This window comes from Pseudonaja textilis, chromosome Z (assembly GCF_049901715.1).
Source record: "Pseudonaja textilis isolate UNSWEBS1 chromosome Z, rPseTex1.2, whole genome shotgun sequence".
Classification (NCBI taxonomy): Eukaryota; Metazoa; Chordata; class Lepidosauria; order Squamata; family Elapidae; genus Pseudonaja; species Pseudonaja textilis.
The window spans coordinates 38643432-38787610 of NC_142008.1; positions in this window are offsets into that span (position 1 = coordinate 38643432).

Sequence of the window (144179 nt, forward strand, 5' to 3'; positions counted from 1 at the left end):
TGGGAAAAAGGCTCCTCTAGAATGTCTTTTGAATTTTCCTTGTGGTTATTTTAGGGTCCTCCACCTGGTTATGTTCTGTGTTCCACATTGTCCCACTATTTTAACCTCTGTGGGGCTCTGCAGTCTTCCGAAACCCAATAGGAATGGTTACTCATAATATTCGTAATTAAATAGAATTCTGTTCAAAACCAAGAGAATAGGGAGCCAATAATATTCAGGTAGATGAATCCTAATAAGAAAAAATAGTTATTTGGGGAAAAGGCATAGTTAAAAAGAAGTAGATAAAAAATTCAAATAACTAAATAACAGATGCTACATATCTATGCACATATAGTAAACTAATGTATTAAATTGCTTTTTAAAAGTCTTGGGCTATTTTATAAGCATAAGTCGTGTTAAAATGTGGAGTTTCCTTAAATCTGAAGCCTGTAGTTTTGAGGCCCAGCCTAGCAGGTACATTTTTCCAACTAGAGAATTGGCTGTTTATTATAAGCCACAATCAGGCCAAAATGATTAAATGGGTGACATGATATTATTTTATAAATGATATGACTATTATATGCAATTTGCATTAGTCACAGCTTGATTTCATAATGAAAAATGATCCATTCTTGGGTCTTTTAATACGAGGCCACATAGTTCATCGTTTGCCCTAAAGTGAGGACCACTTAGTGTGGCCAGCTTGGCACAGCTAGGTCACCACCTCCAACTTGCCACTGCTGCCGCCAACTCTGCCAACTCATAACCATTAAGTCACCACAGGACAATTCCAAATGCCAACTCACTGGGAGGAATTCCCAATATGAATTCAAAAGTAGGAATCCAAATATATGGAGTGTGAAGAGTATATTTTACATCTTTGGTACTGCTACAGATAAGACTGATAAGACTATAGAGGGAATCTGATATTTTGTGTCCAAAAGGAACCTGACCCATGAGCAGGTTTGCTTTTACCAAAGGACATACGATTCTTTGGAAATCTTTATACTGGTCTATATAGTGGCTGCATAAGACAGCAGATTGCTTGAAGACAGCAAGAATTGAAGTATCAGAGATACTTGTGGGTTTGTGGGCATTTGGAAAAAGCTTCATTCCCAAACCTACAGATGGAAACTGCTTTTATTTATAAGAGGTTGCCCAGACAATAAAGATACCACCCAGGTTCAGATCCAAACAACTTCTATGTGACTGAAGAGGATGCTAAAACAAGCCTATAGAGTTAGATAGCAAAATTTGCCCCACCATCAAAGCAATCTATATTTATACAGCTGAAAGGCTCCACATGTATTTGCTATGCAAAAGAACACACAGAGAAGATAGAAAATAGAAGGAAATTCCACTAAGATTCTAAATGTCACAAAAGTAGTTTTGAGGAAGTATATAAAAAGCCATGGGTGAATTGAGTGTTGCTACTTGCAGACTTAACCTCTACTTCATCTTGACAATATTTGGATAGTGGCCCATCTGGATAATGGCCCATTAAAATCTTCTGATCCAGCTTTTGAAAGAACATGAGAATTAAGAAGCTAGCCTGCATGCCTCTAAGCCTTTCTCAATTTCTTCAGCATATATACTGTGTGTTCTGTCTCATCTGTGACCACGAGGTGAGAGTCCAAGTTTCCAAAGGAATATAAATAAACAGAGAGGACCAGGAACGACAGAGTTAAATTCCTTTGACTGGAGAAGTCCTTGGAGTCTTCCAAAAGCTGCCTGCCAAGTCCGATAACAAGACAAGACCATAAATCAAAGGCAAACGCCTCACAGAGAATTTGTCAAAGCTTCTATCCCAAATAAACAAGTTGTCCCGAACGAAGATTCAGAGCTAACACGCCCCCTTTTATTTCCTGAGGGGTGTGTCAGTCTCTCATCTCAGTCCCTGATTTGACATTTCCTTTTACATTGCATTTCACGTCTATGTCTACGTCTTTGCCTTGCATCAAACCAACATTCCTCAGTTTGATCCTCAGCCAGAGGCTCCACTACGCTCTCCTGATTATCTGCCGACACCTGAGCCACAACCAGGGAGGAAGGTCCTGGGGAGGAAGATGAACATGTTGAAGGTGGCTGTCCCTAGACCTGGAATAAATTAAAATGTCACCAGGTATACCATCACAAACCGATCGAGCATGTCCCGGAACACGTCGTTCATCAGGTGCTGGAAGACCGCAGGAGAGTTGGTCAGCCCGAACGGCATTACGGTGTATTCAAAATGACCATATCGGATGCCAAATGTGGTCTTCCATTCATCTCCCTCTCGCATCCGCACCATCCGCACCCTGGAAGATCGAGTTTGGTGAAAATAGTGGCCTCCCGCAACCGTTCCATCAATTCTGGAATGAGTGGCAAAGGATAACTATTCCTCACTGTAATGGCGTTCAACCGGCGGTAGTCACAGCACAAGCACAAATCTCCCATCTTCTTTTTAACGAAAAGAACAGGAGCAGAAAGAGGGGATGATGACGGCCGAATAAACCCCCTGGCCAAATTCTTGTCTAAGAAATCATGAAGGGTGGCCAATTCAGGCTCAGACATAGAATACAGGCGTCCCTTGGGTAGTGGGGCATCAAGTAGAAGGTCCACAGGACAGTCATAGGGTCAATGTGGGGGTAACCGATCCACCTCCTTCTCGCTAAATACATCGACAAAATCAGAGAATTCAGGAGGTACGGAGATGGCGGGGGCGGTGATGTCCTGGCCAGCACAGGTGTGTTGTAAATGGTCCACGCACTGGAGGCTCGGGAACGAAATGACGTTCTGCGCCCAAGCCACGAGAGGATCGTGTAACTGTAGCCAGGCCATACCAAAGGACCAAGGGGAGATGGAGGTCCACAGTGATGTAAAAACTAATCGCCTCCTCATGGTCCCCAATAACCAGGCACAACGGCTGGGTAGCGAAACGAATGGGACCAGCACGAAACTCCCGCCCATCAATCATTTCCACCTTGATTGGATGCTCCACCGCAACCAAAGGGATGTCAAAATGAGTTGCAAAGGCCTGGTCCATGAAACTGGTAGTAGCCCCCGAGTCCACCAATGCAACTGCAGGAATCCCCTCTGACCGGGACTGCAAGAAAACCCGCGTGTCTAAAAGTAAATGTTGAGGTGGACCAGAGTTCACCTCCTCTACTTTGGTTGGATGGTTAATATGTGCCTGACCTAGGGTTTCCCCGAGGCCAGGCCGTTTCCCGACTGTACAAGGTTAGATTCGAGCACCGGCTTGCATGCCTCCATTGTTTACCATGACAGGAATTCGCAAAATGTCCAGGCCCCCCACAATACAGGCATAAGCCTCCTTGAAGTCTCCGGGCACATTCTTGGGCCATCAAACGAGGTCAGACCGCACCCAACTCCATCGACTCCTCGGCCCTGGCCACAGCACTGTGGGAGACCTGGGGCGCTAGTTGTACAGGATGCTGTGGCCTTGAGGTGGATGGCTGCTCCGGAACTGGGCGTCTAGTATTGTGCCATTGCACCACCAGAGCATCGAGGGTCAGGGCCGGCTCCACATGCGCCAACTCATCTTGTATATCCTCCGACAGACCATCTTGGAAAGCATCCATTTGAGCCACCTCATTCCACACAGAGTCCAAGCAGAGCAGTCAAAACTCTGAGATGAACTCCTGCAATGGGCGTTTCTCCTGGCAAAGTTCCTTCAGGCATCTGGCTGCTGTCTGAGACCATGTGGGGTCCTCATACATGAGTCTCAGGTGACACCAAAACCCCTGATAGTCTGTTAGCAAGGGACTATCCTGCACCAACAAAGGAGTGGCCCACCTGGCAGCCGAGTCCGACAAAAGGCTGATAACAAATCCCACCCGAGCCTGGTCATCAGGAAAATCCTCGGGCCTCAGAGCCATAAACAGTTGGCACTGTCCCATGAAAGCCGGGAATATTTCAGGCTGCCCAGAGAACTTATCCGGCACAGCTACCGGGCATTTCCTACAGGGAGGGGCAGGAGGAGCAGCATGAGCTTGCAGCAGCGTAAGTTGGTTAACCAGCTGAGTAACTTGCTGCTGCAAAACCTAGTTATCTTGTAGAAGTTGATTAATCTGCTGCTGCTGCTGTTGTTGATCCATCTTGGTCAGAAGATGGTATTTGCTGGTTCGGGACAAAAATGTTCTGTCTCACCTGTGACCACGAGGTTAGAGTCCAAGTTTCCAAAGGAATATAAATAAACAGACAGGACCAGGAATGACAGAGTTAAATTCCTTTGACTGGAGAAGTCCTTGGAGTCTTCCAAAAGCTGCCTGCCAAGTCCGATAACAAGACAAGACCGTAAATCAAAGGCAAACGCCGCACAGAGAATTTGTCAAAGCTTCTATCCCAAATAAACAAGTTGTCCCGAACGAGGATTCAGAGCTAACACCTCCCCTTTTATTTCCTGAGGGGTGTGTCAGTCTCTCATCTCAGTCCCTGATTTGACATTTCCTTTTATGTTGCATTTCACGTCTATGTCTATGTCTTTGCCTTGCATCAAACCAACATTCCTCAGTTTGATCCTCAGCCAGAGGCTTCGCTATGCTCTCCTGATTATCTGCCGACACCTGAGGTACAACCAGGGAGGAAGGTCCTGGGGAGGAAGATAATTCCGAATCCTCCAGCAAAGCAGGCTCAAACCTCGAGGCCAAATCCCTCTCTTCCTCATTGCTTAAGTCTGTATCTTCTAACAAGGCAGGCTCAGACCTTGGAGTCACAACACTGTGTTGCTGCTCTGCCCTATTAACAATACTGAAGCTGTTGTCTATGGAGATTGAAGAAGCTTCTTGGGGAGAAGCAAAATGTTTTTAAATAAAAAAAACCCAAGAGAGTCTTTTTTTTGGAAAAGCAGCTTTGGGACTACTGAAGCTGTTCCTCTCTGTACCTTTATTTCTAGTTTCTAATATATCTTATCAGATAGACTATAGTACGTTAGCTGAGAAATTCTGTGAAATTCTATTAAGATACATCCACATATCTTAAAGTTGTCAAGTTTGAAAAACACTGATATAATGTGGAATACAATTTTCCACTAATCCTTTCTCACTTTGATGGTTTATTAAAATATCACATTAAAAAGTAATTAGTTCCTTGAACATGACATTCATTTTCTAAAGAGGATTATTTAAAAAAAATCTGAACCTGTTCCTGGACAATCTAAGTCAGGAAAGATAAATATTGTTAGCCTTTTCAGTTTATAAACTATTAAACTATAATTAAGTGAGCAGGAAACCAATAAATTGTCAAGTTACATTGATTTTATTGGAAAAGAAATATAAAAAAGCTTTGCCGTCCTTTGCATGTAGTTTTATGAAGTCTCCTTTCCTTGCACTGATGAAGAAAGTGAGCAAAATGATCTCAACAGATCCTAGGCAAAAAGGGCTGAAACATTTTTTAAGTGTTAGAGATGGCTCAGATGGACACCTGCCTATTTCACATTGATATAAGAAGGGGAGAAGGCATGGCACAATCAGATTGAAAAATTCAATTATTATAGTCACCTTCAATCAAATGTAGTTCTAGTTTTGTAGATTTCAAGTAATCAAAACCAAAATCCAAAGTCCAAGAAACAAAGTTTAAGGTCCACTCTTGGGGTCAAGGTTTAAGTCCAAAGGTGAGAGTCACCTTTGGATGACAGGCAGATTAGACTCATGACAAGAAATGGGTGAGTTGTTTCCAGCATTGCTTTAAATAGCTGCTGGCCCTTACATTTACATTGAAAAAAGTGACATTACCATTTTTCACACTTATGATCCTTACAGCATACCTATGTTAGATGATTTACATTTGGATGTTTGACAACTGACTCACATTTATGATGGTCACTCAGAGGTGGTATACAGCATCTATTCTATGCCTTCCGAGTCCTAGCTGATCGGCTGGGTTTTCTTTTGTTGCCCTGCACAGGAGAATGGAGCTGGAAACAGGTTAGTGGGATGGGGAGGGAATGGGGATTTTGCCGTATCCTTCTCCCACAACGCCCACCAAGCCACACCCACAGAACCAGTAGTAAAAAAATTTGAATCCCACCACTGCAGTCACAATGTCCCAGAGTTATGTGATCCCCTTTTGTAACCTTCTATCAAGAAAAGTCAATCGGGGGTTTGCAGCACTTTGGGGCAGGCAGGAATCCATGACTGTGCGTGGTTTCTACCTGCGCTCACTGCCCGAGTGCCCCGAGCCACCCGGCTTCGGGGCTAATCCACCTCCGTAGAAGGTGGCGAAGACAGGGGGATCTGGCAGGGTCGAGAAATATCGCACCTCTCTTCCCTAGCCAGCTAAACCCCCTTTTCCGAAGGCAGCTGAGCGGTGGTCAGAAATGGCTGTCAAATAGAAGAGCTCAGCAGGAAAAAGAAAGTGCAGGAGGAGCTGTGAAGAAGTGAAAGTGTTTTTTGCTGACCGGGATAAAGTAACAGTGAAAGTACCCTGGAACTTAAAACTTGCCAAAGATACATCGTTTCCAGAGTTTTATAAGCGGCAAATGGAAGTTAAAGGAAAAGTTTTTCTTTCTTTTCACTCTCCTTCCTAACGTGACAGCGATAAAACTGCAAGAGAAATCGGAAAACCCACATTGGAGGTAATTAAATGCTAAAGGGATAAGGATTTCTGAACATTTAAAGAAAAATCTTTTTTGCTGTAAGTGGAAAGGGAGAGGAAAAAAAATTGGAGCAGAATTTGAAAATAAGGAGGAGATTGCCTAGAATTCTAAAGAGCTATTAAATATTAACAAGACTTCTAAAAGATATATTTTAATTGGAACTTTGTGATTAAACAGCAACCCCAGAAAGAGAAACGGAAGAAAGAAAAGTACTAAAAGAAATAGTTTATTTGGATTGTTTGGTGACTTTCTCTCTTTACAATGGCATCACTTGTAGATGAATTGAAAATTGAGTACCAAAAATACAAAAAAGAAGAACAAGAAGGGAAAGATTCTTTAGGCACTCTTTTTCAATTTCTAGAAATGGTGGTTTGTACCTATGAAAAACTGACTGCGCAGCAGGATGACTGGGATAAGGAAGAAGCCATTTTTGATGAACAAGTGACTCTATTTGGGGAAGGAAAGGACAACCAAAAAAGAGAAAAATAAGGTGAAAAGTGGATACAAGGTTAGAAAACAACGGAAAGGGGGAAAGCAGAAGAAGAAAAGGGAGGTGGAGAGACAAAGGGGTAAAAAGGGCAAGGAGAAGAATAAGCAAGGGAGAAAGGAAGGGATGAGAAGCCTCAATGGTGGGAAGCAAGATGTAAAGAAACAAAATTCATTTAGAGACAATGGGTAAATTTAATTGAAAAAGGTAAAGGTACCTAAGATTGTGTTTTTATATTTGTATTTAGAAATAATGTTAGAAAATTGGAAACAACATGTAACCAAAAATGGGATAGAATATTTAGTGTAATTTAGTGAAATTTTTGTGAAGAAAAAGAAGGCAATGAAATAAATGAGACAATGGAAGTAGGAGAAATGGGAACATTTTAATGATATAATGATTTAAAATATGTGATGTGGGGGGGAAATAACTATGGAAAGTATAAGTGTTCTCATAAAAGCATGATATTTAATTGAAAAGTAACATGTAAAATGTTTAACATTTATGATTAGTTTTTTATTGGCATTGATAGTTGTTTTAACTACATCATATACTTATAAATTTTTTCCTTTTTTTGTTTTTTTTATAAAATACATTGTGTAATTTTAGAATGTACTAAACAGAATCCCAATGCAAGCTATGTATTATATTAAATATTATAAATTTAGGGGAAAGAGTTAAAGGCATCATACTCCAATCAGTGTACAGGAGAAGTTTTGTTTAAAGAGAAAAGACAAATGGATAGCTGGAAACAGAACAGACAAAGAATGATAAGTATTATGATTTGAACTGAGATGAGATAAATAAAATAAAACTAAGAAAGTTAAAAGAGGGGAGAAGCTATATAGAAAATTGAAAATGGTAATAAGATACGGAATGGTATATAAAATGAATATGAATTTGAATTTGTGTCTGTACGAAGAGTTGTAACCCACGATCAAGCAACTTTCAGAAAAGATGTTTTATGTTTTTATGTTTTATGTTTTGTTTGTTTGTGTATTGTCTTTGAAAATCAATAAAAAATTTATATATATAAAAAAAGAAAAGTCAATCGGGAAACCAACCATGTTACTAATTGAAGAACTGCAGTGTTTCACTTAATAAATGTGGCGAGAAAAGTTGTAAAACAGGGCAAATTCACTTAATAAATTTCTCACTTAACAACACCAATTTTGGGCTCAGTTGAGGACTACCATGATTCTGTAGATAATTATGAATTAGAAACTAAAATAGGAAGAGAAAAACTTGCTGCTTACCGAATCAAAGTATTGATCGTTCTAGTATTGAAATACTGACTGGCAATCGTTATCTGGGAGTTTTTTTTAAACCGTCCTTGGAGACTGATTGAACCTGATATCTTCTGAACCTTCTGGTTGAACCTGATACCTTCTGCACAATCCAAATTTCTAGGTATTCATTTGCATGCAAAAACTTTATAAATGCATCTAGATCAGGGGTGGGATATGAAAGGGTTAATTACCGGTGCTGGATTTACGAGCTTCCCTGCCTGCTGTGAGCCATGTGGCTGTAAATTCTCATAAATCATCATTAGCACGTCATTAGCATGCTGCCTGCAGAGAAGCAGCCTTTGAAACAGCCCTCTTTTCTTGTTTTTTTAACTGCAGCTATGCCTCATTCTGCAGCTGAAGTTGAAAAATCAAGAAATAAAGATCAGGTAAGAGCCCGGGTGGGCAAAAACATCAGCAGACATAGAACTGGTTCTATGTCTGCTGCTCTTCAGAGCTAACGGTTCTACAGAGGTGGACAGAACCAGTAGAAACCCACCCCTGATCTAGATTATAAAAGACTGTAAAATTTCTTACTAAAGGATATTGGATGATTTTTATAAAAGACATTTGTCCAAAATAAAATGATGCAAGAGGAGAGACAACTTCTTTGGTGAGATCAGAATAGTATCATCCTAAATTTATAGTGTGTAAAGGATTAGAATGGGTAACGACATACAATGGTCCAGCAATCTTTGATGCCTTGATTTCATACTCAACCTTTTTTGGCATTTCTAATTTCTGAGATGTAATGGTTCATTAATTGTGTATCATAATGCAATGTTACATTACTGTTTTGTTTTCTTTTAAGACATTAAATTAGTGAGAGTGTTATTTATGCAGTACACACAAAAGGTGCACCACATAATATTAATACAAGTGTGTGTGTGTGTGTGTGTGTAGCAGAATTATTTCATTCATGTCTTTTTTCAATATTAGAACAAACTTAGCTTTGTCTATTGCTCTTTATTTCATTATCCAATTTTATTTCTGAAGTATGATTTTTGGTCCAGAAAATATTGTGCAGCCAGTCTTAATATACAAAGTATGTTTTAAGCTAATTCAGTTTTTTAAATTAAAGCTCATTAATTTCAGATCATTTTGGAGATAGATAGATAGATAGACAGACAGACAGGTGGACAGATAGATAATATATTTCTACATTTCTTTCAAGCTTAGAGTATGACATACAACGTAATTTTACCATATACACACGTATAATCCCATCATCCATCTGGCTTTGTGCCTAAGGCAGGACTTCAACCACTAAATAACAGACAGGCTTGTGTATTCATATATAAGTATGCACACATACTTACAGAAATACACATACATAGCAGACATATATAGATATATACACATACATACTGTTAATATGATTTTATGACTCTTTATGTTCCTTGTTGGCTATTCTGAATGGATTTATATCCTGAAGTATGTGAAAAAAGGGACCTTTTAAGAAAAATTACATTTTACACATTGTTGGAGGTCATTAAGAATTTATCATTTAGCGAATGGCTATGTTGTGAAAAAAACCTAGTTTAATTTAGTAGTTACTAGGTTAGAAACATGGAAACTATCGTTTTTAATACCTGTTTCCATAAGTTTGAAGTTAGTTGGGTGATCTTGGGCCAGTCACTTTCTCTCAGCCTGGCAATAGGATTTCCAAATTCTTGCCAAGAAAACTGCAAGATCTTGTCTATGCAGTTGCCGGGAGTCAACATTGAAGACATCCAGAAAAAAAATATCCTGAAAGAAAAATTACATCTTTTGAGAATATTGCCATGATCTAAAACTGATACAAGTAATCTCTGATCAACACTGCAAACTCTTTAGTATGGACTGCTCTCTTTCCCCCAAATGTAATGGAAATGAATGACAGCAATGGTATTTGTTGGATTTCTAATAAATTCGATGTATCTTATAAGGAGTGCTTTTAGAAAAACACAGCAAATTGAAAATTAAGGGGGGGGGAAAGGTGCGTTGAACTTCCTGGTCCCGCCCTTTCTAATGACATCATTATGTTCATATCTGCACCCTAGAGTCCAAGTTTGTGTGTGTGTGTGTGTGTGTAAAATCATAAAAGAAATGATATCCTGCAGCTACACAAAGGTTGGCTGCCATGCGCCTTGAAGAAAAAAATATCTTCTCCCTTTCTTTTAATGGAGAGGCACAGCTCAGACCTGTATTCTTTTTATTTCTCTTTTGGAGTTCAAAGAAGGGCATGAACTTGCTGGAGAAATATTGCTTTGTCTCAGCTCCTTTTTCAGTGACATTTTCGTGTGCAAAGAATTTTATAGTGAAAATCTCTAGTTAGCAACCCGTAGTCTTTCTTTCTCTTCTTTAAAAAAAATCTATACTAATAATTTTGAAAACATTGCTGTGTTGGACACAGCTGACTAGTAACTCAGCTTTATGGTATCATAACAGAAAATTGAGTGGGGATTGCATGGTCAGTGCACTGCCATTGTTCACCAAGCATAGATCAGCTCCTTAACTGTTTGCTAAATGTAAACTCAAGCAACACTTTTTCTTCCTTTCTGTTTGGATTCTTGTTGAACTTCATCCATTATTGGTTAATGTCTGTCAGGCTGTAACTACTGATAAAAAGCTAAAGCAGATGAAGGCAGGGCATTTTTAACATGTTCCTATCCACGAAGATGTTCCCCCCTGCTACTTTTCTTTATTGAGCACTTCAATAGCATCTAAAGAGAAAGATACCCTCAAAGTAGAAATCACATTTTGTTTTGAACCTGAAACAAATAGTTTCGGGGTTCTGATAAACCATTCCAAGCAGGCTGAGGTTTGGCAGAATCAAAACCCAATTGGGATGAACTTGGCATCAAGCTTACTTCCTACGATTGAGAGAAAAAGACTGGTCCAAGGTTATGCCTTAACCACTATACCACAAACACACCTGCCCACAAACATGCCAACAGATTGGTCTTAGAGAGATTTTCATCTCACTTTTGATATGGGGATGTAAGAAAGGTATATTCCCTCCACCTTTATTACGCAATAAATAAAAAAACTTCCATTAATTCTAAATATTTGTATCCTTTACCTAACTGAAGGGATTTCCATTCATTATTGGGAGTCTATCTTTTCTTATAATCTTGCTTCATTTAATTGCCAAGCTAGAATATTTGCCCAGCTCAAATTTCATTTCTGTTTCTTTACTACAAGTATAAAGTTGGAATTTGCATCTAAAGATTCATTATACAACAGGAACTTTTAGGCCACTGAATGTATTTCAAAAGCATTTTATGGGCATGTGAACAAAATGTTTGCCACAGCAGGCACATACTCTCAAAAGCCAGAAGGTAAACTAGTTAGGCTGCAACCCACCAACCCTTTTGGCTTTCCAGAATGCTCCAGCATACCTCTGGTTTTTTTCTGGGCAGGCTTTCAATTAAAGCAGTAACTCACCATTTTATTTACTAAGGTTACCTCTGGAGCTTTGCAAGACTACATCCAGAGGTATTGCTGGAAAAAATAGATTTATGCTTGAGCCTGTGGCTTTATTTTATGGCATTGCCAGTTTCCTGTTTTAATTTAATCTTGATTTGTCAAGCCACAAAGGGCATTGGGGTTGATAAAATTCTACTCAAGTGTCAAACCTTAGGGCACTGTGTGAACTGAAAGTGATGTTCCTCAAGGACAAATCTCACAAGGTTCCTTTTAAGAAAGATTTATTCAGCAATGATAATTCAGTACAGCATTTGCACTTTTTTCAGCTTTAAACCATGTATGTTAGAATGGATATGTAGCACTGGGAAAGAGATTTGTCTCTCTTATGATAAAGTTGGAATCTATAGCTGAGCATTGTTTATACAACAGTTGCTTGAATCTTAATCAGTCTGAGAACCAATCCTTAAGTAGGGTTATAACTGGGCTTCAAAATTCAGACCACATTAGAGAGAAGCAAATATTTAGATCTGCTATATCTCTATATTATCTTCAAGTAGAGATCCGGAGATTTATAGCTTATATATGCTAACTCTATATATGGCATTTCTTTTTAAATCTTTATTGGATTATGTAATATTTTAATATTTAATATATTTTCTACCATGATTTACTAGCTGTATTGTGTTGGTTATTGGTTCCTGTTTTTTTATTTTTATTTTATTAAACAAATTTTATTAATTTTTTACAAAGACAACACATAAACAAACTGAACATAGAATGTAATAACATAAGGCATCTTTTCTAAAAAAAACCAATAAAACATCTTATTTAAAGAGAGAATAATTCCAAGTTATCACATTTCCATACAAACACAATTTAATATATATATTTATCTTATCTATTCAACTTCATATCTTATCCCAACTTCTCTTTATTTCTCCCTTTCCTTCTACTATTCAATTATATTTCTTTTGCCTTAGATTATATATATCTTTATATCCATCTGTCTTATTTACAATTTCATTATTCTCTTCTGATGTTCTTCTTACATTCTTCTAAAATTTGATTAATTCAGACATAGACAAACAAAACACAAAACATAAATATATAAAACTCCTTTTTGGAAAGTGGCTTACCCCGGGTTACCTCTTTTTGTACAGACATAAATCAAGTTCATGCTCACTTAGTATACTATTTCATATCTTATTTAGCATTCTGTATTTTCTATATATTTTCTCTCCTTTATTCACTCTCTTAATTCTATTATGTTTATTTCATCTCAATTTAAATAATAATTATACTTGTATCCTTTGTCCGTTCTCTTTCAATCATCTATTTATCTTTTCTTTCTAATACAATATTTCTCCTGTAATCACTGGTTGAAGCATGACAACTTTCTATCTTTCCCCTAAATTTAACACTTGAAATAGTACATACTTTCCAGACTGATTTTGCTAAGTACATTCTAAGTAATACATTTTAGAATAATAAAACAAAAATAAAAAGAAATTGAGTTTATAATATAATAGAAACAATATTCGATAAAATATTAAACTCCATTGTTAACTCTTAAACATTTTATACATTCACTTTAATGCATTATTAGCTCATATAATTCAGTTTTCTAACTCAATTTCAAATGCTAATATCTACAATACAATCTTATGTACTTTTGCAAAATCATTTTTTTTTATAATTCTTACCCTTTATCTCTGAAAAAAATCTGTTTTAATAATAATTATACTTGTATCCTTTGTCTGTTCTCTTTCAATCATCTGTTTATCTTTTCTTTCTAATACAATATTTCTCCTGTAATCATTGGTTAAGGCATGACAACTTTCTATCTTTCCCCTAAATTTAACTCTTGAAATAATACATACTTTCCAGACTGATTTTGCTTAGTACATTCTAAGTAATACATTTTAGAATAATAAAACAAACATAGAAAAGGAATTGAGTTTATAATATAATAAAAACAATATTCCATAAAATATTAAACTCTATTGTTAACTCTTAAACATTTTATACATTCCCTTTAATGCATTATTAACTCATATAATAGTTCAATTTTCTAACTCAATTTCAAATACTAATATCTACAATACAATCTTATGTACTATTGCAAAATCATATATATTTTTAATAACTTTTACCCTTTATCTCTGAAAAAAATCTGTTTTTTAGCATCTTGTTTTAAACCTTTATGACTTTATGACCGGTCCTTTTGTTGTTGTATTTCTTGGTAAGTAAAAATCGCCATTTCCAAAAAGTGAAAAATAGATCCAGAAGAGCCCTTGCCTTCTTGCTCCACTTCTTGTAACTTTTGAAATTCCATTTGTAATTCTTCCACAGATAATGTCATTTTCTATTTTTTTTTTTAAAGCAACCCAAATGTTTTTAATCTTTCAAAAGATAGTTGCCCAAAGGTCACAAAGTCACAAAGCAATTCAAATCAGAACAAAGTGTCTCCTTAACACTTTCTTCTTCTTTTTTGTTTAATTTCTCTTCCTGGGGTAAAGTTAAGTTACAATTTCAAAATGATTTTTTGGAAGCCTTATTAGCACATATTTCTAAGTCTTATAAACTCCAAGCAGTCTTCTTCAGTGAAATCTTAGAATAAGTTTTTTATCTCTTCCTTCCCACTTATAGCAGTAAAGTTTAATTTTAAAGTCCAATGTTCCAAAATCTTTTATCCCCTTGGTTTTAATTTTTAAATTTATTTACCTTCTATGCCCAAGCGGGTTTTTCAGATTTCCATCAGCTATTTCCGTAGGGAAGGAGAGTGAGAAAAAATAACTTTCCCTTTCAAAACTTTCTTCCGCCGCTTGCAATCTTTTCTGAAAAACAATGTAACAATCAAAAAATCAAATTTCCAGGTTTTTAAACGTTCCTCATTGTCCCGGTTTAGCCAAAGAAAAACTTTCCCTTTCTTCCTCCTGCACGATCTTGTCCAGCTGCAGGCTTCTTTGTGGTGGCCATTGCTGACTGCCGCTCCACCGCCTTGGGAAAAGGGGGTTTTGCCAGCTGGAGAGGGGGTCTATGACACCCCCAACCCAGATCCCCCCTATCTTCAGCTGCCTCTACGGGGCAGCTATATCCTCCAAATCCGTCTGGATCGGAGTCACCAGGCAGCGAGCGCGGCAGGAACCACCCGGAATCACAAATCCCTGCCGCCGCCGAGCCTGGCAAACCAGATATCTTTTTCTTAATTTGTTTTAAAGTTTGTAATATGTTCTCCATTTCTTAGATTTTCTTTGAAAGTGGTTTATATATTGATTAAATAAATATTCTATGCTATATTTGGTAAATCACATAAGGTTTTATATATATATGTGTGTGTGTGTGTGTGTGTGTGTGTGTGTGCGTGTGCATGTATATGTTTATGAATATGTATATATATGTATGTGTGTGTGTATGTGTGTGTGTGTGTGTGTGTGTGTGTGTGTATGTATGTGTGTATATATATATATATATATATATATATATATATATATATATATATATATATATATATATATATAAAATGTCTCACCTGTATCCACAGAGTTCCAGAGTTCAAAATATTCAAACAAGAACAAAACCAGACTCAAAAGAGTTAACAGTACTGCCAAGACCTTGGCAGTCTTCCTGGAATCTGTCTGGCAATTCAGAATTGTTCATAAATCACAATGGCCACTTCAAACGTATCCTTTTGAATCCACAAAGCACTTTGCTCCAAGCAAAGATTGAGAGTCAACACGCCTCCTTAAATCCCCTGGATGGGCGTGTCAATCTCTCTAATCAATGTCTGGCTTGATGCCTCCTTTCAGATTGTGATTGACGTTTCAATCTTCTTCTAGTTCTAGCGTCAGGCCAACATCCATCAGTGTCCTCCTCGCTAGAAACTTCTGGCTCATTTTGTGGATCAGCTGTTTGCATGAACAAAGTCAAAGGTTCTAGAGAGGATTGTCTCTCCAACAATCTCTCATCCTTCTGGCTCACATCTGTGTCCTCTGATAATTCAGCCTCCACATTCACAGCAGGCTCAAACCTTCCATCTTCAGAGGTATCAGAGTCAAAACTCCCAGCAGGTTCAATCCTTCCAGTCACATATATATATATATATATATATATATATATATATATATATATATATATATATATATATATATATTCTTAAGTTTTGCGGGTACTTCACATGTATGGCATTCGGCTTTGCTCGGGTATTTTCCCATGTCATAGTAGCTGTGCTTTTAAAGTTGTAGCGACGTTTCAGCACTAGTCCAACACATGGATGCCACAGGTCATAGCATCAACTTCAATGGCACCAAAACCCCAGCCACTATAGAAAACCCCAGCCACAGAATCATCAGAGAAGCCATAGAGATTGAAAAAAGACCAAGAAAGCATGAATAGAAGAGATGATTCCACCAGACTGTCAATCATTTGGAAGCCTGCACTCACAAACAAAAAATCTCCATGCCACAAGCCAGGCAAACACCTGGGCACAGACAGATCCCCCCTGATACCTCCAGCTCAAACACACCCCAACCAGGCACCCAGATGAAACCTAGCTTCCTAACTAATGATAGCCGTCCATTTACCTGAAGCCAAGCTGCACTAAAGGCCTCCAATAAAGTAACACAATGTTGCCAGCCAATCAAGAGCCAAAAAGAGCCAAAAAAACAGACAGGAGATATTAGAAACACCAATCAAGCAGAACACAGCGAACTCCAAGACCAATAAACACAGACCAAGACTCCCAACCAATCAGGGTGAAGAAAAAACCATTCTGGCACAGCAATAGGCTGCCCCAAATTTAAATCTGAAACCACTATAAAAGCCTAACTCACAGACGAACACTATACAGAAGCCTGATGATGGCAGATGAGATTCTGCTGAAACGTCGCTACAACTTTAAAAGCACAGCTACTATGACGTGGGAAAATACCCGAGCAAAGCCGAATGCCATACATGTAGGTACCCGCGAAAACTTAAGAAAACACACACACACACACACACACACACACACACACACACACATATATATACACTGTTCAAACTTGATAACTCTAAGAATTGCTAATTCTTTTGACTGGAAAATTCTGGGATTTAAAATTCACATATTTTAAAGTTGCCAAGTTTGAGAAGCACCAGTCTGTATGAAGAGTTGAACATGATTTGCTTTCTTGACAATTTTTGCCTTGAACTGTATTCAAAAATTTAAAACCCCTTTCAGACAGTAATAATATTTGCTAGAATAAATATCTTGTTGTCTTTCAGAGGCTTTGATGTGTCTGTTTGACTCCAATGTGTCTAATCCTTTTCAGTCAGTTGAAGTTCAATACTAATTGAAAGAGCTAGATTTCTAAATTTTACTCCATGCATTTCTAATTTTGTCAAATGGATTTGTACAGGATTGCTGATTTAAATTAGAATCTTCTATGTTATTATTTAGTGTTTCATCTTTCCAGGCAAAGATGGTTTTTCAACGGGCAACTGGACTTAGTTTTTCCCCCTCATGGAAGACGTTTGATTGTCATTCAGGAAGCTTCTTCAGTTCTGACTGAACTAAGATGTTTCTTAGATGAGAAGTGGCGGGGGAGGTAAGGGGGAGAGTCCAGTTATCTTTTGAAAAAGCACCTTTGAGACAATCATGACCTGGATGACTGAGAATCTCCACGGTTATTCTTGCCAGGCAGTTTACTTACAACCCTCAAACTCTATTTAACTCTCCAAAGTTGTTTTAAAACTGCAGATTTATAAGATGTAGATAAGGAATTTAGGACACTTAACTAGCTCCTTGAATACCAGCTCCTTGATTAGCAGGCTATTAATTCTTAGCTGGTTTGCTGATCTGGCAGATAATTGCTGTCCTGGGCTCATTCTGGATGTTATTTATTTATTTATTTAGCTTCCTATCCTTTCCCGCTGGCATTCTATTCCTACAGGCAGATGGTATCCCTTTCCATGTTAAAATTCTGATTGTTTTTGTGAAATTACTATCTTGAGATTGTTATTCCCCATTAGCAGTCTTGCATTTTTAAATTGGAACTTTTCCAAACTATTAAAAAAAAATCAAAATTACTGCTGTCTTTGCTATCTATACAGGCTATTACAGACCCAGCCTCTGAAGGGTAATGAATTTGCTCCATATAATGGATGCAAGATTAACCTTCTTTTATCTGATATTGATTTTATCTGATATATTATTTTACTATCAAGAAGGATGTACAGGTAGTCCTTGACTTATTGTAATTGAGCCTGGAATTATGGTTGTAAGTCAAGACATCCATGTGACCGGAAGTAATTTTCTGGCCTTTTTCATAGTAGCCATTAAAATGCCACAGTTGTTAAGCAAAACCCATTCATTTGAATGTCATTTTTTGCTGGAAAGCAGAAAAATATGCCGGTAAGTGACAAAAAACATAGTGAATCATGATCATGTGCTGAACTACCAAAAAATACAATCATGTGATGTGAAAGGTGGGCACAGCAACCATTTATGATGGCCAGATGTATTTTACAAGGTATGAAGCCCTCATTCAGTGGCTGTCATAACTTCAGAAAGAAGACTCTTTTTCAAAGAATAATTTATTTATTGTTATTTATTATGAATGTTTAGATGCTATTGTAACCATGCAACTCAGAGTGGTTTAGAATATATATGATTCATCACAATACATAAACACAACCACATTTTTCAGATTACATTCTTGCCTCAGTCTCCAAATAAACTTGAAAGGCCATGTTTGAATGTGTTTCTGTATTCTAGGAGCTTCACAGAAATTCACAATAAGGCCATAAGTTCATTTCCTTACCATCCAATCCTATATATTTAAAGAAGTGTATTTAAAAATTGTATATTTTAAAACCTTTTCAGTTTGTGTGACTGACTTTATTTTTCCAGGTGTAAAAGTTTTGTTTTATTCCTTGAATTACTAAGACTATAGACAGTAAAGTTTATTTTCTATATCTACCAAAGAGTATACAGCAGAGCATTTTGTTTTTAGGGTTCAGAAGTATCATTTATTTATTTAGTATCATTCATTTATTTGCAAAAACAGAATATTTTCTATATCTACCAAAGAGTATACAGCAGAGCATTTATTTTTAGGGTTCAGAAGTTATCATGTCAAAATAAATTGACTCAATACTCTTTTCCATCTCTCTAACCTCCAGTGAAATGTGACCATAGAGACTTGTCATTTTTTTCCTCAAAAAATTTTTTTTTCCATCTAATGATAAAAAACTATGGTCAAAATGGTGAGTTTGGAACTAAAGTCCTTGCCTTCTCACCTCGCTGATCCTGAATTCAAGCCCTTTCTTGCCCTAAGCAAAATGAGTTTGAAGATCCTCCTTCAGGTTCCATTAAAGCACTGATTCATGTCAAAAAAGAACTAGAAGTAATTCAACAATTCTTGGAACTATGGTGGGTCATTTTCACGCTGGAAGATGCCCAAGGCTATGCTTGCATAAGCTCTGAGTGAATCAGTTTGACCTGGCTGACATGGCAATGCTGCAGAAGGAAAAAGTAAACCTAGAATAATAAGGTTTAATAATAAGGAGGGGGTGAGTAAAAACCTCGGTCATGTATCACCACACTGCATTTCTTGCTTCAATAGGTAGTCCCACTGGGCTTCTCTCTCAACTATTTCTTTAGTACTATATAACTGATTATGTGGACTTCATAAATGGGTCACTTTAAGAGCATCTTCACTTCTGATCAAATTTTCCTTAATGGCCATGAAGGATCTTAGAATACATGAACTGAGATTTAATATTTTCTGTACTATTGGAAAACGGGGCAAACAAGTAGTGTGAATGTCTACCTGTAGAATTTGGGAGCATGTGACCTTGTCTTAGGGGCAAATTTCTCAGTGGATAGGATGGCTTGCATCATTGGAAGTTCAATGAATTTTCCTCTTCAGTTTTATTTCTATATTTTCTTTTGAATGATCTCATCCCATTATTCTAAATGGCTCAGAACAGATCAAAGAAGTATGCATTCATCTTGCTTTTCATAACAGATCATTTTTGTGATAAGCAGAATGGTTGGAATCCTTTGTCTTAATTGCTATTGAATTTAAGTTTTATTAATAAAATGTAGCAAACACCTTGAAATCAAGAAGATTGAGGTTAGTTATTAATAACTTGCAAGCCATTGATTTCTCAAATTATGATCAATGCAGTATTGAATTGAATTTCTATGTATATTGTCCTATACTTGAGTGGGGGTGTAGATGGTTTTTAATATTTTAAAATAAATAATTTAGCTTCATATCTAGATTAATGTCATAAATGCTAAATGAATACTATTTTACAATACTGTCTAATTTTTTAAAACAATTTTAATTAATTCCAGTTTGGTATAGTGGCTAAGGTAACAGGCTATAAACCAGGAGACCACAACTTCTAGTTTCAGCTGGGTAATCTAGAAAGGAGGCAATTAAAACCAATTCTGAAAACCTTGCTAAGAAAATTGCAGGGACTCACCTAAGTAATCACCAGAAGTCAACATTGACTCGAAGCACACAAATTAAAAACAAATATATGTCCAGCTATAATATGATCAATATCTCCCAAAACAACCAACCAAATATAACACGTGAAAAATGGAATAGTTCAAGGAGTTGCTGTCAAAAACTGTCCTTGACTTCCTCTAAAAAGTATAATGAAACTCTAAAGCTGCCGAATCTGATAATCTCTCTATGATTTGTTCATGTTTGAATGCTTTGTTCATTAATTGTAGTTGGATTGCCTATGAATGTTGAGCAATATTGATCATCTTAATAAACATTTGTACTTTAAAAGTTTCTACATCAATTTCGGTATGCAATGGTTCATTCACATGTAGCAACTTCCCAACATGTTTAAATTATAAATGGTTCTGACAGCCCAGAGGCAATGTTCTAGGGGCTACACTGTGAGTAATTTTCTCCACACTTCCTAGTCCATTGACTACAAAAGGTGGTACGTTTCAAGGTCTGGAAATCATATTCTTAGAAAATTCTTGAGTTTACATTTTTGCCTTAATAATGGTTGTACATTAAAAAAATTCCAAGATAATTCATTGTTTGCTTAGTGTACACATGCCTTCAAAACAAGCATTCTATCCAAAATGGCAGGTTTGGTAGGATGAGATCAGATTGCAATACTGATAGTCCTTACTTAACAATAATAACTGGAACCAGAATTTCCATTGCTAAATGATTAAGCAATAAAGTGCAATTCACTTTTAGCTATAACTTAGTGATGGCAATCCCAGTAGACCCCATTGCAATAATTAAGTGAGGCTGAGGAAAAGAGGAAGTAAAGATCTTACATGACTGACTTACAATTTCTGTCAGCTACCTATAAGTACAATCAATGGGGAGATTGGCTAGTTGAAAGTTGCCAGATTTGTTCTCAAGCAGCTGGAGGGAAAGTGAATATCGCATAGTGGTATGTTGTGTGTGTATGTATGTACACAGGGAAGAGGTCAAGCGAGGAATTGGTTTAGAGTCTTTGTATAGCCAGAAGAGGATGAAGTTCAACATTTCTGTTCAATGCCGTTGAATCTTATCTAATTCTACTTACATGCAAACCATTAGAGAAAATTCATCTGCTAGATAGGCTTGAGCAATAAAGCAGTAAACTGGAACACACACACACACAAAAACACACATCTTTCACTGTGTTAAAGCATTGGTAATTAACTGTTTTTTTATTTAGTATGAAATTAGTTCTTCTGTACATTCATGGTTCTACCATATATTTCATATATTCTCTCTCTATGGTGTTGTAGCATTCTATCGATAACAGATACTCTTGTCCATGTATGGGTTGTTGCAGTAGCTCATTTATTGTCAGATTGCTTTTGTTCCACAACATCTGGCCCAGGGGTGGGATTCTACCAGTTCACACCTATTCACTAGAACCGGTTCTTAATATTCTAAGCAATTCAGAAAACCGGTTGTTAGAAGAAATTACTGGCCTAATCCTGTAAGAAAGGCAGGAAGGAAACATTTTGGTGTTGCTCACAGAAACTGCCTCTTTATTAACCCTTACTATGTTCTTGGCAGGACTAGACTTCCTCTCTCAGGAACTTCTCTGGAGTTTTTCCCCCCTCCTTTGCTGGTACTTTGCTTGTGTGGAATTTTATTTATTTTATTTTATTTGGTTTGTCAATTGCTTACAAGATAATAGGTATAAGTAAAAACATAGTTATGAATACATGGATACATATAAGAAAAATAAAAGAAACAATAGGACAGGGACGGTAGGCACATTGATGTGCTTATGCACACCCACTGCAGACCTCTTAGGAAAGGAGTGAGGTCAATAGTAGAAAGTCTAAGGTTAAAGCTTTTGGGGTTTGGGGAAGAAACCACAGAGTCAGGTAGAGTATTTCAGACATTGACCACTCTGTTGCTGAAGTCATATTTCCTGCAATCAAGTTTGGTGTGATTAACTTTGAGTTTGTATCTATTGTTTACTCTTGTATTGTTATGGTTGAAGCTGAAGTATACATTGACAGGTAGGATATTGCAATGTATGATTTTATATACTATACTTAAATCGGACTGTAGTTCTAGGTTTTCTAGGTCTAGAATTTCAACTCTGGTGGCATAAGGTATTCTGCAACGAGTAGAAGAGTGGAGAACTCGTCTTGTGAAATATGTCTGGACTTTCTCAACTGTGTTAATATCAGATGCGTAATGTGGGTTCCAGATTGATGAGCTGTATTCAAGTATTGGTCTAGCAAATGTTTTGTATGCTTTAGTTATTGGTGTAATATTACCAGAGAAAAAGCTACGTAAGATTAGGTTAACAACTTTTAATGCCTTTTTGGCTAGGTAGTTACAGTGGGCTCTAGCACTTACATCATTAGAGATGAGTCCTCCCAGATCCTTGACAGAGTTTGGATCATCAACAAGGTCTTGACTATTCAGTTGTATTTTATTTTCTGACTTTTTTGCCAATATGTAAGACAGAGCATTTATTTGTTGAGATTTGAAGTTGCCATTTGTTTCACCATTCTGATACATAGTCGAGGTCTTTTTGAAGGGTAGCAGTATTGTCCGTGGTGTTGAATACCTTTATATCATCAGCTAAGAGAACGCAGTTGCTCTTAATATGATCATAGAGGTCATTTATGTAGAGTATGAAGGGAGTTGGTCCTTGAACACTGCCTTGGGGTAACATTCAAAGTTACAATGGCACTGAAAAAAGTAACTTATGACCATTTTTCACAATTACACTGTTGCAGTATCCCCACAGTCATGAGAGGCCAGGCGAGGAGATGCGTGCCTCGATGTGAGTGATATTGAATTGGCCACACCTAGCCAAAAACATGACCACCAAGCCATGCCCACCAACTTAGCCATGCCTACAGAACCAGTTGTTAAAAAATGTGAATCCCACCCCTGATCTGGCCTAAATCTCCTTAACCCAGGTGATGTCTAAATTCCATCCCATCTCTTTCTCTGTCTCTGTCTCTTTCTCTCTGTCTTCCTCCCTTCTTCCTTATCTTTCTCTTTCTGTCTCTTTTCTCCCAAATAAGTTTATTACTGGCCTGGCATAATTCTCAGGTCTGAAATAAGTAGTGAAGCATTATGATGTATGTATGTGTACGTGTGTATTAGATTGGGAAAATTTCTTTTTTGGTTCAATTGATTGTGTTCCTCTTATGGCTAAACTAAAAATTAATATGCAAACTTTTATAAATTATTATTATCTACATTATGAATGATTGAATGTGAACATGAGTTGATTTGCTCATAATTTTTGATGGGGAAATTATTATACATCATCACTTGATGCATTGATTTTGAACAGCAGTAGGCCATTTTTTAATGGGCTATCTGTGGTAATCTGCTGTAGGTAAATCAATGTTTTAAAAAGTGTACAGAGAAGCATCACATACTATATATACATAAGACATGTTTCCCAAAAGGTTTTTGGCAATATTTGAATGCCTCTGAAATGTTGCAGTAGCCACAGAAAGGAAATGATGGATTTCTCGAGTACTCCTTGGATTCTATAGTTGCAAATTGCCATTCCTGATTTTAAAGACATTTTCTTCCAATCTCATGCTGCTAAATGCTTTTAATATAAAATCTCCAAAGAGTTCTGCCCAAAGCTGAGAACATGAGAGCATGCGGTTTCCAAGCTACATTTCTGCTGGCGTCAACAGAGCTGCTTTTAGCTGAATAATATGGCACATTGTTATTGTTTTATTTTTTTTTAAAACCCTCTGTTTTTTTGTTTCCTGTCTGATATAATTTATCTCAAAGTCATAAATTATGGAAACGGAGATGGTTTCAGTTGTCCTAAAATTGCAGGCATTTTCCATCTAAGTTTAACTGTGAAATCCAGAGACAGTTTTAGTCTGGGGTAAAAAAAGCAGAGCATACTGTTTTTGAATATTGCTACTTAATTGATAATCTAGGCCCTATTATATCTTGCTCAACAACTTGCTTACTTTTGCATTGTAATATATAAAGATGATATTAATTTTCCATTGAAAGAGAATGTGTGTCCATGTCATTGTTATCCCTGATAAGGGTCTAATATCTATTGGGTCTGGAAGGAAAGTTATTTAAATTTTGAAAACAGATCCTTCACTTTATACTGAGAGGATTTTTTGGTTGGGAGAGTATAATATATCTATGTTCTTGTGACAGTTGAATAAATTCAATAGCAGCAGAGCTATTATTCATTAAGCAAATGGATCTTGAGGAGAACCAATCCACCTCCATTTTAGATTATTATGTTTTTGACAAATACACAAAGCGAGTGGTAAAATGCTGATGAGTTTGATTGGAACAATCAAGCTATATTAAAACAGAAATAATTTCTGGATTTTATACGTTATCTATATAATTAGTAATCTAGATGTAAATGTTCAAACCACATATTAGATTCAACAAGACAGTGAACTTTCCATCAATTCCACAATGTTACTCTGGGAAATAAATAATAATTGAGTGACTTAACTTCTACTGCATGGCATTTTCCTTTCCATTCTTGCAGTAGTGCTTAATCACGGAAAATGTCACCACAAAATGTTCTGTAGCATCGGAGATTAGCCTGCTGACATTGTTTATGCAACATCAAATTGCATAAAATCAATAAATAATTATGATTTGAATTCCAGAATAGGAACACAAAAAGTTTATAATAAACTCCATATATAAAATTTCTATTGATAGTAGAAATAGTTTTCTATATATATAAGTACTGCTATGGATTGAAGCTGCTACTTTTGTATTTAAAGCATTTGATTTTCCACTGCGTTCTAATAAGAAGCTGTCTTCTTGAATAAAACTTTTTATAATTTAATTCAACATTGTCCCCCTAGAAGTCCTGTAATTGAGTATCTAGAAAACCTTGGGAATATAGAACAAGGAATAGGGAGTAGTAGAAAACATTTCTTAATCTAAGGGAGTGTAAAAAATCACACAGATGCCAGTGAAGAAGTAATGTTGGCTGCAGCAGTTTCTGGAGCATTTACCACCTGCAGAAAATTTGAATTGCCTCAGATTAGACTCTCTCACTTAATATTTATTTATTTTATAATAAATTTCTTAAATGGTCAAATCTGATAATAGCAATGCCTTCAGAGCAGATCTTTTTTGTGCCAACCATTGCTTTATCACATTGGCAGTTTGTAACAGTACTTTGATTGCAATGGTGCAATGTATCAGATAAATTTTCTAATGGAAGCTCAGAAAAAAATCACTCAGAATGTATAGTTCTGTGTATATAGTGAAACTGTCCTTAAACAAACAAATGGTCCACTTTAAAATATTGCAGCTATAAATGACCATGACAGTAGCACTCTGCATATAATAAAAAATAAGTACTGAAGAGAAGCTGCTGAATTACTGTGGTAATAAACCAGATGTGATTATTATCATTTAACACGGTCATTGAATACCATGAATCCCTGAAGCCATTAAAATATTTATGATTAAACATTTGCTATTGCTTCTAACAGAATGTATAACTTGACACTAAAATCTGTTAAGATAATATTTTGGCTGCTATATACCAATTCTGTATAGTGGTCAGCTAAGAACTACTAATATCTTGGAAGAAATAGTTGCCGTCGGGTATATTTATAACAACTAGAAAAACCAAGTTGTTCCCATTTTAATACCTTATGTTATGTAGTTTGATATATATATATATTTATCCAATATTTAAAAAATTAAAATGTAAATAAATCTTTTCAATTTAAATTAAAATGATCAGAGAAAGGAAACTTTTTTATATGGCAGAGTATTTAGCTCAGTGTCTAATCCAAGATATCTGGATATGACATACTACTATTATATTAGGAAAAGGATGACATGAATGTTACATTTTAGTTTGCATAATGATTGAAGGATTGCAGTTCAAATCAATCTTTTTATTTGAATTGCAAAGATCCAATTCTTGTGATCAATGAAAATCAATTCACAAGATCAATGGTTTTCTTATTATGCTTCAAATTGTTTCTGGGTTGCTCCTTAGGGCAGCCAGCTAGCTAATTTGGCTATGATCTCTTACTGCACCATGCTTTATCTCAGTTTATCATAGTGATATTACTTGAAACACTAATAGCATTCAAGTTCCAAAATGAATATTACCGTAACAACAACATGATTTCAAACAGAAATTAAATTATTTAATCTTGTTTAACAAAGCCTAATATAACATGCTATTTCAGTCCCCAAGACCCATTGTTCCAGTATACCCATACTCTACTGCTGAGAGAAAAAGGAAGTATACTTTACTTATGGGATAATATTACTAGAATGCTAGTACATTCTAGGTGGATTCAGGGGAAAAACTCTTGAATCTATTCAAGGCATGCACCTCATTACAGACTTAGCAAATTAAAACACAAATAGGATTAGAAAAGAATAATGTAACAATCTCCCTCTGTGGTCCCTGGAGCATTAAGTCATAAATTGGGTTTGCATTAAATTGCTCCTGCAGTATTGAATTCAGAGAAAGAGCTATAGGCTGGAGATAAACCATGCTGAGCTGAAAACCAACTTTAAAACTGCTTTCCTTCCCTCTCCTTCTCTCAATTGTTTTTGTTAGAAACACCACAAATGTGTTAAAATCAGAGATTTAAAAAGAAAAGTGGCATCTTGTGTCTTGATTAGAAAACTTAATTCACAGAGGATATTGCAGCAGCACACACCAACCCTCACAGACACAGATATAACTTTAATACCACAATTTTATATATGGTAACTAATAGTAATCCTTTTCTTACACACACACATGCATACACACAAACACTTAAATTTTAAAGTGAAAGATAAGAATAGAATAAAAAACAAAAAGATGACAAACAAAATAAAATAAATACAAATATAAAAAATAAAACGCAGGAGTTCTCGGTATTCCCATATTTGTATCATCCTTGATATAAATCACCAAACTGGTGATTTTATGAAATATTAATAGAATTTCTTTTGGCCTTCTGAATTTTTAGCTTTGGTTTTTTTACTTCTGATTTCTTTTTAATTTTTTAATTTGTGTTTTTATTCCAGTGCTTGTACTGTTTTATTGTGCTGTTGCAAATCACAGTCACTTAGGGAAAGGAGTGATTAGAAATTAATTTAACTAATTAATTAATTAGTTAGTTAGTTAAAAAACAAGTGGGCAGATATTTTTGGGAACTGCAGTTGCTGCATCGCACTAGTACCAGGTTGGGAAGCTTTTTGTTCTCGGGAACTTCTGAAATGCAGCAGGTTAGGAAAATCCTACATCTTAATCCACAAAGTTAGATAGTTGATTGCCTCATGGTGAGCATGGAACAAACTTTTAACTCCAAGCTTTTTTTTCTAAGCAGCAAGCATTAGACCCATTAAGAACTACAACAACAAAACCATTAAGCAATGCAATATTCTCCTAGGAGCCAACCTTATCCTTTAACCAAGTTATGGAAAATTCATTCCTCTTTTAGCCATTTATCTTCTTTGTATGTTTCTATTCCAAATGACCTACTTCTTAACCCTAAAAGTAATAACAGAGAAACAGTGCAAAGCTCTCCATTATTTGTGGATTTAACTATCATTTTTTTACTTATTGGAAATTAAATAATTAAACTCATTCAATCTAATTAGCATGGGCTGATTCTTCTGTCACACACCACCTGACTTCTATAAATGTTGCCATTGGGTTACAAAGAGAACTAAAATGGAGTTGTTAGATATGGAACAGGGTCATAATTTATTTTTATTTGTACATGTGGCTAATTATTTAAGAATAATAAATACCTTGGGCTGAATGTTCTTTTTTTAAAAAAAAGTTTTTATTTTTTAAGACAAACATATACAAACAAAACATAAAAACACAAAACCATCTTCCATTTTATATACATACAGTGTGTCAGCTGGTTACAAATCTTTTGTGCTATCCTTTCATAGTCATTACTCACAGTTTATATAAATTTTCACATTGTCAAACTAACATATGTTTATATATTTATTAGTTATTAATCATCCATGACTAAACTATTTATTCCATCATTTTATATGAGGTATTCCAAATTTTATTTTGAAATCTATATTGTACTTTCATCCAATGGTTATATATGTCTATATTATGTTTTATATCAATCAATTAAACTTTTACTACAAAATTACCTAGTCTATTACATTCCCATATCTTTTTGTCCAACCATTGATAAAACAAATCCCATATCATATAAAATTGTTTATCTTCTTGTTCTTTAATTTCGAATGTCAATTTACTCATTTCAGCACAGTCTATAATTTTCTTAATAACTTCCTCCTGCATAGATATTTTTTCATTTTTCCAATTTTCAGCAAATACAATTCTAGCCACTGTTAAAACATTTACAATCAAATATTTTCATTCTTTAATGTATATTTCCGGTATAATTCCCAATAAAAAAATCTCTGGTTTAAAGTCTATGTGTTGTTTTATCATTTTTTCCAACCATGTGTGGATTTTAGTCCAATATCTTTTTGCATACAAGCATGTCCACCACATATGGTAATATGAACCAGGTGTCTGATGACATTTCCAACATTTATCCGATTTGTTCTTAAACATTCTCACGATTCTCATCAGTGGTAGATGCCACCTGTAAAACATCTTATACAAATTTTCTTTATATGCAGTTGACATTGTCATTTTATAATTTTGAGACCACAATTTTTGCCATTTCTCTAAATCAATCCCATATCCAAAAATTTTCTCCCAAGCAATCATCATTTCTTTAACTTGTTCTTCCTCCAATTTAAATTCTAATAAATGTCCATCAAGTTTTTAAATTACCTTTTCATCAGTACTCATCAGAATTTTATCTAAATCAGTCAATTTATCATAGATACCTTCTGTTTTAAAGTCTTTATCAAATCTAGGTTGTATTTGCAAATATGAAAACCAATTTATTTTTACACCTTGTTCTTGCAACACTTGCACAGATTTAAGTTCATCCTTTTCATTCAATATCTCACCATATCCAATTGTTTGTTTCTTTTTATATATTATTGGATAAGAAAAAGCTTCAATGATAGATATCCATAATGGAATTTTTAAGTAGTATTGTCTTTTTATCTTCTCCCAATTTAAAAACAGTGTCTCTTGAATGTAGTGTCTTCTAAAATACCTCTGTGTTTTAGTTCCCTTATACCAGAGGAAAGCATGCCATCCCAGCAGCAAGTCATGCCCTTACAAAGTCAATAGTCTACTTTCCTTACTGTTATCCATTCCTTTATGCACATCAGATTTGTCACCTGGTAATATAATTCCCTGTTGGGCAAGGCAAACCCCCCTCTTCTTCTTGCATCTTGTAACAGTTTAAGTTTTATTCTCGCTTTCTTACCCTGCCAAATATATTTCAGCACAATTCTATTTAAGTCTTTGAAAAACTCTTTCCCTAATCGAATTGGAATTGTCTGGAATAGATATAAAATTCTAAGCAATACATTCATCTTAATTGTAGATATTTTCCCAATCAATGCTAGTTGTAAGTTTTCCCATTTTGTCAAATCTGTCGTAATCTGCTGTTTGAGTTTAAGATAGTTATCCTCCTTCAATGTGCTACATCTTGATGTAATATATATCCCTAAATACTTAACCTTATTTGTGACCTGTATTTCTAAAACTTCTTCCAACTCTTTCTTTCGTCTAGCTAACCTATTCTTTGTTAATGTCTTTGTTTTATCTTTATTTATTTTCAAACCTGCTACTTTTCCATATTCTTCTATCTTTTCTATTAATTTAGGTGCTGTTTTCAATGGATCCTCTAATATAAATACCAGGTCATCTGCAAAGGCTTGCAATTTATACTCTTCCTTTTTTATTTTCATTTCTTTTATTTCTTTTTCTTCTCTAATATTCCTATTCAACACTTCCAATGTTAACACAAACAGCAGAGGCGACAGTGGACAACCTTGTCTAGTCCCTTTTCTTATATCTATGGATTCTGTTAATTCTCCATTTACCATAACTTTTGCAGTTTATTTATGATATATCGTTTCAATGATGAATCAATTGTTTCAATTGTATCAATTGCAATAACATGAATCGCTAGCTAACATTGTCAAAGGCTTTTTGTGCATCTAAAACATCAAGGCCATTTGCTTTTCAGGATGTGCCTCATAGTATTCCAAAGAATCCAGAATTATTCTCACATTGTCTTTGATTTGTCTCTTTGGCAGAAATCCATTTTGATCAGCATGAATACAATTATTTAGGTATCTTTTCAGTCTTTCTGCCAAGATTGAAGCAAAAATTTTATAATGTGAATTTAAAAGGAATATAGGTTTATACTTTTTAACTTGCTGTGGTCTGTATCTTCCTTCGGTATAAGTGTAATATATGCTTCTGACCATGTTTTGGGTATACTCTTCTTTGACATAACTTCATTCATAACTTTTAATAGTTGAAGATTCAATATTTCCTGGAAAGTCTTATAAAATTCTGCTGGCAATCTATCTGGATCTGGTGCTTTTCCAACATTCTGTTTTTTTTAAGGCTTCTGTTAATTCCATCATCGTTATGTTCCCTTCTAACATTGTTTCAATATCTTTGGGTATCTGGGGTAATTTCACTTTGTGTAAATATTGCTTAACTTTTTCTTCTTGAATATTCTCTTTATAATATAGTTTTCCATAGTAATCTTGTATATATATTTTTATTTTCCTCATTTCCATAGCAAACATGTCCTTCATTTATTAGTTGGCTAATCCTTCTTTATTCTCTTTCCTTTCTCAATTTATAGGCTAACCATCTGCCTGGTTTATTTGCATCTTCAAAATAATTCTGTTTAGCATTTTTAATTTTTTGTGCTAATTCCTCTTTTTCCATTAGTCCCATTTTATGTTTAGTTATGTCCATTTTAATTTTAATGTCTTTTTTTGCGGGAACTTCTGTAATTCTTTTTCTAGTCTCTTATAGTCATCTTCCAATATTTTGAAAGTCTTTTTCTGTGTTCTGTTTCTTTTCTTTTCCTTGTATAGTCTATTATCAAACCTCTTGTGTAGGTCTTCATTGTGTCCCAGAGATTCTGTAAAGATGTATTCTCTTTTCTTTAAAAAAGAAAACAAATTCTTTCTCTATTTTCTGTTTGAAGTCTTTTTCCTTTAATACCGTATTATTTAAGGTCCATCTAGATCTCCTCTTTTGTCCTTACCAAATGACTGTCATTGGGTTGTGGTCTGTCCAAGTGCTTGTTTCTATTTCAATTTCTCGTGTATTAGCAAGTAATTCTGTTGACATCCATATCATGTCTATTCTAGACCATGATGTAGGTCTGTTTGAGTAAAAAGTATATTGCTTATTTCTCTCCATGCATCTTTTAAGTGTGCTTCTTTTATTATTCGAAAGAAAGATTTTGGTAGTACCTTTCTAGTTTTCTTTATTGATTTCTGTGTTTTATAATCCAATTGATCATTAATTATTCCACTGAAATCTCCCATCATACAAATAATAGCGTAGTCCATTTCAATTATTTTCATATCTAATTTCCTGTAAAATTCTTCTTGGTTGTCATTTGGAGCATAAATTGCAATTAAAAGTGTTTTTACATTATTGTCCATTATTTCCACCATCAAAATCCTTCCATCGTCATCTGTATAAATTAGTTCTGCTGAAATTGTATCTCTAATATATAAGACCATACCTCTTTTTTTACATTGTGTCAATGATGTGAATAATTCCCCTATTGTTTTTGTTTCAATATATATTCGTGTTGTTTTTTAATATGTACTTCTTGTAGGCAAATTATATCAAAATTTAATTTCTCTAATTTATGAACTACTTTGCTTCTTTTAAATTAAGTCCATTTATGTTAATCGTAATCAATTTTCTTTCATTCATATTAAGCTTTATAAGAGGATTTTATTGCTCTAGTAGATCTTAATTTTTGTTGCTCTCTGGGTACACCACCTACTGCACCTTCTTCTTTTCCTTTTTCAATTATTGCTATACACTCCTCTTGAAATTCAATTAATGACTCTTCTTTTCTTGTGTCTTCCTCCTTTCCTCCAAGATATTCTAAGTAGAATAGCCCAGCTTTTTTGATTGTGTCAATCCTGTGTCAATTGATTGTGTCAATCCAATTCCTGCCAGGTGAACAAGAGGCCTTCTGGTATCAGCCACCTGTAATTTACTCCTCTTTTAAGTAACTCTTTAGTCAAAAATAAATATTCTCTTCTCATCTCTCTTACTCTTCTTGGTACCAGTTTCAGCATCACAATTTCTTTGTCTTTGTACTTTAATGTTTTCTCTCTTGCCACTTGCAGTATCTGTGTTTTAATAATTTTCTTAGTAAATCTGATGTGAACTTCTTTTGGTAACTTATTTCTCATTGCATATCTTGTATAGACACGGAATACTTCATCCATCCCATCCATCATCTTTTTGGTTATCTCTAACGCTTCTGCCAGTATTTCTGTCATTATTTCAGCAAGGTTTTCACCTTTTTCTTCTTCTACATTTTGAAATCTCAAGTAAAATTCTGATCTATTGATTTCTCATCCGAATGGTCCACTCCTGCCCTTTCCAGCTTCACTCAATCGAGTATCAATATCTCCAATTTTCTTATCTCTTTGCATATCTTCTTCAATTTTCTTAAATCTGTCTTCATATTTCATCATCATCTGTTGAATATTCTCTACTTTCTCATCTGTCTTTTCAGTTCTTTGCTCAATATTCTCTGTTCTCTTTTCAATCTTCTGAATTCCTTGCATAATCATCTGCAATGTCACTTCCTTTTCTTTCTCCTGTTGTAGCATTGTCTGTATTGATCTTTGTCCTCCAGATGGTGAAGTGGAGGCTACTGGTATTGAAGAAGCTGAGGCTGTTGTCTTTCTGTTCATCTTGTAATACTTAGCTGTAAAGAAATAAAGAGAAATACAAAAGGGGAAAAAAAGAGAGCGAAAGCAAACAGCTGCCACTCCAAAAATAAAAAAGGTGGAGAAAAATCTTCAGGCACTTGTATACCTTAATCCTATTGGTTGCAGTAATATACAAAACAAAGGGGAGATGTGGAAAAAAGGCTAAAAATAATTTTTTTGAAGAAAAGGAGGATAAGGGGAAGGAAGAAAAAAATTTAAAAATTTAAAAATGATAGTCTATATATTTCTCTTAATTAAAAAAAGAAAACAAAAGAAAAATGTATATTCTAGTTCCTGGGTTAGGAGGCTAAAATCCAAACATAAAAATCCAACTAGAGGGGAAGTAAAAAAAGAAAGTAAGAAATAACAAACAATTCTATTAAAAAGCAAGCCACTGCCACTAAATATCCAAGGCTCTTTGGTAAATCAACTCAGACTTTCCAGTTCCAATATTTTCAAGGTCACTTCAATCTTCTTTCTTTCAATTTCAACTCCAGATTCCGGCTATCTATAGTTTCACAGATGAGCACCTGTATAAACAATCTGCCATGCTCATCCCACTATCTTTTTCAGTGTAAAGCTCAGAGCCCTTGAATACAACACCAATACACAAACAAGTAAAAGAGAAAATAAAACAATATATCCAAGCAATATATCCTAGCTGGCAGTGCTACTTATTTTCCTTCACTTTCAGTTCCCCTCATGTATCCAAAGCCAGGAACAGAAAAAAAGTAAAATCTTTAAAAAGAGAGAGAGAGAGAGAGAAAGAAAGAAATCTCAAGTCAGAAAGAAGAGTCTTAATCAAAGCAGACTTTCAAGAGAATTGTTAAAAAATTTAAAAAAAAAGACCAGTCCAGTTTAAAATTGAGAAGCTTTGCCAAATTCCAAGTTCCAATAAAAAAGAGGGGGGGAACCTTCAGTTTAACTAGGTTAAACTTGCTGCTTGAGCTCTTTTCTCTTCACTTTTAATTTCACTTTAAGTCTCTTAGGGTGCTTTCCCAAAAAAACAATAAGTAAAAGTTCATCTCACAAACTGACACACTTTCTTCCGATCTCTTCCGTTCCGGAGCTGTCCCAGCTTCAGCAGCATGAAAGGCTGCCTCTCCACCACTGGAAAAAAGGGCTTTTCCTGGATCAACCATGGACTTTGTGATGTCCCTGGGATCAGCAGGACATGCCTTTATCAATCACTATCTATATGGGAAGGTTTAGGTCTGGTGGGACCGTCCAGCAGCAGAGATGGCGATCTTGGAGGAACAAGATAGTGTGTCGTACCACCGCGATGGCAGCTCCACCCTCTTTACAACATTCAACATGTACAGTTCAAATATCCTTTGAAAATAGTTCTTTCATATGAATTTTATTTCAATTTAGACATGGTCTCTAGATTTTGAATTTTGGTTTTTTTAAAAAGTGATATTGTACATTTACTTAATTTTCTCTTGGCTCAGATTACGAAGAACAAAATACTTTTATGGTGGATAGTCTTAGAAAACATATTTTTCAGCCTACTATACTTCCTAAGATTATTTTAACTTAGACTTTCCAATCTTTTTCCCCTTTCCAACTGCAATTCTCTTCATCCCTTATTGAAAATTGTTGTTTGTTCAGTGCTACCATTAAAATGATCAATTAAGACACAATAATCATATTTTCCTGTTGACATAAGCTGTGAATATGTTTTTTATTTCTACATAGATTTCTATTTTTTTCTAATTGAAAGCCATCTGACGCTTCCCATATTTTCCATCTCTCTTAGCCCAAGTTTTCACTTATGAGATACATAGTTTTAATTAGACTGACTTTCCACTGTTCTGACTTCTGATAAATTGATGGGCAATCATTGCTATTGATTTGAATGAAATTTATTTTCAAGAAAAATGGTGTTAATCTGCAGAAATTATATAATATTATTAAAAATTTTGATCCCACAAAAGATATGTATTTGCTTTAATTTTAGTTTTTAGTGAAGCCAGAATGGAACACTATCCAAAATGTTTCCTTATACAGAATCTTTTGTGGGATAAAAATTTTCTTTGCTTTAAGAATTCAGTAGGCATTCTTAAATACATGATCATATAAACCCTTTTTGATTTATAAAAAAAATAGACAGAATTGTTCTTGTGTATCCAGATCTATTTCTACCCACCCTTTTAAGATTATACTTAGATTCAACTAGATTAAAAAATTCCCCGTTGCAACTCTTTTGTACAATGTTTTATAATGAAGGATGAATAGCCTATGCCACCATAGCACTAGTTTCTTTTGCAGTTTAATCAACATCAGTATTAATTAAAATCACTCAGCAATGAACTTCATCCCCCTCATGTCATGCTGACAGAAGAGGAGAATCTTGGTTGCAGCTGTAGCAGCTAATCTCTCTGTAGAGGCAGCCTTGATAATGGAAAGTTGGAAAACTGCAAGGAAGCACTTGGTCTGTTTGACAAGGGACAGCCTCTCAAAACAACCCTTGAATGCTCAATTTTCATGAACTTAGTCTTAGGTGTCATGAGATTTTTCAACAACTTATGCCTCTTGTCATCTGCTTCTTGACAAGCCTGAAGAAGACAGCTTAGAAGTCCCATTCAAAAGGGAAAATACTTTTTTTATAATATTATTTGATATTTGGTCAATGGTAGACTAACAGGTACCAACATAAGCATATTTTTTAAAATGCCCAAATCTTTCAAAATTACTCAAGTATTACATTGCAACCAGTTCCTTCTGCTTTTTATTTCTGGCTGTTCTTTTGCTTTTAAAATATAGTCTTTTATTTATGCTGTTGAAGAACATTAGGCAGATACTAGAGAACAATTTCTGCTGTTTATTTTGATTGTATTTGGAATGATTCCACAAAATGTGAAGATCTTTATCAAATATTAGAATATATCTATGAATATCATGGAGTACATCAACTCCAGTATGAAATTTTAAAGAATAACTTATTTGAAATTAGTTCTCAGATTATAATTTTGAGGTATATTTAATTTCTATCAATAACAAAAATCCTATCAATGTTTGGGATCTAATTTTATGACTTCCTAGTTGAAGATTGAGGATAAATTTGGTTTCAGTAAATTTATTTTTAATAAAATGTGTTATCTGTAATAAATATATATTACATGAGTCAAATGAACCCAATTGAGAAAACACTGAGCAGAAATATTGGACGAGTTTAATTTCATTGCATCAAAAAACTGCTATTGAATGCTGCTTTGAATTAAATTCTATTTGTTTTAATAAAAGTGCTGTGGCTTGGGTGTACATATATTTGTTTCACTGGCAGTGTGTTGGATCCAATAAAATTATATTGGCTGTAGTGCTTATGTCTTCTTTTCAGAGAAAATGGATTGAATGGAAAAATGAACAAGGCATGAATCAGCCAGCTTGTGCTCTCAGTTAAACTGAAAGAAAAAGTGCTCAATTGCTAAATGCTGCTTTGACAAAATTCTTTTCAGTGATATAACTGTGAAAATGAAATCAAGTCTTATATTCAATATGTCCAATTACCTCTAAGAATTCACTTTTTGTATTTGTGCGCATGTTTCTCTATTGTGATTCTCATGCTCATTTCATGTTAAAACTCTCTCTCTTTCTACATATAACCAAAGGCTATTGAGATGTCCATCAACTGTTCAGTTTTTGCATATGTTAATATAACCTTTCTTAAAATTATATTAAATAAATGGAATCCTGTATGGATAAAGCAACAGCATCAATACACTGTCAATCAACCCAATCTTACTATATTGACAAACATATAGTAGAAATGAAAATCCTGAAGCCCCAGGGCCACTGTGGTCATCAGAATCTGCTGAATAATGTCATTAAAGGTTATTTTTAATAAGACAGTAGGGAGACAAACATGCATGGGGTGTAATTATATTAATTATATTTTATTTAACTTTTGCTACTGTACATTAAATCAATGTTGATTTTTGTCCTGAGTCCATCCATTCTCTTTGTCCTTACCCTGGTTTGCCTTACAAAATCTAAATGCAGTACTCAGACTGAAGAGGTTGGGTAACTTTCAGGCCTTTCAGACAGTTATTCCCCCTGATGATCTTGCAACTCTTGCAATACGCTCTGCATTGGGCTCCCCTTGAAAACCTTATGGAAGCCACAGCTGGTTCAAAATGCAACAATGCAAGCGATAATGGGCACTTCTTGTTATGCCTGGTGTGAAGTGCATTGGTTGTCAGTGCAATTCAAGATGCTGGTCATCATTGGTAACGCCAACCAGTAGGCATAGTTATTTCCAATCATTTATGTCTACAAGATATCTTCTGGCAGAATGGGCATGCTTTGGATTCTGTAAATTAAAGGTTTCAGGACCAAGGAAGTGTGCCTTCCCATCACACTGTTTTCTGGGGTGTTATGTTTGTAGTTATGTTTTAAACTTTTTAGTTGTATGTATGTTTTGTTGTTAGGCCACCAAAAGTTTTTTAGAGTGGATAGCTACAATGAATATAAATAACAATAGCCTTGATATATAATCTCATGTTAATGGAGATAATAACCTTCTCAGTTGTTGTAGTGTTGAGCACATATAACACATATAGCTATTAAATTACAGAGACTAATCTGCCATTAGAACTTTGAACTTTACTGAACTTGAACCTACTAAGACTTAGAAGAGGAATAAACTATGTATGAAAACATTCTGCACCAAATGCAGTGATGTTGCAATGTTCTTCAAGTCATTGGTGCCTGTCCAGCTGAAAAAAAGAAGCTGCCTCCCAGATATTATTCGGTTAGTATGGAAGCTGCATTTGAAATGCCAGTAATGTAAACATGGAATGAAGTTAAAAAGAAAAGAAAAGCAACAACAGCCAGTCAATTATGTTGCAGACATATCAAATGAATGGATTCACAGTTTGATTGCTTGATGGCAGATGGACGAACACTTGTCAGTTATCTAACTCTACACAAAATTGAATTTATTTCTAAATGAAGAAATAGCTTGTTTCTATGAATTTCCCCTGAATATTGCTCCAAGGCGAAGTATACATCTGTGATTTTTCAAACATGAATAATCACCAGCCACTTTTTATTATGGGAAGTTGGAAAGACCATCTGCAAAACACTACAGGATTTGAGCCTTATATTTCATTTAGAGAGAGGGGGAAATGAATAAAGAATATGGAACATTTTAGCCTTCCCAATCTGTGACTCACCAGATATAGCAAACTTCAATTTCCCTCACTTCTAGACAGCAGCAGTATATTGTTTCTCCATCTGTAAATCATCAATAGGGCAACATGTAGATGGATGGATGGGTGGGTGGGTGAGTGTATAGATGGAGATAGATAATAGGCAGACAAATAGAAGGCACCATACTGGATGAAAACTAAGCTTGTGTTTCTCTATCACCTTGAAGATTCCTGTTGGTTTCTAATGTAACTTTTATGTATCCTAGAATTTTGAAGATGAATGAATAGATGGCTATCAAAACTCTTAATTGAAATTAGTTCCAGTTTAATTTTAATTATCAGGGATAATTGAAGTGGCTAATTTTAAAAGCAGTCTGCCATACAGGACTCTCTAGAGAGAGTCATAAGTGTCTTTTTGAAAAGAAAGAACTTCTTTCTCATTTGTAGATTAGTCTCCATCATGTAGCAAAAACTATTTTGTTGTTGTTACCATGGTGATGGTAACAGCGATGATGATTTAGCCAAAATAAATTTTTTTAGCAAGGCAGTTAAAATTAATACTTAGAACTTATCTTTTACGAAAATGAATATTGTTGGAAAATTCTAGGAGTTGAGATTTACATATCTTAAAGTTGGCCGTTTGAGAAACAATGGTCTAATAGAAACAGGGAATCTATGGCTGTCTAGATTTTACTCAATATATGCATAAAGATAAACCATATAAGACTATTTACTTTTCATTAAATATTCATTATATTGGATCTGCAAGTATCACATTTAGAATTGGGGAATTGCTCATTTCAGTTGTATTACTACTATTACTATTAACATTATTACTATTAAAATTGAATGACTCAACAATATACATTTAACACCATCTACAACATTTTTATTTGTTAGATTTATACCTTACTTTTTTCAGGAGCAAAAGGAACTCTGTATAGCACTTCCCTCTCCAGTTTTTCTTCTTCTAAGAACCCTGTGAAATAGGCTGATCTGAAAAAGAGCGACTGGCCCAAAATCACCTGGTGAATTTATGTGGCTGAATGTGAACTTGAGCCTGGTTATCTCCAAGCCTAGTCCAACATTTTAACCTCTATTCCACGGCTACAAATGGAAATATTTGGAGATTAGCAGCTACATTTTCATTATTATGACATTTACAGAAGGCTGGTTGTTGTCCCAGTAAAAAATGCATAGTAATTTTAGACATTGCACTGAAGCCAGTAAGATTTTATTTTAATTCCAAGAGTGAAATACTGCAAGCTACTTCTGTTGCAGCCAGCTGCCTGCAATTTGGCAGTTCAAATTCCACCAGGTTCAAGGTTGACTCAGCCTTCCATCCTTCTGAGGTGGGTAAAAAACCCCAGATTGTTGTGGGGAATATGCTGACTGTGTAAACTGCTTAGAGAGGGCTGAAAAGCACTATAAAGCGGTATATAAGTCTAAGTGCTATTGCTATTTCCATTTGCTTTCCCTGCATTTGTCACTAAGAAGTCACTGACAAATATTATTGTCCAATGCTATCTACTTTCTGAACGGCATACTTAGAAATGTATTTTTCTTTAGCTTAACACTAATTAACAGTGATAATTATTTTAAATTTTGTAGACTATTCAGAATGTTGTCTTCTCCAAATTGAATATGCCCAGCCTTTGTGTTGTAACTGATAGGGGAAAAAAAACACCACTGGGTTTCCATTTTGTTAAGTAGCTTGATAGCTGACAAGGCGTTTTCAAGTGCAGCCCTAATACTGTGAATAACCTGCTCAGTGAAACCAAGTTTATCTTAATTAAATTATTTTTATTTCAGTTGATGTGATTTCATTGATTGCGTTATTTTATTTGGGGTAAGTCACCCAAATTTGTTAGATGGGGTGGGCAATAAATTTGGTAAAGAAAAAGTGATTGACCCAAAGTCATCCAGTCAGCTTTTATGGCTAATAGGCAATGCATTTTTATCATTTTCTTCCTACAGTTTGAGATCATTAGTCTTCAATCCGTCTTGTTCATACAAACTAAATTAACTTTGTGAAGTTAATGGAGTAAAAAACTATTCATTAAAGTCAGAAAGTTTTACGTTTTGAATGCAAGGTTCTGATATCATTTGAAATGTTCTGCTAACTCTTCTATTGCCTTCCTTTAGAAACTTATCATTTCCTTGTTGACATTTTAACACACAGTTGTTGGCAGGACTGTCATTTTTCACTTGGCTAAATAACATCTCTTGAAAGGACACTGAAAGATAATATTTTGTTCAGCAGCAGCTTGTGAGATCAGTAAATACAAAACTGGCTTCAACAATATATTGTGTTAGATGATGTTTCCTGCATACTTTCTGGTTACCTGAAAATATAAACCTTTTATATGAAAAATGTATGTGATATATGAAGTATATGACAAATGATAAAGATGTATTTCCCAATCCTTTGAGATTGAATTTAGTATTACGAGAACAACAAAAATAAAAACCCTTATTATTTTATTTTTTAAATAAAAAATCCAGCTATTTTTAGTTCTGCTTCCAAAAGCAAAATCCTTTGTTTTCCCTTTCTGCTCCTTTCAGTTCTATGTGAAATGTAATGCACCCCATTAGATTACACACCACCAGTATACTATCTGATGGGTCATTTGTTACCTGTCTTCCTAAATCATAATTTGTTTCTCCTAAAAGCCTTCCCAGATACTTCCCATGACTCCAAATATGGTGTAATTTTTTTAATGCCATTTCATACTACTACTCATTCTTACTTTGGGAAGTTGGTGTAAAACTGAGATTTGTATTTAGATGGATCATTAATATGAATGGAATCATCTACCAGTACTTAAAACATTCAATTGTTTAAGAGGTTGGAAAGTTCTAATTTGTGTAGCGAATGAAAAGCTGAACACTTGGAATTTCATATATGTATGCAATCTGACTTTTCTATTACAAAAATGTAAAAAGAAGAAATCTTCAGTAACAGTCAAAGATTTTTTTAAAATACACAAATAAAAGATGATATCAGAAGTGACCTTTACTTATAAGACCTTTTCCTTCTGTCCATTTCTGTCATCATTACTTTACAATTTGTCATTTACTTTCATCTGCTATTATTCCCCCAGCAGTTGCTTACCATGTCCCATAAATCCTTTCTCATTCTTCCCCGGATCTGCTTTTATATTCCCATGCTTAGTCCTGGAAGTGCAACAGTCCAAATCATACAACTTAACTGTGCACCGCCTTTAATCATAAATGTGTACTAGTGCTTTGGGCCCACAATTACCTAATGAAGGACAAAATTCTTCATTTGTCGCTTCTGGGATCATTTCTCTTCATTGTGTTCTTTGCAATTAGAGTATTTATGCCATGCTGGTTAACACAGCAGGGATCAGAGGTTCCCAAAACACTCTCGAAAGTCCTGGCACAGGAGTAATTAATTACAGATCAAACTGTGCCCTTGGCAAACAGAATTGTTCAGGGGTAAGGATATATTCTGTAGGAAGAGAAATTATGGAAATGTTTAGTTGGATTAATCCATCCAGATTTTTGGACTTCTAATTTTCACAGAACCTATTTTGGTCTGTATCTTAGTTGACAAGGTAAAATAGTAATACAAATCGGATTGGATTTTATATATTTTATATGCAAAATTGTTGAAAAAAATAGCACTTTGAGATTGAGTGATGTAGTTTTTTTGTAAATTCCACTATATCTTTGCTTGAATCTTAGTTATTTTAATAATGGTTAAACTGGAGTGCTAAATTTGAAATGCAAAAATCTGAAGGGCCACAAGATGATAACATAGTTAAAGCTTGCTATATGTCTTTGCCACCTGTAGTGATTGTCAAAAATTTTGCAGTTGAGAAAGACATTATTATAGAATCCCAAAGCTGATTCTAGCTATGGAACATTCCTCCCGCCCACCCCCAACATAAACAAGTAGTACATGATCCTTTCCATCCATGTAATGTTTTTATTTTAATGTTTTCATCCCACATTTTTGTTTGAGCATCATTATCCCCATCAAGCACTGTATGATAGACTCAAAGCTGGAGGACAATTTATAAATCTTTAAATGTCCTAGTATTGAAATAAATATAGCAAATGCAATGTTCTTTTTCTGCTCTATCCTTTGTCTTTGAGCCCTGATTAATTATATCAGTGAGAAGAAGATATATTGAACAATTTGTTAGCTTTTTTATTTCTATCTCTATCTGGAAATTATACATATGTCCTTTGTTAAGCCAATATTCAAGTACATCTTTAGTGTTTTCTCTCATTTCCTGAAAAGTTTCAGAGGTTTATTCAGATATGATGAATGTTATGATTATCCCTTCCCCTCCTTAGTTTTTATGTCCACACAGAGAAGCATCAACAGCTTCTGAATTCTCTGTTATGTTATCAATAACAAGACAAAGTCATTAGAGTTAAGTGTTAAAACAAGAAACTAAGGAGTAAAAAATTACTCAAAACTATGTGTTCTAGTTTAGTTTTAGTTTACTTTTAGAAAGAAAGAGGACAGTGCCCACCACTCAGTATGAAGAACATTTGATAGAACTGAAGCCATGGCAGAGAAGGTTCTACTTTGGCCTTAAGAGGAGCTCACAACGAATAGTAAAACCACTTCCCTACATTGACCACCTCCCTATGTTGACCTAATTTCCATAGACCAGACATACACTATATATACACAATAGAAAGCCAACCTCTCTATATTGATCACCTCTATAAGTTTTTTTTTAATCACCCAGACTTTCACACAGTATTAATTTACTCTCTATTGATTCCAGTTGATTCCAGTCTGCACCAAGGGCAAGAAAAGTGAAATTCAGAAATGGTATCAATGAATTTTGAATTTGATTCTGCAATAAAATGATAACATATTTAACACTGACAAGTGTGCACTCTTTTTCAAGGTGATACCTGAAAGGACCCTCATAATGAGGCATGAGAAATGTTAGAATGGAAAACTTTCTAAAGTATGTTTCACAGTTCTGCTATGTGCTAGCTTAATTAGTGAGGAAGAATTAAGTGAGGAGGACATAGAAATTCCAAATATTTGTTTGGGGACATGCTCAGGTATAGCCAGCACTGAGAGTGATTTCTCTGCTTAACTTCATAAAAAAAATAAGAAATAAACTAAAACTGACTCTTTTTTCAGAAAAAAAATGATCACACTTTGATTTTGTATGATTACAGTATTGTATGAATAATTTTCCTGAGTTTTCACTGTGTGTTTCTGTATGATATTTTCTAATAAAAACTGTACAATAAAATGAGTATACATATCAGTAGTTATTCTGTATGTTGGCCACTTTCATTCAATCCCTTGAGTGGTCAACTTCAGAGTTTGTTCTGTAGTTTAGTTTAATGGTTCAGGTACCACGCTAGAAACACAGAGGTGCTCTGAGCTTGAATAGATTGCCCATCCTCTGCTATTGTCATCAGAGTTAAAATTTTATTTAGAGGGCTATTTCAATTGCTGTGGTATACATTTCCCTTTCCTTTTGTTTTATTGTCTACTTTCTGCTGGACATCCCACCTTCATTTTTTATTATTACCAATTATGGCATTTTTTATTATGGAGAATTAAAATGATGTGTTCCTTGGCTAGTATTGAAGTTTAGCAAAAGCTCTTTTGTTGAACCGGATCTAAAGTTTGAACATTTATCTTCTTTATGCTTTATTAAGAATAATTTTGAACATGCCAGCAACATGCTAACATATCAGATCTCCAAAAAATAACAGAAAGCCCTGCTGATTTCTGTGGCTTTAGCTTTCATGCAGAAGGAAGCCAAATTCCTTGGGCTCATAGTGGAAGCAGATGACTTCATTTCCTTGAGTTGACTTTAAAAGATTTGTCCTCATAGATTATTTATTAACTCTTAGGAATTGTATTTCCAGGAATGGAAACAACATATTGCATCAATGTCATGTTTTAAGCTGAACTGGTTTAATTAATAGGAAGAGGACCTCAGCCAGTTGAAGCAAAAGCTAACAGCAGTATTGATGCACTGAAGTATTTCCTTTTTAGAATAAAACCTTTTACTCAGTGCTAATAATGACGACCGTAACATGGATTCTGTTTATAAAGGTTGTAAATAAAGAGTCAGATTGAAATAAAGTTGTTAGGCATAAGCATCAAAGGCCATCAATAAAGAGCCACAACCAAGCAATATTCCTTACCTACTGCATAAGTGATGTAAAAGTTGCTATAAAGATCTGTGATTGGAACTCAGATGGAGGCCAAACCATTTTTTTCTTTCTTTCTTCTTCCCCCACCACAAAAAAGTAATTTTTATAGATGATATATATTGATATGCAAGGGAAGACCCAATATTGGGCAATAGGGTTTCTTGGAGGATGTGAAGGATGTGAATGAAGCCCTTAGATAAGACCCAATATCCTATATATCAAACTAGAATTTTATAAGTTGATTCTGAAATGTATGTTTCCAAGCCATGCTTTTTTTGCTTATAACCATGTTTTACAAGTACATTCTGTGATGGTCATTGCTTATGCCTGAAATGTTATAATTATACTCCAAATCACCATGGAATCAGTCATTTCCCCCTCCAAATGATGGGGCTTGGGTGAAATCCAGGTCAACTTTTAATTCTAAACGACATTACCAACATCAATTGATATTTATGTGACAATCTCTTCCAGGGATTATTTTCATACTACATTTTCAAATCTTTGGATGGAAAGATTACGTAAATATAAAATGGACAGAAACACATTTTTGCCCAACGTTAAATAAAACATAATCCATAAGAATACAACCTTGGGGACACTAAGGGCTATAGTTGTCATTTACTTGTTCTTAGAGCTAATCTTGAAAAGGCACTTAGGAGAAGGTCAAAGAAGCAGATAGAACTATGCTAAAAATAATGGCAAGAATAACTTAATTACATCTAATATGCTAAAATTAATGTAATTTTTTATCATAACATAAAGTGTTAGAAATCAGTAGCTTCCAAGGTTTTTGATAAGTTAATAAGTAACTCAAGCACTACAGGATATGCACCACTTCACCAAACGAGCCCATTTCAGGGATAAATATCAGGAGATTTTTTCCTTCCTTCCTTCCTTCCTTCCTTCCTTCCTTCCTTCCTTCCTTCCTTCCTTCCTTCCTTCCCTTCCCTTCCCTCCCTCCTTCCATGGACATGTGCACACCTTAGATAATTTCTTCTTCATGTCTATTCATGTAATGAAAAGCAGAAAAACAATAAAAGTATCAAAGGAAATCCTAGAGAGAGTTATGATTCAGTAGCAGTGCTTATACTTTACGTGCAAAAAAATTTCTGGTTAATCCCAAAACTCATATTATTATTGGATTTATGTGATTATTCATATTTTTACACTAGGCATTATAGCATGGGTGTCAAACTTGCGGTGTCATATTGGCATCACATGATGTTTTGTGATGTTTCCCCCCTTTGTGGATCTGGGGTGGGCATGGCCTACATGTGACACATCCGGTCCGTGGGCCACCAGTTTGACACCCCTGCATTATTTGGGAAGTAAAACTTGCTCTTTTCTCTGCATCAGTTCTGTATATTCTACTTCTTGAGGCAATGTCTGTTTCATTGCCAAGAAAACTTAACCCAAGCATTCCATAGTAAAAGCCGGTTTTCTTCAGCCATTTCCTGAAGTTTTGAGAACTTGAAAGTGGCCAAAAGTGGCCATACAGTTGGTTCTTAACATCTTTGCCTATGCATGTTCAAAGATAGAATTTATATGATCTTCAGGCATTCTCTTCATAACTGAGATTCACATAAACAGGTTCAAGAAAGCTCCTCTTCAGAATAAATGATGGTCAAGAAGTGTTTAAGATGAGTTTGTCTGTATTAAGTTGGTTTGACTGGACTCATGGTAGTTTAGTTTAAGGTGACTTCCTCTGAAAAAGCGCAAGGTTGCAAAATAAAAATGCAAAAGTTTGACAAAATTCAGTTGCATCTGTTTCCTTTGGAAGAATCTTTAGAAGCGGCATTGTTGCAATAAAGCAAGGGTCTTCAAACTTGGCAAGTGAGCTAACATGACTGGAAGAGGAATTCTGGGAGTTGAAGTCTACAAGTCTTAAAGATTTCAAGTTTGAAGACCCCAATAAAGTGAAGGATTGGGTAGAGTGACTACATGTGAGTCTCTCTCTCTCCTCCCTCCCTCCCTCCCTCTCTCTCTCCATGTGTGTGTGTGTGTGTGTGTGTGTGTGTGTACACCTACATATTTTATTTTTAATTACAGTGGAATACATTATGTTGTGAACATTTAAAACTATCTTCAATAGATGTTTGCAAATTAACAGATAAAATTTTTCAGAATTATTTGAGTTTAGTAAAACATGCTGCTGTAGGGTTTGTAAGGTCCTGAGGACCTTGAAAAAGTTGATGATTCTATGGAAAAAAGGACAAAAATTCCAGAATGAGGTGATGCTAATGTAAGCTCCACTGTACATTGGTCGATAATTTGCTTTGACAGTATGTTTTCTCAGTTGGGAGAAATTATTTCTATAAGAGCTGACGATAACTTTGAGGATCTAATTAGAATTCATGGAGCCCTGTAAGAAATAATTTGGATGGGAATAAAATAAAGCAACTGATTTTGACCTTTTCAAAAAATATAAATCCTTCTTTTTCTCATATAAAAAATGGGCAGAGGAATGAGGCAATAAGATGGAAAGAGAAAGATGTTAGTTATAGATTGATGAATGATTTTTAAAAAAAGCAGAATACTAAAAAGCAGTAAACATCTATATATCATATTATCTATCTATAGTGCATCTATCTCTGTCTGTCTGTCTATCCATGCATCCTTCCATCTATCTATCTATCTATCTATCTATCTATCTATCTATCTATCTATCTATTCATCCATCCATCTATCTCTACCCATTATTAGAATACACATTCTGCTAGTAAAAAACCATTTTTAGGCTACAAATGATGACAGTGAGAAGTATAGCTTTCTAACACTCACTTAAGGTTTAAGACTTTGAATTGACTAATACTATTGCACAATCCATGGGAAGAGTGAAAGATGTCAAGATGGTGGCTACACAATTGAAAGCATGCTATTTTAATGTGCATTAGAAGTTGAACTACCATTTGTTGCTTCCCCGCACATGGATGCCTTTGTCAATGCACTTTTGGATAGGGTTTTCCCTTTAAAATTTTTACAGTTTTAATACTACTTAATTGTATACAGACACACACACACACACACACACACACACACAGACACACACAGAGAGAGAGAGAGAGAGAGAGAGAGAGAGAGTAGGACCTGTGCTTATAAAAAGTTATTATAAAATTATTTAATTTCTTTGATTCAATACGTTTTTTTAAAATGAGAGTTAAATAATATGTACAGCTTGCATTCAGGATATTCTGCATTCTTTAAAATCACATTTATTATCTTGTGGCAGTCATATGCTACAACTATGCTCCAGGATATACTGTTCTTCTAGTTTAGTTTCTAATAAATATCCATACAATTTTTTAATCACCTTTTCATCAGTACCTGTCAAAATCGTATCTAAGTCAGTCAATTTGTCATAGAATCCTTCTGTTTTGAGATCTTTATCATACCTTGAACGTACTTGCGCATATGAAAACCAATTTATCTTTATACCTTGTTCCTCTAGATTTTGCATTGATTTAAGTTCACCCTTTTCATTCAATATTTCACCATATCTAACTGTTTGTTCCTTCTTATATATTATAGGATAAGAAAATGCTTCTATAGTCGATAATCAGACTGGAATTTTCAAAGAACATTGTCTTTTAGTCTTCTCCCAATTCAACCACAAAGACTTCCGTATATGGTGTCTTCTAGAATATCCCTGTGTTTTAGTTCTCTTGTACCATAAAAAAGCATGCCACCCCAACAACAAATCATATCCTTCTAATGTCAACAATCTAGTATTTCTTAATGTTATCCATTCCTTGACCCACATCAAATTTGTAGCTTGGAAATATAACTCCCAATTAGGCAAACCAAATCCTCCTCTAATTCTAGCGTCTTACAAAAGTTTTAATTTTATTCTCACTTTCTTACCTTGCCATATATATTTCAACGCAATTTTATTTAAATCTTCAAAATAGTCTTTTCCAAGGCTAATTGGAATTGTTTGAAACAAATATAGAATTCTGGGTAATATATTCATCTTGATTGTTGAATCATGGGGTATCATTCTGATGTCTTCTAGTGGATCCACTTTGAGAGTTTGAAAGACATATCGGAACCACTTATTTTGCAATGAATCTGAATAGCAATTGTTGGGAAAGAAATGTTTATGGTCCCTCAACCTGTCAATCTACTGAAACCTACTTTTCTCAAGGATATATTTTCCCCATACCCTAATAAAGTCAATCAGTACCACTTAACTATGCTTTCCAACAATACATGTTGGATTCCTTTCTTTTCAAACAGTTCCAATTCCTTTCTTTTCAAACTGTTCCAAGAAAGGTTGGATGAAAAGAGTTCTTATTACCACTAAGACAATAAAGGATTAATGCAGATGGGCCAGATAGTTATACTTCTTCTTAGAGTTATCCCTAGAGAGGAATGTACCATGTTGCTATGGAAGCTGTGCAGTGGTATTGGCTGTGTAACCAAGACTGACAGACTGCCTGCATGTGGGTGGCTGTCTTCTTTCCATCTGTGACCCATTGAATTATATCACCTGTCCCACTTGATATATTAGGATATGCCCAAACTCAAGATGCATGTTGCTGCAATAGGGAAATTAATGTCCACCACTGGAGGCAATTAATAATGATTAGGAACAAAACAGCAGGGTTAAATCTGTGCATTAAACAAAGTGTTCATACAGGGTTTTTTGTACTGTCTTTCAGTGTGGGAGTTCCTTAGGATTCCCAAGATTTGTTGTGTTTATAGGATGGTGGGGGCTTCAGGGTGATCATATTAACTATGATGCATATTTATTTAAATATGATAGGGTTTTTAGTGGGAAAAATTATTTCCTTCTGATCAATAGAAATAAGTATTTACAGCATAGTATTCTACAGATGAAACTGACAGATCTATCCTTGCATTCCTTTCACAGATACAGTCATTATTTAAATATACATAGGGGCATATCTGGAAGTTTAAAATTTTTAAATTCCAGTCCTTTGCTCAGTCTGACCTATGTTTAGAGTTAGCAAGCCATTTATAAATATATTAAAACAATTTATTGCAACAAGAATTTGGCAGTTCTGTGGCTTTGTATTTTTTGTTTCTGATATGGAGAGATTGCACAGTTTCTTGTTTTTAATGCAGTTCTTAAGTAGAGTTATGAATGATACTCTGCCAAGTGTATTACTTTTGCATGGATCCATTTACAGTAATAACACTATGAGAATTCTACCACTTAAGTAAAATTATCTCTTTAAATTCTGTATTCCTGTTCATAATTTGGTGAAACATAAATAGCATTTGCAGAATCAGATTCTGAGACCAAATATGTGATTGCTATGTATATATTAAATTATACAACTGATGTTGAAAGTGCTAATGCCAGAAAGGCATTTTCTGTGAATATTAAAATGAATTATTATATAGGCATCCATCACAAGCTATAATGATGCCATATGTTTCATGACATCCTTATGCAAATTATATAATTTGCATCATGTGTGTAGTGATATCATATTGCAAGTGATGTCACCAGCCTCAGAATTAGAGGAGAAATTTGTGATATAATTCAAAGGCAATGTGAAAGCAAGGCAGATAATATCTAAGGTCAAAGGAAAAAAGCCCAGCATAGTAAGATTAAAGATTTTGTGACAGAATCTTTACACACTTTAAACTGTAATGTATTTGGTTTGTTTCTGCTTAATCCAATGTGTGAACTCAGTTATTATGGACTGTATTTCAGTAGCAGATTTTTAAAAAATAATAAAGTACAACATTTTAAGTTACCCTAAAAAACTTTGCTGTGAAAGGATATAATATTTTAAAAATAAGATCCATAAAAATAAATCCATAAGAGCCTAAAAACTGTTTCTACCAGTTGGTTTGGAACTCCAATGGGGGAGCACCACAGTGGACATGATTAACAACAGACGCACCCCCATCCTATTTCAGCTCTCCACAACTTTTAATTAGGCTGCAATAGTTGGCTTTTCACACTATTTTATTTATATTTTTTAGCTTTGTACAGTTTTTATCTTTTATAATTATAAGTTGTACAGAATTATCCGGGCTAAGACAAGTAGCCAATAAAGTTTATAAATAAATAAATAATAAACCATCATGTATAATTTTGTCTGGTGTGCGTAGTGATGTATTCAATAAGTTATAAATAAGCAATCCATGTCTAATGCAATGTGTTAACCAGATCATTACAACTACAAGGAAATACAGAACTCAGGAACCCAGCTTAGCAGTCCTAGAACCCCTCAGGGACAAGCTCCAGAGTAATATAAGAACATGAGTTTTACATTTGTATAATAAGTGATGACAACATGCCAGTCATCTAAGGTTTCTGTTTTCCTAATAATTTTTGAGAGTTAAACAGTTTACTTCACCTGAGCAATTTGTATGAACAGGAGAGTTAATTTCATAATACTGTACACTTTAACATACTTGTAATATTTCTGTATCCTGGATGATAATGTTTTTTATGCCTTTCTGACTTCATATATTAACTATGTTTCCTAATTCAATATTATGACTTCAACAAATCTCATTTTCTGTTTCTTATAGTTAAGTAAACAAGAAAAGCCATGTGCTTTGCTTTGACATATCTCAAGGTTTATAATATGTAGAGCTATTGAAAACTTGCTTCCTATGGAGTTTCTTCAGGGTAAATAATTTATTTTTCTATTTCAATGTAGGCTGGTTAACTTTAACATTCATCTAACTCTACAATGATCTAGATGAATCAGAAAAAAATTGTCTTAGTAATGGAACCACCAATGGAACCTCCAAACCTTTTCTCCTCCAATCATTACTAAACAACCCACAGTCTTCAGAAATTATATATCATTAACATTTTAATTCCTTCCATCCTGGAAACTGGAACATACTAATCAAAGTTGAAATTGTTTTGTTTCCAAAGTATTGAACTCAGAGAGCTCTCATCAACAGCTGGCACATGAATTCATGTCAAATTTAAATAAAAGGCCACAAAACTCATTTCTGCTTCTTCTGCATCCAGTCCCATCATGAGTGGAAGGCCACTCCATATTGAAAACTATCGGTAATAGCATACAGGAAGATATAAGGTTCGGGATTTTTTCATGCCATTACATTGGATATTATCTCAAAGGTACTTCAAGGTCTGGACAGTTTTTTATGAATGGGTTGCTGCTCTTTCTAATTTTATCTGCTGTATTAACAAATAGCCAGGTATGCTGTTCTAAGTACCAAAATAATGGGACAATAGTGAGGATTGTAGACAAACTTATACTAAATGTATGGTTTTTGAAGGCATTTCCAGACAAGACTTTACATTGCCTAAGGCTTCTGATTCAGTAATTAAAATAATAGATATTGAATAGGCTGCTTTGACCAAATCCCTTTTTTCTGGAATGCTAAGAATTATGGGAACAGGAATTTGAACATATTTAAATACAAATCTATTGATCTTTCAAGGAATTGATGCCTAATCAGGTCCCGCATTCTTCCAAGAAAAGTTCAGCAAACTATCAATTCTTAGTTGACACCTAATAATGTATTGTTTTATCCCCTTATTGTTGTTTCCAAACACATATTGTATCTTTTTCTTGTTTTTTTAAGGGATTAAAAATATTATTATTGCTTGTGTTTATGTGTTTTCCCCTTTTATTGGTATTATGGTCATTATTGTTATTCTGTTGATTTGTGTGTATGCTGACTGTTTCTGTACTGGAGATAAATTCCTTGTGTATCAAATTATACTTGGCCAAATAAAATTCAATTTAGTTCAATTCAATTCAATTCAAAAATATTGAATCTCTTCTTGTATTAGAATGCTGGTAATTCTGCATTTAGCAGCTACAGTATATCATCATTATTTCAGATGGAATTCCATGATATTTGAGAGCAGGACCAGGCAGACATCTAATTCAGTCTTTCAGATTACTTGTAGAACAGTGAAGTACTATCACAGCAGCAGCAATTATAACTTTGTGTAGATTTCTCCAATTTGAAGAAGATTCAAACCAATACTAGAAGTCTCATAAGAGAATGTTTGCTTAAATAATGGAGGGTATTCTTTAATATCACAGATTGTGTGCAGGGCTGGGAGGTTTCTCACAATTCACTAGCAAATCTGGCAAAGTTCACATAATTGGAGTTAAGGCATCAGTCTACATGTTTTTCCTGCCATTTTAATTTTTTAATAGTATATTTTTAATCATTTTTGTTTCCTTTTAATTGATTTTCAGTTAAAATAATAATATGCTCGAGTACAGTATACGTGTTAGATTTTTACTAGACTTTTTTAGACTGTTTATAAATTTAATCATAACGTTTTCAAGCAACATAAAATGTGGAGGCAAAAGATCCAACTAAATGATTCTTAGTTGATTTGAACAATCTGGGGAAATGAATGAAAGAAATAACATGGTATTCGTCCAGGCTCTCTCTTCATTGAAGTCTGATAAACTGCCAAAGATAGAAGACCATCTTGTATGAAATGAATCTATAAGTAAAACAAATTTCCCTCCCACCTCTAACAAATTTGTATCCCTTGAATCATTTGAATGGGACTTTCAAACAAAACTCAAAAAACAACAGCTGTTAGATCTTCCATTACCTGTCAGACACTTACTAAATGAAAATTCAGCCTATGTTTTAACTTCTGTTTTTTCCCCCATCCACGCTGAATGAGTGTAAAGATATGTAAGCTGACCTGGAATATAAATATTGGAACAGTCAAACGAATTATTATTTATAACAAGAAAAAAAATATTTTAAACAGTCCCAAAGTGATTTGTGAACTGCAGTTGTGCTGTTAGATGTATTCCTTCAGTTTAAACTACAAATACAGTTGAATGTATAGACAAGCATTCTTGAACTGCAGCTAACCAGAATGATTGCAACACTCATACTTTCACACCCTGATGTTATGTACCATATTGAAAGAGGGAATAAATCTATTTTCCAAAGTAGATGATACTCAGGATTTGGTGGTCAGATCAGTCAGTGATCATCCAGCAAATACCCAACAGAATACCTTTGTTTAAAATGAGAAGGTATAAGCTTCATTAATCTTCAGATGGGAGACTGCTGGGACCACCTTCTTACATAAGTTTCATTACCAAATTGGAAAAAGGATAGGTGACACATGAGCAATTTCCAATAATTGTCATTTGGAAAGCAGCCATACCAGTTATAATGAAGTGAAATTGAAACACTGTAAGTTCTTCCAATGCTGCCATTTTTCAATACAAATGTCAACTTTTCCACAGTACCTATGTAATAGGGGCCCTGTATTTTAATCCCCAAAGTAGAAAAATTCTGGAGTACCATGCTGAATTAAAAAATAATGGGAATAGAAAGGGTTAAATTAATCCTGCTCTGAAACTCCTACTGGGATCTGCTTCTCAAGAGGAACATAAAGGACATTAACAAAATTGATCACTTTGACAACCTGACTTTCTAGTCTGGTAGTGTAATAAGAGTACTAAGTTCTTATACTGAAATGAGCAGCTTCATTTAGAAATAGAAACCATCAAGAGGCTATTCATTTGTCTCTTACAAACTCAGTAGAGTTTGGATCCAGAAATCTTTTCTGAAAAATCATCCAACAAGAGACATACAGGCTCTTTCTAGACATCTTGCTGACACTGTGTTGACTCCTGGAAATTGGTGTAATTGAAGGAGCATCTGCAAGGGAGGCTGAAAGTGTCAAGATAGTAGCCATGACTGTCCAGTCCTTTTTACAGGTACATGTGTACTACTTGCTTGGTTGCACAACACAATTTTGATCACAGCATCTTGATTGCCATTTTGACATTTTTGAATCCTCTCTATGTCTGCCTATATGTAGTTGGTATAAGATGTGATTTAGACTTCTGCCTCAGTGCACATCAAGGAACATATGTATCTGTTGTTCAGAGACAGTTGCATGGCTGTTGCATTTCTACTTTTTGCAAATGTTAGCATTAGCTAGGGGTTCTGAAACAACAATGTGCTTTGCCTTCCACCCACTTCTCAGCAGAAAGTTGCATCACCCAAACAGATGCAGGACACACATTTTCACACATGTAACTGAGACATTCATTGATCTATCTGCAACTATCTTCAACCTATGCTTACTCCTTTGCAGCATACGTATGTATAAAAGTCTACACACAGTTATGAGAAACCTATATTAAGTTTAAGAAATGCTGAAGTTCACTTTCAAAATACCCCCACCTTGCACTCACAATTTGAATTATTTTAAAATAGTTTCAAATCCTCATCTATTACATTCAGAATCAGTGTATTTGGAAGTTATACCACAATGATAAAAGAAAAGCAAACATATGCAACAAAATGATATACTATATGCATATACACACATACATATGTACATATACTATATGTATGTATGTATGTATGTATGTATGTATGTATGTATGTATGTATGTATGGTATTCAGCTTTGTTCGGGTATTTTCCCACGTCATTATAGTTGTGCTTTTAAAGTTGTAGCAATGTTTCAGCAGAATCTCATCTGCCATCATCAGGCTTCTGTATTCTGTTCGTCTGTGAGTCAGACAGAAGATATTAGAAACACCAATCAAGCAGAACACAGCAAACTCCAAGACCAATAAACACAGACCAAGACTCCCAACCAATCAGGATGAAGAAAAAACCATTCTGGCACAGCAGTAGGCTAGCCCCAAAGTTAAAACTGAAACAACTGTTAAAAGTCTGGCTTACAGACGAACACAATACAGAAGCCTGATGATGGTAGATGAGATTCTGCCGAAACGTTGCTACAACTTTAAAAACACAACTATAATGACATGGGAAAATACCTGAACAAAGCTGAATACCATACATGTAAGTACCAGCGAAAACTTAAGAATATGTATGTATGTATGTATGTATGTATGTATGTATGTATGTTGTGCCTCGGAGGTTTGAGCCTGCTTTGTCAGAGGTCAAAGACTTGGTAAATGAGGAAGAGGAGGATTTGGCTCTGAGGTTTGAGCCTGCTTTGCTAGAGGACACAGACTTGGACAGTGAGGAAGGGAAGGATTTGGCTCTGAGGTTTGAGCCTGCTTTGTTAGAGGATTTGGAATTGCCTTCCTCCCCAGGACTTTCCTCCTCAGCAGGATCTTCCCCCCTGATTGTGCCTCAGGTGTCAGCAAATAATCAGGAGAATGTATCAGAGCCTCTGACTGAGGATCAAGCCGAGGAATGCTGGCTTGATGAGGGGCAATGGCGCAGGCAAAAGTGTAAGTTGCAACGTAAAAGGAAAGGATGAATTAGAGACTGAGATGAGGGACTGACACGCCCCACAGAGAATAAAAGTGGGTGTGTTAGTTCTGGATTCTTGTTCGGGACAACGTGTTAATTTGTGAGAGCAGCTCCGACAGATTCTGTGTGTGTGGCAATAGCCTGTGATTTATGTTCTTGCTTTATTATCGACTTGGCAGACAGCTTGTGTGAGACTGCCAAGGACTTGCCTGGCCAAAGGAATTTAACCCTGTCATTACTGGTCTTGTCTGCTTGTGTATATTCCTTTGGAAACTTGGACTTCTCACTTAGTTGGCACAGGTGAGACATAATTTATATATATATATATGCTTTCTTATGTTTTCGCGGGGATTTATATGTATGGTATTTAGGTTTCTTCAGGTATTTTCCCGCATCTTAATATTTGTGCTGGCTTTCTGCTTTATTTGAATGTTTTTTTCCTCATCCTGATTGGCTGGGAGTTTAGGTCTGTTTTTATCGGTCTTCGAGTTGCTGTGTTCTTGATTGGTTGGCAACATTGTGTTTTGTGCATTGGGGTTTCTTAGTGCAGCTTGGTTTCTTGTGAATGGTCAATAATTATTTATTAGGAAGCTAGGTTTTAATTGGGTAGCTGGCTGGGGCGTGTTTGGGCTGGAGGTTTTGGGGGGTCTGTTTGTGTCCAGGTGCTTGCCTGGATTGTGGTATAGGGATTTCTTTGTTTGTGAGTGCAGGTTTCCAGATGATTGATAGTCTGGTGGAGTCATCTCTTCTATTCATACTACAGGTCTTTTATCAATTTCTATGGCTTCTCTGATGATTCTGTAGCTGGGGTTTTCTACAGTAGCTAGGGTTTTGGTGTCATTGAAGTCGATGCTATGCCCTGTGGCTTTCATATGTTGGACTAGTGACGAAGTGTGTTCCAGCTTTTTTATTGCATTCTTGTGTTCTTCAAGGCAGGTACTTATCCTTCTGTTGGTTTGTCCTATGTATGTGGCAGGGCATGATGTATATATGCGGCAGGGTACCCCGCGCATCATGTCCTGACACATACATAGGACAAACCACCATCCAGAAACCAGACCACAGCTGCATCACCAGCTACCACACATCCCAACCCCAAACTAAGCAAACTGACACATGCCATGAACATATAGCCAGACCTCAAACTCAGAGCCAAACCAAAACCCGGATCATTACACCACAGCCATCTGCTCAGGATATCAGGAGGTTACACCACAAAACCTCAGGATGTTGCAACACAGCCAATGACCCAGGAAATTACAGCACAAGACCCAGAATGTCACAACAATAGAACTGAGAAGGTCATTACACAGCCCATTACCCAGGTTGTTACAAAACAGGAGGCTGATAGACACACAGCCAGTACCTCAACCACACAGGTTCTTACAAAAAAGTCAACCCAAAAAGTCAACCAATCTGCAAACATCAATTCCATCAACCAATCAAGAAATAACAACACAGCCAACCAGCCCACTTACAACAGAGCCAGCACACCACACCTCCCCACCAATATTTATAGAGAGAAGGCAGCTCCAATCACGCTTTGCTTGCACAAGCACGAAGCCGAAAGCACCAGCCTGAAGATGGCGAGTGGGACCTCATCAAAACATCGCCAAGATACTCTCAATCCTACATGGGAAAAGATCTGAACATGCCCAAACATGCATGTACACACACACACACACACACACACACACACACACACACACCCTAATACTACTTGCTTACTTGTCTGGTTCTCTGCTATCTTTTTCTTAAATAGATTATTTTATTATTTGCAAACGCTCCTCTGGATCCAACACAAGCCTCATCACATTCTTAGAAAATTAAAAATATGGCTAGCTGCAGTTCAGTGCTTTATTTGGAAGTTGCCCATCCACCTAGGAAACCTTCCAAATGAACCTGATAGTGGTAAGAAACAACTTAGAAAAAGCCAGGAATGAATCAGAAAACATTCTCAAAAATTTTCCTTGCATTTTCTGAATGGCCTTGCCTATGGTAGTAGTGATTTACAAAAGCCACTTTAATTTGTGCTTAAAATTCCAAGTTGTTCTGCTTTTTGAAATGTAAGTGTTGAATGGATTCTGATATACACTATTTTATTTTCAAATGTGTATATATTTAATTTGTTTGAATGTTTGTGGGTTAGAAAAGGGAAATACATGTAGCAAATGACTATGTACAGCGGTGGTAGTCAACCTGGTCCCTACTGCCCAGTAGTGGGCGTTCCAACTTTCATGGTGGGTGGTAGGGGTTTTGTGCCCTACTTTATAAATCACCATTACTGTGGAACCAGTGGGTGGTTAGAGAAACTTTACTACTAACAAAGATACAAAAGTGGGCAGTAGGTATAAAAAGGTTGACTACCCCTGATGTACAGGATATATGTGCAAATCCAAGGTTGCTATGTCTATGGTATAATTGTCTGAAAAGCTCTGTATTGCCTATGTTTTACCATGCTTCTGATTTAATAGATTAGCAACTTCAAAAAATGAAAAACTGTTGCATAGACATATATAGGAAGAAGATATTGTTACTCTAAGGCTTGGTAGATTCACACAAAGGACATTGTTTAATATGTATGCTAGTGAATTATCCTCACAGCAAAGTTTGTTTGGTAAACATATCAACCAGAGTATAGGCAAAATCATTTGAATGATTGCAGTGACACATTTCCAGATATTCAGAACATTGGTATTGCTGTTAGACTGCACTATTTGCAAATTAATTTTTTCATGCAAATGCATAGACTTGTGGTAGAAGCAAAAACCATATATGAACTGCCACCAGTATTTCAATGCATAAGGACAATATAACAAAATTACATCTTTAAGTGCACTAGGGGTGGAAAGGTGGTCTAAATTGAAATAATAAATATATGCAATAAACTACAAGATTATTTAATGATGAATAAAATATGTATGTTTACACAAGATGGGCTATCTTAATGAGCTGGGCTATCTTAATTAGCATTTAAACAAATATTAACTATATATTTTGCTGCTAAATGGCAGAGCCTAGCTTCTATCTCTTTTCCCCATCTCTTCAGAAAACGAAAGATAGGCTTACATAGGAATCTAGAATGTATATTTACCAATATAGCAGCTGTTTCATTCAGTTTTGGCCAGTGGTGAGATTAATTTTTTTTTTACTCCTGGTTCTGTGGGCGTGGCTTGGGCGTGGTATGGCTTGGTGGGCATGGCAGGGGAAGGATACTGCAAAATTCCATTCCCTCCCCACCCCCCTAACCTTCTTTCCCGCTTGGTTCCCGTGCAGGGCAACAGAAGAAGACCCAGCCAATCAGCTGGGACTCGGGAAGCAGAGAAAAGATGGGGGCAGGGACAGTCAGAGGTGGTATTTGCCAGTTCTCTGAACTACTCAAAATTTCCTCTCCCAGTTTTCCAGAACTGGTCAGAATCTGCTGAATATCACCCCTGGTTTTGGCATAAAGCAAAATCCATGGACAACAGGAGTTTGCCTCTACTTTTCACTGTATTCTCCTGAAGATCTATTTAGAAGTATTTATCTTTAACAATATGCAATTCAATGGGAGAAAAATATGGTTTAAATGTAGGCAAGAAAAATGAAATGCAGGTGTGGAATAGGTGGCACCTGGCTGAATAGTAGTAACTACTACTAGGATCTAGGAATGCTAGTGGATAACCATTTAACTGTACTCCAGCAGTGTGCTGTAGCTGCCCAAAAAGCCAACACAGTCCTAGGTTGCATTAATAGAGAGATAAAATCAAGATCACGTGATGAAATGTTAATACTGCTTTATAATGACTTGGAAGCAATAGCAATAGCACGTAGACTTATAGACTGCTTCATAGTGCTTTACAGTCCTCTCTAAGCAGTTTACAGAGCAGGATATTGCCCAGAACAATTTAGGGTCCTCATTTTACCCACCTCAGAAGGATGGAAGGCTGAGGCAACCTTGAGCCTGGTAGAATTTACACTGCCAAATTGCAGGCAGCCGACTGTCAGCAGAAGTAGCCTGCAATACTGCACTCTAACCACTGCGCCACTGAGGCTTCTCAGTAAGATCACACTTGGAATATTGCATCTAGTTTTGGTCATCATGATATAAACAAGATATTGAGACTCTAGAAAGAGTTCAGAGAAGAGCAGCAAAGATGATTAGGGGGCTGGAGGCCAAAACATGAAGATCAGTTCCAGGAATTGAGTACGTCTAGCCTAATGAAAAGAACGCCTGGCTAACATGATAGCAGTATTCCACTATTTGAGAGGCTGCTACAAAGAAGATTGGGTCAATCTATTCTCCAAAACAACTGAAGGCAGGACAAGAAGCAATAGATGGAAACTTATCAAGGAAAGAACTAACCTAGAAATAAGTGGAAATTTCCTGACAGAACAATTAACAGCTCTAACAGTTAATGGAACTGTTCTAACAGTTAATGGATCAGCTTGCCTCCAGAAATTGTGGATGATTTATCACTGAAAATTTTAAAGAAGACATTGGACAGCTATTTATTTGAAATGATACAGAGTTTCCTGTTTAAGCTGGGGATTGGACTTGAAGACTTTCAAGATTCCTTCCAACTTTATTCTGTTATTCTTGAGCATGAGGTATTTTTTCACTTACCCATTCAGAATGACATTATAGCAAATTCCATGTAAGTTATGTCTCTATAGCCCCACATATATTGTCATTCTTCATTAACCAATCAATCTCTTCCACTGCTATCTATTTTTTTTAGAATAACAAAAGTTGATCCTGTCTTTTGTTCTATTTTTAAACAGATAAAATTAACATCTTGTACAGATCTATTATTTTTGTTATCATACTGGACAGCCTGTGTCCTGTTGGATAGTTTCAGAGTTATTTCCTAAACAAAAAAATAGAGTGACTATAGGTGGGTAAAAAAAACAGTGGGAGAATGAGCAAGTTCCAATAGGAAGTTGTTTCCTTATGTGTAAGGGAGCACCAGAAACCGTCTTTCCCTTCCTTCTTTCCTCCCTCTCTTTTTCTCCTTCCTTCCTTCCTTCCTTCCTTCCTTCCTTCCTTCCTTCCTTCCTTCCTTCCTTCCTTTTCTTTCCCCCTTCCTTCTTTCCTCCCTCCCTTTTTCCTCCCTTCCTCCCTTCTTTCCCAGGAGGTATTTAAAAAGGGGCAGAACATTAACTAATCAGGGACCGTTGTAAATGCAATTCCCACATAACTCTAAGCCATCATGTGCTGAGCTTTTGTGTTAAGAAAAAATGATGTTGGTGTTCTCCTCTCTCTTAACTCGAAAATTGGGAGTTAGAATCTGGAGGTTGTAAATAAAGGAAAACCTCTCTCCCAAGTGGAGCTCAGCAACAATTGTCCATGTTTTTTTATTGGTAGCCATAGGGAAAAGTGATGATCTGTCCCATTGTTTCTCAGCCTTAGTCCTTCAGAACTGCTCTTCTGTCCTATCTTGCATGGTTCATCTCTTGCATGGCTATGAGGAAACCATTGCATAGCTGCTTAGTTCGTAAATCCTCTGGCAATTAGCCAAATCTTGGGATAATTCTGCACAAAGACATCCTATTTAGCAGCTGTTTTTGCACTGTACATTTTTGAAGAGATTGACAACTGCCTACACCAGCTAACCTAAAAACTCTTCTTCACTGCAACATTCTGTATATTTTTTGCAATCAACTCCTCATTTCATTGTCTCATTTCAGTTCATTTCTACTACAAGTGACAGCACTTTCACCTGCATGTACATGTCCAATATATTTGATTTTTTTTTTAATTTTTATTTTTTAGTACTCAGTATTATGCTTTCCCAGCAGATTCCCATTTAAACACTACTTGAATCTTAATGCTTGCTTAATTTTTTTTAAATCAACCAAAATTAGATATATCTTGCCACATGGTATGACTATTATGCTTCAAAGCTGCTTTCCTGCAATAGGAGCACTAGAAAGAAATCAGAGTCTCAGTACAATTTTAACAAATGCAAAGGGATAAGTTGATCAGACTGCCATCTCTTGACAAGTTCTACCACTTGAATGCAGTCTTCACAGAGACTGCACACTTGAGAAATATTACAAGGAGGTTATTCATTCAAGAACTACCAAATCTGGATCTAGATTCAGCAGAAATCAAAATGACAGCAGACAAATATAGAAAATGCATTCATTCCTGCTTCCAGAAGCCACCCAGATTGTAGAATCTAGTGGAATAAGTTAAACTATTTTAGTCATGCTATATAGATATAAGAATACATATAAAGACATGCAAATATATTGGGCCTCTTAAGTCCAATTGTGTTTTAACAGATATATCTTTTGTTTCATTTTCTTAATATCAGCATCATTTTGAATCAGGTTGCAATAGGTATCATATTACAGAGTCTTCTTCTTCTTCAGCGTTTGTCTCGCGCTCGGGCGAGGTCCGCTAATGTCCTTAAGTACTGCTTCCACACCTCTCTGTCATATTACAGAGTGAAAGAAAATATAGCATTTTTAAAAATAATGTGAAGAGATGGTCTCTATCTTCAGTTACGAATATGGTTTTATGAGGCTTTTAGACTTATCTGTACATTGACAGAAATACTAGACAGCTGTTTGAAAAACATATTTATGCTGTGCTGGTTTTTAAATTTTATTGCAAAGGGTCACTCCATTTTTTTAAATCAAAGATTAGATATGGTCTAAATCATGCCTTAATTTATTTTTACAGTAAAATACACAGAATAAATGAAGATTGTTCTTGCCAAAGTCTAAATGTAAACCTCCATATTTTAGTATCAGGTTAAAAATATATGTACTCCTGATCATTGTGAACTACTGATTATAACACTAATCAAGCATCACATTCTCTATGTCCCCTTTGCCTAAAATTCTCAACCATCCTGCAGAAGTGATTAAATTTTTAACTGACATGATTAAAAATCATGGATATTGGAAATCATTGTACAATAGCAGGTAGAAAATATCTAGTGGTCCATTTTGTCTATCTTTAAGAAAGGAAGGAAAAAGAAATTGAACAAACCAATACAATCAAGCAATCTTTGGGTTTTGTATATGCTGTGTTGGATTATAGATTCCATAACCCTGTATATATTATTAGGAAACTCTTTTTTGGGGAAAAATAAAATTGTGGCCTCTGAATGCTGGATTCTGAAAGCGGGAGCGGGGGGGACAAGAAAAAGTGAGAGTAGGTATTGAGATAGTGATAAAGAATAGATTGGCATAATCTCTGTATTGCATGCTATTAAGCATTCTAAGCTTACCACTAAATTATATGTTGTAGATGTTACTTGCCTGGCACATTTAGAAGTTTGGAAGTCTAATTAGAAATCTAAAACTAATTTTTGTTGCATAGTATGAGATGAGTAAGAGACAGTCATATGGTTGTTATGCTACTAGTTTGTGGAGGGGAATGGGAAACAATAAAATTCTTGGAAATGGCTCATTCTGATATATTGGGCTACAGTAGGGGTGTCAAACTTAAGGCCCAGAGACTGGATCTAGCCCACAGGATGCTTAGAACTGGCTCATGGACCCACCCTGGAAACAGCAAAGGCCCAGAGGGCCTCTGCCAGCAAAAAGGGGGCTCGGGAGGCCATGTGTAGCCTCTCGTTTTTGCTGGCAGAGGGCTGCAGGAGGCCATTGTGGCCAAAAATGGAGTCTGGAAGGGCTGATGTGGCCAGAAATAGAGCCTCAATGAGTGACATCGAGTTGGCCACTCTCACCCTGGCCATGCCCCTCCTGGCCCCTGAGGTCAAACACAATCTTGATGTGGCCCTCAGTGAAGTTTGACACACTGCGTGAGAGCAATACAACCATCAATCTTGTTTGTGAATTCAGTAGGAGAGCAAACATGAAGTCAATGATGGGTGAAATCATCCCTTTTCTCTCTGGTTCTTTTTGCCACCACTATTTTCCTTTCATTTTCTGAATATTTCTTTTGCTCTCTTTGTTATATCTTCTTCCCTGGTCTATAAGTTTGCTGGAAAGGGACGGTCTGAACTCAGCATTTGCAGAGTACCTCTGAATTTAAACTAAAAGTTCCCCGTAACATCATCCCTCATTTAGAAGTATCTCATTATTATTACACATCTTTTGGACCTGATTTGAAAATATTCATACTTTATTCGGAATGCTTCTACCCTTTTAATTAATAATGTTATCTTTGATATCATATTTTAAGTTAACCATTATAAGCTTGTACTTCTTGGCAAAATGCCTGTTGGCCTATGCTGTAAATCATTAATGGCTGTTTGTAAATAGCCAGTTGCTAGTTGATTTTTAAAATCAATACCCAGGTAATTTTATGCAATCATTGCAACTTTTGTAATATAATGTGAATCTGGATTTGTAGTTATGCTAAAAATTTCCCACGTGCATATCATTTGTATACATTACAGAAGAGGAATGTGTTATAGATAATAAAATCTGGGTGGGAAAAATTGTTGTCACATTTTGTCTGAATCATTAAGCACAGAAGCATCCGCACTGCCCACTGCTTTGTAGAGGAGTTGTGGTAAAATGTGCAAGTTTACTGCTTCTCATCTCCCTTGGCAAACAGATTGCTTATTTTAGTTTTGAAAATGAAGAGATGGCAGCATCATGGCTCTGTAAATAAGAGCATGCATCTCAATTTTCTGCAAATGCTTAAGTGGTTTACATCTGTTTCTTCCCCAGTTGTATTTCTCAAACATGAATTTCCATTTTTAAAAGAGTCATAAAATCACCACTATTTCTCTACAGATCTATTAGCAATAAAATAGCCTACAGAGGTTTGCACAGCCATGGAAAATGTGCAGTGATAATAGGCTGTCCTGCTGCTACACATCTTGTACAAACTTTACATCTATCATTGTGGAAGCATCTATCTGCAGGGTTAGAGTACAGCAAACAACTTGAATAAGACAGACCAAAAGAAGGAGAACGGTACAGGATGTTCTATATACACATCATTAATCAGACATGATGAATTCCCAAACTCAAAAATGCATTTACTTAGAGTCAACCAAGTGGGGAAAATGCTGATCAGACTCTGAGATGTAAAAAACTTTACATAAAATTAATCTCTAGAAAACAGGAGTTGCATCTCAACAAGAGAAGGCTTATTTCCATATTCCTCTCAGTGCTTTCATTGTTTGATATTGCAAAATTATGATAACCTCAAACATTGAAATTGCCAGATGTGTTGGTGACGAGTGTCAGAGAAATATTGGATCAGAAAGCAAGGCGTGCGTCTCCAAGGTCAATCAAGAGGACTGGAGAGAGAACTTTGGAAGCTGTACCTAAAAGCATAGCAAGAAGTGATTTGAGGTTGGAATAGGCCAGCCGCCTCCTCTTCTGCATCTCAAGGGTAATTCTAAACAGAGCTCTACAACCTGTGGTCCCTGGGAAACAAGCAGCCTAAAACAGCTAAATTTCCTTCAGAATGTAGGGAAAATTATTATATATTTGACTAGTGAACAATCCTGCTAATTGTGTTTTATAGGCCTCAATGAGGTGTTTAATTCTGCTTTGATGAAATGATTCATACTTAGGAGGCAACATTATTTACCTCAGGAAAGTATTTCATGTTAGCCTAATGGCTTTCTCTATAAGACAGCCCCATGTATAAGACATCTCTATAAGACATCTCCCACTTTTTTTTAATTCAAAATTCAGAAAACAATATTTTAAACATTAAATAGAGGACATTAATTTTGCAGAGTAAGACATTTGCTTACCTGTACTGGTATTTATTATTTTGTTTTCTGACATTTTTATGGACTCAGAACACTCAGAACTGTCAATGTTGCATGTGGACACACTCTCTGCAGCATCAGCTGATGTCAGTTACATAAGGCTCATGATTGGAGGAAACCTGTTAGCTTGTCCCTGCAATCGGAAGTTTCACTTGTGAGACTAGTTTGCAGAGATAAGGTATTGGCAGTCTCGCAACCACGGTTCTGCTCTTGCCCCCGCCCCCATGTATAAGATGCCCCTCCATTTTTAGGTAAATATTTTTAAGAAAAAGTATTGTCTTATACATGGAAAAATATGGTATATACTGTCATGAAGGCATATGTATAGGCTTTTTAATGCTTCTAGCCCATCTTTTCTCAGAAGGACAAACTATCCAGATCTTTAGGAGTACAACACCAGCAAATAGTAGGTGTTCTGACATAACGAGAGCTATAATTCAAAAATATTTGAAGGATGCCTAGTCAGAGCCTGAAGAATTAACTTATCTTGCTTTGCTCTTATGTTGGGCCACAACACTGGAATATTAGCATTTTTAACATTATTTTTCCCCAAACATCACTTTTGAAAGTTGCTTTAGATTTATTTTAAACTAAGAAGAACACTTAACAAACTGTTCTAAGGAAATGAAGGGAAAAAGTTGAGCTGGGTTGTGAATTTGTAAAACACAGTGAATTTGTAAAATATAAAACACATTATAAAATACACACCTGTCACACATTATAAAGTACATCACCTCTCTAAAGCAAAAGAAAAAACAACCTTATTGCTGATTAAAATTCAGATCAAAAGAATAGTTGGATTGTCTAACTAAATTATATAAAGTAGGCAAATACTGAATAAATATTTAGATGTACCCCATGAAAAATTACTGGATAAAAAATTCAGAGGTATGGTGATATCCATGATACAAACCCTAAAGCTATTTTCAATTTGTCTAATATAATCTTCAAAAAAGAGAAAGAGTGAGTAGTTTATAGTTGAATATTCCCATGCAACTGTCATAAAAAGATAACATAAAAGGACAGATGTGGAAAAGGTTTTGGTCACGTAATCAATTCATTCTGCTATAAGTTCAGTATATAGGAACATATCTGATATGGAAGGGAAATGTTATCTGATGTTTTAAAGATTGGAGATGTGAATATTTAATTTTCCACAATGATATTATTTGCCTGATAGACTATCTGAAGCTGATTTTTATGTGTGAAAAATGTTTCAATACGAATAAGCTCCAGCATAGTATTCTATTTTAATATGATCTGCTTGGCTTTACATAATCTGTTGCAATTGTAGTAGTGGAAGACCTTCAACCTCACTCACCAATATTCTATCAATATCTATGCAAAAAATGTTTCTTAGGAGGTTTTTCCAGAGAAAGATAGCCAGATTACTACTATTTGCCTAAATGTCCAAGCTTTTCTGTCCAAGCTGGGAACTTTTTAATCTCTATTGCCAAGAGACCCTCTGATAAATATCCCATTGGATTCTCTTTTCTATTTAAGCCCTAAAGAAAAACTTTGAAAAAAGTAGCACATAATGATCTTGTATAGAAGGAAGGCTTTGTTGAGAAGAACATTCCAACCAAATGAGAAAATTCAGTCTCCTTCTGGTCTTTCAAATGAAGATGGAAATTTTCATTTGTCCCAAACTGCTTGTTTGTTATGGTGGTCATGTCCAGATGGTGGCTAGTCCTTGAACATCTCCAGCTTCCCATTGCTCAGTTAATTTTTGTAGTTGCAGGAGGCCAAAATATAATTTAAAACCCTCAATTTACATTTTCAGTCATTGGCTGTCATTGCTGCTCATGGCTGCAGCCCCATCTTAACTTAATTTAAATGACGCTATTCTCCCTCCCCCTCCCCCTCTAAAGGGTAACTGAGTGCAGAGACAGAAAAAACAAAGAATTATGGTTTTGAATTCAATTATAATAACGTAATAGAATTGAATCCCACCACTGCTTCACATGCTTTCAAACTGCTAGGTTGGCAGAAGCTGGGGCAAGTAACAGAAGCTCACTTCATTGCACAGCACTTGGGTCTCAATGCCGGGTTGTCAGTTCTCCAGCTGACAAGCTCAGCATCTTTAACTGCTGAGTCATCGCATCCCATTTGAAGGGTAATTATTACAATACTTTGATTTTTGCAATGTGTGTGTTTTTAATGATCTGGAGTATGTGTGCAATGCACATGTGTGTAAGTTTGTCTTGTACAAGCTTTCTCTCTAATATCACATTTCAATCTATCTACTGAAAGCAGCATGCAAAATGATGTGCCTCCTATTGCAAAACCAAGCAAAATGGCAAAAAGGAATATATTTGAGTAAGAGTGATCCATTGGTCAAAATATTTTATGGGGAAATCAGGCTATTGGAAACCCAGAATATATGCATTATAGTAATAGCAATAGCAGTTAGACTTATATACTGCTTTATAGCCCTCTCTAAGCTGTTTACAGAGTCAGCATATTGCCTCCAACAATCTGGATCCTCGTTTTACCCACCTCGGAAGGATGGAAGGCTGAGTCAACCTTGAGCTTGATGGGATTTCAACTGCCAAACTGTAGGCAGCTGGCTGCAGAAGTAGCTTGCAGTACTGCACTATAACCACTGCGCCACAGAGGCTCTTATGCAATCACATGCTGTCATTTTACTAAGTTCCTTTGACAGACATGTTTGAATCTTGTGACACTTCATTATAAATTTATCTTTGTTTCAACTTTTAGCTCACAAAGGTTAATGCAAATATAAAAGTCAAATAATACCATAAAAAATGACCTATCATGCTAAAGCAAAGGGTCTCAATAAAATATTAAACAGCATCTTTCCATACATTTAAGAGACTATCCCTAAAATGCCAAAATAATGTGGGAGTAACTTCCTAGAAGTGCTTAATAGAGTCCCCCTATTAAGGCAGATGAGAATCCAAGAGCAAATGGAAAAATTGACCTTTTTCCTATAGCAAATCCTCCCACCAAGCTGTAGCACCTCAATTCTTACCAAGAGGATTATACGTATTTTTCAAGCCATTCTCAGCAACACTAAAACTAAAGCATGGATGAAGCTGGGCTAAAATTTATTCAGTTTAATTAAAATTGTTAATTAAATAGGATTAATTAATCATATTTTACAGAGTTGTTCATGTTAGAAAAGAATTCTTGGGGACTTGAACCTCTATGTGTGTTCATCAAAGCATCCTCAATTTTTTAGGCACCAAAGTAACCCTAAAAAAAGGTGTTTTAAGAAATCTGCTAAAAATGTAAATGAAAATATTGGTTTCAGTTTGCCTTATGTTTTCTATTCTAGGATTCAACTTGTCTGTTTCTGAGAACTTGTAAAAGTGAATTAAAATGGAAAACTTAACATTCTGATTATAAATAAAAAAATATCCTCTCCTTTTTTGTCTAATAGCAATGAAAACATTGTCTTTCAGGGCAGCCAAATAGAATAGTAGTTCAATGAGCAACTTGGATGAGATTTTTTTTTGTTTTCATTGTTTGGGCAAGATCATTTCTTAGGTGAACAAAGAGATTATATTTTTCTAAGAGAGACTTCCATGAAAGTCTGTATGGAAATAGTGGAGACTGAAAGCAACTGAAAGCAATATATATTCTTCTTGCAATGAAAGGAACAGAAGGAACAAGTTTAAAAACAATTAGTACACGTGTTATTCATTCTTGGCTCATTCTATATCCTTTTCTGCCTGAGAATGCTCAGCAGTCTTTCATGAAAAATGTTTTTGAACTAATGAGGTATATTTGCATTCCCTTTAGAATGGATTTGGAATTTTTCATCTATGCTGTGCCATGAAAAATGGATGTGTTTTTCACAGAGGTAATTTGAACATAAACCATCACATCAATGAAAAGACAACCTTTGCAGAAGCTTTTTAACTTAGCTCATTCCATTTGTTTTCACTGGGGAAGGTCAGACATACGCAAGGGATGTAAATTTCATGCACAAAACCTAGATGCTGATGAGATTTGTTTTTGTAGATAATCTGTAGCAGAGAAATTTTTCATAATGTCATGGCAAAATAAATTAAAATGTTCATCTTCATATGGCTGGTTCCATTGCATTAAAATAAATGTTGCAAGCTCATTTAATTAGTATAGTTAGGAATGTCTCTTCCCTGCTTCACTGACTCTCCAAATCACAAGTTAATTTGTCAAAATCAGACCATTGTTTTTCCTTCATTCTTCATTACGGCAAAAGACAGCCCTATTTAAATAAATGTTTATGCTACAGAAAGCAGAGTGGTGAACAATCCCAAATATTTTTATAAGCCAATTTTAGAAAAGTTTGGTGCTCACAGTACAGAGATACCTGAATAGGATCAGGAGAAATTGTTGGATCTTTGACTAGATGGATTTTTTAAAAATCAAGCAGTTCCTTGTAAGAAATCATATTTTTGTACTATTTCTCATGCTGGCAGATAAATAGATTTGGAAACCATTTCTCTCAGTGTATCCAAAGACAATGGATGGTATGACATGCAGTCCTATAAATTATCCTACTCATACCCTTCAAGACTCTTGGTTAATTTATTATTTTACATGTTGTCATCATGACTGTAATCACCAATCCCATTAGCATGTAGTGTAGCTTCCTTACCAGGATATGAATAATACAACTTCTCCATTAAATGCATGATCAAATTATCAAATTTTCCTAAAAAAATTTTTTATAAACAATAAGTTGGAGTAAGAGGCATAGTGGAAAAGAAATCAATAAATAAAATTGGAATTACAATATAACTACACAGTGAAGGGACTTGAGGTTACAATTTCTAAAGCACTCATGTAAAGTGTTCCTAAATGCTATTTTAATGTGCCCCAAAGAGGAGATTATGAGTAAGTAGAGAGTAAATTTATTCATTTATTCAGAGAGTATTTTTATTCATACTATCTGTAAATCAAGTCAAATAAAAATGAGCTTTTTTGAGCAACAATAATTAACAATAATTCCCACATACTTTTAAAGTGAGTATTGGAATGCCATTCAAAGCCAAATGTGGCCCTCAATCTTCCAAAAGCTCTTCAGCACTGAATTGTGATAACAATCCAACCCTTCAATAGCACTGGCCGGCAAGCCACTAATACTGGTATATCAGTTGTGATCTTATAGAGCAGGAGGTACTGAGAAAATCACTCATACCTTTGCCACTCTGTGACTAATTTGTTTTAATTTGGTTTAATGAATATCCTTAAAGACCAAGGAATCCTTATTGACACAAAATGGCCCTACTAAACAGTTATGGTGCTGCTGTGTTATACTGCCATTCAGTATGTTTCAAAATGTAATTCAATAGGCTGATTGCCTATGCCTTTCCCAAAGAGATTTTACTATTTCAGAATATTTCTATTGTGGAAATTCTGCCCATTTATTCTTAGATTTTAGGAAACAATGAATCATTTAAAGTTCTTTGCCTATACTGAGATCTGATGGGTGAAGATTTTATAGTATAAGTAATCCTTGACATATGACTAGTTGTTTAATGACAGCAACTGGAGTTAGAATAAAAAGGCTGCTTCATGGCACCTCTGATCATTGTAAAAAAAATTGTGGTGCTCTTTTATTCCTGCATTCACATGAACGTATTTCAGGTGTTTGGCAACTGACTCACATTTAAAACTGGTTGTGAAAATGGCCATTTAGGAGACTAGATTCAGACTTATGACTGTACTATTTGCTTAACAACTGCATAAAATCAGTTTTAACTAAGTCTGCATTTACTAAGTTTGCATTACTATTACTATTAATCTTCTCATCGTTCCTATCACTCATCTTTACCATTTGTGATTTATGACTAAACTTTGTTGCTTATATCCTTATGATTTATATTATCTGTTGCCTAATATGATTTAACTGCTTATTTGTATCCTATGACTATCATTAAGTGTTGTACCTTATGATTCTTGATGAATGTATCTTTTCTTTTTATGTACACTGATAGCATATGCACCAAGACAAATTCCTTGTGTGTCTAATTACACTTGACCAATAAAGAATTCATTCATTCATTCAATCATATGGGTGCTTCGACTTATATCTGTTATTGCTTACAACTGAAATTCCAGCCGCAATTGCAGTCATAAGATGATGGCTATTTTTAGGCATCTGTTATGGAAATGCCTCTCCTTTTAGAATTGCTTGCTAATAAACAGTGATTACATGGACCCTCTAGAATGGCTATACTGTTTTTTATTACCATTATATATTAATGTAATAATATACAGTATATTAATTGTTTTAATTCTGTTTTATATTTATATACTATCTATAGACTCTTAGAGTTGACGTCACCAACAAACTTTATCAATAAAATATAAACAATATATATATATAAATATAATTTTTTAAAATTATATTTTATATACAATATAAAAATATATTGTAAATAAAAAATTGAACTAATAAAATACATTTTTCAGTTGTAAGCAGTAGCATAAAATGTAGAATGGCAAAAGCCGATATTGTGGGCTAGAGAGTCTCGGAATTTTAGCTCCAGTACATCTGGATGATTCTAAGTTGGGGTTGGCTGCTTTAGAGGTTCTTTCTGGCAGATAGGTAGTGAAACAATTGCAAGATTCTTAAATATCCATCAGCCCTTCAAACTCAGCTTGTTATTACAAGTAATAGAGTTGCTGTCTGGCACAGTAGCAGCATAGTGGTTTAGTGATGAAGATGCTCACCTCCCACTCAGGCAATTGAGAATTCAAATCTAGACATTGGCAGTCTTTTCTCCCTCAGGGCACAAGGTGAACATTTCTGCTGTAAATTCCATGTTGGCATCAGGAAGGGCATCCATTCAGTAAACGTTCCAGTTCATTCAGTCACTCCAACATTATCCCAAAGTGTTGTTTTACAAAAGGGTTTGACGGCGTGAAAAATGTGGCATATTTATATTTTTAAATATAATCCAAATGAAGCAAACTATTGCTTTCTCATTAAGTTAGCCTCCTCAATGGGGGATTCTGAATTTAAAAACAAACAAACATTGTGATGTACTTTTTTCTTTTCTCAGTGTTTTCAGCATGTCTTTTCTGCCTTCTGCACAGAGGTGGATTTGAAGCTGTACAGATGCAGATAGATAATTAGACAAGTCGTCCATAACAAAGTACATTTATTAGTTCATCAGGTATCCTCATAACTCACATTTGTGATGAAGTTCTTCTTTAATGATCAATCCTTTGTATATCTGCCTTGTAGTAAAAGATGGTTATATCCTAACCCTTCTCGTAGCGATAGAAAGCAGCTGCCATGAGTTAGAGAGTTCAGGCAAAAGTGAGGGAAACTCCCCCAACCCATCAAGGGTCAAATTAGTGACCAATCAGGATTACAGATATGGCCATGTGATATGAACTACATTTCCCAGGATACCTTTAACTACATTTACCATGATGCATTCCCTTAAGGGATCAGCTCATAATTCCTAACTATCCAATTCCCATAGACTGGCTGGGACAGCACACTCCCCTCCTGGAATTGTAAATTCCACTATTAAGAGAAGAGAAAAAAAATTAACTATCAACTAAGATAATCAGTAAACAGTAATACTGTGAATAGCAGATAACTATATAACTAAGATAAACAGTAAGCTATATAACTAAGAGAAAAAAGTAAACATTAATAAAGCATCAAACAAAGCAAAGCATGAAAAGCTTGAGGTTCAATCTTCAAGTTCGGCCTCTTCGTGCAAGTCTGCTGGTCACCTCTGGTGGCCTTTTAGGGTGTACAGGTACTCTTGGCGGTAAAGGTGAAAGTCTGGTGGTCGCGTCCAGTGGCCTTTTAGGGTTGACAAGTACTCTTGGTACCAATCATGAAAGTCTGGTGGTCGCTTCTGGTGGCCTTTTAGGGTTGGAACAGTACTCTTGCTTCCACGGTGTCAAAGGGCGTTGGGAAGCTGTTGGAAAGGGTGTTGTGTAGGCATATGCCCATGTAGAGCATCTTAGTGGACATCTGGTGGTTGCTGGCGCCCATTTAGGGTGTCCTAGCAAAAGTGTACTGATTGCTGGCGGTCTTTTAGACTGGAACGGCATTCTTGTTTTCAATGGTGTTAAAGGGCATTGGAAGCCAGTTGGAATGGATGGTGCTAAGGCATTTGCCTGGGTTGGAGCCTGCATCCTATCATCCTGACAATTCCTACTATCCCCCATCCTAGTGGAGATTTGATGGCTACTGGGCCGTCTTACAGGGCCGCTGACTGACTCAGAGAAGAGAAAGGGCGTGGGACATTATTTCCCAGCAAGAGTAGGATCTCAGCCTCTGGATCTAAGAGGGAAAGTGATGAGCCAGGTGCTGTAGGTGAGGCATGGTACTTATGACCTCAGGTGTTGAGATCTGACTGCGGTCGTTTGGTATCCGATCACATTCAAATACAGGCGGTAGTGGGAACTGGGAACTTCCATCCAATGACTCTATACAGAGTCCAGTAGCTCTCCACCCTGCTGTGCTTCTTGGTCCATGGCACGTTGAAACAGTGAAGGGAAGTTCATCCTGTTCCACCTCAAAGAGGTCGAAGAATCAGGTCTGGCCAGGGTGCAGGTGCTTTGAGTGTCTATCCACATGTACATTTTCATGGCATCGTCAGGGCGTCCTTCAGGGTACACTTTGGCTAAACATATAACACAAATGAGGGCACAGTGAGTTGGCGTGCAGTGCTGTGCAGTTGACACTCATCCTCGGTTTTGGTTGTGATTTGGCAGTCTGCCGAGGAGCCCTGTCTGCTTCTGTGTTACATTGAGGCTCCTTGTCCGAAGGAGGATTACGAGATATCTGCAATGGCGGCTCGGTGTCTGGATGCAGCATGGTCGGGTGTTGGACACTATTGCATAAGTCGCATTGCACCTTGGCTGTGCAGCACTTGGACAGGTGTTTGGATTTGCAACCAGGGGTGGGATTCTACAGGTTCGCACCTATTCACTAGAACTGGTTGTTAACATTCTAAGCAGTTTGGAGAACCGGTTGTTAGAAGAAATTACTGGCCTAATCCTGTAAGGAAAGCAGGAAGGAAACATTCTGGTGTTGCTTACAGAAACTGCCTCACCGTTGACCCTTATTACATTCTTGGCAGGACTGGACTTCCTATGTCAGGAACTTTTCTGGAGTTTTTTTTCTTCCTTTGCTGGTACTTTGCTTGTGTGGAGTGACCATTCAAAGTTACAATGGCATTGAAAAAAGTGACTTATGATGGTTTTTCACACTTACGACTGTTGCAGCATCCCCACAGTCATGAGAGGCCAGGCGAGGAGATGCGTGCCTCGATGTGAGTGATGTTGAGTTGGCCACACACAGTCAATCACATGACCACCAAGCCACACCCACCAACTAAGCCATGTCCACCAATTAAGTCACACCCACCAACTAAGACACGCCCACAGAACCAGTTGTTAAAAAAATTTGAATCCCACCCTGTTCGCAACACTTGTAGCAGTATTGGTACTCCCTTAGCAACTCTTCTCATTGGGTCAGTGGTTTCTCTGCAAACCCAGTGCAGCTGTTCAGTGAGTGACAAGTGTGGTGTTGTACAAAACTGTATTCTCGTGTTCGGAGATCTAAATTGGGTTGCATCTGAAGAGTCCACTCCCCAACTGTGTGTGGATGAGGAGTCGATCTCAGTTTTATGGACAACCATGAAGGGTCTTTCCCTGGTAGTGTGCATAGAGCCTGAGGGTGATATATGGTTGCTGTTGTATCTTCTGTCATTAGGAGGACTAACAGCTCTGAGTCCATGGGCCCGGTGAGTGTTGCACACCATCGCCTGGTCGGACACGAATTCTTCAAAAAGTGTGAAGGGTATAAAGTCATGGCGACCCTTGGCCATGAAGGTGTCAGTCAACTGGAGCCACTTTTCAATTAACACTTGCGGAAGTTTTCGAACAATTTTGTTCTGCATGTCGATGTGATCGAGACAGGTGAGTGCCAGTAAGTTGGGATCCCATTCTCAGCTGGACAAGTATGTTAGCAAGATCTATGATTTGCGTGAGGCTTGTTGATAGGAATTTTAGGAAAACTATTGCGGCTATTCAAGAGTGTTGCTTCTAGGTCCTCGGAAGTGCCATACAGTTCATCAAGCCTTTTCCATGATAATTGTAGGGCAGCGGCCGGGTCATCTAAATGGGATGCCAAAAGTGCCCTCGGTATGTTGGCAGACTGTGGCCCTAACCATGCTATCAATTGTCTGATTATTTCATCAGGGTTCAGGCGTGCCACCTGAATGGGGCACAGGAAAAGTTTCTTCCATACTAGATACTCGCAGCCTGGCTTGTCAGAGAATCTGCGAACTCCATTGGTGTGCAAATTTAGCTTTGTGGTACCTGGGAGACAGATTGGTATTGGGGTTGTGGCAGGAATGCTGCTGCCTGTGGATTGAGTGTGACAGTTGTTATTGATGATATGTCGACTCGTCAAGAAGTTGTGAGCACTGGTGGGTTAAGTTGCTCAGGCGGTACGGTTGTTGGTGCTGGGAAGAGAATCTTGGACCTTAGTACGTACAACATCAATAGGAGAAGGTTTGCTGTTGGTAGGAAGTGAATCTCGTACTTTATGTCGTACAACCTCAGATGCATAACTGACATGCAAAGTCTGTGGTTGAGATTCATCACAGTGCTTCCCTGGTTGTGGGAGACTGCTAGGCAACTGAGGCAGTTCCATCTGCTCATTTCGAAGCGAGTGCTATTCATCCACGTAGGCCTTGACCCATGTATCTGGGCTCTCTTCTGCCAACTCGTCGAGGTCGAAGTTGAGGGAGGCAGCATTGGCTGCCTTCTGCCATGCTGCGGTCCGTGCTGTTTTCACTGCCGTCTCCCTTTGTCATTCTAGTAACTCCACTTGGGCCTGAGCTTTGGCCATTTCTGCTTGTTGATTGGCCATTTCAGCTTTCTGCTGTATCACCTCTGTCATAATACGTAAATCTGCCTCTGCTGCTGCAGCTTCAACTTGGGCTTCTACAGCTCATTCAGTGTAACTTGCTGCTTTGGAGGCCTTAGATGCGCCACTACAACAGGAGGATGTTCTGAAAGGATAGTGAGAACCAGCAGCAGAGAACTGGCATAAGACACTAGAGCCTGCCTGCGATCTAGTTGACTTGGGATGAAGGGAGGAGGTTTTCTTTGAGTGGTGGGAAGAAGCTGCTTGTGTTTGAAGACCTCTGTTGGATGTGGCCTTCTCCCTCGATATTTGCTCCTTCTGTAGTGCAACGAGGAGCGTGGCCTGGAGGGAGTTTCCACCTTCCCGAATGCTGTCTTCGCATTCTTTGTTTACCTCCTCAAAGGAATGAATGTGTTCCTGGACCTCTGGATCTTCCAGGTTCGACTGTATGTAATTAAGCTTATTTTCACTGTTTCTTCACCGTGCAAGATGCTCCTCTAACTCCTTCTCCATCAAGAAGAGACTCTCAAGGGGCAACTTGCGTTTGGGGGTGTCACAGATCTTGACCAGCTCCATCCATGCATCTGCATGATGGCGATACAGCCTTTCCCATTCCTCTTTGAAGTGAGGTAAGCTTCCTATGCTGTCTGAGGTCGTAGGCCTTCTGAGGTATCGCAGCTTCTCCATAGGGTTGGACATCTAAAACTTGGTTTTGGGAATCAGACTCCACGTTTACAACAAGGGTAGGTGGAGGAATCGTGTCTTCTGGTACATCAGAGACATTTGTCATGGCTGAGAAAGTTGCCATGCTTCAAATCAAATCAAATCAACAAATAAAATAAATTTCACAATTGCTTTCTTCTTTTTGGGACAGAGAGAGAATGACTTGGCCTAAGGTCATGCAGTTGCCTTGATGCCTAGAATTCAGGGTTTCCCATTTTTCATAACCATAACATAAACTGGTTTTTAAAGACTGCCAGCCCTTCTTCAAGTTCCCCAGGCACTCTATATTTAACTAGTTATTTTCAAGCAACCCTCCCAACTGTGTTTTAGTCTTTAACCTTTTTTTCAGAATCCAAAGTGATAGAACATAACAAGACAGGTAGAAATGTGAAGTTATCAGAATATTTTCCCTTAAGTTACAGCCATGGCCAATCTGTTCTTGATTCTTGCTATAAAATCATGTATTTGCAAACCCTTGGTCTGATTAAGACTTCAGTTGTAGGCAACTATTATCAGACCTGCTCAATGATCAATGGCCTCACTGTGTATTAAGAGTGTGCCCTTTCCCATCATCCAGCCAACCTTACCAGTTTTCAACATTTTCTTCTGCTCCACGAACATGAATCCTCATATTTTGAATGACTGCCATTCTGACCTCCATGCTTTTGGTTAATTAACTTAGGAGTTATTTTGTCAGATAAGGTTGTTTACAGTTAACCAGTGATGATTCATCTCCCTTATTCTTCAGTTATATTGCTGAGTCAATGCATATAAACCAGAGTGAAAGCCTTTGCTAAACACACAGGTTACACTGCCAGCAACACACACACACACACACACACACACACACTTCTTAGTTGGACAGTACTGAGGGGTTTAAAACAAATTTAGAGTTAGTTAAACTTAATTTATTGCCAGGAAAATAAACCCTCTGATGCCATTAATTTTTTTTTTAATCTGAGCTATCAAATGTCACACACTATTGCCTTTCAATGTAAGGTCATTGGAAACAACATATCAGGGGTGTCACCAACACAAATCAAATGAAATTCCCTTAAAAATAAAAATGTCATAGTTAGAATAATAGGCAATAGTTATTTCATACTATGAAATATTTCTAATATATCTAGAGTTCACCTTTTTCCTCTTTATACCATTTAAAGCACATAATACAGTTCTATTTATCAGATACAAAATAAGAACAGTTTACAGGCTCAGAGTAAAGGCACTAGTAGGAAAAGTAGGTGGGATTGATTACCACCATAGAACTATCTATTAGAAAATGTTTTAAAATCTGTTAAATAATTGGACATTTATGTCCTTCTGTTTCTTAATTCAGAAGAAATTTTAATTCCATTGAAAGCAGAATTTAGGCAGGTGATAGGTCAGAATTTCAGTGTTCCTAGCTTGTTGTACATGCTTTGTGGTCCTGCATACCTTCTGCTTATTCGCATTTAGAGGTAAAATAATCAGAAACAAAGCAGAAAGGAAAAACTAAACTGGAATACTGTTTAGCACTACAAGCAAGCCAGAAACCAAGAAAAAACATAGCTTCAATTCCTCATTTGAGAGCTTAAACACACTCTGATGGTAATCACTGAAACAATCCTGAGAACTTTATCACTGGCACATACTTTGCAGGATGGGACCTCCTCTCTTTATCTTTGTAACTCATTTTCATTTCGACTGGTAGGCTCAACCTTAAGCTTCCCATCTTACAATGAAATACTTCTAAAACACTTATATGTCTTATGTGCCAAACAAAGATTAAGTTGTTGACAATGATGAAGTGTGTATATCAACTCTGTACATTCCCAATGGTGTTATAAAATATAGTGCTGGATTCTAGAAATCTGAAATATTTGTGATGAGCATAGCTTTTTCCCCCCTTTAAATTCTGAAGTTATAACCAGTTCCTGCTCACATGACAGACACCTGCAAGTCTGTTAGGAATATGAGTCACCTAACAGCTATTTGGGTTAGAAATATATAAACCAAGATAAACATTTTAGTACTATATCTTTAAGGGAATGCAAGAGCGTGCAATTGGGTGTGGTTTCTCAAACAGCCATAAGATGGGAGCCAGAAACCTGGGTTGTTTGGTCTTAGTCTGAGTCTCAGAAGAGAGTGTGAGTGTATCTCTGTTTCCTTCTGTTGGAAAGTATTGCTGTTGCTCCATTTCTTCTAATTGACTGATATTACTGGATTTAATGTAAGTCTGATACTGAACTGTTTTTGACACTGGTATTTGATATTTGGATTATCCCTGGATGAAAACTGACTGATTTTACCTGCGAATGACTTTGGATTGCTTATTTTGGACTTTGCTTAAACCTTTCTGGAAGTAAAATCCTACATTTACTGTACAGTGTATCTGTGTATCTGTGTGTGTATTATTCAAACACTTCTCTCAAATACGTCTCCCTGTATGCGCTCATTCTCCTAATGGGGAATTACCTCAGCACTGGTTATGGGCCCAGACCATACTAGGCTTCGATAACTGAGAGTTAGTGTGAATGCACAGTACTGTATACAGACAGTTGTTTACTGTTTAATTGTGGGTTACTATCCTGATAAAGATGGCACAAGACACTTCAACAAGTCTATCACTCATAACCCAGTTGGATGGAACAAACTATGTTTCCTGGTCTATGAAGTGCAGTCTACTTCTGCGTAAAGAAGGTTTATGGAATGTAGTTCAAGACCCACCAGATGTAAATGCTTGGGATCCAGCTAATGAGGATGATGCCAAGAAGCTTGCTGACTTTAAACAGAACAACGAACGAGCTCTTTGTATAATTGGACTAACACTGAGTGACCAGCAGCTAGTCCATATTCATGGAGAAGAGTCTGCTGCTAAGTGTTGGGAGAATTTGAAGAAGATTTATATTTGTGACAGTGTAGGTGTACACGTACATCTTACACGTAAACTGTTTAGAGCACGTTTTCTGAAAGGTGGAGATATGTTAGCTCATTTAAACTTCATGAAAAGAACTTTTCAAGAGCTACATGAAAAAGAACTAATATTTTCAGAGCTGCATCAAGTTTATATCATTCTTTCCTCATTGGATGAAAGTTATGATGATTACGTATCTTCACTGGAAGTCCTGCCCAGAGATAAACTGACATTGACTGAAATAACTGGAAGATTGTTAGAGGAAGCAAGAAGACGGCTGGATAGGGACCAACTGAGGAAGGAACAACCACAAGAAGAGGATTTGTCTTCAACTGCCTATATTGTTAGGAAATGTTTTTCTTGTGGGGCTAAGGGACATATAGCTAACTTCTGTAAGAAGAGAAAACAACTGAATACTGGCAAACACAAGAAGGCTAAGAAGAATGTTAGTTTAGCTATGTCTAGCAATTCAACTGTAAACCATGATTTGTGGGTTGTTGATAGTGGAGCATCGCAATGCATTACTAAAGATAGAAACATGTTTGTAAAGATGTCCACAAGTAAACAACATGTATCATTGGAAAATGGATGGAATATTAACGCATCAGGTGAAGGTACTGCATATTGTTCTTGTATAAATGAACATTTAACTATGTTATATGTACGTAAACTGAAATTTAATTTATTATCAGTAAGAGCTTTAGTTAATCTTGGTTATGTAATAACCTTTAGGGGAGATAACTGTACAATAGAGAAAGAGGGTAAAAGTGTTACTACTACTTTAAAGTAGTTAAAGAATGATTTATATGTAATACATGATGATCAGCTGAAGATGGCTAACTCAGTTTATAACAATGTTAAGCCACATGATGAATGTATACATTTACTACATAGACGTCTAGGGCACATTAATTTCAAAATGCTCAAACAAACTGTTGAATTGTCAGAGGGAATAAAATTGAAACCTTGTAGCAAGTATTTACACTGTAATGCTTGTAGTCAAGAAAAGAGTAAGGTTACTCCAGCAAACAGACTTAATGGGTTTAAGACCAAAGAATCTTTAGAGGTTGTGTTTGCTGACATAATTGGTCCTAAGAAACCAAGTTTAGGAGGTGCCTGTTATATTTTGAGTATTATGGACCATTACTCACGATATGGTTTCCGCTATCTTATGAAAAACAAAACAGAAACATTCCAACATTTTTTTAACTGGCTAAAGTTTGATGAGAGAAAAATGAAAAGTAAAGTAATTACTTTAGTAACTGATAATGGGACTGAATTTGTTAACAAAAGATTCCAAACTATGTTAAAATTGGCTGGTGTTGAGCATAAACGTTCTGCACCTTACAGACCACAACATAACTCATTTATAGAACGAAGAGGGCAACCATTACAAGCCATGGCTCGCACTATGTTATCTGATTCAGGTTTACCTGAAACACTGTGGGGTGAAGCCATAATGTGTAGTAACCATGTTTTAAACAATGTAGTAAATACAACAACTGGAGAATTGCCATTCACTCATTGGCATAGCAGAAAGCCAAATTTAAGTTACCTACACACATTTGGAGCTCCAGCATGAGTGCATATTCCCTCACAAGTAAGACTGAAAGGGCAACATAGAGCTAAGAAGTTATTTTTTGTGGGTTACGAGGCCAACCATAGATCATTTATATTCTGGGATCAAGGCACAGCTCATGTTTATTGTAGTGCTAGTGCAAAATATCTTGAGCACGTTGGGTGGGATAAACTGGAACAGGAATCCAGCAATGATATTATTATTGACACCCAAATAGTCCCTAAAGATGATATCAATAAACACCAAATAGCCATTAAAGAGGAAGCACAGGAAGAAATAGAAGAACAGGAGCAGGTGGCACAGGAAAATCCACCAGTAAGCCTTGTATTACCAAGACATTCAACCCGAGTAACACGACCACCTGATAGATATCAGGCTAGTGTTGTATGCCAAGTGAATACAGTTCCAAGTAATTATAGTGAACTAAAACTGTATCCTGCTAAGGATCAGGCTGCTTGGCAGAAAGCAATGGATAAGGAACTAGAATCTTTAAAAAGACTGGAGGTATACGAAAATGTTAAGTTACCACCAGGTAAATATGCCATAGGATGCAAATGGATATATAAACTGAAGACAGGTGTGGATGGGACTGTTACCCATAAAGCCAGATTAGTAGCACAAGGGTTCAATCAGACAGCAAATGACTATGATGAGGTGTTTGAAGTAGTCCTTGAAGGCTACGACATTAAGGGCAGCATTAGTGTGGGCAGCTAAAGAGAAATATATTGTAAATTATTTGGATGTAGAGACAGCTTATATGCATGCACCGTTGCAACACTATATATTTAAAGAAACCTTTAGGTCTCAAAAATGATAATACTGATAAAACAACTGATTGCTGGAAATTGAAAAAGAGTCTTTATGGTTTGAAGCAATCAGGATATGAGTGGAACCAATGTATAGTTAAAGAATTGACTAAAATAGGCTTTGTAGCTGGCATGGCTGATCCATGTTTGTTTAAAAGAGAAAGTGATGGTATAGTGTCATTACTGTTATTATTTACTGATGACATAGCATTAATCACCAAAACTGAACAGGAAGCTACTGAGATAATTTCACTATTGGAAAAGAAATTTAAGATAAAACAGTTAGGAGAAATCAAACATTATCTTGGTTTAAAGGTAGACCAAGGGGAGGATACAAGATCTCAAAGGCAGATAAAATTAACCAACTACTAAAACGTTATAAAATGGAACTTTGTAAGCCGGCTAAAACACCAATGAGCCAGGAGTTTAGCCATAGTGATGTTCAAAGTCCTATTTTTGATAAGAACATGTATTAGTCCTTGATTGGTAGTTTATCTTATCTCAGTAATTGGTCAAGGCCATATATTGCATACAGTGTTAATCAATTAGCGAGATTTAATGCTGAGCCACTAAAAGGCACTGGCAAGCTGCTAAACGTGTGTTAAGATATCTAAAACAAACAATGCATTATGCATTGTATTTGGAGCCAAAAGATGAACTGAATTTGACTGCATATGCTGCTGCAAGTTTTGCTACAGACATAAGTACACGAAAATCTACATCGGGTACTGCTGTATTATTAGGAAAAGCATTGATTGGATGGAGATCTATTAGACAGAAACATCTAAGTTTGTCAACAATGGAGGCTGAATTCTCATGTTTGTCTTTATTATGTACAGATTTAGTTTTGTATAAGCATTTATTAACTGATATGGGAATTGATGAAAAAGATCCTATTGTTATTTACGAAGATAACCAATCAGCAATACAGATGGCTTCGAATATTGCTGTTAAAACAAGAAAACACACAGATTTAAGATATTTAAATGTGAGACAATATGTGCAAAGTAAGATGATTAAACTAGAATACTGTATGTCAGAAAACAATATAGCAGATCATTTTACAAAGGCCCAAGGCTCTATAAAGCATAAGACTCGCTGTGAAGATTATGGACTTAGAATGTAAGGTTGTATATATTATCTTACCCCAAAGGGAAGAATGTTAGGAATATGAGTCACCTAACAGCTATTTGGGTTAGAAATATATAAACCAGGATAAACATTTTAGTACTATATCTTTAAGGGAATGCAAGAGCGTGCAATTGGGTGTGGTTTCTCAAACAACCATAAGATGGAGCCAGAAACCTGGGTTGTTTAGTCTTAGTCTGAGTCTCAGAAGAGAGTGTGAGTGTATCTCTGTTTCCTTCTGTTGGAAAGTATTGCTGTTGCTCCATTTCTTCTAATTGACTGATATTACTGGATTTAATGTAAGTCTGATACTGAACTGTTTTTGACACTGGTATTTGATATTTGGATTATCCCTGGATGAAAACTGACTGATTTTACCTGTGAATGACTTTGGATTGCTTATTTTGGACTTTGCTTAAACCTTTCTGGAAGTAAAAACCTACATTTACTGTACAGTGTATCTGTGTACTGTGTGCGTATTATTCAAACACTTCTCTCAAATACGTCTCCCTGTATGAGCTCATTCTCCTAACGGGGAATTACCTCAACAAAGTCTGTCAACAGTTTACAGTTAAAACGTATTTCTATTGCTGTTTTACATTAATATGTAAAACTGACAGACTGAAAATAGGCTTGCTAAGCTGATTTGATTTTCATCTTCAACAACAACAACAAAAAAAAAAAACAGAACCAGAAGACTACAGACCAATCAACTTAACATCAATTCAGGTAATCCCTGGGTTATGAGCATTCTTTTAGTGACTGCTCAGAGTTGCGCAATGCCCCCTAATATTTACAAACAACTTCCAAATCATGACTCTTTCAGCACTACTGCAGTTGTTTGCCCTCACAAACCGCAGATCCTCTGCAATATTCGTCCCGCACTTTGACTGCCAAAATGGAGCTTGGGGGGGGGGGGGCTGCCCCTCCAATGCTCCATTTTGGCCTACGCAGGCCTCACCTGGCACTTTGCTGGCTGAATGGATCTCCATTTAGGCTTGCACAGGCCTCGCCCAGCACTTTGCAGGCCAAAATAGAGTGTTGGAGGGGTGGGCAGGGGCAGGCAGGGTGGATTCATCCCTTTGATACTCCATTTTGACTGGCAAAGTGCCAGACAAAGCCTGAGCAAGCCTAAATGGAGCTGCAGAAGGGCACACATGGTTGAAAGGCTGGAGAGGAGAGCAAAGAAGAGCAACTAAAATGATTAAAGGCCTGAAGACAGTTGAAGAATGGTTACAGGATTTGGTTTGGTTGAAGAATGGTTACAGGATTTGGGTTTGGCTAGTCTAGAGAAAAGAAGGAGTGGGGAGGGACATGATAGCAATATTCCAGTATTTGAAAGGCTTTCGAAAAGAGGAGGGTGTCAAAATATTTTTCAAAGCACCAGAGGGCAGGACAGAAAACAATGGATGGAAACTACTGAAGGAGAGAAGCAACCCTCAAATTAAGGAGAAACTTCCTAACAGTGAGAACAATTAACCAATGAAACTGATTGCCGTCAGAAGTTGTAAGTGCTTCATCACTGGTGGTTTTTAAAAAGAGACTGGACAGTCACTTATCTGAAATGGATAGGGTCTCCTGCTTGAGCAGAATTAGAATTGGATTAGAAGACGTTGCAGGTCCCTTGCAGCTCTATTCTGATTCTGATTCATTCTCTCATGCTTGCAATTCAGTCATTTGGCAAACAGCTTTCATTTACAACCAGTGGCAGCATCCTATGGTCAGATTTTCAACTATTTTGTAGTTTTGGGCAAGAACATTCATTGAGGGAAACAATTCGTCTAATGATCGCGTGATTTTCTGTCATAAAAATGGCAATAGAATCAAGGCCATGTCATAGGGTGCTTCAACTTACAACTTCAAAGATTTGTGACAGAAATTCTGATCCCTATTGTGCTTGTAAATCAAGGACTCCCTGAAATGTTTAAAAGCGGTTTACAATATACTTTGGGAAAGTTAATGTTCAAACAGATACAAGAAAAGACAGAGAAAGAAATAAAGAAAAAAAATCTAGCAATTTTACTAAACTGTATCCTGAAAATAGATTGCAAGCTATAATAAAATAATGTTTATTCAGTAAATATGATTGGATCAAAAAGATATGAATGAAACCACTTCTTGAAAAATTAGCCAGAGTCATGATAGAAGAGCAGGCTAGGAAGATAGAAAGATGGAGAATGTTTACCCTAAATATTGCTAGCAAATAACTCATAAAATATGCAAGATGCAGGTCATAGATAATTGCTTAATTAACATAATGACTACTAAATACAAATCCAGATGACCAGTCAATAGTATCAAAAAATTAGTTTTCTGCATTTCTTTGCAGCTATGTGATGGCGGTCAACATCACTGCATTCTAAATCTGTTAGTCTGACTTTATTTATTTCCAATAAATTTCCTACAGCTGCTGTTCTGCTTATCCAAATTCCTGAGTTCCTGAATACTTCTATGCAGTTGAGAGCTACTTATTCAACAAAAGACCACTGAAATAATCTAATAACATCTATATATAAGTCAGAAATATGATTTTGGCAAGTTTGAGAGGTAATTGGGGTTACTAATTGCATCCCTTCTTACTTCTTTATTCATTAGATGAAATGGCTACTACAATATTTAAAAGAAAAACTCCCATTGCAATGATAAGATTTGCAGTGGGGAATTTCACTGAAAATAATAATAGTTGCCATTTTCCCCTACAGCATTCCATATCTTAAAGTTGATATTCTTTAAAGATACAGTAATTATATCTTTAATATGTCTAATTTTGTTCTTATGTGTAGTATGCTTCAATAGAGCCATTAGTTTTCTCTCTCTCTCTCTCTCTCTCTCTCTCTCTCTCTCTCTCTCTGTGTGTGTGTGTGTGGTATTCAGCTTTGTTCGGGTATTTTCCCATGTCATTGTAGTTGTGCTTTTAAAGTTGTAGCAACGTTTCGGCAGAATCTCATCTGCCATCATCAGGCTTCTGTATAGTGTTCATCTGTGAGTCAGACTTTTACAGTGGTTTCAGATTTAAATTTGGGGCAGCCTATTGCTGTGCCAGAATGGTTTTTTCTTCATCCTGATTGGTTGCGAGTCTTGGTCTGTGTTTATTGGTCTTGGGGTTTGCTGTGTTCTGCTTGATTGGTGTTTCTAATATCTTCTGTCTGTTTTTTGGCTCTTTTTGTATCTTGATTGGCTGGCAACATTGTGTTACTTTATTGGAGGCCTTTAGTGCAGCTTGGCTCTGGGTAAATGGACGGCTATCATTAGTTAGGAAGCTAGGTTTCATCTGGGTGCCTGGTTGGGGTGTGTTTTAGCTGGAGGTATCAGGGGGGATCTGTTTGTGCCCAGGTGTTTGGCTGGCTTGTGGTGCAGAGATTTTTTTGTTTGTGAGTGCAGGCTTCCAAATGATTGACAGTCTGGTGGAATCATCTCTTCTATTCATGCTTTCTGGTCTTTTTTCAAACTCTATGGCTTCTCTGATGATTCTGTGGCTGGGGTTTTCTATAGTGGCTAGGGTTTTGGTGCCATTGAAGTTGATGCTATGACCTGTGGCTTCCATGTGTTGGACTAGTGAGGAAGTGTGTTCCAGCTTTTTGACTGCATTTTTGTGTTCACCCAGGTGGGATGTGTTCATCTATTGGTCTGTCCAATGTATGTGGCCGGGTATGATGCACAGGGGACTGTGTATATGCCTTGGTTTTCCAGGTCAATTTTATCTTTGGGGTTTCTAAGGATGGCTCCTATTTTTCTGTCTGTTTTGAAGGCAGTCTTGATGTGATGTCTGTGTAATATCCTACCTCTTATGTAGGGCAGGACAGCTGTTCTATACATGCCCTACAGTTTTACCAATGAGATTGTCTTTTACTTAACCCCTTTATTTCATAAAACAGAGGATAAATGTTAATGAGAAGGGGAGGAAGAGCAGGCAGATTCTGTAGAAACATATTGGAGGAAAATCTATAAGAAAAAGCTTATGAATTCATTTCCATTGGGTTATGACTTCACAAGTTTTTTTTTCCTTTGTTGCTTGGCCCTTCAGGAACAAGATGAGGTTTGTTTCCTCTATTCACGCAGGACACCAGAATATTTCATTTTCCAAAATTTATTACAGCTTTGCAAAGCCAGATCTGGCACACCTGGGCATGCTAGTAAAACTCTGTGAACAAGATTCTGAAACAAAATAAGAATGTGTTTATTATCAACCAACAACGCCTGAACTATGATGTGTGAAAACATGAATAGTTACAAAGAAAATAAGTTGCAAAAGCAAACCTTTTCATAGCTCCACCAGTCTAACTTACTTCCACTCACATCTTTCTAACCATGAATGTTTAGTTTAGTTTAGTTTAGTTTTTTGTCATTGCACCTCCAACAAAATCAAATACCATCTTCAGTACACATCATGACCATGACCATGAAATAAACACAAACACACATCCTTCACCCTTCACCCTGAATGTAATACAGTAACTACTTCTTCCTGAAATCTACTTGCTGGCTAAATATTTGCTGCTATAATTTAAACTCCTACTATGCTTAGGAATTTAAAAAATATTAATAGTAGTAGTACTTTATGGTCATTGCACCTCATACAATAATATTACATGCCATCTTGATTATACATTATACATAAGAACACTATAAAAAATAAAACAAAAACACACATCCTTCACATTTTATGCAATTGAATTGAAAACTCCTGATATTGCATTAATATTGCATTATACAGAAGAATTCAATATACTTATTGCTCTGGGATAGAAGCTGTTTTTCAGCCTATTTGTCCTTGTCTTTATTGTCCTGTACCGACTGCCAGATAGTAATAGTTCAAAAAAAGGGTGCCCAGGATGAGGTGGATCTTTAAGAATGCTTTGAATAATCAAATATTAAAAATATTTACTACAATTCAAATTACTTGTTTATATATAAAACTTTTATTGTTTTATCAATGTATAAAGTACAAAGAAAAATAGCACATTAAGGGGGAAAAAAAGAAAGGGGGAAAATATGAGGTAAAAGAGAAGAAAGGAAAAATGTGTACATTTGACTCTTTTTAGCAAAGTGCAAGGTAACATTTCAACTTCAATTTTTTACTTTTACATATTAGTATATAATTCAAATTGCTTCATTTTTCCCATATATCAACCAGAAGAGTCAGATTAATTCACTGCAATCATTCTCTTTGAAATGTTTTCTGTACAACATTCAATTTATTGTAGGGCATGAGTGGAATTCTATTATTTAAGTAATACGTAACAGTTTAGCTAATCGATCTTAGTTTGATTATAATTGTTGCCTTCTCTTGCTTTTCCTTTCCTTTGCTTTTTCATTTCTTTTCCTGGCTGAAGCATTGTTTCTCAATCTTGATAACTTGAAAATGTATGGGTTTCAACTCCCAGAAATCCCCAGACAGCATCTAGGGTATTTGTTTTCATTAGCTGATTGAAGTGAATGTTCACTAAAACCTTCTAAACTCATAAAAGGCCAAAGCGTCCAAGAACCACAACACAAATATTGCCAGCTGATAGGATATGGGGATATATGCATTTGTGATATAGTGTCACTATCCAATCAATATTATACATGTGATAAGCTTAATATTAAATATGGTTTCCGGAAAGGAGGAAACAAGAGCAAGGTATTTATAAAGTGCTGATCAAGTTCCAGATATCTCCTTCATTTGGAACCAGGGGTGTCAAACTTGCAGTGTCATGTTGTCGTCACGTGACATATTACTTTTTTCCTCTTTGCTAAACCAGGGGTAGGTGGCCAATATGTGGGTGGGTGGCCAATATGTGACACATCCAGCTTGCAGTCCACAAGTTTGACACCCTGCATTAGACTCTTAGAGTTCATCTGAGGTCCAGAATAGCATCTATTGAAACTGAATATAATGATGCAATACTTGTACTATTTTTTCAGATTGGAAGGATATTTTCTGTGCCTGGAGACATCTAATTTCACTCAGAACTAATTTCTAATATTGCTTCATGCTATTACTTGTAAATTCAGTGTATAGTTAGAGGCATATTTAGTTCATTACCATTCTGAACTCTTGGCCATTTTTTTCTTCAATGCACTGCCTTTCAAAATCATTTTTAAAGGAAATAATATATCACAATTGACCTCTTATTAAGATACTGTAATATCTTCTCCAGAGTGTGCAAAGTCACAGAACTGCAAATATGGAGGGGTTCTAAAAAGGGGCATTAAAATGTTAATTTTCATATGTTGATATGAAACTAATCTAAATTCAAACACTCTTCTATATTTACATTTGGATTCCTGAATTAAATTATCCTATATGCTTACTGTGAGCTCATTCTCTAAAAATGAATCTGATGTAATCAAAAATGCATGCTAGAAAGAGGTTTAGTGAACAAAAAGGTAACAGGAGAAAGATGAAGGGAAAAAAATTGCTTTTTGAATGAACAATGTCACACAAAACATAGAAATTGTCAGCCAAAATAATTAAAGGCATAAAATAAGAAAAAGATATATAACTAAATTTGATTTCTACCAACCTTATTCATTATACTTCTATATACTGTTCTGTTGAAAATCATCCTTGCTACCAACACACATACGGTATATACATCTTCACAAAATTCTTTAAGCTTCCTTTTTCTACCTTGAAATATGTCATCTTCTTCAACCAATTCCAACTTGATCTTCTTTCTCTTGACCTAATTATTCTTCCTTCATTTAGTATGTTTGTATGGTTAATTGTTCACCACAATGTTTACTTCTTTTTACTGGCAAACAAAATTATTTTAATGTTTGATACCTTAATTTTCACATGTAAGTATGTTATTGTATGGTAACTATTAGCAAACACAGAAAATCATATGAATTTTCAGAGAATCATATTGCATCATTTGCATGCAAAAGTACATTACATCCTCCACTAGCACTATTTAACTTAATTATTAATTATAGAAAATACAGAAAAATAAAATGTCCATAGTTACTGATACAACCACAGTTACACTGTTGCGACTACACAACACACGTGTTTGAATCGAAGCCACAGTGACCTGAAGGATGGCATTCCTCTTCATCAGAATAAACTCTGTATCATAATAATATGTGCGGTGTAGGTAAAATGCTGTGAGGTGAAGCTCTACACATTAACCATGATTCATGTGATTGAGTTCATACAAATAATTATCATTAATAATGGTAATCAGGGATAATAAGGGTAATCAGGGGTAATGAAGGGAAATGAGGGGAAATTATTATAAATATCGAATCCAGGAAACTCGGGTTAGATCCAACTTTATTTTGTTTGCTTAGCTATTATCTCAGACTCCTTGCGGAGGAAGGAATAAACAATAAGCTTTTGTGTTACCAAATACTGAAGCGAAGAGTGTTTTATTTTCTCCCTGCATTTGTGCCAAAGTGTAGCTGAGAGGAAAGTTGGATCTCATACATCCTATAATATTTCGTTACCTGTGATATTATGGCTGAAGGTACTGCTATTGACGGAGGTTTTGAGGACGTTTCAGAGGTAGATGTGGATAATGCTGTTGGAGGGGCTGGCATGGTGCCTGAGCAGCCCTCAATTCAGTTGGACGATAATGTGGTGTCTTTGGAAAGTGGACAAACAGATAATGCAACATGTGAAGAGGATCCTCAGTGGTACGGCCGAAAATCCAGAAAGAACAGAAAGCAGGATTGGAGTTGAGGGATGATATGAGGGGGAAGGTTTCACAAGTGAAACCTCCCACTTTTATGCCGCTGCTCTCTGGGACGTTTGAGAAGTGGAGGGAATGACGGATTGCTAACGAAGATGAGTGTAGTACTTCTACGATCAGTTTAAATGCTAGTACATTGGAACTGCTCTGTGTCAAGTATGGTGACCTAAGCATTTGTGACTCTACTCCCCAGACCATTTGGGACAGTCCAGGGAGGGGATTTAGAATAGAAGACACATCTTTCTTTCGTTCAAGTGCCACAGATAGCAGGGGTATGAGTAGGAGGAGGTTGGGAGGAGCATTTTCTATGCAAGTAGATGAATCATTAGCAGATGTAGTAGAAGTATCAGGAACTCAGAGTAAAACCTCTAAACCAGTCCCAGGATCCAGGGTTGAATTTAGGGATGCGCAGATGGGGAATAGACAAACAATTCACTCCTGGGGTCCATCAGGCACATCTGGATATTGGCCTCAAAGAATGGTTTGGGGTGGTCCTCCTCCTATAAACACTTCCTTTGATGGGAACCCTGATAGGTTAGCATTATTTTTAAGCCAAATTGTGAACCACCTAGAATTATATTCAAATTGCTATCCTTCTCAATGGTCTATTATAGTTGCAATAACTAGTGTTAACAGGTGATGCTGCCGATTGGGCTACAGAATGTATAGTTTGCATGCAAATGAATTGATTGGTGTTGGTTTGCTTTTGGATGCGCTCAAAGTTCAATTTGAAGATAGGTCAAAGATGCATCAATATGAAGAAGCATTAATGTCATTGAAGCAGGATGGGAGACCTGCTGTGGAGTATGTCAGAGAGTTTCAGAAATTGGCAACTAGGTTGTACATCTGGCTGGAAAGACTATTGATTAGAAAATTTAGATATGGTTTAGATAGAGGATTGAAGCAGACTTGTCTTTATACGGGGGTTCCCCAGAAACTGGGGGAATGGTATAAAACAGTTGTGGAGTTGGATGTGGGACTGAGGGAGTTCCATCCTACATTTGGAGGGCCCCAAAACAACCAATAGGAGCAGTAATAGCACGGGGTAAGGTTGGGGAGGAGACTAAAAGGATTGGTAGGGGAATGGAGCCCATAAGTTGTTTCCAGGACATAGGGCATCTATAGAACTAGATAATAGAAAACAGGTGGCTTGCATTCCTAGTGCCACAAGTAACAATTTATCAAATGGTGTCATGCCCCATGGTACGAAACAAGGGACAGTTACCTCTGAAATATCTCAAGGGTGTCACAAAAAACAAACACGGAAGTAATGACAAATAGACGTGAGAGGAAAACACCTGATGGTAAACAACTACCCAAGGTAGTCTCGGGGTTATACGATAGTGGAGATTACAGTCCAGATGAGGATGATTTGGTGAGTAATCCTGTGTGACCATTTGTTATACCAATGGTATTGGAAAATCTAAAAAGCAAATTGAGGGGTCAGTATAGAGCATTAATCGACACTGGATGTACTAGATGCTTAATTAGTAAAAAAGTGGTTGATAAATTACAGTTAGCAGTGGAAGAACTGCCCAAACCTATGCATTTTGAACAAGTGGACAGTTCATTATTAGGTGGGAGTCCTGCCACAATAATGACAACCCCTATCAAACTAGAGATAGGGAGTCATTGGGAGTCTTTACGATTTATTGTAGTACCACAGATGAGGGAGGCACTCATTTTAGGTCTAGTATGGTTAGACAAATGAAAGCCCACGATATGGTGGGAAGACAGTTTTAGGAAGTTATGAATTGCAATTGGCCCTACGTCCCCTCCATATGTAATTAATAGGGAAGTTGTAACAGCTATAGACAATTCTGAAGAACTACGTTATCCAGAGGAATATAAAGACCTGGCAGATGTGTTTAGTGAAAAGGCATGTGAAACATTACCACCACACAGAATAACTGATTGCGCCTGATTGATTTAATTCCTGGAGCAAAGTTTCCAAAACCAAGAATGCATGCCATGACTCCAAAAGAGATGGAGGAAATGAGACAATATAGAGATGAAAATTTGGCGTGTGGATTTATTCAACCCGGGAAATCACATATAGCTGTCCCTGTTTTATTTCGCAAGAAAAAAGATGATGGATCTTGGTGTTGATTTTCATGAACTCAACGCTATTTGTATAGACAATGTATATCCTTTACCACTAATCAATGATTTGTTAGCAACATTAGTGACTGGCAGCTATTTTACAAAATTGGACTTACGAGAAGCCTACTATCAAGTTCAAATACGAGAGGAGGATCAATGGAAAACTACTTTTAATTGCCCCCTTGAAAGTTTTCAGTTTAACATTATGCCATTTGGGTTGCAAGGGGCACCCGCTGTCTTAATGCAACTTATAAATGAAGTATTACAGGAACATTTATATCGTGGCATTCTAGTATATTTAGATGATATTTTAATTTATACCAAAACAATGGAGAAACATGTGGTCTTAGTGAGGAAAGTTCTGAAAAAATTACTTGACGGCAAGTTATATGTGAAACTTTCAAAGTGCAAGTTTCACTGGACGTCGTTGGATTATTTGGGGTACAGAATATCTAATAAAGGAATAGAAATGGATCCCAATAAAGTCAGAGCCATAGTTGATTGGAAAGAACCAAAAACACAAAAGCAATTACAAATTTTTTTTTAGGATTTGTGAACTTTTACTGGCAGTTTATTCCTAAATTTGCGCAAATTGCTTTACCACTAACAGAATTGTTAAAAACTAAACCTCAATGCCAAAACCCAGATCTAGGCAACCCATTGTGTGGTTACAAGAGTGTTAGCGAGCGTTTGACGACCTGAAAGCTTTATTGGCTCAAGAGCCCATTTTAAAACATCCTGATACAACTAAAAGTTTTGTACAAGTTGATGCAAGTGATGTGGCCGTGGAGGCTGTCCTCTTACAGTATAACATTGATGGACAATTACAGCCATGTGCATGTACATCACAGAAATTTATAATCACAGAATGCACATGGGCTATTTGGGAAAAGGAGGCTTTTGCTGTAAAATGGGCATTTAGTACATGGAGACCCTATTAGAAGGGTTGAAAGAAAAATTCGAAGTTTGGACAGATCATAAAAATTTACAAGCATTACAGAAACCGAGAAAACTATCCCCTAAAGAAGTAAGATGGGTTTTGTATTTTAAATGTTTTGATTTCCAGTTGCGATATGTTCCAGGAGGTAAAAACTTCATGGCGGATACACTATCTAGACTATCTCAATACAATGTGTCTAGAGACGAAATTATTCAGCCCATGATTTCTATAGGACTGTCAACAGAACAAATTCAGATGTTGACCACGAAAGAGATAACCAAAAAGGAATTACAAGAGGCTACAAAAATGGATGTATGGATAAAAACAAATAATACTGTCTGTTTAGATAAAGTTGGGTTGTATTGGAGGGGGATAAAATATATGTTCCATCAAATTGTAGGAAAAAGATATTATCCCAATGTCACGATATAAGGCAGGCTGGACACTTTGGATTTTTAAAAACACTATTTGGTAAGGCAGCAGTTTTGGTGGCCACATATGAGATCAGACATTGAACAGTACATTAAAAAATGCCACATTCGTGCTACTATGAAACCGCGAGTAGGAAAACCTTTAGGACTATTACAGAGTGTATCGGATATCTTGACGTGGCAAGATATAATCATGGACTTCATTGTGGAGCTGCCCAGCAGTAACGGATATACAGTAATCTGGACTATTATAGACTTGTTTTCAAAATAAGCTCACTTTATACCATGTAAAGGATTACTTTCGGCAACAAAATTAGCCAACCTGTTTATAAAACATGTATACAGACTACATGGCACACCCAGGAGGATAATTTCGGATAGAGGTGTGCAATTCACAGCATGATTTTGGAGAGCGTTTGTACGCCTTTTAGGATGCTCTCAAGGTCTTAGCTCTGCATATCATCCCAGCACCAAGGGTGCTGCTGAAAGAGCTAATGTGATGATTGAAAGGTATTTGAGATCATATACATCTTACCAACAGCAAGAATGGGCTGATTTACTTCCATTTGCTGAAGTAGCATATAATAATGCTATACATGAAAGCACAGGATATTAGCCCATTCCAGGTAGTAAATGGGATAGACTTTGTGCCAATCCCTGATTTACAATGTGATGATCAATAACCCATAAGTGTCCAAATGTGATCGAAAAAAGTTCAGGATAGTTGGGATAAAGTAAAAGAGACTCTCAATAAAACAGCAGTAGAATATAAACAACAAGCAGACAAGAAAAGAAGTATAAAGCTTTCAAACCCGGAGACTATGTTTACCTATCAACTAAATATATAAAATTACACCTAAATAGTTGAAAATTGGGACCAAAATATATTGGACCTTTCCAAATTACAAAAGTGACTGTAAAACTTAAATTGCCACCACAGTTACATCAAATACATCCTGTGTTTCATGCTAGTTTACCGAAGCCTGTAGAGTACATTGATATACCTCAACTTGAGGAATCTGTAATAGCTAAAGATGTAACACATGCTGAAACTGATAAAATTCTAGATTTGTGGATATGTAGAAAAGTGTTACAGTACTTTGTGAGAGGGAAAGGATATCCTGAAACAGAGGCAACCTGGGTGAAAGTAGCAGATGTGTGTGCAAATAGACTGATAAAGCAATTCCATACCAAATATCCTGATAAACCTAGACCACAAGTAGAGAAATTATTAATGATATAATGTATATTGTTTTATAGACTGGTTCCTGGTAGAGGGGGACACATGTCGCAACTACGCAACACACGTGTTTGAATCGAAGCCACGGTGACCTGAAGGATGGCATTCCTCTTTATCAGAATAAACTCTGTATCATAGTAATATGTGTGGTCTATGTAAAATGCTGTGAGGTGAAGCTCTATGCATTAACCACGATTCATGTGATTGAGTTCATATGAATAATTATCATTAATAATGGTAATCATGGGTAATAATGGTAATCAGGGGTAATGAAGGTAATGAGGGGAAATTATTATAAATATCGAATCCCAGGAAACTCGGGTTAGATCCAACTTAATTTTGTTTGCTTAGCTATTATCTCGGACTCCTTGCGGAAGAAGGAATAAACAATAAGCTTTTGTGTTACCAAATACTGAAGTGAAGAGTGTCTTATTTTCTCCCTGCATTTGTGCCAGAGAGTAGCTGAGATATACATTTATCCACAATCAATGGACAATGGATCAGTATTCAATAGTTCAACAAGTATTCTGTTTATTCTCATGCATGCTTTTCTTTATGCATATATTGTTCTTACTGCATTCACAAGTAAGATTTCACTGAAATTCTGTATATCCAAAAGTCAACATAATCCCATTATATCCAAAAATTCACATATGTAAAATGACTATAGCTGAGCATTGCACGGGTGACGACTTTGTGGGTCAAGACATATCTAAATGATATTGATTATCTGAACTTAGTTCAATCAAAATCTCATCTAAGGTATAGTACTGAGACTGTTCTAGTTACCTTGGTGGGCTTACACACATGGTGTACATATAGGCCAATTAATTATCTTGGTTCTCATGGCAGCTTTCAATGCTGTTGATCATGGTATCATCACTGATTATCTAAAGGCCTTGAGGTACTGTTACTGTTCTGCAGTAGATTTCATGCTTTTTGTCAAATCTTGTTCAAAAGAGCGTCCTGATAAAGATGACAATTTGACATCAATGCCACTGACATATCCTATCCTGCCTTGTTTGCTTACCTATTAGTGTTGCTCAACTGAAATTGAAATTGCTAGAAGATGGCACTTTGATCCTTTAGAATAAGGTTTCTTCTATATGTCATCCACTTCCTTAACATCCAACTCCCAGAAAGTGATTGGTACTCTTAAATAATATTTGAAATTGATAAAACCTACATTTAGGAGAATAAACTGAAATTAAGTGCATAAAAGATAGAGGTAGTACTGGTAAATACGAAACTGGAGTCAAGAAAATTTAGCCTGGAAGTGCAGGTTGGAGGTTGATGGATACGGAGGTAATATTGTTAAATAGGAAACTGGATACAAGAAGATTTAACCTGGAAGAATATGATTCCTCCTGAAAGAATAGTTTCCTATTAGCTCCTCATCTATCATTAGATTCAAGTTCAGCAGCTTTGGTAACTAGCACTTTTCATTATTGTGTTTAGGCTACCAACTGAAACTTTTCTGAGCCATTTAGATTTAGAATATTAACCCTTGTGTTTTATATTCTACTACTAATTAGTACAAGCTGCATGAGTCCATAATGTCAGTATTAGAAGATCAATCCTAGTTGCAAATGGCATGCTTACATTTGGCATCGCCCTTGACTTTTAAAGCTATAAAGGGCTTATGGCTGATCTAAGCAAGTGTTTGGCCTATAAGGACTTGTCTTGCCAATAAGATTTGCAAGGAAACTATTCCCAGATGCCACTGCTGTCAGCAATCAGCTATTCTGGCATGAGAGAGGAGCTTTTCCTGCTGTGTTCCCAAGCGTGACTTACATTGCTTTGGGAGTTGCCTTTGACAGCTTGTTCTCAAAAAAAAAATCTGAAGATGCATTTCTTTTGCTGGACATTTAAATATTTAAATAAAACTGTAACATTATGATTTTATTTAAATCTTTTAAATCTTGCTAATCACCTGGAGCATTCATCTAGACATAAAGCAAAAGGTAGATCAAGAGAAGTACAGCTATTGCTTTGCTTCAAGTTTTTCTCAACCTTTGCTTTTTTTTAACCTTCATAACTTGTCAAGATTTTTTCAATTAAGCAGCACATAATTAAATCAATGATTAAACAAAGAAGTTTGAGTTGATAAAGTGCCATTATGCACCTTGACTGCAATTGAGCTCTAATGATATGTAGATTAAGAGCAATTGTTCTACTACTATACTAGTTTCAAGGCAGCCTTTCATTTGTTTGGCTTCTTGTCAAGCCTTGGTGTGCTTTGACGATGAGGAAACAACACAGACTGTGATAAACTAAACCCGAGTCAGATTTGGTTTAGTATTGCTGGAATTATGTTACACTAAATGAAGCCCAATCTTTTATTTTATCTGGTTATTTATCTACTTAACCTATATCTGAGAAACCACCTCTCCCAAATTACATCTGCCCATCTCATTAGCTCTGGCAGAATGGACACACTGTCTTCTAATGACTTACACTGATGGTTTCCAGGAAGCAGGCCTTCTCTGACATGATGACCACCTAATGGAACAGTCTCCTCCTTGGAGTGAGATTAGCTCATTCCTGTTAACCAGGGGTCTTCAAACTTGACAGCTTTAAGATTTGGGGGCTTCAACTCCCAGAATTCCTCGTCCAGTCATATTAAATCAGGAATTCTGGGAGTTGAAGTCCACATGTCTTAAACTTGCGAAGTTTGAAGACCCATCTGTTAATATTCTTTAAATCCCTGAAGGCTTTGTTATCAGGCTTGGAGATCTCAAAGAATAAGAGATATTATACTTAATTCACTATGTCCTGCACCTGATAGTTATATTTTTAAATAATGATTGTTTTTATATAGTTATTTATTTTTATTTATTTTATTTTATTTATTTATTTGTCAAACGATTATAAGATAACAGGTATAAGTATAAACATAGTTATGAATAAATGTAATGGCTACATATAAGAAAAATAAAAAGAAACAATAGGACAGGGCTAGTAGGCACGTTGGTACACTTATGCACTCCCCCTACAGACCTCTTAGGAATGGGGTGAGGTCAATAGTAGACAGTCTAAGGTTAAAGTTTTTGGGGTTTGGGGAAGAAACTATAGACTCAGGTAGAGTATTCCAGACATTGACCACTCTGTTGCTAAAAGTCATATTTCCTGCAATCAAGTTTGGTGCGGTTAACCTTGAGTTTGTATCTATTGTGTGCTCTTGTATTGTTATGGTTGAAGCTGAAGTATTCATTGACAGGTAGGACATTGCAACGTATGATTTTATATATTATACTTAGATCGGACTGAAGGCAGCATAGTTCTAGGTTTTCTAGGTCTAGAATTTCAAGTCTGGTGGCATAAGGTATTCTGCAACGAGTAGAGGAGTGGAGAACACTTTTTGTGAAATATTTCTGGACTTTTTCAACTGTGTTAATATCAGATATGTAATGTGGGTTCCAGACTGATGAACTGTATTCAAGTATTCAAGTATTGGTCTAGCAAATGTTTTGTATGCTCTAGTTAGTAGTGTGATATTATCAGAGAAAAAGCTATGTGGGATTAAGTTAACAACTCTTAATGCCTTTTTGGCTATGTAGTTACAGTAGGCTCTAGCACTTAGTTCATTAGAGATGAGTATTCCAAGGTCCTTGACAGAGTTTGGGTCATCAACAAGGTCTTGACTATTCAGCTTGCATTTTATTTTCTGATTTTTTTTCCAATATGTAAGATAGAGCATTTATTTGTTGAGATTTTAAGTTGCCATTTGTTTGACCATCCTGATATATAGTCGAGGTCCTTTTGAAGGGTAGCAGTCTTGTCTGTGGTATTGAATAGCTTTACATCATCAGCAAAGGGAACGCAGTTGCTCTTATTATTGTTATTTATTATAATAATATTATTAATTATTATTAGTTATTGATTTATTTAATGTTGTACACCACTCGTGGACACTTGTGTGAGATGGGCAGCCATATAAATTTACTAAATCAATCAAGTAAGATTGAAAGAAACATTTTCAGTAATAAAATGTGTATGGTTTTTCTTTAAAATGGATCCTTATTATTAAGAGATACACATTATAACATTTAAAGAAGCTATGTGTATAGTACACACACCCAAACAGAGAGAGAGAGCCACTAAGGCTGAATCATAGATTAGCATCAAAGTGTCCACAATATCGGAAGGTTGAATCCAAAAAGTGACATTGCAAAAGGAGAAAGAAGCAATACTTGCTACTAGCCACTTTTAAAAATATATAGAGTAGTATAAATACACAATATCATTAGCCCAATGAAATAGAATTATTTGTCCTATTCATAGGCATTTAGTAGAAGCTACAATGGTATCAGGCACATTAAGCAGAAGACAGTCGTGGGGTACAGTTACAAAAAGAATTAAGGGAAACTTCAGCTGAATCAATAGCAGTATAGTGCTAATATCATGGCAATTCTGTCTTATGTTGTACTGGTCACACCTGGCATACTGCGTCCAGTTCAGTTCACAAAATACAAGAAGGACAGTGAGTAATTGGAACGTGAAGAGCAGAGCAATGAAAATAGTGAAGGGCTAGGAGGATAAAGTGTATGAAGTGCAGTTAAAGGAACTGGAAGTCTATTCTAGGAGGAAGAGCTGCTAGCAGTCTTCCAATATTTCCTAATCTTTTTGCCTAACACCAAAAATGTCAACCATACCCTGCTAAATGCACAAGTGACACTAGTCTAAAGGGTAAATGCATATACAAATAGCAGACTTCAAGAATCTGACGTCTTCCAGTTGTTGCTGAATTATAACTCTCAATAACCTCAGTTATCATAGTTAATAATGAGGGAAATTAGAATCCAATGCTTGGAGAGCTAGATCCCCCTCTTCAAATGAAGAGAAATAGAAATCCTGGTCAGTCCTATCCATATAAAAAAGGCCATGTACAAAGAAGCAGCACTCCTTCAATTGACTAATATCATTTATAACAATGATTCAAAGATACCATAAAGATAATAATGTTAGTGACTTGATACATTTAAAACCAAACCGATATTTAAGGCTTAAAGAAGCATTTTTGAGGTACTTTAAATATGCCAGTAAGGTGTGTATAATTCCTTCTTGTCAGTTAAACAATTATAGTCTTGAGCTGCAGAATGAGTAGACTGCAAAATCATCTATTTGTCCTACTATGGTTAGACTATTAGAGACATCATCTGTTTTGACTGCATTTTTACACAGAAAATAAAAAAAGCAGCATCAAGATTATGATGATAGTGGAAAACCTAATTTATTAGACTTGACATGGTACGGAGATAGCTCTAGCATCTTGTGCATATTATATTAATATTAAGTACTCAAAACAGAATCTGCAGATCAATATAGCTTAGGCACTTATATTTAAGTAAACTACTGACTTCTAATACATGTTCTACAGTCTAAACAAAGCAAGGGAAAGCATCTACTATTGCCATCTGCCTGGAGAAATTTTGAAGTTAATGTGAAGGAATAGATGGAATATGAAATGGGAAAAATGCATTGAAACATTCAGCTTCTAAATTGTTTCTGACAGGGATAAGAAATCTCTTACTCAGAATTTGAGCTAGAAAATGTTTTCTTTTACCTTACATCTTTCTCTTTGAATATGGCTATTCAGTGTCTCTGTTTCTAAATGTGTCTCTTAAGTACCAGCACCAAGAATTACATAAGTTATTTTAAATGTACTAAAACCTAGCTTATGACTGAACCTGCTATGGATAACATTGCTGCAACCTCAACGCTGGCAAATCTAGTGAGATTTTTAGTAAAAGGTTAGGGGGTACTCAGGCCATCATAAAAAATTGCATAGAATCTGAACACAGCACCAGCTTTTATTCTATTGGAATTAAAGTTTTAACCAATGTAAGCAGAGATGTTTTGCTTTTCTTTTGGGGGATTGAGTGCAGGATTTTAGATCAGGTACATGAAACAGCTTAATATGTGGTCATAACACAAAAACAATACTAAAAGTTCCACATGTTGTCTATGTAGTATCAAGAGATCCAAATTAATTCATAAACAGCACTGTGAAATAACTAAGGGAAATGCTGTATTGAGGACTATTATGAAAGGAGATATAAACCAGTAAATTTCATAATCCAATGTTTTAGGTTTTAGTGCTTTTTTTTACATCACAATATATATTCTTGAGGCTGTCTCAAAGGTACTTTATAGCTGAGCAAGGTACTGAATAGAACCTGAAAGGAACTATTCAAATGTAATAGCATCTTTCATTTGAAAAACAAAATAAAAGCATTTGAGCTTATTTAGAAAAATGGTATTAGTGACAAGGATATAATATTATAGATGAATAGAACAATCAAGAAGAAAAAGTTAAGATCAAGACAGTATATGTCAAAGCAGCCTTTCACAGCCAGCATCAAGCCAGTGATGATGAGATTTTGGATTAATAAGCAATGATCTAATTAGCCTTGATTATTGGAATTAAAACATTTTGCCAGCAATTGTGGCTGTCATCTTCAGAGTGAAAATGGTCAGATAATCAAGCTAGTCTATTTTATATAATGGCTCTCAAACTCCTCCAACAAAGCTGACAGGCCATCTGTTCAGGATAGACAAAGACAGGGCATACTTAATTATCAGACCTGGACCAGTCTTCCATTGCTTGATGTCTTCAGGTATTTCAGAATCAGACTGTGGGAAATATAGCCCTATATACAGTATTTAAGGAGAGCCAGTTTGGTGAAGGATAAGCAAGGCAAAAGCATGAAAAGTAAATTATTTCATTAAACATTATCTTAAAAGAGTTACAAATCAAATGTATACAGGCAGAAAGTACATGTTTCTAATTACCAATTGCTGGGGTGTTTTCATCAGTATGTGCTTCATTGGCTGGCCTGTACAATTTTAAAGACAATGTTTTAGCCTAATGTAGACCACCAGCCTTTTTCTCTTATGCATGAAGTGGACTTAAGAATATGGGAGCATGACTTGAAAGCCAAGTTAGCAAGGAAAGAAATAAGATAGAAAAACCATCCTGATTACAGGAGCATTAAGAGTGTCATGAATGGAACACTCAGCCAAATAGAAGACAGCTTATTCTTTGTCCTGAGAAGGACCCAAGATCTCAAGTTCATTCTGAGAAAGGAAGTCAAATATTTTGATAAATTACTAGCTTGACACCCTCTGTTCTCAATGTCTTTTGAATATTTCTTCTTAATATTGAGAAGGTAGATAGTGCTCTAATGGTTGTGTGGAGTTGGGTAGAGGCAGTGAAGAGAAAAGAATGTTATATTCCTTTTGTATTCTTTGATGGGATTATAAGGAACACTTTCTAGTTTAAATTAAGGATGTTACTGTTAATGGGCAAAAGAAATCAGAAAAGAAATGTTCTAAAATTGCCTATACATTTTGATAAGTGATTCTCTGATTATCAAATGCCAGATGCAGAAAATGCAAAATTCACCTAATCCTCATTTGAGGGTTAAATGGTCTTAAAATATCTCTGTCCTCTAAAAACTGAGTTAAAATCCTACATAAATTCTCAACAACTGTCCTGTAAATACTTTTCCCAGAAGAAACTTTAAAATTGGTGAATGAGTTGATATTATGTGTGAAGTAAATATTCACTAAATTTAGATTCAAATCAAAGGTATTGAACATAGACAAGATAAAGAAGGCTTTAAAATGGCCTTTGCTTTATTTGACACATCACTTTTTAAATACTTTTATTACAAAATCCTTTTATGTTATTTTAAGTAGGACAGCTTCTTTCCTTTGTTTGATTTAACTGAGGCACGAAGAGTTAGGAGTTATCCATTTAAAGCAGGCGAACAAGAAGAGATAAGAGAACACAGGTCAAACAACCAAAATGCTTAACGCTGTAAAAGAGAGAGGACAGAATGAAAAGAGTGAGAACAACTTGGCTATGTAGCCAAGCTTGGCTCCTTCATGTTCATAAGAAAACTATTTGATTCTGGAGGGTTCCAACTCAAATCAAATCAACAGCATTTTACTGTTGACTTCTGAGGAGCTGGAGATGGCCAACTTTATTACTTTGGGCTCTACTGTTCCCAGGCTTTGGAGTTTTCTACAGAATATGTATGTATGTATGTATGTGTGTGTGTGTGTGTGTTTGTGTATGTGTGGATGGATGGATGGATGGATGGATATATATCCATACATATTCAAAATGTATCCTTCCTAAGGTATTCAGACATTATTGTACAGGACTAGCTATTACTTGTCTCCTTATCAAGCAAGTGGATGATGGTAGTGATGGTGACAATGATGATCGCTGATGGAATAATCTTTAATGAAAAAATATTTTATGGGAACACCATCAAAGCCATCAGTACCTGGGCTGTTCCTGTGATAAAATATATCTTCTTAAATGCTCTTCGTGAAGTTTTATTAAATGCTTTTGGGGAGGAATTGATATATATTTTTTATGAGTGTATGATTAAATAAACCCAACGCAGAAGAGGGCAATTACCCTTTTAATTTAATTTCTGCTTATGCATTGCTAGAACTAAAACAGAAAGAGAGTTATGGATGGTCAGGCAGCTGACAGGTATATGCTGTGATGTTTCACAAAAGTATGTCAACTTAAGGCTTGGCTGGGTCTAATTTAGGAAAAAGATTCCAAAGCTTTCTCTAACACATTGTTTTTGTTTCAAAGTGACCACCAGGATAAATCTGGGAATTTTACAGGATATATTGTTATTCATGCACATTAATTCCAGTAGTAGTATATAACATCAAACTCATATCCAGAGACAACTTTATACTTTATGAGGGATTTGATCTCTTTTTCAAACCATTCAAATTGATGACCCTCGCTATATCAGAGGATGATAATCTTTGCAATTTAATTTTTATGTATTGTATGAAAAACCACCTCTTTTTAGCAGTCCTAAATTGTAGTAGGTAGATTAACCTAAATTCTCTGATTGTGGGCCTTGGGTAAAAACTGTCCACATTTTCTATGCTGTGCACACTTTTAAATGTTTCTATCTTGTTTCCATTATCTGCTTTCTGTTATGTGGCCCCAAATATTTTAATCTCTTCTCTTAGCAACATTGTTCCACCCCTCTAATAATATTAATCCCCTCTTTCTACACTTTTTTCAATAACTTTTTGAAGTTTCATATCTATATCCATACAAAATGCTTCATAGATCAATATACAAGAATCCTGAAGAATTTATTTATTTTTATTTCTTTTCCTAATTATTCCCAGCATGAAACATAATATAGCACATTTTACAAAAAACTTAATATCTACATATCACATCCCCTTGGTGACACATATAACTCTGTATCTCTATAGTTCTATATCACTGGAATTGCAGATCAGAATTTTTTTTGTGCACATTCAGGAACCTTTCCAAGAATATACCATATTTTTACTGTTTTACACCAGATCTACATGATTCTTCTAAGTTTTCAGGATACTGCTTTAATTAAAATAGATAAAACCATAAGATATTGGTAACTATGGACCGATTGTCCTATGCAGTTAGCTTAAATCTAGAATTGTTGGAACTTCTAAGCTCTTTTTCTGCAAGTTAATCAATGCAGTAATGAATAATGAAAGTTAAATATAAAGTCAATATTACATTTGATGTCTTGAACAAAGTTCCTTGAATTAAACCTGTTGTCCAGCATTGGCCCCTGCTTCTGGGTCATCTTTAATAGGTAAAAGCTACAAAGCATATATGATCTGCAGAGGAAAAGATAAAGCAAAGAAAAAATATAAAAATATTCATGGGAAAGTGAGTAAAGGTATGGTAGAGCTCAAGGTATTGCAAACCTGACACATATCGATAGATTGGTCATTGCATATGCAGTATCTGGCCCTTAGGGCTCCTTTTTGAAACCCTTAGAAGCTCTTTGGCCATGATTGTTGAGAACTGATAACATGGTTTCCTATGTTGAATGTTATTCTGCAACACATAAAATGGAGAAATTACACTGAAAGAGGACTCTGCAAAAGTCCTAATTTTCTTGCTTGCTCAAATATGAGATGTGGATGAGATAGAGGGTGGGAGGGAGAAGGAGAGAGAGAGATGTGTTCGTATCAGTTTTTGACTCCTGGCAGCTGGCTGAACAAGTCCCTGCAGTTTTCTTGGCCATTGCCTCCTTCTCAGGGCTGAGAGAGAATGATCTGACCCAAAGTCAGCCAGCTGGCTTATGCCTAAAGTGGGATTAGAATTCATGGCCTCTGGTCTGATCCTTGACCATTATATCAAACTGGTTCATCATATTTATGATATAGCTTTCCAATATTTGATATAGAACCATGCATTTTGCACTGTCTGCCACAAATTTGTCCTTTGATTATTAAGTTACCTATTCCCAATCCAGCATCTTAAAAAATGGTATGGGTCTCATTCCTTTCTATGGCAAAAGCAGCAATTGGCAAGAATTTATTGTGAATGTAAATGTTTCAGAACCAAGAAAATTTTCTCTGGCATTTTCAGTAAGCAGTTTCCAATCCACCATAAAACATAACTCTTTGTGATGACCCAGAGTGTAACAACATCTAAAACGTAAATAAATGTCCTTTAATGCCTCCAACTTGGCCCCACTGTTCAATAATACTCGGTGATAAAACGTACTCAAAAATAGTCTTCAAAAGAAAGCAATAGTCTGAATTTAACGAGCAGATAGAGATGAAATAAAAAAAACCAAGCAAACTACAATGACTAAAGAACAGGAGAAGTATTTACCAAATTCAAGGAGATAACAAGGCGCAGTCTGTTAGAAGGACGCCAACCAAGATAACTTCAGACCAAAATGAAATACGCTTTGTTTTGAGTGTTTGCCAGTACGCAGGTCCAAACTCTTATGCAGTTGTTAGAGCTGCATCCCATGAAGAGGATCAAGGCCCTCTCCTCCCGAATAGACCATGTCTCTCCCTTATCCTCTCCTCCCTGCGTGCCCTAGGATGGATAGGGGATGGGCCTGGGTCCTCCTCTGATTGTTCACCGGCCTCTGCCCTTCCCCAGTCCCCTCCACAACCTCCAAAGCCACATTTCCATTCCCTATTGGCTGTTCCTCCTCTCCCTCAGAGTCAGTCTCCACCAGGGGCATGACACTCTTCTTCTGTAAGATACCAGCAAAACAGCAGTTGTCGTTCAAAAGGCATAAGATTTTTTTGCATGTGCATCCTTGTAAGAGGTCATGACAGAATCATAATGCTAGCAGAGAAAATATTCAGTCCATTGAACCATCATTTTAAAATTATTTTGTTATCAATATTTTTATTGCAATTGTAAATTTTCTTTCAATTGTTTTTTTAGTTGTCACAGACTCCTTGTGCATATTAGCAAAGACAGCAAATTTAATCAGAATGAATGCAGCAAGATGATAAAGTTCCAAAAACTTTACTGAATTACAAAGCTCTAAATTGTAGCTTGAAACCACTTTAATAAAATAAGCAGAGCAGACTATTCCAATCTGCAAAATTAATGATACAGAAATATATAAGCATATTAGTACACTGTATATGTGTGCAAAAGAAACTGAGGCCAAAAATCAAATTTCATTTATTCTTTCTTGTAGTTAAGAATTTCAATTCTCATTTTAAGACATCTCTGTGAGTTTATACTAACAACAGTTTTTTATTTATCTGTTCTTTTCATGGAATCTCTTGTAATTGCCATTCCAGCATTATGGGCATTTTTTTTAGATTCTTTTTTCTTTGAACACAGAATTTGCACTGGCATTTTTCTGATCTTCTGCCCCCTTCAATCTCATGTGGTAAATAGCCAGTGGTAGAGATGAAGCTTCCATCTCAGGAGCACAGCTGTTTTTATAGAACTTGATAGAGAAAGCCAAATGGAATGGGAGATCAAATAAAGCACAACTCCATGATTTCCAAAACACATTATATATATTTTTCTCACTCTCTCTTTAATTGCAGGTTTTGTTCTTTTTCAATCATGGAATACGACCGCTGTAAAATAATACTGATACACTGGGGAAAAAAATAGCAAAGCTGAAGAAGTACCCAATCTTTTGATGCAAGAGCATCTAATTTCTTATTGGAATTTTTAACTGAAGAAAAAAAAGTACTAGCTTGTATCTCATTTTAACTAAATTAAAAACTAAGCAAAACATAAATTCATTCTCAGCTTGTCTGACTTATTAAAATGTTGCAATTTGTTTCTGACATGGCTTGAGCACCCCCAAAATTGAAGACTTTGTGTGACAGACAGTAGGATGCTTTTCTGTGAATATGTCACAAAGGTACGAAGGTATGAAAGCAGCCCAGACACTTCAACTAATACTTTCTTCTAGTGAGCTTGACAAATGACAAGTCTGAGTAGGAAATCTTGGCCATTTTTTCCTTAGGATGGAGAAAGATAAGTTTGCTATTCTGTGAAAGGAAGATGGGGCCTTTAAGAAACTAGGGTGATTGTGAGAAAAAGAAGAACTTTGATGGATGATTTGTGGTTGCTAGCAACCTAAGATGGATCCAAATAGAGACAGATATAATTTAAGAAAACTGCTGAAGTGGATCAGGGCACAACCCAGAGAAATGTACTGAAGGTGAGGAGTAGCATGGGACAAAATTTACCAAAAGAGCACTCTGAGAGTCAACAGGAAAAAAATATTGTGTTCTATGTACTATGTCCTACATTAGCACATAAAAGGAAACCAGGCAGTCAAAGAACATGGTGACTGGATACCATCAAAATTGACACCAGCCACAGCATAGAAAAAAAATCAAAGAAATAGTGCAAGATCAGAAATTTTAGAGAGACCTGGCCCATAGAATCACCAAAAGTCGGACTCAACTACTTGGACAACTATCACAAGCCAAAGTTTACTACTGCTAATCCGAGATAGAAAAAATGCTGGCTAGTACAATTAGCCCTTTTAAATTTGAAATAAAGATAGTTAGAAAGTTAAACATGTGAAACCAACTTCCTGGAATATATACTGTTACAGAAAACTTAAATTACTTAATGATCCCCTGTCCAGTTGTGTCCAATTCTAGGGATGGTGCTCATCTCCGTTTCCTAGCCAAGACAGCATTGTCCAAAGACACTTCCATCATCATGAAGCCAGCATGGATATATGCCGAGGTGCATTGGGTAAAGGGAAAAGTTACTAAAGTAAAGTTTTTACATAACAAGCTTAAACCATGGCTAATTTCCTTCCATGCAAGTTAATAATGAGCACGAGAAAATTGGATTAATAGCTGTAAATAACTTTATGAGCTGTTATAAAGAATCCTCCTAAAAGCAAAAAGAGATGATGAGAAGGAAGAAGTTGTTCTTCAGATCTTAAGTGTGAATGTGTGACAGAAATAAATTACTATTGCAAAGTTAAATGTTGACAGATTTCCAAATCTCATCAAAACATTGGTGCCCAGAGTTTGATACAAGATGGATAACAAATAAATATAATAAAATAAAATAATACAAAACATCTTTGGATATTCATGTAATACTATCCCCTAATAACTTTTCTTTTTAAATATCTAAAAAACTCATTTTAATTTAATTGGATGATTTACAAATGACATTTTTGGAGAGATGTATACATTTGCAGGGTCTACATTATCAACCAGAGGCAATAACATCATCTTCGGTTACAACTAGAACTGCTATTAAAAAAGAAAGGCAAAAGAAGGCAGGAAGCCATCCTTAGTTCAGTGGTTTTCTACTTTTTTCAAGCCAAAATGCTACAGTAGGTGATAATTTGCCTATGTATTACTAATCAAAGAATAATTTCTTGAACAACTTCCAATGCAGCATACCAAATCCAATTTCTGCACATTTAGTCATAGAGACCCCCACAAAAGCTGTGGGAAACTCAAGGCTTCATTCAAAATTCTTGCTTTATTATTTTTTAAATTCTTTGTTTCTTTTTTTGCAGTACTGTCAAATAGATCTTTTCTTGAGCTGTACGTTTCTTGCCATTAAAATGATCCCTCTTCTTGTGACAGGATCTCCAGCTGAGGCTGCTGTGCTTAATTAGGAGAAACGCATATTTTAATCCACCCTGTAGAGCAGTAATATTTCACTATGTGGTCTTGGCAAAGCAGTCATTTAACTATTTCTTTAGAGGCTTGAGTTGCAGAGCATTGTTTTAATACCATAGTATTTCCCTTTATATCAGCAGTGCTTGTAACAATCCCGTAGGTATTGGAACATGGACAATTAAAGGCTACTCCATCATGTTGGGAGCCAATGAAATTTCCCCCCGATATAAGGCATCACCACATACCAGCTGTTGGTTACTAATACAACATTTTCCCTTTTGTTAGAAGAATGTTAGCCTCCCATTAAGTGGCTGCAAGCACAACCTTGCTCCTTGGCTAGCAATGCTATGGCGGGATTGACCTACCTTCCACCATTTTCTGTTCAGCTTTTCTGAGCATGAATTGTGGCGATCTAAAATAATAACCAATCTTTGATCTTCTATTATGCATTTATCTGAATTAATGTCACAGCAACAGCTGTAAAACAAAATTATTGAAAAACTTAAAGTGCTTTTTAACTGGCTTTAATTTAAAAAAAAATCTCTTTCAGCACATTTCATACACAGCACAAATTTTATATATATATATATAAATATATATATAATACAATATATATATGGTAGTCAGCTTTGTTTGGGTATTTTCCCACATCATTATAGTTGTGCTTTTAAAGTTGTAGTGACATTTCAGCAGAATCTCATCTGCCATCATAAGGCTTGTGTATTGTGTGTTGTGCCTGATGATGGCAGATGAGATTCTGCTGAAACGTCGCTACAACTTTAAAAGCACAACTATAATGACGTGGGAAAATACCTGAACAAAGCTGAATACCATACATATAAATACCCATGAAAACTTAAGAAAATATATATATATTTTCCAAACACACCCCAACCTAGCTTCCTAATAAATGAGAGCCGTCCGTTTACTCGAAGCCAAGCCACACTAAAAGCCTCCAATACAGGAAACACAATGTTGCCAGCCAATCAAGACAAAATAACGCTACAAAACAGACAGAAGATATCAGAAACACCAATCAAGCAGAACACAACAAACTCCAAGACCAATAAACACTGACCAAAACTCCCAACCAATCAGGATGAAGAAAAAACCATTCTAACACAGCAGTAGGCTAGCACCAAATTTAAAACAGAAATGGATGTGAAAGCCTGACTCACAGACAAACACAATGCACAAGCCTGATAATGGCAGATGAGATTCTGCCAAAACGTCACTACAACTTTAAAAGCACAACTATAATGACGTGGGAAAATACCCATACAAAGCTGAATACCATATATATATGAAGAAACTAAAGAAATTAGAACATGACAAGAAAGCCCCCAACAACTCACAACACCTGAAACAATTAGTATACAATGTTTCCAACAGAGAACTCACCAAAACAGAAACAGATGTCCTAACCAAAGGATTCAATTATGCTATAGCACCCCCCAAAAATCCCCACAGAATCCATCCTATGCGGAGTGGAATCCAGCCTAACTAAATTAAATACAGATGAAGCTGATAAAATAAGACAGCCTATGCACAAGCGAACCACCCAAAAGCAACTTACACAAAGAGGAGCTAAAAGCCCTGAAAGCCCTAAGGAATGACAGCAGCATAATCATACTTCCAGGAGATAAAGGTAACGCCACAGTAGTAATGGATAAAAAAGACTACGAAACAAAATTGGCAAACCTACTCCAAGACTCCACATACAAACCCATAAACACAGACCCAACCACATATCTGGAAAAAATAACCAGGAAGAAAATCATAACCAGCAACACGAGCAAAGAGATCCAACAGAAGATCATCCCAAGAGAAAAATCTTCCAGATGCCCCAAACGATATGGTCTCCCCAAAATACACAAAGAAGGCATACCTCTCAGACCCATAATCAGCTCCAGAGGAGCACCACTACAAAACCTAGCCAAATACTCAGCAAAGCAGCTACAGCCCTATGCTGAAGCAGCAGCTTCACATGTACAAAACTCATGCCACTTTTTGGAAATGATCAAAGATCTATACGTGGAACAAAAAGATCTGCTTGTAAGGTTCGACATGGTTTCACTATTCACTCAAGTCCCGATAAAAGAAACCCTAGAAATCATCAAAAATAAATACCAAGAATATCTTGGTGACGTTTCAGCGAGGTCCTACTCGCCATCCTCAGTCTGGTGCTTTCAGCTTCGTGCCAGTGCAAGCAGTGTGTGATCGGAGCTGCCGTCTCTCTACAAATACTGGTGGTGGGGGCTGGTGTGCTGGGCTGGTTGGCTGCACTGCTGCCTCTTGATTGGTTGATGGAGTTGATGTTGGTATAATGGGCTGTGTGATGGCCTTGTTAGTTTTGTTGTGGAGATATCCTGGATCTTGTGCTGTAATCTCCTGGGTCGTTTGTTTTGTAGTGATCTTTTTACGATTAGCTTCTTGTGTTTTAACGGCTTGGGTAATGGGTTGTGTGATGGGCTTGCGAGTTCTTTTGTTGTGGTATCCTGGGTCCTGCATTGTAATCTCCTGGGTCATTTGTGTTTTGATCTCTTTTCCATTAGCCTCCTCTTGGGTAAAGGGTTGTGTGATGACCTTGTGAGACTTATTGCTGTGGTATTCTTGGTCTTGTGCTGTGATATCCTGGGTCATTTGCTGTGCTGCAACTTCTTGAGTTCTTGTGGTGTAATTTCCCGAGCTTTCTGATGTGATATCCTGAGCGGGTGGCTGTGATGTAGCATTCTGGCTTTTAGTCTGGCTTCGAGTTTGGGATCTGGGTCTGTGTTCTTGGCATGTGTCAGCTTGTTTGGTTTGGCGGTCAGGGGGTGCGACAGCTGGCGAGGCAGCCGTGGTCTGTTTTCTGGATGGTGGTTGTCCTTCGTTTATGGGATAGGCGTGGGCCGGGGTCTGATGAGGGGGATTGGCAGTGGTGTCCCGTGTTGTTTCGGGTCTGGTGTTGGTTTTCGTGGCTGGGACTTGTTTGTTGATGAGGGCTAGCTTCCAGATGTCTGGTAGGTGGGAGGTATCATCCTGTCTATTCATGTTATGGAGGTGTTTCTCTATCTCAGTGGCTTCCCTGATTATTCTCTTGCTGGAGTGTTCAGTGTTGAATATTAATTTGGTTCCTTCGAAATTAATTTCATGTCCTGTGGCCTTAAGGTCCTGGAAGAGGGAGGAAGTATTTTCTTCTCTTTTGATTGCGTTTTTGTGTTCTGCGATGCATGCATTTATTCTCCTGTTGGTTTGTCCGATGTATGTGGCTGGGCAATTGTTGCATGGTATTTCATAAACTCCTTGGTTTTCTAGCTGGATCTTGTCTTTGGGGTATCTTAGGATGTTGGCTATTTTTTGGTCAGTGCCGAAGGCTGTCCTGATATTGAATTAATCACAATCCAATGGGACCTCAAGCTTCTCCCATTAATTAAACTATTTGACTTCCCCTATCAGGTATTCCTTTATTTGTTCTTCATATGTAACAAAAAGAGTGATTGGTGTTTTCAAAGCATAATATGCACATTATTGCAGCTTAAAAAAAGTCTACATTCTTTAAAAAAAGAATACCTGTTCACATATAAAACATCTTTGTTATTATGCAAAATTTAAGCCTGAATCTTATTTCATGTACAATGTATTACAGTATTCATTACATTTTCTTACTGTCCCCCGCAAAATAATTTCAGTCCCATAACTTTTATCATATTGTGCTTTTATCATTTTATCACTTTTATCATAACATTTTATCTTTACAGTGTTTACAAATTTTCTTAAATTTATGTACTTTATATTATGCAATTGTGCTCCATTTTTCATTTATCTATGTGAGACAGGATATTTAGGAATGTGTTTTTGTGATTGTGCTTACAATCAATATGTTTTTTTAGGGAACAATGAAGAAAGTGCTTTCTTAATAACCTTGCTATATATTACACAAGAAATTTAGTTGGAATTAGATTATTCTTTAAGGATGATTTATAATATTTAAATAGTGATGGACAGTAAATTGGTTTAGATCCAATTTTAGTTATATTTAGGGTTTATAGATCTTTTAAATTCAATAGAAGTTATCTATGTCTAACTTATATTTTATTCATGCCTATTCTGCAGCCTTGGGGTAGCTTCTCTTTACTTTTTGCTCCTATGTTTCATGACTTCTGAATTTCATGTCTATTCTACCAAATATAAATAACTCAATAGCTGGATTATACTTAATATGGATTATTCAATATTATTGCAGATAGACCCCATAAATACATGTTTTTTACTCCTTATAATTTTAATCCACACAGAGCTCTCACATAGTTATGGAGTATGGTAAATCATTTAAAACTGATTCTGAAAGATCTTCAGAGTTAGACCCTCTATAAAGACTTAGGATCAAATATTTTTGAATTCTGAAAGTGCAGCAGTATAGAACTTATGGCACTAAGTATTGCTGAACATCTATTTCTATGAAATGTTTGACTAACACACACACACACACACAAATATATATATGAGATGTAAATACACTTTTAGCAGAAGGGTTAAGATTAGTGAATATCCTCTGACATACAATATTATTCTACATGAATAAGTAAAAAATAAGATGACACTATTCCTATTCCTTTCACATGGAAAGGAGAAATCTTATGAAAGACATCATGTCCTAGTATGCCTCAAGACACAAGTGGCAAGAATACACATGTTCTGATCTTTTTTGTGGCCTTGAGTGATTTTTAAAACTTTTGATAAAATGTAAATAGAACAAAGCTCATTCTATTAGTTATTGTGCCAAGTGAAGTATCCAAGGAACCATTTCATTGCTTTTAGCATATTTACTTTTAAGACACCTAAGGATGGCATTTGCGCTTTACTTCCAAGTATCTTTTACAAAATGGCAGTCTATAAAAATTAGTGTATTCCTGCTGTAATTACAAAGTCCTAGTCATTTTTGTTTTTATGATATAATCTATGGTGGCTATAAAATCCTGCAATTAATTTGTGCCAATATTTCATACTTGAGAAATTTTCATTACAAATTTCATTACTGATTCACTTATCTATAATTTGTTCAATATAACCTAAAGAACAAATTTGGAATTTTGTATCTTCATTCAAAAGCCTAAGATAAAAGAAAAAGAAAAAAACCTAAGATTAAAAAAAAGAACTGATCATGATACAAAATATTTTTCTAGGAGAGATTTCAATATAAAGACTGTGAATAAAAGGTGTGGTTAGTGGAGCAAGATAATTTATAATAACTAAATAGAAGAAATATCCAATAAAATTGTCATGGTACCAGATAAGGTGAAGAGTCTCAAAAGTGCTGAAGAGAGGCTGTCTCAAAACAGAAATCGGGACTCATTTTCTGACAATGCTGGCAGACCTCATACAGGCACTGGGTCACTCATGTTTCTTCATTTGATGCTTGAATTCCAAATTTGATTGACATAGTACAACTAACAGGAGAATTTAGGAGACTTTCTGAAGCCTTTCACTTTCTCAGCTGCAAAACAAAAATCTAAATGGCATGAAAGAGATACTGAAAACTGTCATATGCTGGTCTTTCCATTTGTGCATCTATGTGGTAATCCAACCCCAGGAAGAGATAAAATATGGTTTCCCAGTTCCAATTTTCCAATCTCTCTCAGAGTTCCCTAATTACATCATCAACATTTGATCCAAAGCAACCTAAGCAATGTACTATATTATACCTATAATCTTATAATCACTTCACGAAAGAAAGAAAGAAAGAAAGAAAGAAAGAAAGAAAGAAAGAAAGAAAGAAAGAAAAAAGAAAGAAAGAAAGTCATGCTTCGGAGGAACAAGTCATGCTCTCTGTGACAATAACAATGGCTTAGATGTAATTTTTTTCCTCCAATAAAATTTGGTCAGCATTTCCTAGCTGTTATAACCATATCTATGGTATTCTTATCTGTAATTTAATTTTCACAGAATTAAATTGGAAGGAAAAAATTACTTTGCTGACATAAATAATCTAGTTGCAGCGTATGACAACTTTTGCCAAAATCAACAATAAAACTTACAAATGAAATATACCCTATCATACTTATTAGTTTTCTGCTTTCATTCTTAGAAGACTACAGTGAAAATTGAAATTGTATTATAATTTCATTTAATCAACTTTTAAAAGATATCACAGCCAATTAACCCCTTTTAAATAACAAACTAAATTCTGTGACAAACTTGAGTCTTTCATTAAGAAAGTCTGTTCTTCATCAAATCAGGTTATACTTGTAGAAATATCCTTTTCAAATAAATTTAAATTATCAAGTTCACTTAAGAGGGGGAAGTTCCAATTTTTGAAGATTAAAATAGTCCTCTAAAGAATAATAGAACATGTGATGTTGAACAATCTACTCTTTCTTCTCACAGAACAATTATTATGATACAATGGTGAGAAAATGTGACCTGGACCAGAAACTAGGTCTCAATGCATCAATCTAACAAAGACGGATGGCATCTGGGAAAATTCTCCAATACAGGTCTTCTTCAGGTCAGCCTCCAGGTTCCTTCTGGGAATTTGATGGATCTCACCTTCAGCCTTAGAAAAACAGAAAATAAGAAAGTTGTTTGTATATAGCTTTTAAAATCAATTGGATCTAGCAATTATCAGATTACTATGGTGTGATATATGGTATTGCTATATATATATATTACTGTGATACAAGGGCTGTTTTTAAAGAGTATCAAGAACATTCAGCTGACAAACAGCCTAGCAAGGTTGCTAATTGGTTCACAACTTAGAGAGGTCCACAATACCTCAAAAATATCTCAAAATATTTGCTTTCGGTAGAAATCAGGTTTTATTTTACTTTTTAAAATACCAAGTCAGCATATGAACCTATCAGACACTAGATCATCTTTAAGGTACCTAATTTTGGAGGCCATATATCAGTTATGGAGTAGAGGTCAAAAGTTTCCCTAAGGATTTGTGATTGTTCCCATTGTCTCAAATTCAGGAAACAAATGGAGATATTTCTCTTCAGCCAAGCATTTTGAATGGGATTGATGATTATTTAAACTGCTGTTTTTAACTTTCTCTGTGTGAGTGTATGTGCATGTTTCTATAATGGAGGACTCTATAAAGAGTTGGAAAAAAAGGTGAAGCATAAAATAATAATTAAAAACCAACAGAATATTTTGCTCAAATCTCTTTTCTTTTGTGCTGAAGAACTATGACCTGTGTAATGACTGAAGACCTGACAAACAAAACAAAAGTAATGGATAGAAAAAGAAATATAAAATTAGCTTTTGGTAATCCATCCAAAAATCCTGAAGATTTTTGCTGGTGAAGTCAAGTTTTATCCAGCTTAACATAGAGCTCTCACTTATTTATTTTTAGCATCTGGTTTTTCTTTCTCGCTCTCTCTCTGTATCTATGTCTCTCTCTCCCACTCTCCCTGTCTATCTCCCCTCTTCTCCCTCTTTCTCCCCCTTTGTATCTCTCTGTCTCTTTCTCGCCCTTTCCCTCTCCTCTCTCTCCCCGCTCTATCTGTATCTCTCTCAATCTCTCTCTATCATCCCCTCTCTGTAGCTCTCTCTCTGTATGTGTGTGTGTCTCTCTCTTTCTCTATAACTGTGTGGGTGTCTCAGTGGTGGGATTCAAAAAATTTTATTACCAGTTCTGTGGGAGTGCCTTGGTGGGCGTGGCATGTGACTGGGTGGGTGTGGCTTTTTTTGCTTTTTTGGCACCCCCACCCATTTTTGGGAGCTTCCTCGCCTCAGAGGAGCCTCTGGGGGGGCGTTTTTGCTCCCCTAAGGTTCCTCTGGGTCTCTGGAAGGCAAAAAATGGAGGGGCTGAGCTCCTCCCTCCATTTTTTGCCTTCCTTGGCCTTAGCAAGGGGAATCCTGGCACAGCTGATCTATACATATCTGATTGTTGGGAGGGAAAAAAAGAAATACCTTAGGCGAATGTCAGGTGGGTGGGTAAGCGAGTATCAGGCGGGAGGGTGACCGGGTTGGGGGCGAGAACTTACTACCAGTTTGGCGACCCATGCCAAATTCTTGCTACAGGTTCGCCCAATCTGGTGCAAACCGGCTGAATACCACCACTGGTGTTTCTGTACCTCACTCTCGCTTTGTCTCTGCATCTCTTCTCTCTCAGAAAGCCAAGGCTAGGCCAAGCTGGCAAGCTTTCCTTGGGGCTCTTCACTATCCTTTTCTTTCTTCTTTTTGGAAATCTGGGCTGGCTGAGGAATGAGCATGGGCCATGGTGGAGGCTTCCCTCCTCCCTCCCTCCTTCTCGTCTTGTGATCCCTGGCCGGCTGTGGTGGGGCCGAGAGGGTGCGTATGAGTGGGAAGACCCTTCTCAAGGGAGTAGCCACCTGCCCCATATGTGTCTTTGCTGCACTTTGGCAGAACCCAGCCTTGGCTTTCTGAGAGGGAGAAAGAGACAGAGAGACAGAGAGAGCACGCGCACGAGAGATGCATACACAGAGAGAGACAGAAACGGAGACAGAGAGAAATATACAGAGGGAAGGGGAAACTGGCTGATGGGCATCTTTGGCCAGGGCTTTCTGGCTTTCTCTAAGCCTGACCCTCAGGGTGGATGTGTAAGGCTCAGCATGGCCAGTCCTCTTTTCCTGCTGCCCTGAGCTTCTTAAATCCATGACTGGGTGCTGCAGGCCCATCCCCCTTTCCATCATTCCCTCCTCCTGGATCCCATTTCTATCCCACCAGCCCTCGTATTAGTGAGGCCGGCATCGATCGCAGCTGGGTTGGGCCAGTGTCTCAAGGTCGAAAGCAGATTGCATGTCTCCCCAAGTGACTGAAACAGCACCAAAAAGGGCCAGAAGAAGCTCCAGCAAAGTGAGGCACCAGAAAATCAGCCCCAGCTGATTCTCCATTGCCCACCGTCACCCTTGCGAAGGCAGGCCAGGTGAGGGAGGGGAGGGCAAGGGTGCAGGAGAGGTGGAACCAGATAGTGATGGGACAGTGAGCTGCACAGAGAGCCCAAAGAGCCTCATGCCACTCTGGAGCCATGGGTTGCCGACACCCAGCATAAACCTACATCAAGTCTGACAAAAGCATGTGGGAAAATATTCCAAAAAGTATATTTGGTACAAAAGCAACACCGTGCATATCAAAAATACTCCATACCAAGTATGGTGGTGGAAGCAGTGTGTTTTGGGCTACTTTTCTTCAGGTGGAAGTGGAGCTTTAACCAAGGTGGAAAGAATTATGAACAGTTCCAAATATCAATCAATTTTGGCACAATACTTTAACCCTCATGTTAATGGTGAAGATGAAGAGGAATTTCACCTTTCAACATGATAACCATTGAAAGCATACCTCCAGATCAACAAAAGAATGGCTTCATCAGAAGAAGATTAAAGTTTGTAATGATCCAGCCAGAGCCAGGACCTCTAACTGAAAATCTATGGAGTGGCATGAACAGGGCTGTGAATAGGAGATGCCCTAGCAATATGATAGATCTGAGGCAGTTTTGCAAGGAAGGGTGGGTAAAGATGTGCCATGCTGCTAGAATCCTACCCCAGTGGACTGAATGCTCTCATAAAATCAAAAGGTGCTTCAACAAGATATTAATTTAAGAATGTTCACACTTATGCATATGTTAAAAGTTTTTTTTTATTTTTCCCTAAAAATCAGTTTGTTTTTCAATTGTAAGATTGTTTTCTTTCTTTTTCCTTTCCTTCCTTCCTTCCTTCCTTCTTTCTTTTTTTTTTTTATATATTTCTCAACTGCAAATATCCGTTCCATATCAGTACTAGGCATTTTATAGTCCCTGAATCAAATCTAGCTCTTTGGTTGTTCTTGTCCAGCCTTTGTGAGGTCAATTGGAAATTAGAAATCAGATATAAATAAGTGTAGGAAATACAAACACATTGCTTTATTTTAAAGACAACTGCTACTTTTTCAATTCACACATGTGCATGCATACATGCCTGCACATATTCACAGCCCTCTTGGTTTAGTTCCACAACAGTCCCAATTTCTCATGACGTTCTTGGGAAAATTAATTGCCCATTCCAACTTATATGTTATATTAAAGATGAAAAAAAATTCTAAAGTGAATTATCTTGGTCTGATTTTTAAAAAATATCAAAACCCTGGCATATTAATAGGTATATGTAGACTGTCTACATCCACTATATGGCTAATAGCTAAAGCAAGTAAATGTAACTGTGACTAAGTAGACCTAAATTAAGGCATTGCTTGTTATGCTACTGTCTTTGGAGACATCGAGCACTACTATTATTTTTTTTAAAAAGTCTAAACCATTACTTAACATTGTTATCTGCATCATAATATTCTTCTTAGTTGCAGGTCTGAGCAGCTGTAATGGAATTAATTATACTTCATTTTGCTGTCTTTAACAGTATTGACCAAATTTAAGAACAAATGGGAAGCGCTTATCAAGCTTGAAGAAAATAATCCATCAGTGGCACAATTTAAATTCTCTACAGTTCTCTTATTAATCAAAGTAACACTTACTATCCTATCTCCACTTCCCATTAACAGTCATTAAGCACTGTTGCTGATTGAAGCAATTTCTTTAGGGATCTCAACCTCATTTTTAAGATAATCTTACAGTGGAAAACAATATCATAGAGGAACACTGACTTTGGGAGAGGAAGAAGGTTCTTCAATTATCTTTTGATCTTGACATTCTGCTACATCAAAAGCTCACAACTAAGCAAGCAAACAAGGTGTTCAGAACTTTCAGAGTTTTTTCCAATGTTAGAAAGAATCATCATTAACACTAAGAGGAAAACATTTCAGAAGACAGCATTGGGAAGCTAGGTTAAGTGTCTAGCCTTAACTGATGCACTTCAAATTACATTGAAGGCTCCTCATTTTTCAGGATCCTCATAGCTGAATCCTATTAGAATGTATTGTCGAGTTCAACTTTTCCTAACTCATTTCTGTTTTGGATGTGTTAGGCTATAACTACCACTATTCAGTCAGTATGCTGATGAAAATCAAGGTCTAAAATATCCACAATCATAATAAATTTATTCTTCAGAAATTCAGTAATTATTATTGGTTTTTGTAGAAAAAAGCCTCCAACTACCTTTTGTTACTGAGATAAACATGCATGGATTGACTATGACCTTTTTGTTTCTATTACACTGATTGATTTTGGTTAGATTTAGCATTACAAGAAATGGCCTAATCTTTTTCTGAACATCCATTTTTCCTGTTCCCCTCAAGCATTTTTTTTAGAAACTTCCATTCTAGGAGAACCACAGATTAATGTATTAACTGTAACTACAGTTAATGAAAATTATGGTCTGAACTTCCCATATATCCACAGAAATTATGGTCTGAACTTCCCATATATCCACTTATATATCATAATTAAGACTGATACTAATTTATTAGTTTGGGAAATATTAAATTGGGTTAATCAAAAGAAAAGGAAACTTCTGAACTCTTTGTAATAGAATGTAGCAGAATGTATACATGGTGTCAATACACCACATTTTCAAAATAATGTACTAAATCATAAAAGGTGGATTTTATAAATGTGTACATCATCTAAGAATGTTTCAAAGCACAATTGAGGTTGCAAAGGAAATTTGATTTTAAATGATTTATTCAGAGAATTGAGTTGCTTTGCTTTCACTAGAAATGCTGAAGTGTGTCCACTCAATTCAGGTTCGGCTTCTGCTAGGTTCAGTTCAGCATTTACATTAGCATTTTAAGCTGGAAAAAAAGAGGTTTCTGTAATGTGCAACAGCCATTTTTATTATTCAGAGCATTGTGGTGCAGCTATTACAATCCATTTATTATAGATATGTAGTGCTGTTTCACTTCAGTATTTCACTTTAAAGGCACCATTTGAGTCAAATTGAAGCATACTTTGGAATTCCACAGACTGTTAACATAAATCTAACTTCCTTTTATTTTGGTCCTGATCACACCTGTATTTTCATCTGTCTACAACACTGTCTTTTTTTCCACATTTAATGTGGAGAAAAGCAAAGTTTTATACTTTGACAGGAAAAACCTGGCTTAACAACAGTAACTATGGACAGACCTTGGAGGATCACTTAAATATGAGCCTGTTGTCCCCAAAACTGGGCTCTTGCTTGGTGTCAAAGCCAATAACTCACCGGACACATGGTGTGATACTTTTATTTTGGTACCAAGTTATAAGGACCCTGGCTCAAAAGCTAACCAAGGGCCCCGATTACAACCTTACAGCAATTATAGTCAAGGGGTGGTCACATTCAGCCCTTTACCCTTCCCCTAATAATGCATGCATAACAGATCATATTGATTGGTTATTTGGATCTCAGCCCCCTACATAGCTAAATGTCACGTCACCCGTGTTTCACCCCAAGTCATGGGTATCTTGCAAAATGTCGTAGTTTCATGTGCCAGCTATGTGGTTTTTGGGGTTTTTCTTATAAGCAAACTATTTTTGTTCCTGATATCCTGGCTAGTGGTTTAAGGTGTTAACTTCTGCCTCGCTAAGAATGTGCGGTTCCAACCCCTTTCCTATTGCAGAGCAGCTCAAGGTAGCTCCCCCACTCCCCGTGACCCCCCCTCCTTCCGCAGAGAAAAGTAAAAGCAATTTTAACTTTGTCTGAGGCAGCACCCCCAACCCCGTGACCCCCTCCTGTAGTGATAGAGAAGACAGGAAGGAGCAAGGCTGTTTAAGGCAAAGAAATGAAGACAAGGGAAAATGTTTTTATCAGAATTGATATTCCTCACTCTTATATCCATTCCATCCATACCTGGGTCCATATGACCCAAGGGCCTCCTCTGTACATACATTCCATCATCTGATCCTTCAAGTCTGTAGTGTGTGGCAGCAGTCAAAAAAGCCTTAATTGTATAAACAGAGGCATCAAATCAAAATCATATGAAATATCAGTACCACTTTATCAATCCTTAGTAAGAGCACATCTGGAATACTGCATCCAGTTTTAGTCACCACATTACAAAAAATATGTTGAGTTTTTGGAAAAAAATGCAAAAAGGAGCAACTAAGACAAAGACAAAAACATATGAAGAATGGTTGTGGAATTGGATATGGACATTCTAGAGAAAAGAAGGGCTAGGAATGATATGATAGCGGTATTCCAGTATTTGAGGGGACGCCACAAAGGGGGTGGGGGTGTAAATTTATTTTCCAAAGCACCAGAAGGCAAGAAACAATGAATGGAAACTAACCAAGGAAGATAAGCAACCTAGAATTAAGGAGAAATTTCCTAACAGTGAGAACAATTAACCAGTGGAACGACTTGCTTCCAGAAGTTATAGTTGCTTTATCACTGGAGATTTTTAAGAAGAGACTGGAGAACAACCTATCTGAAATAGTATAGGGTCTCCTACTTGACATGCTGCCAAAGCTATGATCAAAATCCTACAAGTTAGGCTTCAGCAGTATGTAGACTTAGAACTACCAGAAATACAAGTATGTTTCGAAAAACAGAGGAACTAAAGATCAAATTGCCAACATACGCCAGTTCAGGAACAAAGCTAAGAAGTTCCAGAAAAATATCTACTTCTGCTTCATTGACTATGCTAAAGCCTTTGATTGGGTGGATCACAACAAATTGTGGCAAGTTGTTAAAGAGATGGGAGTACCAGACCATCTTATTTGTCTCTTGAGAAACCTAACTGCGGGTCAAGAAGCAACAGCAAGAACTGGACACAGAACCACTGATTGGTTCAAAATTGAGAAAGGAGTTCAGCAAGGCTGTATACTGTCGCCGTGCCCATTTAACTTATATGCAGAGCACTTCATGAGAAAAGTGGGGCTAGATGAATCATACGTTGGAATTAAGATGGCCAGGACAAATATCAACAATCCCAGATATGCAGACGATACCACTCTAATGGCAGAAAGTGAAGAGAAACTAAAGAGCCTCTGATGTGAATGAAGGAGAGTGCAAAAGTTGGCTTGAAACTCAACATTAAGAAAACTACTGTATTTTTCAGAGTATAAGATGCACCTTTTCCTCCCACCAAAGGGGTGGAATGTCTCTGCGTCTTATACAGGAAATGTTGCTGAAGCCCCACCCACCGCCCGCCCCCTCAGCATCTTCCTCCCAGCAATTTGCCTCCTTGCAGTAAACAGCAAACCACCCGGTCAGCTTCAGCATAGCCTGATTAGCACAAGCAGCTGATTGTCAGTAGGATCGGCCTCTTGACAATCAGCTGTTTCAGGCTACAGGTATTGCCATCACCTATTGCTGCCTCCGCATGCCCCATTTTTGACCTGTGCATCCCATTTTTGGCCTGCACGCGGCCCATTTTCTGACCGTTCTGATCACCACCACCTGGAACAGGTGGAAAATGGGGCATACATCAGCCAAAAATGGGTCATACAGAGATGGCAAAAAAAAATTGTTTTCCTCCCCAAAAGCTAGGTGCATCTTATACTTCTGAGCCATTTTATACCTCCCAAAATATGGTAGGATCATGGTATCCAGCCATCTCAATTCATGGCAAATAGATGGGGAAGAAATGGAGGTAGTGACAGATTTTATTTTCCTGGGCTCCAAGATCACTGCAGATGGAAACTACAGCCAAGAAATTAAAACACGCTTGCTCCTGCGGAGGAAAGCTATGGCAAATCCAGATAGCACACTAAAAAGCAGAGACATCATCCTGCCAACAAAAGTGCATATAGTCAAGGCTATGGTTTTCCCAGTTGTATGGCTGTGAAAGCTGGACCATAAGGAAGGCTGAGTATCAAAGAATTGAGGCCTCTGAATTATGGTGCTGGAGAAAACTTCTGTGAGTCCCTTGGACTGCAAATTGATCAAAAAAGTCAGTCCTAGAAATCAACCGACTGCTCTTTAGAAGGCCAGATCCTGAAGATGAAACTCAAATACTCTGGCCACCTAATAAGAAGGACTCACTGTAGAAGAACCTAATGCTGGGAACGATTGAGGGCAAAAGAAGAATGGGACAGAGAATTAGGTGGCTAGATGAAGTTACTGAAGCAAACAGTGTGAGCTTAAATGGATTCCAGGAGATGGTACAGGACAGGAAGGCCTGGAAGAATGTTGTGCATGGGGTTGTGATGAGTCGGACTTCGCAACTAACAAACTTGAGCAGGAGGGGGGTTGGGCTAGAAGACCTCCAAAGTCCCTACAATCTGATTGATTGACCGATATACTGGCATTGAAAGACTAAATGTGACAAATAGTTATACCTAGGATTGATATGGCTATATTAAGAAATATCATTTACGCTCCATGCCACGTATAAACATTTGTTTGCAAATTGAGAATGAGTTGAATACATGTAGGTAATATAACATTCTTCCATATTTTTATAAAGCTAAAAATATGCCCACCACAAAAATAAAACGCTAATTTGGAATTTGGATCAATGTAATATCCGCTCCTGTTAGAGCACTTTAAAAAAAAGCATCTACATAGTGTCCCATTAAATTGACAAATTTACAGCACTATGAATAGAAAAGCACAGTGTTTTCAAGTGGATTTCAAGTCTGTAGTCCTTCATCTGTGCACATAAGGTTAGCTAGCCTATCACATATCTTCCAACTATTTATCAGTACTCTGTACAATTGTTGCTGACATAGATACTAAATGGCAGGCTGTGGACAGAGTATATTAGCAAATTGGTTTTAGATGAATTATGAGAAATCCAGTAGGAATATTAAGAATTCCTTGTAGTGCAATACTCACATGTTTGGCTTTGTAGATGTGCTTAACTGTCAGGAGCTGTTAAAGATAAACATATAGCATTTCTGCATCCTACATACTACCGTGGAAACTTAAAAGAAAACTCTTTGCTCATATTAATAGAAGCCAATAGGAGCTTATTAAGGATAACCTGCATGCCTTATATTAGGTTATGTTGCTAAACACTTGATGACTTACATGTATGAATGAGCCAAAGTAAAGTAAAAATTAAATGTATCTTATTTCAAACTGAGTGAAGCACCTATCAATTAAATCTTTGAAACATTGAATTTTTCATTGACACAATGAAAAATCAAATTATATGTGGCATGAGCCAATTCTTAGCAAAATAATGTGTTATTTTGACCATACAAGGCAAATACAGGTTATTTTACCAAAGTAGACAATCTTTCATATAGAATTAAATTTGTAATTCATCCTATAAAAAAAAGTTTTATGAAAAAAGTGACATGTTTACATTTACTAGCTTTTAATGTAAATAAAGATTTGTAGTAGATTAAGCCTTTCTACAAATAAATAAGCATGTTTGAATAAAACTAGAGATTATAGAGATGGCTTTATAAATTTGTAAATATTGTATATATGTTGTACAAGAATAGTTAAGATATAAAAGTAAAATATAATTAAAATATACTAAAAGAAACAAACAAACAGCAAAAACTTGGCTTTCAGTTGTATCGGAACTAAACGGTAACCATATTATTTCTCCAAACTATTTTCACTTAGCACAGTTCAGATGGAATTATGGCTATGACCTTTTAAAAATGTGAAGGAGTGAATCAATACCCTTTTAGAGGCAAGATTGCAGGAAGAGAAACCAGCCTAGCTGTAATGCTGTGTATTTCTGCATCAGAAGGCAGTTGAAACCTAATTATCGTCAATCACATACAAGGTAGCCTTGATGAGGGCAGATCAACATGGTATGATTGTGTGACAGGGAAAGAAAGACAGGGAAACTGAACTATGTATGCATAAGGATTTTCTGAACTCTAAGAAATTATCATCCTATTCTAATGACTATCTCTGATATGTCAGGAATATCACATATGACTGAATGGCAGCCTGTCCTTTCTCAATAGATCTCAAATCCAAGAGTCATATTGTATTGTCCAAGTTATCCAAATGTTTAGCTAGAATGGTGTCATATTATTGAATAATAAAAATCAACCAATCAGCAGCTGTTCTGTGCAATCTGAAATTGTAGTTAGAAATAACAATTGTAGTAATTTATATTAGTGAGAACTGCAATGCTCAATATCCATTTTAACCCAGTTGCCTTTTCGGTTTTGATTTTATTTCATGGGGGGAGGAGTCACTGACTGTTTTGCTGAGATAGCTGCTTGCCAACACATAATTTCTTTTTTTTGGCCCACATGAATGGGTCTCATGACAAAGCATTTCAAAAACAAAATGCCTGTGGACTACATACACCAGTAGAAAACAAATGCTCTCTTGCTTGGAGACATATTAAGCATCTTACATTGCAGAATCATTGAATTCAATGTTGTTGTTGTTTTCTAGGCCTGGGGCTTAGTGCAAAATACTCTTTATTGAGAGGCGCTACCCAACTTCTAGAATTTGTGCTGTTATTTACTTTGCCGTTTTTAAAATGAGGCCGCAAAGCCATTTTTAAACTTATATATGAAAGATGCCTAAGCATTAAAAAGTACAGTAAAGTGGCAGATCATGGAAGAAAGAACCCCTCCAGTGTTCCTCAAGTTTTAAGGCATTAAAAGGTGATTCAATGAAATTCATGAATTTCAATTGCAACAGCCTACAGTTTTAGCCAAATCATTGCAGGGAAAGCATGATTGAATACTGTATCATCCTTGGATTCTGAAAGTTGCCATATCATCCTATTTCTATTTCCTTATAGCCTTCCTTAAAGCCTATTTTATTTCTTCTTCTGCACTTGGAGAGAGCTTTTTATGGCCGGCTTAATTCTAATTGGCTAACAACATCTCTTTCTTACCTATTTAGTGATGAACTCCAACCGTGGTTTCATGATTTCTACTGACAAATCATTTCATTGCTGGAATATCTTATAGTTAAAACTGTTTCCTAATGTTCTACAGCTCCAATTCCTGCCTCCTGTCTCTGTTTTTTGATACTTTCATACAATAGAGATTGGTTATCACGCTTGCAAGATTCTAAATTCTGCAGGTATAAAACCAAATTCTTCTAAACAACTTCCCAGCATTCACTACTAGATGATGCAATACCATCCCAGTTATAATATTTAAAAATTCAGACTTCAAGCTGCTAATGGCTTTTTAAACTAAACCTGTGCTCTGCCTGTTTTATACTGGTTATTCATCATCGAAATACTGGTGGAACTGGTGAATAGCACGGAGCCAGTCACCATGGCAACAAATGATGGGGCAAGGTTGAACTCGGCCTCGAAGAACTTTCTGTGGCATTTCCTGTCCCCCCGACCCCCGTTCCTTGAAATAACCCTAAGCAATCCCCTAATATTTAGGCCTCATCTACCAAATGTTATGGCAGTGGAATTAATCTTCTTTATTTGGATTTTTCAAACCTGTCTCACCATTGCAAGCCATTAAGACAACTTTGAAGTAATTACCTGTACTGTAATAAATGTTTGTGTATTTTCAGTCTTTCCGTTTATCAACAAGATACTAAATGAAGTGCTTAATTTTATACAATAGCCTAAAGGTGAAAGCTTAATGTTAAGCTATGTTTCAGTGCAAGCAACAGAAGGCTCTCTGATAGAGAGAAAGTGTCTGGCAATCATGTTGCAATTGTTTTCTATCTATTCTTTCAGTCTTGTTTTTTTAAAGCAATCACACATATACAGATACAACATAAGTAAGCTATAATGAATGTGGCAGGAAAATAAAACCTTCTAATATATTTATTTTTTAACATCTAGATTACTTACCCTGTAATTAAGCATGTATATAAAATAGACCTATTTCTTCTAATAGGAGAAAAATAGAAAATGTCCTATTTTAAAATAACAATTGTTTACCATAAAAAAACCTTCTAATTTGCTATCAAGATCAATGTTATTCAAAAGCATAGAAATAATACTTTTAAGACAATTCAATCCCCTATTTTTGAATTATGAAATATTGGTGGCTCAGATTTCTAAAATCCAGCTGAGCTTCTGTTGGCATTGCAATGAAGAGGTGGGGGGAAATGCAATGTGTTGACCGTAAACTGCTCAGAAACTTTATTTTCTCTTCCCATATTTTGCTTTATGATTTTTTGGAATATGCATTCAGAGTGTTGAGAATATGCTAGAATATCCAGGGGCTTGCCATAATTTGATATAATCTCAGTTTACATTGAATGCTCATGTGGAAAGGGATTTCTGTTATTCTGTCCAGGTCAGAGCTCGAATTTTGATAATGACTAAAGTAACACATACACACAAATTACTTCATTCAATATATATAGTAATAGCACTTAGATTTATATGTCCCGCTATGGTGTTTTACAGCACTCTCTGAGCAGTTTACAAAGCCAGCATATTGACCCCCAAACAATCTGAGTCCCCATTTTACCGAACTTGGAAGGATGCAAGGTTGAATCAGCTTGACTCAGGCAGAGGCACAATTGGCCTGCAAAACTGCGTTATAACCGCTGTAATACAGTTCTTATATATAATTTCTGTGACCCTGTCAATGATATCATGCTGCTTAAAACAAAGACTTCCCTCTTCAAATCAAGCTCATATCTTGGTGATTACATAGACATGATCATGTTCATTTCAGATACTGAATCCTCAAGGATGTATTTTCAACTTCCCAGTTTTGCCTTAAGATTTCCTTATTCTAATATAATCAGATCCAACCTTGCTTATCTTCTTTTTCTTTTTTGAAATCAACAAAGTCAGCTGGGTATTCCAACCTGCTATAATGCAGCCTGCAGATTTCTTTCTAGAGTTCCAAATTTGTTGCAGCTTGAATATAATGTAGTGTTGTCTTATTAGAAGTGATTTTTGCAAATGCCACAATATTATAATCTCTTTTTATGTTTATTATGTACTCATTCCCAAATCTATCAGATTTCAAAAATATTTTAAATATTTTTAGTATCATTTGACACCGTGATCTAGAAAGATATGGAAATTGAAAAGTAACTTGCCACATATTAGAATCAAGAATCTACAAGCTGTAACATGGGTTTTATCTGGTGGATAAAATTAAGTGGATGGCAGCAATGCAGACATTTTCAGTGGTAAGTGCTTTTTATCTATGATAGGAAAGTAAGGACCAATCTTTTGTTTCTGGGAACTGAGCTGTACAAATTTTGGATTGTTGGCCATATTTAGTCTCTCAACAATGTACTAAGAGTTACAAAGCAAGAAAGAATAGAATACAATTGAACTCGTGATCAAAAAACAAGGCCAAAATTTTTTTTTGATAATTGTTAAATTTAACTTCAATTAATATGAACCAATTAATAGCAGCTAATATTATTACTGCCTATATATTTAATGATTTTCTAACATGGAACACTGAAACTATAATTCAGCAGTAATTTTTAGAAGGCCTTAAGAGATGAACTTGTGATCTAGACTATAGCTTGTGCATACCTAGTTTAGGAAATTGGATAAGAGATTAATAAAAATTTTAAAACTGGATTTTTAGAGCTTGTATTGTTATAAAATCTTGAATATGCTCTTTTGAAAATTAAGCTCTGTAATCTATGATATTTAAAAATCAATCAATCTATTTTATTTATTTTTTGTTCTTTTAATATTTTAAAACTATATTGCTTAGTGTTTTTTACAACAGGCCAGAAACATTTCTGTCTGTAAACCTATTCAAGACTGGGTAAAAATGGGTTTTACATTCATGATGTGCATTGAATTACACAGAATTATAACACTAACTTATATAATTCAAGCCATTTAAAAGGGATCCAGCACAATTATTTTAGAACTGAGGAGGAGAGGTTAATAAAGATTCTGTAATAGTATTTTCATCAGGCTATTATAAAGATACCTCTCTCTCTCTCTCTCCCTCCACCCAGTAACTTTTACTTCTGTTATATCCTTGTCTTGACCAATAAATCATATCACTTATCTTCTTGATTGCACAGGTTGCCTATTCTTGGTTGCCTCATTGCTCTAAATTAATCCCAATAAACTGGTGATGAACAACTGTTTGTAATACATTCTTTTTGTGTTCCATCAGTAATAAAACATGGCCCAAAACTCAGAATCTCTTCATTGCTTATTGGTCAGCCCTTTGGCAAAGATAAAAATATAGAGTTTCTTGGAGTTGAACTCAATTGCTGCTGGCCACATGGACACATCCGCATTGTTTTTTTGGACTGAATATGGAAAGAACTTGCCACTGCCTTCTAGGTACATTTTTGACCTCCCCAGTCTAGCCTATATTTGTGGTATCTTCTTATCAGACCCAATCTTCTTAGCTTCTGAGCCTAGAGTAGGTTAGACAGATACTGCCACCTGCTGAAGCTAACACAGATATTGAGATACAATTTTGTGCCCAGAGGAGGGCAGACTATGTCATTCATTGGTAGGTCTAAAGAAAGAATTTCAACATAGCACAAAAGGAAGAATTATAGCACAGTCCCATAATTCACTGAGGAGAGTGAAAAAAAGAATTATTGCTTTCAGTGGATCTTATCCTGAGACACTCTTTAATGTATCTTCAGAATTACAGATGTATTTGCAGTGTAAACACCCAAGTGTGTAACTCAACTGTAAAACATATTCTCTTGAGATCTACTTTATAACATTCTAAATTTCTATTCTTTCACAGAGGAAATAAAATTAATAAATGACAATTAATATGTTAAAAAAATTCTTAGGTATGTATTTCTTTAAGGTTATCATTTTATTTTGTTTTATGGCATATTTTTGATATAATTGATGGAAAGATAACTGGGCAGATAAATTGATATATCACTCTTTGGCAGCTTAATTTTCAGGTAACTGTGGTTTGTTTCTTGACTGTATTTTGCATATTAAATGTGTAATTTTTGCTTTCATTTAAGATCATTGAGGGAATATTATATTGACTACAAAGGCTTGGTGAAGTAACCAGTTTCTTTGGGTTATATCTATCTATTTTCTGTAGCCCTATATCTTAGTTTTTTCCCCTAGAGTGTTCTGTATAATGCTGAGAAAGTGCCAGAAATAATGACTGTCTACCTATATCTGCAATAAAATGTAGAGCATGAATATTATACTTGTAAGTATCAAAGATTTATTTCATAACTGCAGGTAATGATGAATCTTTTAGCACAACTAATGTCTGGAGGAAACCTCTCTTCTCTGGGCTGCCAAAGAGAGACTATTTATAGGCCCTTAGTATGGTGGGGTTTTAGCATAAAGAGCTATGCATCTAAGGTGCCATTGGATTGGAAACATTAGGAAGGGCTTCTTTTATTGAAGATCTTTTAGTAGATGGCATTAGATTCCCTCTCTGTGTGTTTACATCCCCCCAAAGACAGGGGACATATGTTTAACATCAAACCATTAATCCCTAAACCCAGATTCCTATGACAGCCAAAACCCAACAGAATGAGCCCTTTGCCTTAGCTCAGGGTAAATGTCGCAATTTACTGCTGATTTACAGAAGAGGGTCAGGCCATTAGAAACTTGGCAATCTTCAATACAGCTGGAAAACAATATGCATGATAAGCTAAAATTCAATACCTTATTTTGCTAATTAAATGGGCTCCCACCAGGACCAGGGGGTGGGTGATGATGGTTGTGGTGGTTTAGAAAAGACTCAACAACACAAATTATTAGCACATGGTCCATTTTTGCACACCTATGCATTTTTCTTACATAAGGAGTCCAACATTCACCTGGCTACTAAGAACAGAAGTAAGGTTTTAACCTTGAGATGCTTGCTATAAAATAAGATACAGCTCAATTAGAATTGCATCTGAATTTTTTATTCTGATATATTATTTGGAGTATCGCCTATCTTACCTTTGCTTTTACAAATCAATCAAGGAAGAATAAAAACTACTATTCTAAGACATTAAACACTCTCTTTTGAATGTGATTTTTATCTTTTAACAAATAACAGGCTTTGGATTGATTCTTGAATAAACCTACACCAATTCTTTAGACCTAATAGTTTCCAAAATGTTACGCTCTCATTTTCTGATTTGAGTATTTTGGATGTCCCTCAAGCCTTGCGAAATATGAGGTTTGGATTCAAATATCATCATTAGATCACCAGCTATTGTTTCACGGCCAGCATAATTAACTTTTATTGCAGATAACTGCTGTGATATCATGAACAACAGTAAATATTTAAATAAGCATGTCAGAATGCCTCAAACAGCAGCCAACCAGTAAAAGATTACAAAACTACTGCATTTGCTTCCTTGGACAATGGCCCTTGATAGAAATATTAGTAGCCTTGAAGGTATCTTGAAGAGTAGCAAATTTATTATGACATAAGCTTTATAGAATTAAAACATGAACTATGAAAATATCTGGGACGTCTTAGAGACCCACAAGGAAGTAACACATTTTTTTCCAATCTTGGAACATAATGTTAAACTCCCCAGGGATGGGAGTGGGGGAGCACATTTTGTTGGGGAGGGATCCAGGAATCTTCTTGACAGCAGAATAGTGAATAGGATTGAGGTGCCCATGCAATTAGTTTCCAAATTTATTCACTGATAACCAGCAGCAGGAAGAGGCTGAACAGCTGGAGGTTTTAAGTAAAACAATAATAATAAAAGAAATAGCTGCAAGCTTTAACTCAGATCCAAACTATATGAGTAATAACCAAAATAACAATAAAACTAACAAAAAAATTGGGTAAGTATAAATCTCATCAGCCAATGTAAAAGAACATTCAAAATCTATTAATATTTCCAAAGACATTACCTCCTAGCCACCCCACTGCTATGCAACTTGTCATTTCAGCTATATTATTTGCCTTAAAGCATCATCTAAGTGGTTTTCTTCCCCTGCGTGCATCTTCTGCAACCTCCGCAGGATACAGCCCACTGCTCCCCTGCAGGAGAACAAGATGATCATTAACAAGCGAAGATACTTCAGGCACAAGCCAGGGCTCCGGTGTCTCCAAGCTTTCCTATCTCCCATCAAAATTCATCTTCTGTCACTGTTCTAGAAACAGAAAAGCTTCTCATTACAGCATCATTCCCCTTTTGCAAGAAGCCCTGATTGCTGCACTGGTGCCTTTGGAAGGCAAAGATGTAATTTAGCAAAATAATGTACCATGCTGATTAATTTAATGTAGCCCATGACTAATTATGGTAATTCATTACATCTACAATTAGGCTAAGTAATTTATTGCACTGCAGTCTCATAAAGCAGAGGATTTATATCGAGTTTTGAATGTCACCCAAAGGACGTTTTTGTACCTTGTCTTTACTGAAGCGGAATAAGGCAGCCAGCTGAGATGAGCCCAAAATATTTAAATTCCCTACACACCTTTCCTCTGCCACATTTGATGTTTGTACTGCTAACATTTCACGGGTATGATGCACAGCCGTTTTTCTGAACGGAGCCTCTTACTAAAATCGCCTTTTGTGATTATTAGGCATTAAGTCCAGGTCTCTATTTTTTCCCTTTTAATTATTGTTGTTAAAGACATATTATCCGGTTTTACTTTATTCTAAAAACTGGAAATATATGCAGCGGAGAATCAGGCTTGTCAGACCATTTTGCACCTCGTTTGCTTCATTTTTAGGTCGCGTGATTGAAAACATGAGATGTTTTAGCAGTCGATTCAGCGATTCCGCAGACTGTACAATGCTGCAGTCTCACTCAACAAAGAATCCGCGCGTATGAGTGTGCGCGTGCGCACGGGCGCCCGAGGCAGGAAAGAAAGGACGGCGTTAGAACATCTCCCTTTGCTCCGGGGAGAAAAAAAAAGACGCACGCATGGCATTACTGTGAAATACAGTCTTCCTACTACCCTGCAGCACGTTTGCTCTTGCACTGCTGTACTTTAGAGACCAATTTGTTTAGCTGATCACTGTCTCTTTGACATGGCTGCAAATGTTACCTTTCTTTTTCAATCAAAAACACAGCAGGGTGTGCCATCTGTTTGGCACAGCCTCGCGCTCTCCTCCCCAATGCCTTTTTGTGCTGATCGTTTTACATAGCAATTTGTTCTTAAACCCCTCCCCCCTTCTGCCCCGACTTAAAAAAAAATTCTTAAATTTTCATTTATTTATTTATTTTTCCTTGTAAAAGAAGCCCCACTTGGCTTTCAAAACTGCATGCCTTCAGTTCAAGGGTGATCGGGCCATCAGCAAAACATCAGAAGAGAGATCTCCGTCCATCAGCTGACGATCTGTTTGTCAGCCTGGGAGTAATTTAGCATTGACATGTTTACCAAAGCTATTTTTTCTCTCTTTTGTAATATTTAAACGGACACCCTGTGTGTTATTTTCCTTCCTCTGATTTAACCTGTCCCTGTTATTTGTATGGAAGATTTACCTTTTCTTTAAAAGTTAATCCACATAAAGACTACTGCGTGGTGTTGGATTGTCGTTGGATTAACATGATTCAGAGAGAGAAAGGGCTTCCGTTCCCCTCACCCACCCATCTTAGGTGCAGCTCAGCACACAAATAGGACCAGTGTTGAACAGATGATGAACACCCCCAAAGTAGAAGCCACAGGGACTGGGAGTTTGGGATGCTTTCAGCGTGCAAATGAATTATCTTCACTGTGTGCATATATAGGGAACCCACTCATTAGAATTCAGTATCATTTGCTTTTCTAATGTTAATTTTCCAGTTATGCAGGAAATACAGAGGAGGAATTTCCAGTGCAATTACAGTCAGCACATATAATTCTGAAAATTTTCTTTCTTCTAAAGAAAATAATTTACCCTATTATTTCTTGACTTTCAAAATTAACACAAGTATTGTCCTTCCTGTAATAAAAAAATAAAAGAAAGCTTGCCTGATCCTGGTTTAAAAATGAATACAGTAAATGGGCTTTATAAAAAAAAAAAAGCTTCATTTTGAAAATGGCTGCTGCTAAAAGAAGATTCTGTGAAATCTTTGAATAAGATTTGTCCAAAATGAATAAGGAAGAATTCAGATAGTAAAACCACAGAGGTACAAGTTTTCTATGTCTAAAAAATAAGAGTATCGGTGCCAAAGGTCTTTTTACGTTGTGCAGAACGAGATCCAGTGAGAACAAAGCTATTAATTAAATGAGGATTGGGGAAGGGGTGGAGGTGCGGTGGGGATATATTACATATCTTTTTATCAAGGCAGGACTAAGTTATTTCATATTTCTATGAAACATTCTAAAGAGCAAATGTCATGTTTCAGAATGATGATTTAGAAGGATTTGCCTAATGGGCAAAGCGGTAATCTCTGTAAAAGCTGAATTTCAGAACCCTTCGGATCTCATCTGCTGGTTTTCTTGCATCAGGGAAATAGCTTTTCACTTAGAAAAAATAAAATAAAATGAGATATAGAAAAAAATGCCTCTCTTGCTACATCACAGTATTCAAATACTGATTACTCATTTTAATTATTCAGCCAAATGTCTTGTTTATATAATTTGCAACTTATGCTACTGTGTTGTTTAACTTCATAAAATAAAGGCATTTGAAGAATTGTGCATTTTTCAAAGAAAGGAACCCTTCTTCATATATTCCAATAATACATATCTTCCATTTAAATACGTTTCAGTCTTGTTGTCCTACTGAAAAGTTATTTGAAACATATCTGTTGAATATTAATTTTGAAAAGTTAATATAGGCTCATTTACGGAATGTATTGAATATTAAGCTGAAGTCTTTATTTGATGGGTAAAACTTTTTTAAAAATGTTCTTTCAAAGTTACTTTATCAAAAGAGCTGCAGCTTTTTACATCTCCCAAAATAACAACCTACCCGGAACTCACAGTTCACTCTCTTTTTATTTATGAGCAAGAACAAAAATATAACTGTAAACACTTAGATTATCGGTTTGTAAAAGCAGCAGTGAAGACATACTCAATTTTACCAAGTGCGGAATATTGTAGCATGCTATATCTTGTGCCATCTTCATCTTTAAAATTTAAAAACTCTTTAAAAATTAAGGCCACAGAACAAGCCGCAATGCTGTTCTTTGTATTTTCATTGCCATTAAATAATCAATATTTAATATAATTTATTTCTATAAGACAAAGCATGACAATAAGTACAAGAGGAATCTCTGTTTTATAAACTGTTTCTTGATTAGCCATTTGTTAGCTTTTCAGCATTTTTTGGATGGGTAGCAGTGTCCCTCTCATAAGGAACTATAATGGACATTAATGCATTTCTTGCAGTAATAAGCAGTTTGTAGTTTTCAGTCTCTGTAAGGTATTTTTTTCAAAAATGTAGAATTTGGTCTGATTTTTATTTGTCAGTTTTTAAGTCAGACATGCTATATAATTAATGACTTTTGCAAAATAAAAAATTCTGAAGAACAATGGTTACCTCATTCAAAAACATAATGAATTAAAAAATAATTACATTTCAATGTATAATATTCTTTACAGTGGAGAATCTGAGGAACTTTCTGATTTTAGTATTTATTTTAATTTACAAGAGAATGAGGAATCGATACAAAACTACTGACTTAAAACCAGAATGCTATCCATATCTATTCAGAAGGAAGATGTATGTGAGACCTGAACCAAGCAAATAAACATAGAATAGGTAGTGTTTTATCTAGCTTTTTTAAAGTGGCACTATCATAAGCAACAAAGTTTATCTGAGATACAATTATTTCTAATTGAATTGAAAAACTATTAATTGGATACTAACAAGATACGGTGAATGTAATTTTAATACCATCCAGAAACTTGACTTATAATGTCCCCTATTTTGTTTTTTCCTTTGAAAAGGCACATTCTAGAAGTGTTTTATATTTTCCTGACAATTTCTTTTGATAGCATTTCTGATTTTACTAGGTGGCAATTGTTATTGTTTTCTTCATTTTTCTTCTTCTCCCCCATTCTCCATTGATTACTTATTCATTACTATGTGGCATCATTGAGTATTTAAGTTCTGCATATTTGAAGGACGGATTTGAAAAACCAACAATAAAATGGAAAATGGGAAAGGCACTCCTTGAGGATGATGTCTTATTTGAAGACATAATGGAAATGTAGGAAATCAAAAGACTAAAGTCTCTACGAAATTTATTTTATATTAAAATGTATTTTCAAAAGCTGCTTGTCTATTATAGCTGCATAGTGAGATAGCAGCAAATAAATTTAACAAATAAATTAAGATAAATTCATTGCATTCAAAATAAGTTCAAGAAATTCTATTCATGAAATTTGGAAACATTCATTCAATATTTAAAAATAATTCATCTTTGAATAAAGTTGAAAGCAATCTGTTGCTATCAGATTCAAAGACATTGCTATCCTTTAGTAAATCAACAGCAATTATATTGAAGTGAATTGCAAATCAAACTTTCAATAAGTGAATTTTTGTAATAGATAGGCTTCATTTAAGAACCAACTTGGTCTAGTAGTTAGTCTATCTTCTCATTTTACTTTGGGTACAGATCCCCACAGGGTGACTTTGGGCCAATCATTTTTTTCCTAGTCCTAGTGACAAGGCAATGGAAAATTTCTTTTGAAATACTGCACATAAATATGTACATGTAGCTGACAAAAAGCCAAGTTCATTTTAAAGATAAAAAGAAAAAATATAATGGTACATTAAGAAATTTAAAACATAAAATGCAAAAACTATTTTTAAAAACACCTTTTATCAGAAATGAGAAAACTCTTTGTGCTAACCATCTTTTATTTTATCTTCTGCATGAAAATGCACATATTTCTTCTTTTTTGAAAACAATTTTATTGGTTTTTTTTAACAAACAAACAAAACAGACAAAACATAAAAGCATCAGCTCTCTTCCGTACTTATATACAAACAGTGTGTCGGTTGTTTCATCAGTTTTGTGCATTCATTTCGTAGTCTCAATTACAGTTATGTTACATAATAACTCTTATTATCAATCCAAACTTACATATCCTCATATCATTATTTAAAAAAATCATTTGATGCACATATTTCTTATTATTATCAGCATCAATTGGATGGAGCAAGCTGCTTAAGAAGTAAATTTGCCTTTCTAAATAAATCCTTACACCTAATGAAATCCTTATACCATGTCAGATTATTAATCTTCTGATGTAATATTATTGCTCAAAGCCTTTTCCAGGCTTAGCTACAAAAATGAAGGACTGGGCCCCAAACTTTCAGCTTACAAACCATGCATGCTAGAGCTGAGTAAAAGTTCCTTCCCAAAGGAAGGCACCCCTTTCTTGACCCTCAATGCTCTTTCTGTTACGAAAGGAATCCCTGAGCATTGCTCATTTTCATGAAGGCATGCCTACATGACATATGAAGGCAAAAAGCATATTTCCTTTATGCATCACTCCCACGATGAGAAGTCATCGGATTTCAGAGTTTCCCTTGGTCTCACAACTATTTCTCTCAACTGTATCAAAAGAGAAGAGAGCAGGTCTAACATCACTAATGAGCATGGAGGATCATTAGAGAGTTGCTGTTATGCATGCCATTGAGATGTCACACTTTTAAGTTTCCCATTACAGAGAGGCATGCTATCCTTATCCCTGGATTTTTAAGAAGAAGCTTTGATTAGAAGGGTTATGAATTTACATTTATAGCTGGCTCTTTTCTACACATTGCTTTTCCTTAGCCTAAATTTCCAATTGTTAATCTATTATATAATGCATATATAATACATAAAACATACAGTAACCATGCCATGACAAATAAGAGATAGTTAAATATAGTTCACCCGACTTTAAAATTTGGATTTCTTAAATATTATTTCCTGGATCAAAGAAGAGTGTTTTGTAGGTCTTCTGGTACATATTTAAACTGTAGAGGCTGTTAGGATGCGATGCTTTGTCAAATAAAATTGGCTATAATGGCAGAACAGAGAAAGACTCGGAAAGACTGATTTTATTTACTGAATCATTCAAGTACTGTCAGGGATTTGGAAGGTCCATAAAACTAAACTTTCAAGAGAAATATATAAGGTTATCCCAATTAAAAATACACCATGAAATGGAATGGCAGAGCAGAAAATAACTAGATGTGGACAAAAGTCTCATGCAGCTAAATAAACCTCATTAACTCCAGTAGATAGAACACCCATATGTGTAGAACAAAGTACATATAAATTTTCTTCCTCCATTGGAATCAAGAAATGCAGTTTAAATGATTTGAACACTGGATATGTACTTGTAGTTCTCACCTAGAGTGTTACTTTAACTCTTTTTCTTTTTAACCTTGAAGTCAGTGTTGAATTTGGGCAACTGCTTTGACACCTCCCTGTAACTTTCTGAGAAACTTTCAGAAATGATTTGCCATTGCTTGCTTCCCAAGGCTGAGAAAGAGAGACTGGTTCAAGGTAATCCTATGGTTTTGTGAAACTAGAATTCATGATTTCTAGCCTGATGCCTGAACCACTATGCCAAAATGGATCTCTTAACTAAATGTATATACTATGAGTATGTAGGATTTAATCTGGGTCAGTCACCAGGACCAGAGTTTTAATCTTCTGAGATTTTGGACCCTGCTGGAGTCCCGTCACCAATTTAATAAATATGATGCACAGAATAGTCCAAAGCACACATTCTGGTAGAGAAATTCTCTGAGGATGGAGAAATTCTCCAGCATGAGTCTGAATGCTCAGAAGACTAAACCTCTTGTCCCAGTGACCAACCCAGATTGTATCCCGCAACATTATCCTGGAGAGACTTATATTCATGCACATAGTATACATTTTAAATGCCTTATTTGATACTGATACTTATTTTCAGTATTATGCTCATAGACAGCTGGTATCCATGCCTTTCAGCAGCTTGTTTAAATCTATGGAAGTTGGTTCCGTTGGTACTTTTGTTTCCAGCTTGCCAATCTGGAATGTTTTCTGATCTTTGATGCACAACCAAGAAACGATGTAAGGGAAAGTGATTATAATTCAACTGAAACTCTTCAAATCCTGAATGTTAGATCTGGGAATTAAACATGTGCAGCCTACCCAATGTTTCCATCTGGATAGTGAGATTTCAGCTATGAAAGGGAACTTTCTTGGGGAATTGGAAACCAGGAGAGGCAAAATCATTCACTTCCTTTCTTTCAGAAAGTACATTGCACTATTTAATCATCAGCCACAAATGATTTCTTGCCCATAATTTGAATAAGTTATAATTTTGCACTTATCTCTCCAGAAATTTAACAGTGGAGGCTGTTCTGTCCATGTGTCAGTGAACGCACAAACTCTAGTTAATAAAATTAATCAAAATCTGGACACAGATTTTATTAATTTAAGCAGATTTATCTGTTCTGATCAAATAAAGCATTCCACAAAAGTTACATAATATATACTTCTATTCATATCTAAATCCTTTAAAATGAGTTTGCGTTAACTTTTGAAAAGCTGTTTCAGTCTGGTTTTTTAATTGCTAAAACGTTTATTTATTAAATGTTACTGTAAGCCATTTGAACAGATTGTTGTAAAAACAAGATATAAATTACAAAGTGAATGTTGTGAGACAAGAACTACCAACTTAATTGTCTGTAACTGATATAGATTAGGCATTTTTATTGAATTAAAGTGGCTACATGTATCTACAGAAGTATCCTAAAGGTACACTGACAATCTAAAGATGAATACCATTGTAATGCTTTGGTAATAATTCTATTGTTTTCATAACTTTCCACTTTCTGCAACCTGCTCAAATTTATTTTAAAAAGAGCTATCACTCTTGTGGAAATCAGGCATATGAATTATAATACCAAATTATAGCACTCTTTGCAGATATGCCATGAAACATATATTAATTTACATGTTTTCCTAAATGCTTTTACAGTATGGCATTTACTATAATACAAATTTTTTTTGCAAACCTGGACTAAAACAGAATCATAAATGGAAATAGGCCATTCAATTTAACCCTTTGCTCAGTGCAAAAATGCAGATGGAACCCACAGCTGGTGTCTAACTGTGGCTGCACGCTTCCACTGAAGATGCCCTCTTCATTTCCCTGGATAATTTGCTCCACTGTTGACATATTGTTGGTGGTAGGATTCATTTGGAGTCTGGTGTCCCGACTTCTGGAGTCTAAAAACACAGAAAACGGATCTTGGGTTTCCCTCAGAACCTTTCAGATTTAAAGATGTCTGCAGTATCCCTTCAAATATTTTTTGAGTCCTTTGTTTTTCTCAAGATGGAATACCCTCAGCTTCTTCACTCATTCTTTCTCCTCTTCCTTCTCATTATTAATGTCTTCAAGTCAATGTTGATTCCTGGCTACTCCCTGGTTTCATTACTCGTGATCTCTCAATGTTTGGCCTTGTGCCTTAACTACTACATCATACTGTTTATCTCTTCCATAACGAAAAAGAATGGAGGTTTACAAAAAAGGTAGCTTTTTAAAAATAAGTTACCAAGTTGTAATAATAAAAGCTTAATTTATTGACTATAGCCTCTCAGAAGATGGTACCTTCCATTCTGCCCATTCTGGGGAAAGCTGACATAAGACTGGGATTTCTACTATTTCTTCTATCGATAAAACAAACAACTATTTTCTTAATAATTGAAAATTGAACATTTTTCTGTTTGTTTTGGAGGTCTGTTTATTTGTTTTACTTATCAGTACAGACTTGAAAAATAGGACTCCCTTTAACGTGATTTTAAGTGATTCCATCCATTGATTATAAATCAGTGAGCAGTAACAGAAACCGTTCTCTCCAGTTGCTTATCTTCCAGCATCCCCATTTTTAACTTCTCTATATATAAAAAGAGAAGAACCCCTTGAGTTTGTTTTCACCAAACTTGACTCCTGGTGATCACATGGCACTTCTGTTCTCTTCATCCAAACAACATGGATGTAATTTGCCTTCTTTCTAGGATCATTTCTAGTCTCCTATTGTAATATACAACCCTGTAATTCCTCGGTGGTCTCCCTCCAAGTCCTAGCTAGAGTTAACACTGTCTAGCTTCTGAGCCAAAATCCGTGAAACTACCCATAGTGATCTGTTACTCATTCACAGCAGGATCCAAAGTGTCCTTTTATTCAAAGAATACCCTCAGATCACTGAATATTTCCCAGATGTAGCAGTGACTTTTCTTTTCTTTTCTTTTTTTTTTTGGCCATGTCTCAAAGGATTTTCCCCAGAACCCATTTTCAGGGAGCATTGGAAATGCCATGAGTTGGAGTACTTCACTCATTTTTGGACCCATTCTTTAACACATTTAATTTGTTCTTCTTAAGTGAATAAAAATTTTAAGCATACAATATTCATTCTTTTAAAAAGGCCTACTTAGACTGCTAAAGTTTTATTAGATTCAATAAAACTATAATAATAGATTCTAATGGAATCACCTCCATTTACCCTTCTAGTCCAATAACACATTTGCAAAAGCACTTGAAGCTAATGGAATTTAAGGAACTGATTAAAGCTCAGTACAACTGGGGTTGGGTCGGGGAAGGAAAAGGAGTAACTTCAAGCTGTGTTTAAACCATCTGTATCAACACTACATATTAAAACATGGCTCGTTTGAGAATATTATTCAATGTTTCATAAAAACCATTCTTAATATTTGTTTGCTAATTTGTTTGAAGGAGAAGCTAGGATTGTTGAAATGTTAAAAACTTAACATGAAACATAAACAACTTATTGATAACTTTTAATGTATTTCCCCCACCATGTTTCTAGGATTTAGAAGTCATAATTTGAATCTGCATTTTGTAAAAACTGAATGTACATTGTAAACCTGGTTTTCATTTATATGTGTGACATTTGCTTTGAAATATGCTACTGGAAAAGGTTATAAATAAAATTAATGCAAGGGAATATTTTTAAACAATAGTTTTAATTGACTGTGTTGAGAAATCGTTTATTTCTGAGATAATTTAGACTGTTATTTCTGAATCATGTTGTAATCTGGAATGTTACTTAGAAATAACATACAAGGTACAGAGAATGCTGGAACATGTTCAACCATGTATATCTAATTCCAGATTGGCTTAGTAGTCATATTAATTTAAGCTCAACTATATGTAAAGACTGTATTCTTGAATATATCTACAATTGCAGAATAAATTAGAATGGAAATATTTCCAAGGTATGTCCATGACTTTTCTTTCCCCTTTAGGCCCTTAATGAATGATTCATGAATTTATCAAATACTTTTCACTTGCATTCATTTAAATTAGGAAAGCACAAATTTGGTATTCACGATACACTGGGATCAATGTATGCTTGCAATCTTGATTTACAAGGCTAAAAAAGTAGAAATTATTGTGAGCCTACATACCATAGCTTGAAAAATAGAAGAAATATACCTACAATATCTCCTAAACTCCAGATGACTACTAGCTAATAACAACAAAATTGCAGCCCATATATGATCACCCTGTACAAAGATATCTTCAGCAGTTATATGGACTGCAATCAAATTTAACATGAGATAATTGTTACACTAAAAACCAGTGGCATTATCATATAATCCTCATGAATAAACTCATTTAATAAATATTGTATTCATTCTGAAAGAATGTGTCTATATCTAGTTTGTTTTTTGTTTTTGCTTTGGACTTCGTTTAAAGAACAATGGAAATTTTTGTTCCTCTGAATTGTTCATATGGGATTTTTCCATAATAATAATTATCCAGTAGAAAATAAAATATTTAAAACCATTGTCAGTGGATAATTGTAAGAGTCAAGGTGTGCCTTACAAGTCTACAAGCTTCAAGTATTGCCACTCCTTTATTTTAATCAAAATAAATCCTATTTTCATAGACTGTGAAGAACTGTTGTCAATTAGGATTGAATCTGAGTCAGTGACATTCTTTGCTGACAC